Here is a 144179-nt window from a genome sequence, read left to right on the forward strand (position 1 = left end):
ATGCCCAGATGTCCAATCACAAGCCTTCTTCGAGAGTGGGCTCCTGAGTGGTGCAGCGGTGTAAGGCACCACGGCAGACACCCTGGTTCAATTCCAGGCTGTATCACAACCAACCGTGATTGGGAGTCCCATAGGGCAGTGCACAATTGGCCCAGTGTAGGGTGTCTACTGTAAGATTTTTTTCTTTACTGACTTGCTTTGTTAAATATAAAATGTAAATCAGCAATTTGCTCATCTGTGATTGAAAAATATGTCCCACAGGTATGTAGTGTCTATCCTCGTAGGAGTGGAGGGTGTGCGAGCATTTTTCAAGAAAATCTTCGACATGTTATGGAGATAGTTTAGCATTATATGTTTGTAATCAAAAAAGAGTATGCTTGCAATGCTACCACCACAACACAGTGTTCTGAAGTGCTTAATTCTGGGTGTACTGATATTAACGGCTCAATCTGTGATGGGACTAATTATAAAGGATGTTTTTGTTTGCTCTCTGTAGACCTGACTTAAACTACAAACATTTGTGCTGTTGTTGGGGTCATTTTGCCACAAAGTTTGCTACAACCTATGAACCACAAAGTAGACATCTACCTTGTGGATTTCAGCCTAGCGACGATATGCTTGCATGTAATGTATGTTTATTTTTTTTGTTGACAGTTTGATTTAATTTTAGCTATGGAACTGAATGGTACACAGCACTTTGTATACGCCGAAAAATAAATGTTGCGGCAGATGTTTGTGGTTCTTTTTGTGTAAATAAATATTGGTTATTTCAAAACATGAGGCTTGCAGGGAAAATCATATTTGGGTAGGATACAACAGCAACAGGTAGCTGGCAGCCAGAAGAGATGGAAATTAAACTAGGAGGCTAGTACTTTTGTCCTAGCTAGTAGACAGACTAGTCAGTTGTAATATCTTGTCTAGTCAAAGACAAATATCACACGGCATAGATTTTAAAACTGGCTAGTCAATCTGGTCTACTAGCCCAGTCACCCAGTGCATAAAATCATTAAATTACATTCCTAAATCTGTAAGTTAAACATGAAACGGGTGGGGTTGGGAAGTTTGGTTAGGTCAATTTCCTTCCCTGCACTGAACACACTTGTATAGCACCTTTGAGGGCACTTACTCTTAAAGGATGTCTGCTGAAGCATACAACTACTACCATAAGCTTTTGAAAAGGAACAAAATGCCAGTTCAACCTGGACAAGAATGACTAGATTTTTATTTAATATACATTTCAGTGTCACATCTTTAATTTTAGGATCATCAGATGCTGTAGTGCAAGACCATTTTATTTAGGCTATAACGGAAGCGTCATGTCTTGGGGTCAACATACAGAGTTCAAGTGTACAAGACATTTTTTCACAAAAAAAGTTTGATACAATTTCTGTACCCTGGTCAAATTCCCTGGACATCAACATTCTGGTTGATTTAACAAAAACCCAGTTTAATCTACAATGATATGAATTCAGTCTTCTGCTTTCCAAAAACAAGTGATTGCATTGTCAGATAGGCGATACAACAGTATCACTTTGTTTTCATACAAAACACCAAGCTGAACTGCATACAGCAGTTCATATCAGTTTTGATCTGCAATATTTATTAATCATTCACCAAACTCACATGGTAACACTTAAGTCTTAAAACCTGTTGAAACTCTAGGGGCGCAATTTCATTTTTGGATGAAAAACGTTCCCGTTTTAAACAAGATATTTTGTCACAAAAAGATGCTCGACTATGCATATAATTGGTAGCTTTGGAAAGAAAACACTGACGTTTCCAGAACTGCAAAGATATTCTCTGTGCGTGCCCTAGAACGTGAGCTTCAGGCAAAACCAAGATGAGACGGCATCCAGGAAATGACAAGGATTTTTGAGGCTCTGTCTTCCATTGTCTCCTTATATGGCTGTGAATGCGAGAGGAATGAGCCTGCCCTTTCTGTCGTTTCCCCAAGGTGTCTGCAGCATTGTGACGTATTTGTAGGCAGATCATTGGAAGATTGACCATAAGAGACCACATTTACCAGGTGTCCGCCCGGTGTCCTGCGCCGAAATTGGTGCGCAAAAGTCACCTGCCAGTATTTTTCCATGGGATACAGAGAGGAAAGCAAGCTTCCACGAACTGCATATCAATGAAGAGATATGTGAAAAAACACCTTGAGGATTGATTCCAAACAACGTTTGCCATGTTTCGGTCGATATTATGTAGTTAATCCTGAAAAAGTTTTACGTTGTAGGTGACTGAATTTTCGGTTCGTTAGCCAGACGCAATGTAGAAAACGGAACGATTTCTCCTACACACAGACGCTTTCAGGAAAAACTGCGCATTTGGTATGTAACTGAGAGTCTCCTCATTGAAAACATCAGAAGCTCTTCAAAGGTAAATGATTTTATTTATTTGGTTATCTGGTTTTTGTGAAAATGTTGCATGCTAAATGCTACTCAAAATGCTATGCTAGCTTTGCATACTCTTACACAAATTAGTCAATTTCTATGGTTCAAAAGCATATTTTGAAAATCTGAGATGACAGTGTTGTTAAGAAAAGGCTAAGCTTGAGAGCAGACGCATTATTTTCATTTTATTTGCGATTTTCAGAAATCGTTAACGTTGCGTTATGCTAATGAGCCTGAGGCTTTAGTCACAAACCCGGATCCGGGATGGGGAGTTTCAAGAAGTTAAAAAAAAACGTAGCCAGCCCCCCCCCCAAAAAAGACAAAATAGGCAAAGACAAGTTTCTTTTTGGGAGTTTTGTTCATTTGTGGTGTGCATTTCCTTCTATAATTCAGCATGATCTGTGGGGATTTGATAGGTATTAGCTCCACCTTTGTTTGGTAGGACCACTATATTGCTTATACCCATCAAATCCTTTCAGATCTCCACAAGTGGCTAGGGGTTGTTTGTGGCTTCTCCCCTCTACTTGGCAGGGGCAAACCCCACGCGGTCTGCATCTCTATCAAACACGCTGTAGTAGCGTCCAATGAACACATCTCCCAGGATCCACAAAGGTCCAGCCGGAGGAGGGATGTTCATGGCCATGAAGCCTGACAGACAGATTTTCTGACCCATCTGGGACTCCTGCAGCACATAGGGGAGAGAAGCGTTGAATGATTCTCAACAGCAGGTATGTCCACAGAATTAAATATAATACATTTCAAGATGACTGAAGTTGTCAAATTTCACAGACTTTCTACTGGCAGGCAGGCCACATTGAACACTGGTCATGAGGTGCAATTTACCATTATGATATAGTCGTCTCCAGTCAAGTTAAACATCTTTCCTCCCAGGTTGAATATGATGACAGGTAGAGAGGAAACCTTCTTGCAGTCAATCCAATACTGAGAGGAAGAAAGCAATAGAGTGCAAGTAAGTTAAAAATAACTGCATGTACTTCACAAATCAATACTTAACTTCTGTCACTACAATACATGCATGATTGAAATCTTTTGTTGGCCATTCAGGAGAACTAAAACAGAGGTTGGAACTGATAGAATGTACTTATATGCTACAACAGGTAGACATTTAGTCTACAGACTCCTGTACCTACCTCTCCCATCAGTAGAGGCAAGGCTCCGATGGCTTTTTGCAGCGCCCGGACCTCCTCCGCAGGCCCGGTGATGAGGGACGTTCCCGTATCAACAATCGCCTGGCAACCGGCCTTGCACAACGTCAGCTGGTTTCCCACTTCCACACTGCAGAGCACCAATTAGCTGTGATCACTCAAGACTAAATTATCCTTATAACATCTGTGTGCGATTTCTTAATAAATTGGTTCAAGGACATGCATCTGGTGTAATAGAAGCAATTATTGGTACAATGATTGTCTTTATTTATTTACACAGAGAAAGTTATTTTTCCATTGACTATAAATGGGGGATCCTACTTTCTTTGAACTTCATGGCTTCAATGAGGGGGCAGTTGTTCTCCTCTGGTATAGATATTATAAAAGAGCCTCTGTGTAGATGAGAACCAAGTTGCTTACCTGCTCATCTCAATCTGCCAATAGGCCTTGCGTGTGACATTGACATAGTGCAGGTCTCCAGTGTAGTACAGTGGGTCCGTGCCTCCCAGCATCAGCTCTCCTCCTACAGCAGCAAATGGCTCCCTGAGGAACAGGATATCAAAAGGGGTTACAAGTTTAGTTCAATCTACTATCAGATATGTAATTGTATTGCCTTAACCCCATTGAAGCTAGTGACAAGAATATAAGGTTGTACAAGTTATGAAAATGAATTAACCTGTGGTTTAAGTTCATAGACTTTACCCACAAAAATAAATACATTAAAGCTGCAATATGTAACTTTTTGGGTGACCTAACCAAATTCACATAGAAGTGTGTTATAGATCTGTCACTCATTGAATGCAAGTCTAAGCAGAAGATGTTCTATTTCTATGCTTCCCATTCTTAAGTTTTGTTTTTGCTGTTTTACTTTCAGTTTTGTACACCAGCTTCAAACAGCTCTAAATACAATATTTTTTGTTAAAATGGAAAATATATTTCAGTGGTGTAGATGGTACAATGAGTCGCTACACTATAAACATGCTTGTTGTCACAAACTGAAATTAGGTGAACTATTTCACTTATTTCTGAGGAAATATGACAGCAAGTGTGGTTAAAGAATTTCAGGATAACAGGAGCTAAAAATATCCCAGTTCAAATAAAAATAAACTCCTTTCAGTTGACCTCCAACGGTAAACACAGCTTTTAAAAAAATGGTTTAAAAACAAAATCACAAGTCAAACCACACATTGACCTACGGCCCTCAGTAGGAATGTATTAAAAGGAGAGAAAAATAAATCCCTAAAACCAACCTGCTAATATAGAAGGAAAATATGTTCTGAGGCAACAGCTTGGCAGCCATGGCGGTGTCAAACACAGGGGTTATCTTGTCGACAGATATGGTAGGGTAGCCCATGCCCAGCACCCCGTCAAAGCGTGCCACTGCAAACGTGATGCCAGGTTGCTTCACGGCCTCACCAAACTGTTGACCAGTGACCTGCATGCCAGCCAACTGAGAGAGGGTTGGAGTGAAGAACAGGAACTGATGTACAAAGCAGATTGTTCGTGAACACAAACCGTGAGGTTTACAGACAATACACAGTAGGAAATGGTATGCAGACTATGCTCCATATTCCATCACTTAAAATGGACAATGGTAAAATTCTGTGGATTTGTCCACTTAAATGAGAGGAATGCAAATGAACAACGTGTGTACACACACACACACACACCAGTCCACTTACAGAGACAGTGTCCCCACTGATGAACCCAGACAAGCTGCCTCTGCCATACTGGATGGAGAATTTGGTGCCATTCTGAACGTACGTGCTCGACTTCTTGGAGTTATAACGATGGTGGAGCCCTAAGCAGAGGTGTACATAAAGTTGACAACTGTCTCAGGTTGGATAAATGGCACTCATTTTCATACAAAACAATGTCCCTCATGCTGCCTTAAAACAATGAATATGACTTTCAGTACAGCATGCTAAAGCATCGATGAGCAAAAAAATAAATAAAACGTTTATGCAACTTTAGCACCCATCTCATGACTATATGATAAAGGGAGATACCTCGTCAGTTGTACAACTGAAATGTGTCTTCCGCATTTAACCCAACCCCTCTGAATCAGAGCGGTGTTTGGGTGGGGGGGCTTAAATCGACATCCATAGGAGACTCAGCAGATAGTATAACCATATGTTATGAGTGAAGTGCATCGCCACGGGAAGTAATTTGGGGCAGGGGGTGCTACGCCGACAGTCAGAACAATGCCTGCGCTGAATACCTATATTGTCCGCTAAGACAGGAAGTGAAGACCGAGTGCACTACTGTAAAACAAAATAATTGTATTTCAGTGTTTACTAGCATGTCAAATCTGATAATTCTCTACATTTGATATAGGTTTTCCAGTTTCTTGAAATACTTTGCAAATGCAACTTGTTTCTGTGGAAACTGAAACGATCTATTCATTTATTTTACATGTTAGTAGATGCTCTTATGCAGAGGAACTTAGTGAGTGCATACATTTTCATATTGGTCCCCCGTGGGTATCAAACCCACAACCCTAACGTTGCAAGAGCCATGCTCAATCAACTCAGCAATTTCAAAAACCACTTGATGTCTCAATGTACTCAAATACCGTATTGTGCATTTGTGATGGAAAGTCCACAGGTACAAACCTAGATGACCAGCCAATGTACAATACAGTAATGTTCATTTACATTAAGTTTGTAAGGATGGTAATTAATATTGCACAGAAAGTGGTTGTTTTCCCATGTTATTTGATCAATAACTTATTTTTTTTAAATTGATGGATGTTTTGAGTCTTTGCCAATAACTTTGCACCTTTTGATGTAAAATGTTTAAGGAGAGGGTTTTGTTTTTTCTGGATTCCATTAGAATGATCACAGAGAAAGGGACAGGGCAACAACTCACACAATTCCAACTATTGAACACCACACGATACTGTTCTTAATTATACAACTACCTTTTTACCAAAGCTGAGATGCTGAAGAAAATGTTTTGCCCGCACTACAGATTTGTAGATTAGTGGACCAATACAGGACTACTAATGGACCAAGTGCACTACTTGTGAAAAATCTCTAAATTTCCACAAAATACACAGTACCAGTCAAAAGCTTGGACACACCTAATCATTCAAGGGTTCTTTATTTTTACTATTTTTAGTGAAGACATTTAAAACTAATGAAATAACACATATGGAATCATGTAACCCCAAAATATTTTAGATTCCTTAAAGTAGCTACCCTATGGCTTAATGACAGCTTTGCACACTCTTGGAATTCTCTCAACCAGCTTCACCTGGAATTCTTTTCCAACATTCTTGAAGGAGTTCCCACATATGCTGAGCACTTGTTGGTTGCTTTTCCTTCACTCTGCGTTCCAACTCATCCCAAACCATCTCAATTGGGTTGAGGTCGGGTGATTGTGGAGGCCAGGTCATCTGATGAACTCCACTCTCCTTGGTCAAACAGCCCTGACACAGCCTGGAAGTGTCAGGTCATTGTCCTGTTGAAAAACAAACAAGTCCCACTAAGGGCAAACCAGATGGAATAGCATATCGCTGCAGAATTCTGTGGTAGCCATGCTGGTTAAGTGTGCCTTGAATTATAAATCAATCAATCACCGACAGTGTCACCAGCAAAGCAACCCCCACCTCCATGCTTCACGGTGGGAACCACACATGCAGAGATCTGTTCACCAACTCTGCATCTCAAAGACACGGCGGTTAGAACCAAAAAATCTCAAATTGACTCAGACCAAAAGGCCAAATTTCCCCCGTACTAATGTCCATTGCTCGTGTTTCTTGGCCCAAGCAAGTCTCTCCTTATTATTGGGGTCCTTAAGTGGTTTCTTTGCAGCAATTCTACCATGAAGGCCTGATTCACACAGTATCCTGAGGAACAGTTGATGTTGAGATGTGTCTGTTACTTGAACTTTTAAGCATTTATTTGGGCTGCAATCTGAGGTGCAGTTAACTAATGAACGTATCCTCTGCAGCAGAGGTCACTCTGGGTCTTCCTTTCCTGTGCCAGTCCTCATGAGAGCCAGTTTCATCATAGCACTCAAAGGTTTTTGCGACTACATTTTTTAAAACAGATTGACTGACCTTCAAGTAATGATGGACTGTCATTTCTCTTTGCTTATTTTAGCTGTTCTTGCCATAATATGGACTTGATCTTTTACCAAATAGGGCTATATTCTGTATACCACCCCTACCTTGTCAAAACTGATTGACTCAAATGCATGAAGGAAAGAAATTCCACAAATGTACTTTTAACAATGCCTGTTAATTGAAATGCATTTTAGGTGACTACCTCATTAAGCTGGTTGAGAGAATGCCAAAGGTGTGCAAAGCGGTCATCAAATATAAAAATATCTTATATGTTTAACACTTTTGGCTACTACATGATTCCATGTGTTATTTCATAGTTGATGTCTTCTACAATGTAGAAAATACAAAATAAAACATTCTGGAATGAGTTGGTGTCCAAACTGATGACTTGTACTGTATATACCCTGAACAAATATATAAATGCAACATGTAAAGTGTTGGTCCCATGTTTTATGACCTGAAATAAAAAGATCCCATACGCTCAAAAAGTTAGATTTTGGGCACAAATTTGTTTACATCCCTGTTAGTGAGCATTTCTCCTTTGCCAAGATAATCCATCCACCTGACAAGTGTGGCATATAAAAAAAGCTTTGTGTGCTGGGGACACTAAAATCTGCAGTTGTGTCAAGTTGAGAGAGCGTGCAAATTGGCACACTGACTGCAGGAATTAATTTTAATTTCTCTACCATAAGCCGCCTCCAACGACCGTTTAGAGAATTTGGCAGTATGTCCAGTCGGCTTAACGCATACCACGTGTAAACATTCCAGCCCAGGACCTCCACATCCAGTTTCTTCACCTGCGGGACCGTCTGAGACCAGCCACCAGGACAACTGATGAAACGGAATTTTCACAAAGAATTTGTGCACAAATTGTCAGAAACAGTCTCTGGGAAGATCTGTGTGCTCGCTGTCCTCACAAGGGTCTTGACCTGACTGCAGTTCAGTGTCGTAACCGACTTCAGTGGGCAAATGTTCACCTTCGATGGCCACTGGCATGCTGGAGAAGTGTGCTCTTCACAGACGAATGCCAGTTTCAACTGTACCGAGCAGATGGCAGACCGTGTGTTCGGCATTGTGTGGGTGAGTGGTTTGCGGGTGTCAACGTTGTGAACAGAGTGCCCCATGGTGTCAGTGGGGTTATGGTCTGGGCAGGCATAAGCTACAGACAACGAACACAATTGCATTTTATCGAAGGCAGTTTGAATGCACAGTATACTGTGATGAGATCCTGAAGCCCATTGCCGTGCCATTCATCCACCGCCATCACTTCATGTTTCAGCATGATCATGCACGGCCCCATGTCACAAGGATCTGTTCACAATTCCTGGAAGTTGAAAATATCCCAGTTCTTCCATGGCCTGCATACTCAGACATGTCACCCATTGAGCATCGTTTGGGATGTTCTGGATCGACATGCATGACACACCCATTGAAGAGTGGGACAAACGTGCGAAAATCAATAGCTTGATCAACTCGATGCGAAGGAGATGTTTGCATGAGGCAAACACGGTATCTGTGTCCAACATATGCATATCTATCCAAGTGATGTGAAATCCATAGATTTGGGCCAAATGATTTCATTTCAATTGACTTCTTTCCTTATATGAACTGTAACTAAAATCGTAGAAATCGTTGCATCTTTTTTTTTTGCACCCCTACTTCCCGTAGCTATGGTGAAGTGCAGCAAAGGCAATAATAGACTGACTCACAGCATGCAACATCCAGGAAGGAGCAGTGAATCGAGGGCACCCACAGGTTGGAGGAGCCGGTGTCAAACAGCACAGTAAAGTCCTGGGGTGGTGTGCCTATGCTGATCACCCCATAGTACTGAGCCTGTAGATAGATTTGACATAAACACCACATTCATACAAGAAATAGGCATAAGTCTATACTACAGTTCTCTTTTCCTAACTCTTGGGGAGATACTGAATGTGCAAGCTTTATTAAAGCTAATAAATAAATTACACACATCTCATAACCTTCAATCTGGGCCATGATTAGCAGATTGGGCATGTTATGAAGGGTAAGGGTTGGAACAAAAGCCTGCACACCCAACTCCTGGAGAACCCTGGCTTTACTTGTTGTTTCAGTCAACCTAGAACAAGCTAGAGTTAAACGAGGCCTAGTGACAATATCCACTTACATCCATGAAGTTGGTGAGTCTCTCAACTGGCACTTTCTGGCTCTGAGTGGTTGCTGGTAAGGGTGTTAGTGTGTCAGCTCCTGCACCACCAACGGTCTTGGCCATGTCCTGGAGTTGTTCAAAACTCATCCCATTGTCGTTCATTAGTCGGCGCATACTGCGCGTCTTGTGGAGGGGAATTCTAAGGGATCATTGATATGATAACGAAGAGAGATACATTAGTTTCGGTCGTAATTTGTTTAATAAATAATTCAGAACTCGTGCGCTCTAACGTACTTCCTATTTTATACTGATGTTCCAATACATTTACGAGCAGCTTGGTTCTATTTTACAACTTAATTGCTTCGTTATGTACAATGTGTTAACTTAAATTCAAACTTTAGGAGATAGATGTCATGAACATGCCAGCGTTATGGAAACGTTCTGTGGGTGTACCAAAATTCGAACAACATGTGCCTAAACAAACATGCATGTAAAATTGGCAATAATAATTGCCTACCGTCAGGAAATTAAACTACCCCAGAGATAGCATATTCGATACTAATCACCGGATGGCGAAAGAATTATTACTTGCGTTATTCAAAAGTTAACCAAGCAACTGACGAAAATATGTTACCTTATAATAGCAGCGCTATGCGCTATCAACAGCGCGACGGTAACAGACAATATTTTAAGACACTTCATATTCTGTCTTTGATAACTCATCATCCAGTTGTTTTTTCTTTCACTTTAGACAATCTTGGCTGGCCAAACCGTCCGTCCACAGAAGACCGAGCACTATCAAATCTACGCACTAACCCCAGTTATATCAGTATGCCTTTCGGTCGTTTCCGTACACACTCGGTTTTCTTCACTCGGTCCAATCCTGATTGGAGAGAGCACATACATTAGACGGTCTTATTGGCTTGAATAATGTCAATCGTTTTAAATTGGTCACTGCAAGCAGGTATCATTTGGACGTCTAGAATGCACCTTTTTTTTTCTTTAACACTACACAGGTGATTGAAATTATAAAAGATTGGTGATTATTTAAATCAGGTGTGTAGTTCTAGGGCAAAAAACAAAACGTGCACCACTTTGGGTACCGATTGTGGGAAATCGCGGATAGCACCGGTCATTTTAAATCAGACACCCTACTGCGCACTTGACAAGTCGCTGTCGCAGGATCCCGAGAGATTGAGAATGATCTGATTGCGGCCCGCTATTCGGGGCGTTACTGCATCTGCAGGAACCCCTTTTAACGAGCTTAAAGAGCGACTGCCTTTAAAAAGCAACGAATCTCTTTGAAAAAACCTTATGGGCATCGATATGAGTCGTAACAAGGTATTCTAGTGTCAACATTTACTAGAGTGTAAATAGGATAATTTTGGTCATAAAATCAGTCTCACTAAAACTGAGGTTGGATCATCCGTGTGTCACAACTGGTAAATGAAGGTTGGGTTTTGAAGATGTCAATTTTCACACTAACATAATAACAATATATTTTTTAATTTGTAAAGAATAAATTAAATATATATTTTTTAATCCAAAACACAGAACACAAACAACAATCAAAGCTATAGGTGTCACCAGGGGCCTGTTGCACAAAACTAGGATAAGGGATTAAGCCAGGATATCTTGGTGATCCTGGCTCAATTGATCCGTAATCCGGTTGCACTAAAGATGGATAGGGGGCAGGAGGATATGTTATGGTATAAATTACCATGGAGATTTATTCTGTGGAGCTAGCCTGCTCCAGACCAGGCTAAATTCCAGGATCTATTTAATCTCATCCCTAATGTCAGTCAGCAGTCACCACAAATGGAAACCAATAGTTATTTCACTGCTCACTATACATTGTTATCACATAACTAGACCCACTGTTATTATTTAAACGTTTGTGATCATTAATTTCAATGATTTTGGATAAAAAATGATTTTTAGATGATGTTGCTATCATTAGATAATTTACAGTTTCCCATAGACTATAAGGCTATATATAAAATGATAGAATATTAGGGCCACAGAGGGGAAAAAAAAACACAAGTCATAATATTGTAACCAGTTGTTTTAAAGGAGGACAGTTGTTAAAATGACAGATGTGGGGCATTTCGTGAAATTGTACTTCAGTATGGTTTCATAAACAAAGACATGCTGATGTGCCAGAATATTAAGTATCACATTGTCATAAGTATCAAAACTGTAAAAACAATATGTAGCTTTTCTGCAGAAAGAACCAGCCTCATAAATGTATGACTTTATCCTTTTTCTTCAGTGTGGCCCTAGTACTCTGTCATATAAACAAATACACATTCCATATGAATATAAAAACACAATGTGTAACATTATGTTCCTTTATTGAATAAGGACAAAACAAAGCAGGTAAACCATCAGCTCCTTTCGAAACTGAAGTCACAGTGACTCTACAAGATGGAAAGCACAGAATCCAAGCATATTATACATACACATTCAAAGGTCTGTATATAACACACCCTGCATGTCTGCACACTAAAATAAATGCAGGACAAATCCATACACATCAACTGAACAGACAAATGAATGGATGCAGTAGCCTCCCTGCAGCCTTGTATTACACACAGTATACCGCACAAACATCATAAGAGGCCAAATTCGTCAAAAACGAACCCAAAAAACCCAAATTCCTCTGCCACCGCAGGACATATTTAACCAAAATTGAAAGCACACATACTAACTAAAATAATTCAACACATATTGGTCCCTCAGCAGCCGACCACTGTCGTCATCAGGGAAGATTGCCGGATTGTCCCAGTCCATGGCTGGTGGCACTCTGGGGGCCCTCTCCTTCCTCAGGCAGGCCACATTGTGGAGGACAGCACAAGCCACAGTAATATCACATGCCCTAACAGGGCTGACCCTTAATTTGTGAAGGCAGTGAAAGCGTGCCTTCAGGAGGCCAAAGGTCATTTCAACTCTGGCCCTGGTCCTGGCATGGGCATGGTTGTAGGCCTGCTGTGCTTCCTGGGGGTCTGTGAAAGGTGTCAGGAGAAAAGGCTGGCAGCCATACCCCCTGTCTCCCAGCAACACACCAGAGAATTCACCTGTCAACACAAAATCTCATCATTACTACCTCATAAACACAGTGATATTCTTGACACAGCCATGATGGTTATAAATAGGGGTTGTGTGGCTTACCTTGTGATAGATTCTGGAGTCATGGACTGAGCCAGGCCATTTTGCCACAACATTGCTGATCACACAGTCAGCATTGCAGACCATCTGAAATCATAAGATGAGGAATATTACACCAATCAATGCACATCACTGGCAATGCAGAGTGTTCGTCAATGGACAATATCAAAAAGTTATGTTCACCTGAACATTAATGCTGTGAAAGGATTTCCTATTCACAAAATCGGCCTCATGGGCACCTGAGGGGCTTTTATCCTTATGTGTGTGCAGTCCACTGCACCAATGACATTGGGGAAACCTGTCACACAAAGTAATGAGTATCCTACTATGTGTTAACAGTTGTCCTGTAATTTGTAGATCCTCTTACCTGCAATCCTATAGAACTCCTCTTTGATGTCACAGAGTCTTCTGTGGCCAGGGAAGGAGATGAAGACATCTGCTAATGCTTTGATAGCCAGACACACACTCCTTATTGTGCGGCAAATTGTGGCCTTGTTCAGCATCCCCCACTGAGTACAGGAAGGCTCCACTAGCAAAAAGCGCAAGGCCACACAAACCATTTGCTCCACACTCAGTGCATGGCTCCGTGCAGTGCGGTGCTTAATCCTGGGACCCAGTAGTCTGCATAGATACCTGATGCCATCTGCAGAAAACCTGTATCTTTCATATAGATGGTCATCAGGGAAGGCCAGTGGGTCCAACCGGTCCCTGAAGACCCTTTCTCGCCTGAAGGCTCTCCTCAGCACAAGTGCTTCTTCATCCACCACATCTCGCACGAATGGGCATGCCATTGTCAGAGCAGAAAGGAACACACAATTTTGGGCCTTCATATAGGCTAGTGGCCACACCTGGTGCTGGGGGGTGGGCAAAAGAGGGCGATGCCTTATAACGATGACTTGGTTGTACTGATTGCTGGGAAAATAAAAAAAACCTTAGAAAGATGCCACCGTCCTGTGTGCTCACAATAAGAGCTCATATGTCATGGCTCACTTGACTTTACGAGAATATACCTAATTTTTATTTTGAGCTGTGTCATCTTCTTGGAGCTGGGGGAGGAAAGAAAAATAATGATTAATACATTTGTGTTACAGTTAGCATACAGTGTACATTGAAGGCATATCTCACCTCCCTCTCAAGTTTTTTTATTTCAAGGTCCAGTTTCCTAATTGTCCTCTTTTTTATTTCGGACTCCAGTGCAAGATTTTCCATCTTTTTCTTCTTGTACTGAATGTCTATGTCTGCCAGTTCTATTTGGCGCCGGAGGTGGTTGCCATACAACTTTCTGATAGCTTGTGAGCTCTGTGAACACAATACAATTAGCGCAGCTGGAATTTGGCAGGATGTGGTGTCCTTTTATTAATACGCACTATGTTGCCAGGCTGGTTTTCCCACTGTATAGCATCTGGGTCCTGTAAAATAAATTAGATTTTTTGATTTTGATGAGGACTCCTCACCATTGTAGAGTAAATAGTACTTTCACAGTCTTAACATGATACCTCATGCCTTCTGGAATCCAGAGAGATGGTCTCCTCCTCATCATCGTCTCCATCATGTGCTGTTGCTGCTGCACTGGGGCCTTCACCCTATCACATTTAATCGGATTCATATTGAAGCTAGTAGACAAGACATGCCAGGCCTACAGTATGCCTTTGATGGAGTACTCACTGGATCAGCATCGTCTGGTGCTTGTGCTGGTGGCTCTAACAGGAACACAGTGCTGCCAGACACTGCAAGGCAATAGGTAAACCAAAGTCAGACAGTCCAAATTGATTCAATATGAATGTGGTTGTATCCCATGTAGAGATGGAAGGACATACCTTGAATGAAGCGGGTGGCATCTTGGGAGGAACCTATGCTAGTCTCTTTCCCCCAGGGATCCCCTCTAAGACGGGCCTGCCTTTATTTAGCTCCAAGGCCATGTCCTCTGCTGGGGTAAGGTCAGCCTTTGGTGACCCACCACCCGTGCCTTGTCTGTGGGTATTCTTTTCACTGCTAAAACAGTACAGACAATGTGTGAGCAGGCACCTTCTGGGTACAATATATGCTTGTGCTTTGTTAAATATTAGTCAGGGACCATACCATTCTGCAGAATGTTCTTGTATTTGATTTTGACCTGCTGCCATGTCCGTTTTGGCCCGTTCATGTTTAATCTACACACACACACACACACACACACACACACACACACACACACACACACACACACACACACACACACACACACACACACACACACATTTAATGGAGTCACACTGCAAAAAATTACTTGGTATTTTTGTCTTGTTTTCAGTAAAAATATCAAAAAATTTATCATAGCTTTATACAGTGTGATGGAGTTACTTTTTACACAATTTCACTCATATCTGCAGTGCATTTCAATTAAAAATTTAACCGTTTCATAATTACAGTACAACTGCATTTTTGGAGATGTGAATTAAATATTTGAATTGTAATTGTGATGTTTCAGCGGAGCGGTGAGTGTGTAATTGTGCACTACTTACGCATTCAGGCGGTCTGCAATACTTTGCCACGCTTTTTCTCTTTGCTTTATCACTGTGGCGGTGTTGCCTTTCTTCTTAATTATATCTTTTACCTCCTCGTATGCCTCCATGAGGATTTGTGCTTCCGACGGGGAAAAGTACGCGGCTCTAGTTGCCATGGTAAATCAGTTAATCTGTGATCTGTGGCGGGGTCTATTTGAGTGAGCCGTGAGCGCGCACCTATCCAGGATTGGTTTCACCTGGCTTAATGAATCCGTGTCTGCTCATCCTGGCTTGGTCTTTGTGCAACCAATTAAGCCTGGACGCACATGTTTTGGCTTCATTGAGCTCAGCTGAGTCATTTATCCCGGATGTCTTAATTCTACTTTTGTGCAACAGGCCCCAGATCCAGAGAACATGAGAACAGAATTAGCAGAGGTCCTTGAAAGCTTTTCTGAACAGCACGGTCTTGAGCTGTGCCTTAAAGGAGGTCAGAGATTCTGCAGCCCTAATAGTGTCTGGAAGTGCGTTCCACAACTGTGGAGTAGCACAGCTGAAAACCGTCACCCATAGTTTTTAGTCTGCTGCGGGAGACGAACCTGGAGGAGCGAAGGGTGTGTGTGGGGCAGGAGGGTAGAATGAGGTCAGACAGGTACTTTGGTCCAGAGTTGTGGATAGCTTGGTAGGTGTGAACCAGGATTTTGTAGTCGATTTGTGAGCATATGGGGAGCCAGTGGAGGTTGAACAGCACTGGAGTAATGTGCTTATGGTGTGGGTGAGGACATGTGCATCACAGTTCTGGACATATTGTAACCTGTTTAGGCACTTGGCAGATGCGCCAACAAAAAGGGCATTACAATAGTCCAGACGGGATGAAATAAAGGCGTGGATGAGTTGCTCAAGCTTCCACGTCTACAGTGTCTCATGAGGGACAAATATCATTAACCAAACATGAAATGATCAGGAGACCCGGTCCGTGTGCTTATGGATAATTCCTATTTCCTTTCATCTCAGCAATGCCAAAACGAGGAAATTAATAGTTTTGTAATTTTTATAGCTGAAAACCAAAACGAAAATCAGGTATCAACTTATTTTATCTTTTATGGTATCCAAATTGGGCATTGGGCATTGAGAAACATTAAACATTTATCAAGGGGAGACAGGGAAGACATCCTCCTCCCTCATGTGGTACCCTTCCTGCAGGCTCATCCTGACATGACCCTCCAACATGACACTGCCACCAGCCATACTGCTCGTTCTGTGTGTGATTTCCTGCAAGACAGGAATGTCAGTGTTCTGCTATGGCCAGCGAAGAGCCCGGATCTCAATCCAATTGAGCACATCTGGGACCTGTTGGATTGGAAGGTGAGGGCTAGAGCCAATCCCCCAGAAATGTCCGGGAACTTGCAGGTGCCTTGGTGGAAGAGTGGGGTAACATCTCACAGCAAGAACTGGCAAATCTGGTGTAGTCCATGAGGAGGAGATGCACTGCAGTACTTAATGCAGCTGGTGGCCACACCAGATACTGACTGTTACTTGGATTTTGACCCCCTTTTGTTCAGGGACACATTATTCCATTTCTGTTAGTCACATGTCTGTGGAACTTGTTCTGTTTATGAGGCCAAGTAATTTGGCCAAGTGCATCTGTGCTCTCTGTTCAGTGTGCTCTCTGCCTAGCAGTGGTCTCTGCTCAGTTTGGCAACTGCGTGAGAGGGAGATGCTCGTGTGCTTCGCGGTTCACCTGATCTTTTTTCTGCAGTTTTCTTGAAGATCACTCCACGACACACGATGCCATGCTGTTGTTCAGCAGCAGATGATGCCCTGTCAGCCACTGACTTGTCATTCCCACTCTCCATCACTCACCGCTACCATCAAATGTACTCATGCTAGCCACAAGTTCTGTCTGAGCTGAATTCTCATGAAACACAAATACAGGGATGAGTTTCTCTTTCATACAAACTTTGAGAAATAACGAGGAGCGTCCACAATGTGTTTTATGGGGAAGTGCTTAACGTTAGTAATGAGTCTCTCAAAACCAACACATTAGTCAAACGACACGTCCTGACCCAAACAGACAGCATGATGGTAAACCCAGGGAGTTTTTTCAGAACAGGGCAGAATTGCTTCAGGAAACCGTGCTTCGACAGTAGAAAAGTAAGTCAGCTAGCAAGGCATTGTTGTAATTTTATAACAGGCGATGGATGATAAGCAGAAATAAGGAGTACTAACTCTCATAGTAGTAGATGTGAGTTTTGCTTTCAAACAATCCTGTGGCCTTGTAAGTTACACAGCCTCGTGAATGGAAGGTTTTATTTATTAGCGGCATACTGATGGTGCAACCCTTAGTAACACTACAGATGAAGATGAAAGATTATCAGGCCTACTGTACATCTTACTGTAGAAATTATTGTTGAAAACCAGTCTACGTTGGAACTGTTGCTGTTAAAATACAAGTAATAAGTTGTTTTCTTAACTGGAATAAACTGATTGATGCAAGATGCTTTTTGAGGCAAACACTCACACAGTTCTGGGTTGCTCATCTACAGCAGGAAGTGGCCTCCTGCCTGACTGGGAAACAGTAGATGTTCTGATCCAGTTTGGTACCACATACAGTGCCTTGCATAAAGTATTCAGCCCCCTTGAACTTTGCGACCTTTTGCCACATTTCAGGCTTCAAACATAAAGATATAAAATTGTATTTTTTGTGAAGAATCAACAACAAGTGGGACACAATCATGAAGTGGAACGACATTTATTGGATATTTCAAACTTTTTAACAAATCAAAAATGGAAAAATTGGGCGTGCAAAATTATTCAGCCCCCTTAAGTTAATACTTTGTAGCTCCACCTTTTGCTGCGATTAAAGCTGTAAGTCGCTTGGGGTATGTCTCTATCAGTTTTGCACATCGAGAGACTGACATTTTTTCCCATTCCTCCTTGCAAAACAGCTCGAGCTCAGTGAGGTTGGATGGAGAGCATTTGTGAACAGCAGTTTTCAGTTCTTTCCACAGATTCTCGATTGGATTCAGGTCTGGACTTTGACATTCTAACACCTGGATATGTCTATTTTTGAACCATTCCATTGTAGATTTTGCTTTATGTTTTGGATCATTGTCTTGTTGGAAGACAAATCTCCGTCCCAGTCTCAGGTCTTTTGCAGACTCCATCAGGTTTTCTTCCAGAATGGTCCTGTATTTGGCTCCATCCATCTTCCCATCAATTTTAACCATCTTCCCTGTCCCTGCTGAAGAAAAGCAGGCCCAAACCATGATGCTGCCACCACCATGTTTGACAGTGGGTATGGTGTGTTCAGGGTGATGAGCTGTGTTGCTTTTACGCCAAACATAACGTTTTGCATTGTTGCCAAAAAGTTCAATTTTGGTTTCATCTGACCAGAGCACCTTCTTCCACATGTTTGGTGTGTCTCCCAGGTGGCTTGTGGCAAACTTTAAACAACACTTTTTATGGATATCTTTAAGAAATGGCTTTCTTCTTGCCATTCTTCCATAAAGGCCAGATTTGTGCAATATACGATTGATTGTTGTCCTATGGACAGAGTCTCCCACCTCAGCTGTAGATCTCTGCAGTTCATCCAGAGTGATCATGGGCCTCTTGGCTGCATCTCTGATCAGTCTTCTCCTTGTATGAGCTGAAAGTCTAGAGGGACGGCCAGGTCTTGGTAGATTTGCAGTGGTCTGGTACTCCTTCCATTTCAATATTATCGCTTGCACAGTGCTCCTTGGGATGTTTAAAGCTTGGGAAATCTTTTTGTATCCAAATCCGGCTTTAAACTTCTTCACAACAGTATCTTGGACCTGCCTGGTGTGTTCCTTGTTCTTCATGATGCTCTCTGCGCTTTTAACGGACCTCTGAGACTATCACAGTGCAGGTGCATTTATACGGAGACTTGATTACACACAGGTGGATTGTATTTATCATCATTAGTCATTTAGGTCAACATTGGATCATTCAGAGATCCTCACTGAACTTCTGGAGAGAGTTTGCTGCACTGAAAGTAAAGGGGCTGAATAATTTTGCACGCCCAATTTTTCAGTTTTTGATTTGTTAAAAAAGTTTGAAATATCCAATAAATGTCGTTCCACTTCATGATTGTGTCCCACTTGTTTGTGATTCTTCACAAAAAAATACAGTTTTATATCTTTATGTTTGAAGCCTGAAATGTGGCAAAAGGTCGCAAAGTTCAAGGGGCAAAGTTCAAAGTTCAATACTTTCGCAAGGCACTGTACCTATGCGAGTCAGGGTTCTCAACTCTGACATACTTAAAGAAGAAGTGCAGAAACGACCTCATTGCTGAGTATGACCTCAATGTTGCACTGTCAAAAACTGAGCCCAGAATAGACAAGCTTGTTGAAAACTTCAACCAGCCACACACCTCTCATTAGCACTGTGTGTGTATTACCTGGTCTACATCTGTCTGATGTGTTCAATCAGTTTATTCTAGTTCAGAATAAAAAATATTGTATTGTATTTTAAACAACATCAGTTCCAACCTAGATTTTCTTTTAACAATAATTTCTACAATAAGAAGTACAGTAGGCCTGATAATGTTTCATCTGTACTGTTACTTAGGGTCGCACTATCAAAAAGCCTGTGTGTGTGTTCTGTTACTAATCTGTGGGATGTGATCAATCAGTTTGTTCCAGTTCAGAATTACAATTATTTATTGTACTTAACAGCAACAGTTCCAACCTAGACAGTTATGTAACAGTGTTTTATATGGTGGAAAATAAATAAGAATATATATTTAATTGAATATTTTATTTCATTGTTATTTGTTTTTGTCTATATTGCATTTGCTTTCGGCATAAGGGCAATGAAATGTACCGATATTTACATATAGTTGCATATTTTCCTCAGCTTGAGTCCCAGGAAAACACAACATTTCTAATTTGGGTCCCAGGCTGAAAAAGTTTAAGAACCCCTGCATTAGAAGCTAAGATAACAAACAGAGACAAGCCATTCTCCTTTGTTTACAGCGGAAATCCCGCGCTTTGGGTGACGGAAGCACCGCCTTTGCTGTAATCCCATGTGATTTCAGTTTTCAGGGTTAAATCACCTCTTGTGATAGAATCTACACTTTTTTCTCACATCTGTAACAACTGGTTACACTTTATAATATTCAACCAATCTTAACTGATTGGGTGTCCTTGTCTCATTTGATTTAACCAGGAAGTTAAATTGCCAAACAAACATTTTTACCAGGTTGATCTTTCAGATAAGGACCTCAGCAGCAATACAAACCCAAACTATGCCATAAGCGAAAAAACGGCAGAAATTGAGATAAACATCCTCCAAAATAAACCATCAGGTGCAGGCCTTGTAAAGGTTCTCTCCAGTTTAGCCCTGAAGTATGGGCGCCAGCAAGGATCGACATTGTTCCAGTACCACAGTAGAGACCCCAAAAAGGATACTGCTAGCCGAGGAACTGCGCTTGAGAACGGAACAATTAAAAGAAATGGCAAAAACGTATGACGATGAACGAGTACAAACTCTTGAACAAAATTGTCTTCTACAGGAACTACTCAATTTAGCCAAAAAATAAATAGGACGAAATCCACACCAAGCTAGATACATCTGCAGACCAAAGGCGATCAGTTAATGAACACAATAACCAACTTGGATGACAAAACTCCAATGCAGCAGAATACCACCCTTAGATACCACCTGGAAGAACTCCAGAACAGTCATGCGCTACAGCGTGACTAACCAACAAAGCAACCAAGCTCGCAACCGGAGCTCAGTACACAAACGAGTGAAGACGACAGAAGATTTCAGACCTTACCTCTCTCAGGTGTCCCTCAGTCTTTTCCTCTTGGCCATCCGGCACAGAGTAATATGGCGCCTACACGCCAACAAAGCCAAAGCTTGGCTTCTCATCTTGGCCTTTCGGCCCAAAATTTCCCACAGGATGAAGCCAACCCTCTCCACGCACTTGACACGGAACGCCTTGACAAAATCGGCAAAAACTTCCGCACCTTTGACCCCATTCCAGGGAAGCCAAATGACATAGATGTTCTTTGCAGACATAGAGAACGCCTTGGATGGCTACCCTAACGCTACAGGTGCTGACAGGCTTTACCTGTTGAAGCGAACGTCGAATAGACATGTGACAAGGTTAATCTGTCTACAACAGCAACACGTGCAAAACGACTCTGTGAAACTTGCCACGGCTTTGAAAATAGAATTCAGTGGTTCTGCGATTCGCAAACATGACAGCACGCTGACTAACACTGTCAAACAAGCTCGGATTGAACACCCACAAGCATACTATCATGGGCTTCGTTCAGCTTACTTTGACCTACTCACTGAAATAGGAATGGAAGAGCTATTACCATTCAAACAACATTTTTCTGTCGATCTTGTATCCCAACTTCATTAACTACTTGTGCCTTACAGCCCACATTGGTTTGCCAATCTCAGAACTCAGAGAGTTTGCAAGCAAAGCTTTTGAGACATAAATAGTGAGCCGCCCTAAGAGCCCTGACATCTCGGTTTTCAATATTGAACAGGAGCACTAACTCCAGTTAGAAGGTGCTTTATCAGGGATATGCGTGTTGAGAGATGACTGCACAACAACAGCATCTACCACAAAACCAATAACCACGCGGTCCAAATAACTATAAAGAACGTCGCCAGCGAAACGACTACCGCTACAATCAACCTGAACGCTACGTTCCTGCACCCACCCCCCCACACAAGGTGTCAGGGCACAAGGGTAACCTATACTCTCTAGAATATCTGGTAAGAGAAGTACAAAAGCTTCAAGAATTTGAGAAAGAGGAACAAATTAAGTCACCATGACTAGTCATGGAATTGCCTAAGAACAGGTCCAACGAAATTAACACCATTAGCGAGGACGTAAACTATCAAATTACCCCTGCTCTCACTCAAAACCCTATCCAGGACCCACTCGATCAAAAAACAAGCCCATGGGCTTTGACTATAGACTTAGATACAAATATTGTGATGCACAAGGTAAACAACATCGCAATAGCCAATTCCACTCAAACTCCGATGAGTCAATCTGTTTTCACCATGAACACAAATGACACATCACGCCGTTGCCAACAATCAATCCACTTTGTGGGGAATGTGACCACAGAGGGCAACTCCCAGGGTCGCTGCCTGGAAACAGTCCTGGAGGACTGCTTAAGCTGTGATGTGCTAATTGATTCGGGCTCGGCAATATCGCTCAGCTCTCAAACATTGTTCAATGATCTCAAAAGGGCTTTGAACCCAGCCAAATGTTGGTTAAAAAATGGAACGATGCGACACTAAACTTAGAGGTTTCACTCAGACTACCTCACCTCTCACAATGGGACTCATGCTGAAACTACACTTCCAAGACGTATAGCTTGTTCACCCTGTGTATGTTACCAGCCTCGACACTGAACACCTGCTACTCGGAGCAGACTTGATGGATCGTTTGATCCCACTAATGGATTTGTAAACCAACCCAGTATTGTCACAAGTAACTGTGCCGTCTCCATTTATCACACTGTCTTCTCCTAACGCTGGCTGTAACACAGTCACCCACAAGGAGTATCTGTCGACAGGACCCCTTGGGAAAAATACTTTTCGATACCTCTTGCTGCAGAATTTGACTCAAGCAGATATTAAAAAATCTCATCACATTCAAATCAGCAAACCTAATAGGCTCTTATTTTCATGATTTCGAACCAGCAGTCTCTGTGAGTGAGCCACTTCCCTCCTCCTTGGAGTCATGTGATGCTGTGGCTAAGATGAACTTCTCTTGTCCTTCAGGTCATGACAGCCACTGAGCGTTTTGAAGCACAAGCACCAGGTTGAAAGGTTACAGCCAATCTACTAACTACGCGGCTACTGACAACTCGTACAAAGGACGCAAACTTCTCGTTAGGGGGGGGGGGCTACATGCAACACTGTATGAGGCCATCTGATCAGGAAACAAGGTGTAAACTTCCCCACGAAAACAGAGAGGAGCGGACAAGCCCTTCAACGAGGATAACCTTAGAATACATCTGAGTTACCACAGTGGTCGTAAAAGAAGTCCAGTGGACTTTCCACCTCCCCCCAAAAAAATGGCAACAATAATCACTTCTTGCCATGTGCAGTCTCAACTACAATGCAACTAGTAAAATGCTCTAATCATGTGTTCTGGTAGGATAACATTTTGGGATAAATTGGTAGGGTAGCTGGCCCCCTTTGGTACCAGTACCAATGCCAGCAACAGTCAGTCCAGCCACAGTCCGTAAGAAGGTTAGAGACCAAATAATTTTAATTGCCCTTGATAACAGCGACAGATGAGGTAGTAGTCGCTCAGATTGCAACACGGTGAAGAGAATTTCCAAAACAGTCTTCTGTTGGTTAACACACATGCCGCTAATAAATAAAACCTTCCATTCAGGAGGAGAGTTATTAGAAGTCATGAACCATGATCAAACCGCGTACGACTGGCTCAGTGCTTATAGAATACTTCCGTTGTGAGGTTAGCTCCTCCGTGGATAACATAGCTATGAAATAGACTCCTTCATACCAATCTCCACTACAATGGTGTAAGACACATTGACTTGTAGTAAAATCACTACAGGTCCCCTTGGCATATGGCTTGAGGTCGGTACCGATTCTTACTGACACATGGTCATTGACATGGAAATGAAATAATGACATCAGACTCACTCTACCCAGGTTGCAGCCTACCAGGATACTTGGTTTTCTTGCCCTTGGCATGTGTACTTGTGCAAGCAGAAACACACATGCACAACAAAACATTTAATCAGGATTTATACTAGGATCACTTAAGGGTCTGAGCAAAATACCAGTCTTGGTAAAGTTGAAAATAGACCCTGAAGCCCTTTTGACTCTACAGCTACATTAATCACCAGTTTCTCTCCAGAAGTTCATAGAACATCCCTGGAGACTGTCCGAAGCTAGTGCCTTATAGCTGTAGACTTGTATCATGTAGTAATCAACTTAGGATAGTGCCCAGAGCAACACACCACTAAGTAGGATCACCCTAGATATGACATTAGACTAAATGCCATGAAAGAGTCATTTAGTCAAGACCGTGGACCTATATAGAATAGAGTCCAATTAGATTATTAAGGTGTGGTAACTATATTTTGTATATCATTTTGTTCGTGTTTTTATTATTTTTGTTTCTTCTTTTTTGACACATTGGAAGTGATACTGTCACAAACAAGTTCCCCATATGACCACCAGTTAGTGCCACAACACCGCTCATTTGGGGAAGAAATGTAATGAGTGTTATTTTGGGTAATTCGCTTAACATGTCAAATACATACAATAATACGGTAAGATGCTTTTCAAATTATAGCATACAAACATAAAGAAATAAAACATTGTCCTAAATATAACCCATCCAATTAGTGAATATCATAGATAAGTTAAAGCTGTTTAATATGAACAGCATGAAATAATGCAGAAAATGCTAAATAATCTATTCCACTCAGTAGTGGCTACTATATTATTACGTTATACAGTTTATTCCCTAATTGGTTTTGGGACATTGTGGGGAACAAAGCTCCATGCTCTAAAAACAATTAATAATAATCAATAAACACCAAATAAACAATAATCACCAAACCGTTTTTTAATGAGATTGTGAAACCCCTAAAACACATTTCCTAAAACATTTTTAATATTCAAACAAAACCCTTTGTAACATACCCTTTGTATAACATTTGCGTATCATACTAAATACTAAAGGTAGAGTGGAATTCCACTCTGCATAAAATGTAAGAGAAGTTTATTCATTCAGGAGTTAAATTCACACTGCTATAAAATATGTAGCAAAACATTCTAGCACTCAAAACCACACCTTCATCATTATCATATTTCTAGGCATGCTTTATTGCAGGTAGATTTTTAGAATTGTTTGTTTCAATATGTGTTTTTTTTTCATGCACATTGATTGATTAACCTAATTCTGATAAATACACTTTATACAAAAGAATGTGGACAGCCCTTCAAATTAGTGGATTTGTCTATTTAGGGCGTATTAAATCGAGCACACAGCCACGCAGTCTCCGTAGACAAATATCGGCAGTGGAATGACCTTACTGAAGAGCTTAGTGACTTTCAACATGGCACAGTCATAGGATGCCACCTTTCCAATAAGTCAGTTCATCAAATTTATGCCCTGCTAGAGGAGTTGGAGTGTAAAGCTGGCTGCCATTGGACACTGGAGCAGTGGAAACATGGTTTCTGGAGTGATGAATCACGCTTCACTGTCTGGCATTCCAACAGACAAATCTGGGTTTAGCGGATGCCAGGAGAATGCTACCTGCCCAAATGCAAAGTGTAAAGTTTGGTGGATGAGGAATAATGGTCTGGGACTGTTTCTCATGGATCGGGCTCCTTAGTTCCAGTAAAGGGAAATCCTAAATTTACAGCATACAATGACATTCTAGACGTTTCTGTGCTTCCAACTTTGTGGCAACAGTTTGGGGAAGACCCTTTACTGTTTCATCACGACAATGACCCCGAGCACAAAGCGAGGTCAATACAGAAATGGTGTGTCGAGGTCGGTGTGGAAGAACTTGACTGGTCTGTACAGAGTCCTGACCTCATCTCCATTGAACACCTTTGGGATGAATTGGAACGCCGACTGCAAGACAGTTTTAATCACTCAACATCAGCGCCCGATCTCACTAATACTCTTGTGGCTGAATGGAAGCAAGTCCCTGCAGCAATGTTCCAACATCTAGTGGAAAGACTTCCCAGAAGAGTGGAGGCTGTTATAGCAGCAAATGGGGGACCAACTCCTTATTAATGACCATGATTTTACAATGAGATGTTCGACGAGCAGGTTTCCACATACTCTTGGTTATGTAGTGTAGATAAATAACATACAGAATACGTAATCTCAGCAGAACTTTTAGCAGCTTTGCTTTTAACTTCAACCTCTGACACCCTCTGGTGGCATTTTCTAAATGAGGCATTATATTGTATACTACCCTCTAAGTAATATTTGGTTTCAAAACTGTAAGTCCTAAAACACATGTTTAGTACTGTTAGAAAGGTAAGAACTGTGGGATTCTGAAAAAGGTATGTGTGTACTACAGAGCCTGAGATATAGCAGGCCAAGATACAACAGGGGAGGGTACCCCCAATTGTCCCCATGATAGGGAGAGATTTGAAAGGTTTCAAATAACAAACTATGAAATAACACACATGGAATCATGTAGTAACCAAAAAAAATGTTAAATCCCGGATCCGGGAGCGTAATCATAGCCTCAAGAGAATTAGCATAACGCAGTGGACATAAATACCCCTAGAAAATTTTCCTATTCATGAAAATCACAAATGAAATATAGCCTTTTGTTAATCACACTGTCATCTCAGATTTTCAAAATATGCGTTACAGCCAACGCAAGACAAGCATTTGTGTAAGTTTATCATGGCATAATGCTATGCAAGGCTCTGCTGGCAGCAGGCAACATTTTCACAAAAATAAGAAAAGCTATCAAATTAAATCATTTACCTTTGAAGAACTTTGGATGTTTTCACTCAGGAGACTCCCAGTTCGATAGCAAATGTTCCTTTTTTCCAAAAATATTATTTTTGTAGGCGAAATAGCTCCCGTTTGTTCATCATGCTTGGCTGAGAAATCGACCGGAAAATGCTATCACTACAACGCCAAACTTTTTTCCAACTTAGCTCCATAATATCGACAGAAACATGGCAAACGCTGTTTAGAATCAATACTCAAGGTGTTTTTAACATATGTATTCGATAATATATCCATGGAGGCAATTGGTTTCTCATAAGAAGCGATTGGAAAAATGGCTACCCCAGTACTTTACGCAAGATTTTCCGCGGGAGACATCATGTGACCACTTGCTAAATGTGGTCCCTTACAGCTATTATTCAACAGAAATGTGTAAAAAGATGTCACAATGCTGTAGACACCTTGGGGAATATGTAGAAAACGTAAGCTCATTCGTAGCTCATTCACAGCCATATAAGGAGTCATTGGCATGAGGCGGTTTTAAAAAATGCAGCACTTCCTGATTGGATTTTTATCTGGGTTTCGCCTGTAACATCAGTTCTGTTGCACTCACAGACAATAGCTTTGCAGTTTTGGAAACGTCAGAGTGTTTTCTACCCAAAGCTGTCAATTATATGCATAGTCGAGCATCTTTTCATGACAAAATAACTTGTTTAAAATGGGAACGTTTTTCATCTAAAAATTAAAATATCGCCCCCTAGTCATAAAAGGTTTGAGATTCTGCAAAGTAGCCACACTTTGCCTTGATGACAGCTTTGCAGACTCTTGGCATTCTCTCAACCAGCTTCATGAGGTACTCACCTGGAAGGCATTTCAATTAACAGTTGTGCCTTGTTAAGTTGTGGAATTTCTTTCCTTTATGCGTTTGAGTCAATCAGTTGTGTTGTGACAAGGTAGGGGTGGAATACAGAAGATAGCCCTATTTGGCAAAAGGCTTTTAGAACATTTCCCACATTTATTTAAAATAAAAACCTGAAATACGACATTTACATAAGTATTCAGACCCTTTACTCAGTACTTTGTTGAAGCACCTTTGGCAGCGATTACAGCCTCGAGTCTACAAGCTTGGCACACCAGTATTTGGGGATTTTCTCCCATTCTTCTCTGCAGATCCTCTCAAACTCTGTCAGGTTGGAGGGGGAGAGTCGCTGCACAGCTATTTTCAGGTCTCTCTAGAGATGTTAGATCAGTTTCAAATCCAGGCTCTGGCTGGGCCTCTCAAGGACATTCAGAGACTAGTCCCGAAGCCACTCCTGTGGGCTTTGGTTCGTTGTCCTGTTGGAAGGTGAACCTTCACCCCAGTCTGAGGTCCTGAGCACTCTGGAGTAGATTTTCATCACGGATCTCTCTGTACTTTGCTCCGTTCATTTTCCCTCGATCCTGACTAGTCTCCCAGTCCCTGCCGCTGGAAAACATCCCCACAGCTGCCACCACCATGCTTCACCATAGGAATGGTGCCAGGTTTCCTCCAGACATGACGCTTGGCATTCAGGCCAAAAAGTTCAATCTTGGTTTCGTCAGACCAGAAAATCTTGTGTCTCATGGTCAGAGAGTCTTATGTGCATTTTGGCAAACTCCAAGCAGGCTGTCATGTGCCTTTTACTGAGGAGTGGCTTCCGTCTGGCCACTCTGCCATGAAGGCCTAATTGGTGGAGTGCTGTAGAGATGGTTGTCCTTCTGAAAGGTTCTCCCATCTCCACAGAGGAACTCTAGAGCTGTGTCAGAGTGGCCATCGGGTTCCTGGTCCCCTCCCTGACCAAGGCCTTTCTCCCCCGATTGCTCAGTTTGCCCGGATGGCCAGCTCTAGGTAGAGTCTTGGTGGTTCCAAACTTCTTCCATTTAAGAATGATGGAGGCCAATGTTTTCTTGGGGACCTTTAATGCTGCAGACTTTTGTTGGTACACTTCCCCAGATCTGTGCCTTGACACAATCCTGTCTAAGATATCTACGGACAATTCCTTAGACCTCATGGCTTGGTTTTTGCCCTGACATGCACTGCCAACTGTGGGACCTTGCATTGACAGTTGTGTGCCTTTCCAAATCATGTATAATCAATTGAATTTACAACAGGTGGACTTCAATCAAGTTGTAGAAACATCAAGGTTGATCAATGGCAACAGGATGCACCTGAGCTCAATAATTTCAAGTCTCATAGCAAAGAGTCTGAATACTTATGTAAAAAAAATATTTTGGTTTTAATTTTTAATAAATTTGCAAAAATGTATAAAAACCTGTTTTCACTTTGTCATTATGGGCTATTGTGTGTAGACTGATGAGAAAAAAATAAAATAAAAATATATATATTTTAGAATCAGGCTGTAACGTAACAAACTGTGCAAAAAGTAAATGCGTCTGAATACTTTCCGAATGCACTGTATCCATTGATGCAAATACATCCGCTGTCTGATTTTCAGTTTGTTCACTATATAGCAGTAGGATATCACATGATGTCTCTTGGGAAGTTCTTACTTGCAGGTGTCTGAGAGCATAGAACGAAGTCAGGTCAGTCAGTGTTGAGAAACTGGGAAAAGGCTGCAGAATGTGTGGAACGGAAGAGGAAAAGTGTGGAATGGAAAAGGTGTGGAAGAGGTTGAGTTTGAATTGGATGAAGTTGGGGATAAAAAGAGAGATGGGGTGTTGAAGAAGACTGGTGGAAAGTATAGAGTAAGAAGTACCCCAAACCTAGTACTGGAAACGAATGAGGGTGATTTAATGCAGATGGAAAGTGTGGCAAAGAGCTCCGAGTCCGAGACTTGCATTGATGGACATGATAAAGATGAATCTGGTCCAATAGGAGTCACATTTTCTTTTTTAATGGATTCTTGCCTTTTGGCAGATCCATTTATGGTTTCAGAATGGGTGGGTAAGGAGTTGGGTGCAGCTGAATCAGTGAGGGTAACTCGTAGTGGACTTGTGATATTTGTTTGTGTTTCTTCTGCCCAGAAGGAGCTGGCGCTCCGTGTCACCTAACTTGGGTCAAGATCTGTTTCTTGCTTTGCTTTTAGGACACAGCGCAAGTGAAAAGAGTGATCCATGGGGTAGCGTTAAGCAGAGGCGGAGCAATTGAAGTTGAAGATTCCCTGTGTGTGTGTGTGACGCCCACCATCTGGTGTGACGCAGACTTGGTGGTGAGCGTAGTGAAACAGAGGAGTCACTGTCAGGCCTTTTGAGTTTTGAGTCAGTCTTTACCCGACAAAGTCATGATAGCATATATCAGTTATCCTGTTAGAGCTTTTGTGTCAAACCCACTGCAGTGTTTCAGGTGCCATGTTTATGGTCATGTTGCAGTAGTGTGTAGGAGGGAGATTGCAATATGTGGGAAGTGTGCAGGAGGGCATGGGACAGAGGAGTGTGTAGTGTAGTGGTGGCAGTAGCAGAGAAGTGCTTGGGTGTACAAGAGAAGAGTTACAGGGTGTGTTGAGTGGTGGTGTTCTGTTCTCCCAGGCCGTAGGGTTAGATAGTGGAATGGGGTAGTGGGTTTTAAATTAGTGTATGGTTAGTCCCTTTTTCACATTTTGTATCACAAAGTATATGATGGATATATACCCCAGTCTAGTTGGTGGCGGTAATGCAAAATATATTGGATGCCAACACCCATTAAATCTCACCGAAGAAGACGTCTCTTGGTCACTTGAAACCAGTTGTGTCTGGTTTGGATAGTGAGTCACAATAGATTTTCAAGCCTGGCATCTTAAAATGACCTTAGCAATCAAGTTATGGAGTTTAAAAAAAAGACACAAACAGGTAAGAGCACTTTAAACAAACACATTATTGGCACGCAACAAACTGAACCTGAACTCTCCATCTTTATCAATCTAACTTCATATTCATACTGTTTATTTAACCTGGCGGAATCTGTTTTTTGTGTTTATCTGTTATGTGTTTCAGACACAAAGAGAGGGCAGCCACAGGCTATTGGGTGCATTCAAAGAGAAGGATTGTCTGCAGCCACATTGTTTGTGAGGCCCTGCTGATACGGTTGAATTTCAAGGTCAAGCACACTTTCTGCGGATCATTGTGATGCGTTTCTAGGAGGTTTGGCTAAAAACAGAGGAACCCTCATAAATCACATTTCTCAAACATACAAGTATTAGGCACAATTTTAAAGATAAAAGTATTATTAATCCAGCCACAGTGTCTGATTTCAAAAATGCTTTACAGCGAAAGCTCCACAAATGATTATGTTAGGTCACCACCAACTCACAGAAAAACCCAGCCATTTTTCCAGCCAAAGAGAGGAGTCACTAAAAGCACAAATAAAGATAAAATGAATCACTAACCTTTGATGATCTTCATCAGATGACACTCATAGGACTTCATGTTACACAATACATGTATGTTCGGTAAAGTTCATATTTATATCCAAAAATCTTATTTTACATTGGCATGTTATGTTCAGTAGTTTCAAAACATGCAGTGATATTGCAGAGAACCACATGAATTCACAGAAATACTCATTATAAATGTTGATGAAAATTCAAGTGTTATGCATGGAACTTTAGATACACTTCTCCTTAATGCAACCGCTGTGTCAGATTTCAAAAAAACTTTACGGAAAAAGCATAATCTGAGAACGGCGCTCAGAGCCCAAACCAGCCAAAAGAAATATCCGCCATGTTGAGCAGTCAACATTAGTCATAAATAGCATTATAAATATTCACTTACTTTTGATGATCTTCATCAGAATGCACTCCCAGGAATTGCAGTTCCACAATAAATGTTTGTTTTGTTCGATAATGTCCATTTATGTCCAAATAGCTTATTTTGTTAGGGCGTTTGGTAAACAAATCCAAAAGCGTGTTCAGGTCCAGTCAGATGAAAAGTTAAAAAAGTTATATTACAAGTGGAAGAAACTTATCAAACTAAGTATAGAATCAATCTTTAGGATGTTTTTATCATAAATGTTCAATAATGTTCCATTGTCTGTAGAAAAGCAATGGAAAGAGAGATACCTCTCATGTGAAATGCGCGTGACTGAGAACGAGGCTGCTGGCAGACCCCTTAGTCAAACAGCTCTCATCCAGCCCCCTTTCACAGGAGAAGCCTGAAACAACGTTCTAAAGACGGTTTACATCCAGTGGAAGCCTTAGGAAGTGCAACATAACCCACATCCCACTGTGAATTTGACAAACCTCAGATTTCCCACTTCCTGTTTGGATTTTCTTCTCAGGTTTTTGCCTGCCAAATGAGTTATGTTATACTCACAGACATAATTCAAACAGTTTTAGAAACTTCAGCGTGTTTTCTATCCAATAATAATATGCATATATTAACATATGGGACTGAGTAGGAGGCAGTTTACTCTGGGCACGCTATTCATCCGAATGGGAAAATGCTGCCCCCTATCCCAAAGAAGTTTTAACAAAGGTGCACATGGGTAACAGTGAGTAAGGTCATATAAGGGCAAATGGCATGCCATTCCCTACATAGTGCAGTACTTTTGACCAGAGCCCAAGACACAGAGTCATAAGAGGGGGAATACACAGGGGAAGGACTAAAGAGGAATGAGGAAATTGTTATCTGAGGAGAAACAGGTTGCATCCCAAATGGCACACTATTCCCTCAAAGGTTGCACTACTTTTGACCAAAGTAGTGCACCAAATAGAGAATAGGGTGCCATTTGTGTCAAAGGAAAGTCTGAGAGCAGTGGTGCAAAGAGATCCATGTATTTTCTGTTCCCAAGCAGCAGTGAGAGCACACCTATTTGACATCACAAAGGCATAGGTGACAAAGACAGAGGCACAGACATCATTATCATCCATTCCACAACAGGTGTGAGAGCATGAACATGCATCAGAGAGAAGTGTAAGGGGAGAGACTCAAAGAGAGGGACAGACTGAAGGTGAGACGAGGCTGAAAGCATGACAACGGTAAGGTCCTACATTGACTTTGGGGAAAACATTCTGTTTTGATGGGGCAACATACAAATTATCATTAAGGATACATCTAATCCATAACTTAAACCGAACCAGAGTGACCGTTTACTCTGGCCTTACAAATAGCAGTGGCTTTTAGAGGATAATATGAAATTCAAGTCTAATGAAACAATAAAAGGATTGTAAAATAGTGTAAAATGGTTTAGATTATGAAGACGTAAGACACTACAATATGCCAACCTCATGTACAGCCAAAACCTGCAGTGCCAAAATACCTATGAAGTACAGAGTTGCATAATCGAAATTCCATAGACACAAAAGAGGATAGTCCCGTAAAGGCGAAAGAAAGAAACCGGTCAAACCAGTGATATATTCATTATCTGAACTTAGCACATGTCAAAGCATTTAGATGGCTTTGACATATTGTAAGGGTTTTCCTCTGGTGAAGGAGAAGCGGACCAAAATGCAGCGTGGTGGTTATTCATGTTCTTTAATAAAGGAACTAGACATGAAATAACGAACAAAAACCTAAACAGTCCTATCTGGTGTAGAGAAAGGACCAATCACCCACAAACACACAGTGAAACCCAGGCTACCTAAATATGGTTCCCAATCAGAGACAATGACTAACACCTGCCTCTGATTGAGAACCATATCAGGCCAGACATAGAAATAGACAAACAAGACATCCAACATAGAATGCCCACTCAGATCACAACCTGACCAACCAAAACATAGAAACATACAAAGCAAACTATGGTCAGGGTGTGACACATATTTGAAAATTTGCACTTTAAAAGCAGGCTTTTCAACATAATATGCAGTCAGAGAGACAGTAGTAGTTCATTATAGATAACAAACAATCTTTCTATCTAAAAGACCAGTCAGTAACATAAATGTTTAGCAAGATTTGTTTTGAGTGTCATGTTACTGATAGTCTGACAGTGGTGATGGCCAGTCAAGTGCTTTTGAGCGACAGGAACTCTCAGGGACGTTTTGTTGTGAAAATGATATGGTCCTATACATTGGTTGGCTGTTGTGTCATCATTAAAACAGGGCCAACTTTCAGCGTGAAACTTAAGCCTTAATCCAACACTATGGCTAAAAGTATTTATCATAGTTAGATGTATCTTGTATTTATGAGTCTTGGATGTTCCTCACACAGTAGACTTGATATCAGGGGGAAAGTGCAACATTTCAAAACAAAGCTCTCACTGAAGATTTGTCATGTAAAAAGACAAGCGAGAGTTTGCAGTGATTTGATGTTGTGATTTCCCATCATTCTGCCCCCAGCCTCCTATACCCCCCAGGAAGTCATTCTTGGTGAAGTCGTCTACAGTCATCGGGTCCTATGACCTACCATCCTTACAGGAGGATTCAGACAACCAAGAGGAAAACGCATCAACGGTAAGGATGATGCCAGAAGGAAAGTTTTTCAAATCCTTCTTTGACAGTGTTACATTTTTTAATTGCGTTTGATAGAATGATAGGGACAATGGACGCCTATGGAATAGCCAGACACCAGGGGCTGCAATGTCAAGAAGCCAGTCTCCCTTTCGGCCAAACTTTGTGACTGCTAGTGACCGGAGGCCTCAGATGTCAGAGCCCCAGGTGAGCAGTAGCCAAGTGAGATCAAATACAGGACAGCACTAAACTTTTCCCCAGGCTCAATTGCTATGACAGCATTAACAAGGTATGATTCAAAGACATGAAGAAATGCACCTTATACTGTCGTATGCAGGAGACCTGGGTTTCAAAACTCTGGTTGGTCACAAATAGCTACATTATCATTTCATTATTCCTAATTGGCTGTAACAGTAAAGTACTTATTATTCATATAATAATACTATGATTACGTTGGGGGTGCTTATAAAAACTCAAGTTCATAACACACACAATAGCTACATTATCATTTCATTATTCCTAATTGGCTGTAACAGTAAAGTACTTATTATTCATATAATAATACTATGATTGGGGGGTGCTTATATTTGTCCTGTTACACAAAAGTATGTAATGGAAATGTTTAACATTTTTTGGTGCATATCCCAACTTCCTCTGAGACACCCGCAGGGAGTAGGGTCACCATTGTACAAAGCCCCTGCAGCAATTAGAGTTAAGAGCATTGCTCAAGGGCAGTATGACTGATTAAAAAAAAAAAAAAATGTTTTACCTTTAGGTATTCAAACCAGCAACCTTTCAGTTAATGGCCCAATGCTCTATGACACAACAGTCTATATACTGTTTAACTGCACATAATTGTGACTTTGTGATTTGTATCTCAGCCAAGTCTAACAGAAAGAAGCCAATCTGTGTACAAAATCAAGACTCAGCCGGCATTACCCCCGTGTATGTCCCACTCAGAGCCCCTGGACAAGAGGCAGAACCCAGGGCTCTCCCCAGGCTATGGCAATGTGATGGATACCCAGCTGAGTCAACAACACTCTCTCTTCTCTTGTGTTTCATTATACCTTGGTTCTTCTAATCCGTTTTCCTATCAGAACCAGCATAGGAGATGCACGCACTGCTGTGCAGAGGCCGGGGCCTCTTCCTATTCCCCCCCCCCTCTCATTCTACCCTTTCTAGTCTGGCTCACTGTGTTTTGCAGTTAATGTTCCAATTATTGTTGCTAAGTGATCTATGAACTGTTTTGACAGACCTCCAATCAGACTGGCTCCCTAACGGACTATCAGAGCCCCCGTTTGAGCCCCTGTCCTGTTCGCCGCCCTCCAGTTCCTCCCAAGACCCATGGCACTCTTCTAAGCCCCTCTCCAACTGCAAGCGGGGACTATAACAATGTTGATCGATCTAAACTTGGAATGACTGAGAAGGTAAACCAAGAGGACCACTGAATAAGCCAGTATATAGTGTATACAGTAAGATAGGTTGAATAAAAAAATCAACCCACTACTCTTCTCTTGGTTTAACACAGGCCTTAGATGTGTATGGCAAAAATAAGCCCTCCCCTCCTCCTCTCCCAAGGCCTGTGAGACCCCCTCGGTCCCCCATGATGTCCCGCTCCTCTTCAGAGTATGAGAGGACTCTACCTGAAATGCACCTATTACAACCTCAGGTGAGAGAGAGTACTTCATATTCATTGCAAAGAAGAAAACTGTCAATAAGATATCTTTGCTTTCTATGTATTGGTATAGGATTCCATAGAACGAAAGCACAGTCAATCCCCTCGCCCTGCTCGACCCCCAGCTCGACCCAAATCTGAAACCCAGTCCTTGTATGGGGGCTATGACGTCAATAGATCCCAGAGTCCGAGGGTAAGCACCACTCATTAGTAGCATCACTCAAGTAACTTTTTAGGCCCTTATATCAATTCACAACTAACATCGCCTTTGGGGTTTTTCATGTGCAATAGCCCTCAAACACAGACAATAAGAGGTCGCCTCACCCTTCACGGCCCCCACCACGGCCAGGAGGGCCCCCCTCCCACACCCTGTCCCGTTCCCCCTCAGGGATCGAAACAACGACCACACAACTCCAACCTCTGCTGCAGGTGAGAGCAGTACATGCCCCTTGTCTCCAACTGGTGCTGACAGAAGCACAAACACATACGCACGTGGTGCAGTTCAAAGGATATAGTACAACATGTATTTACTGTGATATGCTGTCATTGCTTTCATCTGAGGTGAAACCAATACAGTACCTGTGTGACAGAGAAGTGTTCACAATGAAATGTGTGAAATCTCTATTTTATGTTCCTTCCTTCCTGAAACTCAAAAAGTCCCCTCATGGTTATGAAATGTACTTGTGTCTTGTTGATTTGTTGTTATTGTTCACATGTGAAAATATGTGTTTTTGGAACACTTCACCTGTGACATTTCATAAGTGAAATTCCCGAGACCACATTTACACATGTTGTCACGTGTTTAGTTTCATGTTATTACATGTTGCTTTACTTTCTGTCACGGAAAAACGACCTGAATTTCACATGATCAACTTAACTTAAACACTTGATCATGTGAAATTCAGGTTGTTTTTCCATAAGGGTAAGGACCATGATAGGATGTTTTTAAGATGTTCTCAAGACATTTGTTTTATCAGTCGTCCGTATGTCACGATGGTTCCAGATGGCCCCAAACCATTATAATAAAGTAATGATATGGTGGTTTTATTAGTAAGTGGTACGTTGTTGAGCTGAAATATGACCCCACCTGGGATTTGAACTCACAACCTCTGGATTTGAGGTGAGCTGATCTTTCTGCGGCACCATAATGTCTGTAGCATTGCCCTTCACATTAATGACTTATAATAAGTCTCTGCACTTAGCAAAAGAGTGCCATTTGACCTGCTATTTTACTGAATCTGACTATTGTCTCATCATTGATTTAATTTATTTCTCTCAACAATTTGAGATTTTACTGTTGTCTAATCTTCATGGGGCATATTATTGTGTTTAAAAGTTACTCCGGAATCACTATGCTAAATATAATAGTTTATATTGAGTGTATTATACAAAGCTGAGATTTACTATGAATTCCAAAATGTAGTAATGCAGGTGAAATCAGTTATTGACACAGATGTGGTGGAGTAGCATAAAGATCATAATGCCGTGAACCAAGAGGTTGTGAGTTCAAATCCCAGATGAGGACACTGAATAATAATTACAGGAAAAAAAAATGGATGCATAAAAGTGACTGCTGAATGACTAAAATATAAATCAACATACACAATGTGTGTAAAAGAAGTAAGTTGAAAATCACTGGGTGTGTATCATAATGACTAATTTGGGTTTTCACAAAAAGGAGATCTTCCACATGTGAAACCATGTGTTTTTTTCCGTAAGGGAAGGCTATGATACTATGATGAAGTTGCAGCAATAGAGTTGCTTGTGTCTGTGAAACAAAACTAAATTCATTCCATAGCCCACCAACGCAAAAGGAGGATCTCCGCCTGCTCGTCCTCAACTCCCGCCCCCACCCTCGTTCACCCCCCACCACCACCTGTAAATAAACCACCACTGTCATATCGACCTACCACCATCTTCCAATCAGAGTCAGTCTACAGCGAGGTTCAGGACCAATTAACTTATCTAGAAGTACTGCCTGATGAGAACACATTCCAGGTGAGAGACACACACACACACATACACACGTGCCATATCGTACCTGACAATAAGTGGATATAATCCTACCTACATTGTATTCAATAAAAATAATTACCAATGGTTTTTGTATCTCTATTATTTCAGTTAAACCCATCTAGTAGCGTCGACAAAACACAGGCAGTACCACAGTTCCAACCTGGTCAACGTTATCAGAACTATCAATTCAATAAGGAAGCAGAGGTACAGAGTGAAGTCTGAAATTATTGATTTGTATTGTAATGATTGGGGGGATTTTCTATCCTTCTTTTGTACCAATGTATGAAGTACGTCCTATTCTCAGTGTCGAAGCCAGAGCCAGGCTTCACATGAGGTTTTCCCTATTTCTGTTGCTGTTCACCTGCATTATTAGATTATCCATCAATTCAATTTGACCTAAAAACCTATTTGTACCTATTTTTGTTTTGCAGCAGGAATTTGAAAATCTAATGAGGTGGATGAAGACAGTTGGATGTGAGTTAAACATTATTACGACAGATGTACAGTACCAGTCAAAAGTTAGGAGACACCTACTCATTCCAGGGCTTTTCTTTATTTGTACTATTTTCTGCATTGTAGAAAAATAGTGAAGACAGCAAAACTATGAAATAACACATACGGAATTATGTAGTAACCAAAAAAGTGTTAAACAAAGTCAAAATATAATATATTTTAGATGTTTCATAGTAGCCACCCTTTGACTTTAATTTTATATTTAACTAGGCAAATCAGTTAAGAACATATTTTTGATGACAGCTTTGCACACTCTTGGCATTCTCTCAACCAGCTTCAAGAGGTAGTCACCTGGAATGCATTTCAATTAACAGGTGTGCATTGTAAAAAGTAAATTTTTGGAATTTCTTTCTGTCTTAATGCATTTGAGCCAATCATCTATGTTGTGACAAGGTAGGGGTGGTATACAGAAGATGGCCCTATTTGGTAAAAGACCAAGTCCATATTATGGCAAGAACAGCTCAAATAAGCAAAGAAAATGAAAGTCCATCATTACTTTAAGACATGAAGGTCAGTCAATTCAGAAAATGTCAAGAACTTTAAAAGTTTCTTCAAGTGCAGTCACAAAAACCATCAGGCGCTATGATGAAACTGGCTCTCATGAGGACCGCCACAGGAAAGGAAGACCCAGAGTTACCGCTGATGCAGAGGATAAGTTCATTAGAGTTACCAGCCTTAGAAATTGCAGCCCAAATAAATGCTTCACAGAGTTCAAGTAACAGACACATCTCAACATCAACTGTTCAGAGGAGACTCTGGGAATCAGGCCTTCATGGTCAAATTTCTGCTTTGAAACCACTACTAAAGGACGCCAATATGAAGAAGAGAATTGCTTGGGCCAAGAAACACGAGCCATGGCCATTAGACCGGTGGAAATCTGTCCTTTTGTCTGATGAGTCCCAATTTGAGATTTTTGGTTCCAACCGCCTTGTCTTTTGTGAGACAGAGTAGGTGAACGGATGATCTCTGCATGTGCGGTTTCCACCATGGAGGAGGAGGTGTGACGGTGTAGGGGTGCATGCTAGTGACACTGTAAGTGATTTATTTAGAATTCAAGGCACACTTAGCCAGCATGGCTACCACAGCATTCTGCAGCGATACACCATATCATCTGGTTTGCACTTAGTGGGATTATCATTTGTTTTTCAACAGGACAATGACCCAACATACCTCCAGCTGTAAGGGCAATTTGAGGAGAGTGATGGAGTGCTGTATCAGATAAACTGGCCTCCACAATCACCCTGACCTCAACCCAATTGAGATGGTTTGGGATGAGTTGGACCGCAGAGTGAAGGAAAAGCAGCCAACAAGTGCTCAGCATATATGGGAACTCCTTCAATGAATCTATTTAATTTATAAAGCCCTTTTTACATCAGCAGATGTCAAAGTGCTATACAGAAACCCAGCCTAAAACCCAAAACAGAAAGCAATGCAAATGTAGAAGCACAGTGGCTAGGAAAAGACTGTTGGAAAAGCATTCCAGGTGAAGCTGGTTGAGAGAATGCCAAGAGTGTGCAAAGCTGTCATCAAAGCAAAGGGTGGCTACTTTGAAGAATCTAAAATCTAAAATATATTTTGAGTTGTTACTTATGTTACTACAGTATTCCATATGTGTTATTTCATAGTTTTGATGTCTTCACTACTTTTTTAAAATGAAGAAAATAGTACAAATAAAGAAAATCCCTGGAATGAGTAGGTGTGTTCTAACTTTTGACTGGTACTGTATTTCGTATTATTTTACAATACATTACATTGTATTTAATTAATTTTTAAGGATGAAAGAACATGCAACTGTTCTTCTGTAATTGTTCTACTGTTCTCAGCTGTCTATGATTCAATAGATGACCATATATTACTGAGGGATAATACATTTGGTTTATAATTGTGTATGTGTTTCTCTTTCAGGCTGGGAAAACATGCCTCCTTCATTTCATGGCCTCAGTCTAGAGGATGAGAACAGGTGAGACCAGACTAAACTCTTACTGTACACATGTGGTTAACACACCATTTCAAGGATAGAGCTTTGATCTTACATCTAATACACGCAGGCATACCATTTAATCAGCACGTCTTTTATTAAATCAGTTTTTTTAAATAAATCCATCCCACCAGGGAGTTCAGCCAGCGGTGCCTCTATGTGAAAAATGGCCTCCGTCTGTTCAACTGCCTGCTAATGAAGCGTAGCGATACCCTGCGAGGCCACATCACAGAGCTCAACGACCTTGCCGAGAAGCTGGACAAAGTGCAGAAGAAAACCAAAACCATGAGCATCGCAGGGGGCACCACGGGCGTAATGGGAGGGGTGGTGGCCGTTGTGGGCATTGTCCTCGCCCCCATAACCATGGGTGCCTCCCTCATAGGGACGGCAGTTGGGGCGGGCATGGTGGCTTCGGGTACTGGGATGGGCATCAAAGCGACCATGGACAACAACAAAATCAAGTCTGTGGACAGAAAGAGGCTGGAGGAGGTGGTACAGAAGTACACAGCTGAGATAGCAGACGTGGAGTTGTGTCTTTGCTTCATCCACAGTGGGATGGCTGAGCTGAGGCGGTATAACTTCCACAGGCTCCAACATGCTGATCCTGAGGCCCTTCGGATAGCCAGGGTGGCAGAGGCAGTGCATCCTGGGTGTAATAAGTCCCAACAGTTGGGCATAAAGTCTAAGATGATCCTGCAAGGATTTGCCAGAGACATGGACCTGTATTATAATGACAATGATGGCCAGAGGCTGAAAAAGGGCTCTGAGACTAAGTTTGCCACCAGGATCCGTGGTGTGACCCAAGAGCTACAGGAGGAGCTCAATGAACTGCACCAAGTGTGGCAGACTTTCTTTCTCGCAGCCAGTAGATTTTGAGGTGTGTGTCTGCCGTCGTTATTGCAGTAAAGGTCTGGCAATATTTTGGACACATGCAAGATATTGTTTTTTTGGGGGGAGGCCGTAGGGATGTGCTCATTTTTGAAGTGGGTTGCCCCAATGAAGCCTACATGAAGCCAGCCTTTGCTGACAAGTTGCTGAAATTTCAGCCCCTGTGAACAGCCTTGGTTATCAGTGCAAACTTGCAGTGCTAATATTTGGGAGTCTCAGCCATGTACATAGGCTGACAGTAAGTGGCTTTCAGATTGCAGGCCTGCATAGGACAAAGGCAAAGCAGCGGTACTGCTCGGTGTCGGCTGTTTTGGGCAGCTTTGCTGCATGGAGAAGGTGCTTTCTGTATCCATAAGTCTCCATATATCCATGAACTTTGAAATGTTTTAATCCTCTCGACTGTCATGCGATTTGTGGTTTCAAATAAAGTATTTAAAATGTAAGAGTATGAATGTGAGATGTTTTATTATGCAGTGTGTACTGCTGAGAATATCAATGGGACATTTTATCTATATACTATTTGTGAATTATCTGAATACTAAAAAGGACATGCAATAAACTGATATGGTTCCCACTCGCTTCTATAGCGACAAAGTCTGATTACACAGCCACCAAGTCAAAATTGGCAAACAAAAATTGATTTTGGTCTTAATTCAAATTGAGGGGTTAGGCATAAGGTTAGCAGTGTGGATATGGTAGGTTTAATATCACATTTTAAACGACAAAGTCTGATTACACAGCCACCAAGTCAAAATTGGCAAACAAAAATTGATTTTGGTCTTAATTCAAATTGAGGGGTTGGGCATAAGGTTAGCAGTGTGGATATGGTAGGTTTAATATCACATTTTAAGAAGATAATTTGTAGAAATAACTGGGGTTTATGACTGTGGTTATAGAAGCTAGCGAGTGCCTGTGGATGGATATCCTAGGTCTACATCAACGATGTATATAAACCCTGGAAAGCTTATACTATGTAGTGGCCATTTAGAGGCTTTGAAGCCACCGGTCGGCCATATTGGTACTCACCAGTAGGCTCAGTCCGCCATAAGACTAGAATGGAATTCTATTGGAATTCTATTTCAATTAAATGTTTCAAGGACAAAATTACATATATTGAAGTATTCTTTGCTGTAGTTGAGGACAGTAACATTAGTAACCTCTAAAAATGTGACTAGGGAAAATGTGTATTTTTTCACTTTTTATTTGTATATTTATCTCACATAATATACTTTAAAAGTATGCATTATGGTCTCTGTAATAGAATAAACGTGACAAAAATGAATGTAGACATTAATAAATGCTTTTCTATAAGTTCCAAAATATGTTTTACAATGACGGGGGTACCACCGATGGGAGGCACGGAGGCTTCAACACAGCGACTCCTATCAGTATTCTAGTGTGTATATAAATCATTGGTCTTTTGGGAGTTGTATATTACGCGGCGCTCTCAAAATGCGCCATTTTCCACCAGCGCCCAACAATATCAACATTCAAGTGACACCGCTCTCTTGAGCGAAATGGCAGTTTAACGGCTTGCGGCGGTCCTAGCAGCAGCAAATCCAACAGTGCATCAACCCAGTGCACTGCTTCAACTTCATATTTGTCAAAATGACGTAAGTATATATTTAAGGATTTTATTTGTAAGCAATTTGCTAGCTAACGTGAATCTGACAGCCCAATGACGTCAATGTGCTCGAACCTCAATTTGTGAAGCTATTAGCCTGCTTATGTTTGGCGAAGTATTTTCTAAATACATATAGTATAACTTGCCGTAAGGTCGCCATTCGCCAGACAAATCCTTGGAATGACATTGGATACCAACGTCACGAGTCAGATCAGAGAATGTTAAATTGTATTTCTTTCGGGCAAAATGGTCAGTGAGTAGTTTCATAATTACAGCGCTAGCCATTGTCACCAATTGTTCAAAAATAGGTGGTACGATTTTATGGAATTTCCAGGAATGTCAACGTGGCAAACAAAATGGTTCGTGATTTTGTTGTTGTTGTTGAACAAAATGGCGATATAATCAGTGTTTAACGCGGGAGGGTGAACACAAGTGTGGCTGTTGGTTAGGGAGGCGGAAGCCGCCATCTCATTCGCTAGACACACTTCCATTCTGACGATGGTTGCTGTGGAAACTGACCTCATTTGGCGCGTTTGCGAGTCACAAGACAAAGGCAGGGAGGGTATTCAGTGCCAGCGTTGTAAAATGGTAGGGACAGTGTTGTGCACAAAACACATTACATATATAAACATAAGCTCAGACTTAATGTTTTTCCTACCCAATCAAAAATGTGTCCAAATATTACACAACATAACACTGCCGACCATGACATAATATAAAAATCAACAAAGGAGAAAAAGCTAATTTGCCTACATTATGAGCTAATGTTCACATTATTACATGAACTCACCATGTCTAATCCTGTCTCTTTCCCAGGTCCCTTGTGGAAACCCTCAGCACTGCTGTAGTTGACAGCATAAAAGAATCGCTCAACCTCTTACTGCCGTACCTACCGTCTCAGATCCTAGTGACTGAACAACAGAGCTATGACCATGATGAGCTCACAGTTTGGCCTGGACGATATGGAGGCCCTACTCTGGGGGCCTTCCTCTCTCATGGCTGACCCCATGGGGTCGCTGCGCCACCAAGATGAAGTTACCTCGATAGAGGGGGGGGCTTCACTCCTCTCGTCATCTTCCTCTTCTTCACTTCTCCTTCTATCCCCCCCTCCCACTCCGCCGTCACTGCTCCTCCAGGAAGAGAAGGCTGAGGCAGACTTGCTGTCCTTCCCTTGGCTATCTGCTGACCAGCTAGGCCACACCCATCACATTGGTGCAGATGATGGGAAAGGTGAGGACCATAACATCCTTAGTCCTTCCCACGTATGTTCATACTGGTCGACAGTGTGTATAAATCCATAGCGATTTATATTTGATTCCCATCTGTTTTTTGCCGTATAGAAAAGGTAAGGACTTATCACAAATTGTAATTCCAGTGTATTACTTTAGCTATTGAGCAGCGGATTAACCCTCTCTTTGTCCTCCACAGAAGATGCCTTTTCTGGCATGGACTGGATGGCCGAGAGGGTAGACCTGAGTGAGTTTGATCTGGACTCCCTTATTGGTTCCTGCAGCCCAGACGGTTCCCCCAGCTCCCCTGAAGACCTCATCACTTCCTTTGAGTGTCCCATGGAGCTGGATTTACTCCCCCTCCCCACTCTCCCTACTCCCACGGACCTCCCCACCACCACTGATCCACTTCTCCCCCCGACCATGTCACAGCTCCAGGAAGACCCTCAGGAGGGGTTTCATTCACCTCCCCCCTGCGTCCCTGATGCCCAGGAGGAGCTGGAGATCAAGTCGGAGCCACAGTCCCCAGCTCCCTCTCCTCCTCCATCTCCCACCTTCACCTTAGAGCTGGGCAGTGAGGTGTATGTCTCCGCGAGCATCAGCGAGAAGCCGCTTCACCTTGAGGTACCCCAGCCGGTCCCCAGCATTGTGCTGTCTCTCTCCCCGACCCGCATCGTCGTCCTCCTGGCCCCTAAACGGGAGGTCGGTGTGACAACCACCACTATCACCATCCCAGAGATTCTCTCTGACAGTGACAGCAGCTTCAGCTCCTCTGGTCAGCTCAACCAGCCCTCCATCGACACAACTCAGTCAAGGTTCCAAAACGAGAGCAAACCGTACCCAACAACCCCCAAGTCTAGGCCACAACATCCAGACCAGCCATCCACCACCACATCGAGTGGGAAAATGAAGTCCTCCACTGGAGGACCCCCGAAGGAGAAGAAGCTCAAGAAGATGGCGCAGAACAAGACGGCGGCCACGCGCTACCGCCAGAAAAAGAAGACTGAGCAGGAGGCCTTGAGCGCGGAGTGTGACGACCTCGAGCAAAGGAACCACAAGCTTGCGGAGAAAGCAGACTCCATCGCCAATGAGATCCAGTATCTCAAGGACCTCATGGAGGAGGTGCGCCAAGCGAAGAGCAAGAAGGGCCTCGTAACCTCTAACTGTACTGTGTAACCCACCAAGTATCCCACTATCTAAAATCTATGCTTTTTAAATGCATGTATTTTATTGAGACTCCCAACGCCCAAGTTCTATTGACCTTCCTGCCTGTCTCTACCTTTAAGAGTTTGAGACTATTGTTCTTGTAGCTTGAGTTTGATGTAGTCCCTTATCTCTTGTATGAAAACCTTTAAGTATTTTCCAGACAAACGATATTGACTTGTGTATTTAGTCTGATCTTTTGTAGTCTGTCATCGTTTATCAATAGACGTGTCTATATTGTTGTAGATGCATGTCTTAAATAGGCTTTGAAGCCTCTTATTCAAATGTACTTTTACTGTAGTCGGAATCATATCTAATTGTATTCCTTTTTTTTATCTATTAAAAAATCAAATCCGTTTGGTTTTGTGCTATTCATTTAGCAAACAAACTGGGAATGGGAGTATACAGTGTTAGTGATAAAGTATATTATTGGGACTAATTTTGTCATTTCAAAATGGGGCCCTTTTTGCTTTGTCATTTGGCTATTACAGGTGTGACTGTTTGTAAGTGTGGAGGCAAGTTGTTTAAATATTGCCCAGATCTGACCCGCTCCAGTGCACTCCTGTCATGTGAAAACCTGTTCCGTGGAGGAACATTATCACTGTGGTCTGGCCCAACATTAAACCCTTTACCCAGATACGGGTCAGGTTAAACTACCATTGTGTGCACTCCAACTGTGTAAAAGGTCTACAGTCCCATGAGACATTATAAGCATGTGGTGCTTCTTTCTAGAGAAAACAAGGACTGAGTTCTAAATTGCACCATGTCACCTATAAAGTTAATATAGTTCATTATGGGATACTACAGGAGCCAGGGTACATCCAAGTTCCAACTCTTTAATTTGTATTTTCTGATCATCCTGTGTTGGACACAGTTTACAGCACTGACCTGCTCTGAACGGTGCTGTTTGTGTGCGGACTTAAGCATTGCTTAAATAATGGAGGTTATCCACAGTGACACTGCCCCGTATTCAACCTAAAACTGGCACTAGGGTTCTGAAACTGTTTTTGTTCTAGGCCTTTTGTCCAGATAGCTTGGGGGAAATTCCATTTGGGCCTGTACTGAACATTTAGTGCTGAGGCACAATGTATGTCTCTGAAAACACAAGCTTCCCCAAAGAAGCTGTGGGCAGTGAGAAACCAGATCCATAGGACAATTAAACCCAATTTACCACAACTTCTAACTCTTGATGTTACAACTGGTCTAAAAGCAACCTTTTCATTCCAACCATTTTGTTGCACAATTTAATAATGGATAATAACCCCCTCTGCAAAGCAGGAAGTATCCTGGCTCCAGAAGTGTCATGCGATTCAGTCTTTCTTGGGAATCTCATGTGAGATCCATAATGGACATGTGACTGACCAAACCTGGTCTATCCGTTCATGGCCTGTGACTGAGACAGTAGGCTTTCACAAGTTGTGGGTTCTGTTGATTCCTCAGTTGCAGTTGGCGTCAGCAACTCAGTTGAAGTTTTGTATGTTCAGTTCACAGACATCTTTTAAATATGGGAAGACATGCAATAGACCTACATTGGACATATAGACCTACAAATTATCTCAGGATGGTATTACAATTTTTTTTTTATCACAGTTCAGTGGGATAAGCTTCAAAAAGTAAATTATTTCCTTGATTAATTCCTAATAACTTGGTAATTATTCGCTTGACTGGACCTCCAGGACCAAGTCCTCCTCAAAAACAAAGCAGGATCCACAGAGACAGTCCCCATCAGAGGTCTAGCAGCTACAGGCCCCATGAATATCATCATCAACACCTCCACACTCTGGTGCCTCCCCAGAGACAGATTCATCTCCAAAATGTAAATCTTGTTTCTCATGATCTGATGATCTCTAGATGCCTTTTAGCAAATTCCAAGTGGGCTGTCATGTGCCTTTTACTGAGGAGTGGCTTCCATCTGGCTACTCTACCATAAATGCCTAATTGGTGGAGTTCTGCAGAGATGGTTGTCCTGGAAGGTTTTTCCATCTCCACAGAGGAACTTTAGAGCTCTGTCAGAGTGACCATTGGGTTCTTGGTCACCTCCCTGACCAAGGCCCTTCTCCCCCGATTGCTCAGTTTTGCCAGGTTGCCTCCTCTAGGAAGAGTCTCAGTGGTTCTAAACTTGTTCCATTTAAGAATGATGGAGGCCAATGTGTTCTTGGGGACCTTCAATGCTGCAGAAATGTTTTGGTACCCTACCCCAGATCTCCGCCTTGACTCAATCCTGTCGCAAAGATCTACGGACAGTTCCTTCGAACTCATGGCTTGGTTTTTGCTCTGCATGCACTGTCAACTTATATAGACAGCTGTGTGACTTTCAAAATCATGTCCAATCAATTGAATTTACCACAGATGGACTCCAATCAAGTTGTAGAAACATCTCAAGGATGATCAATGGAAGCAGGCTGCACAAGATTCTTCAAAGTAGCCACCCTTTGCTTTAATGACAACTTTTCACACTCTTGGCATTCTCTCAACCAGCTGGAATGCTTTTCCAACAGTCTTGAAGGAGTTCCCACATATGCTGAGCACTTGTTGGCTGCTTTTCCTTCACTCTTCAGTCAAACTCATCCCAAGCCATCTCAGTTGGGTTGAGGTCAGGGTATTGTGGAGGCCAGTTCATCTGATGCAGCACTCCATCACTGCTTCTTGCTCAAATAGCCCTTACAGAACCTGGAGGTGTGTTGAGTCATTGTTCTGTTGAAAAACAAATGATAGTCCCACTAAGCGCAAACCAGACGGGATGGCGTATCGCTGCAGAATGCTGTGGTAGCCATGCTGGTTAAGTGTGCCTTGAAATCTAAATAAATCACTCACAGTGTCACTAGCAAGAACCCCTACACCGTCACACCTCCTCTATGGTGGAAACCGCACATGCAGAGATCATCCGTTCACCTATTCTGTCTCACTAAAGACAAGGCGGTTGGAACCAAAAATCTCAAATTGGGACTCATCAGACAAAAGGACAGATTTCCACCGGTCTAATGTCCATTGCTCGTGTTTCTTGGCCCAAGCAATTCTCTTCTTCATATTGGCGTCCTTTAGTAGTGGTTTCAAAGCAGAACTTTGACCATGAAGGCCTGATTCACGGAGTCTCCTCTGAACAGTTGATGTTGAGATGTGTCTGTTACTCTGTGAAGCATTTATTTGGGCTGCAATTTCTGAGGCTGGTAACTAATGAACTTATCCTCTGCAGCAGCGGTAACTCTGGGTCTTCCTTTCCTGTGGCGGTCCTCATGAGAGCCAGTTTCATCATAGCGCCTGATGGTTTTTGTGACTGCACTTAAAGAAAGTTCTTGACATTTTCTGAATTGACTGACCTTCATGTCTTAAAGTAATGATGGACTTTCATTTTCTTTGCTTATTTGAGCTGTTCTTGCCATAATATGGACTTGGTCTTTTACCAAATAGGGCCATCTTCTGTATACTACTCCACACTGAGTCGCTCAAATTCATTAAGGAAAGAAATTCCACAAATTAACAATGCACACCTGTTAATTGAAATGCATTCAAGTTGACTACCTCATGAAGCTGGCTGAGAGAATACCAAGAGTGTGCAAAGCTGTCATCAAGGCAAATGGTGGCTACTATGAAGAATCTCAAATATATTTTGATTTGTTTAACACTTTTTTGGTTACTACATATGTGTTATTTCATAGTTCTGATGTCATCACTGTTATTCTACAATGTAGAATTTTTTTTTTTTTTAAGAAACCCTTGAATGAGTAGGTGTGTCCAAAGTTGACTGGGACTCATATTTATAGGACAAACACTTGAAAACATTGCTTCTTATGATACTTTTTTTACAGTCTTTTTTTGCCATTTATGAATGTGTTATTCAATGCGTTTCTCTGGGCTATAGTAGTAAAGGCCAAATTCTATATTTTATCAACCAAAAAAAGTACTTTTTTTTTTTTTTATCTGAAAGGGTCTTAAAATTCTAAATTAAATAGTGAAATAATCCATAGTGTGACCATCTTAAAACAATTCCATATGCCAGAACTGTCTCTCTCTCCAGCTGCAGTAGGATTCAACAACACACGGATGTTTTGTCGATGTGCCTTTGATCAAAGCACTTAACCCTCATATGCTCCAGGAGTGCTGTTCTACGATGGCTGACCCTGTAAAACAACACATTTCACTTCACCCATCTGGTGTATGTGACAATAAAACATACTTTATCATCAATGTATTTATTAAAAATATAAAGTCTAGTAAAATGATTGCAAAACCAATCTACAAATGAAACAACTACTGCCAGTTGCACTGCAGCAGTGTTTGTCCACAAAGCTAGTGCAGTCGTCCTCCGTTAAACACAAAAGAATCCTATCAGGCAGAGCATACTGATGACCTCATGTAAATGTTAGGGTGGTGGTGGGGGAGGTTGAGGTATAGAGACCACATCAACACAAAGGCAGAAAGGGTAAGGTATAGGTGGGTGTTTGGAAATTAAATTTCAACCACAAAATGCTGGCAAAAACATTGGATCAGAACAATCATGTTATCAGTTCAATAGTGCTGAGCCATAGACATAGGAGAGCAGTTCAGTATCCTCTACTCACCATAATCTCTGTGTACGGGCAAGAAGGCCTCATCACCATTCAGTCTGAATTTCCTCTGTTTTGTCCAGCAGATCCAAACTGCGGAGCTCAAGCGCGTTTTCCATACCGGTACCCAGTTCAGGTCTCTGACCCTGCCCTATCCTAGAACCTGTGGTGGTTATATGGCGGCTGGGCTGGAGGAGGGCGGCCCCTTGCTTCATTGTGCGCCTCACAGAAACCCAGTCCCAGTTGAGGGTGTCTACTATGGTGACCTTGCGTCCGACCACATCAGCCTGCCTCCTCAGGCTCTGTTCCATCTCTGTCCCTGACTAAAAAGGCCCTCTGACCTAAGATGGTGTTCCCGACAACTTTTTTCTGACACACAGTTCCTCCTCGCTTGCGTGCTCTGGTGGGCCCCGGTAGCATTATCTGCTGAGTCACGGGGTGTAATCCAGGGTGGGGTGTCAACTACGGTGATCCGCCTTCCACAGACCTCCCCGTGGCCAACGGTGCTGTGGACAGTCTCTGTCCCAGTCTGGAAGACCTCCTCACCTAGGATGGCATTCCCTGTAGTTCTATTCTCAGCTTCCGGCCCCGCCAGCAACCGGAGCCTATGCTCCAGGAGATGACAGATGGGTTCTCTTTTTGGAAACGACAACAACAACCACTGATGGCTGTTTTGTGCTCTCCACAGCAGGTAGGTAGTCAGGCAAAAGGGACAGTTAGTTTCCGGCCTCATCACCATTCAGTCTGAGTTTCCTCTATAAAGTTGACAGCAGATGTTGGGATTGTGCAAGAAGGAGTGCGGATGGATACCTGACATTCAGAAACTAAACTCAATTATGGGTACCAGATTCAGAGCCAGAGAAGACTGTAGCCATTCTAGCCTCTTGTTTTCTTTCTTTCTCACTCCCCACCTCCCTTCTCCCCTCAGTTCTTCAGGGGATAGTCTGTCAGTTAGACTGTGTAAACAGAGAGAGAGCTCCACAAGATGCTGGCAGTCTTCTTCTTGGCTCTCACATTCTATCCCATCTCTCTCAGACTCCTCCCCTCTCACTCTCCCTTCCTCTTTCTCCCTCCCTCTCTAATGGTCTTTCCTTCACATTCCCAGAACTCTCTTGTATCTCTTGTCATATTCAGCCTTAAAGAGAACAGATTGCATACAATGCAGACGGGAAGTCAACACAGTGCAGCTCTTCTCTGGAAAGTGACTTGTTATTCAGATGACCCATATTAGGGAGCTGCTCCCACACAGAAAACAACATTTTGCTGAGGACGATGGGGGCTGGCTGGAGCAGGACTGGACAGAAGTTACAATGGTTTTCTGTTAGTCCTGGTATAATTGTCGTCCCAAGTACTAGGCTTAATCTGTGTCTGGGAAACCAGCCCCTAATGTTTTAAGACTACACACTCATTACACATATCACTACACAAGGGATGTTATGATACCAGCTAGCTACCCTACTGATATTGTTGCACACGCTATGTCTAGGTGTCCTAGGCCTAGCTACATGGGCTGTAACCTGATTTTAACTGTGCATTTATGTGAGAAGTATGTGGACCGTGTTGTATACCTGTGCCCAGGACACAGCAAACTTACCGGGGTCCAGGGCCAGCTTCGTTTTGACCCCTTAGTTGGCCAGCCCAAGCAGATTATCGACTTGTTCAGTTCATGGTGACAAAATAAATAAAAACAAAAGTACAAAGAGGGCATGCCCCAAAACTAAAGCTAACACAAAACAAACACTGCCAGGCCGAGAGGCTTGTGGCCACCTATCTCTGATTAACGATAATCTCAATTGCCCACACCTGTGTGCTTATCAAGGCTTCCTAGCAGAGCACAGGACCTGACTCGGTTGGGGATGGCGCATGGTAGTGGTAGTATGCTATCCACCTACTATGTCAGGGTTAAGCAACCGTGGTCCTGTTTTTTATTTAACCGACCTAGAGGACCAGGTGTGTTTAATTTAGGCAATCACTAAACTGATCAATTAACTAAGTAGCTCTGTGTGGTGCCCAGTTGGGATGAAATCCTGCAGTACCTGAGGCACTCCAGGAACAGGGTGGCCCACCCCATGTACTATGTGCTAACACTGAACAACCACCCCATATCATAACAATATACAGTACATACAGTGCAAAATGCTTTAATGTACATGTTTTCACGAATTTCAGTGCAATTGAACATTCACATAACATCATGTGCATGTATTTTTTAATATGTGTACGGCAATGCACTACTAGATAAAACAGTCAGTAAAGCATTTATATGTGTCAGAGTTGCGATATTTAACCTATAATAAAAAGTTAATGTTAGATTTCAATAATACACGGCAGTGCTGTTACAGAACATCCATTACTACATTCCAATTTAGTTTGGTTTGTTCTGACGACACAAACCAAAGCCTGATAAAATGATAAGATTGATGTGATTATTTTAAGAGTGCCGTTTATCTTTAGGATGCTCACCACACATGCATTTATAAGACATCGATTCATAATGCGTAGTTGCATTTTCAATTACCATAACACCTTGAGGGAAACAATGACAACTGGGTCGTTCTTGAATTGCAGTGGCATTTGGGGATTTTGGAAACGTCCATTGTCTAGATTTTAAATATTTAAATGTATTTGGGTACATCTTCCCATTTCAAATCGACTAAAAGGGCAGCTTAATGACTTTAAATCATTTCTACCGTTATGATAGAATTGTGCCACAGTAGGAGTAATAACACCAATGATGGTAACACCAATGATGGTAACTAACACTAATGACACATTTTAGATAAACTAGGATTTTCTTAAATGGAGGCCATAGAAGGTCAAATATTACTTTAACCCTTTTAAAAACAATTGACTAAAGTGACATGATGAATAATTTTGCTCACAATATAATTGCCCTTCATTTACATTTCAATAGAGGCAACCACATCAGGTGAGGCAACCCCATATCACAGTCATAGTAAGTATGCCACATTATATGCCAAATAGCCAACATGGATGGAAGTATATATGGACGTTTAGTTGCTAATTGGTTACATAAAAATGTATCTTGAATGTTGGCTGTATGGTATATATGAGGGAGGTGTGCCCCTTTCTGTCCAATGAGGTCATTAATGGGGGGGGGGGGGGTCACACTTCAGAACAGGGAACAAGTATTGAGGTGCTATGCCCCTTATTAGTCCCAGCTTGAGATAATTTCTTGTGTTACTTGATATTTATTAACAATAACTATGACTTTATTATAGCTAATAGTGAGGTTATTAATTACATGCATTACATTATAATGTTTGAATAACAAATAAACTTAATTAAGGCCTAATAAATGGCTAATAACACATAATAAAGGTCTTATAAGCTACTTATATACATACTTATAAACTAGAAATGAGTGGCTCATATGTGTACCTTCAAATACAGTGTCACCCTTGTTTGAATTGTTGTTATTAACTGGCTCAAGGCTGCATCATTCGTGGGGGACGACATGTTTACTGTTGCCTTGTATATCTTTGTAATGAGTAATGAGATCAGCTTTAATATTGCAGAGAGATTGTGACTTCTATCAATGTAATTCTAAGCATAATTTCCCATCCCCCATATATTTTTTGGTAAATAGATTTTTTTATTATATACATTTGCCTTCTTTTTAATAGCCTTTATTTGTTTTCATTGAACTATACAATATTTTGTTACTTTCTAGCATTCAAACTGGTAGATAGATATCTCTTAATGCCCAAAATATGTCACTACAATGTGCTTGCATTAAGTACTGCATACAGTTTTACAGTATAATGGACTTGCATTATGTTGTATCATTGATAAACAGTTCAATATAAACAAAACATGAATGATGTGCAATTATTTGTCCTTTTAAAGTGTTTTTCATGGTTGCAAAAGGGAGGGACGCAAATGCCACAGCAATTCAAGAATGACCTAACTACTTTGAATACATGTTCAGTCCCTTCAGAATGTATTCACACCCCTTGACTCTTTCCATTGAAAAAGTCAAGGGGTGTGAATACTTTCTGAAGGCATTGTATGTGTTATTTAATTTAATTTCCAGTGTAATTATACACCAGGCCACTTTGAAATGTGAATGTTTTGGCTTGGAGTGTGAGAGCATGTCCACCTTACAGTGTGTAAGCATGTGCTCTTGGCTACTCTCTCCCTTGTCACTACTGGAGCTGGCATCCTCTGCTACAGTCCTCTTCTGGGCTGTTGTTCTCAGATGACTCAGGGCTTTCTTCATCCACTGTCAAACACAAAAGAACTCAATTATCTCAAAACTTATTCTCTAAAGGGGGGGTTAAAATAATTTGGTAAAATATTGAATTTGTGAATTTGGCCTTTACTACTATAGCCCAAAGAAACACATTAATAGCAAAAAAAGACTGGCAAAAAAAAAAAAAAATCATAAGGAATAACGTTTTGAAGTGTCTGTCATATATCTAGGATATGTAAGAAACCTCAGGAAATATGTTATTTTTTTGGGACATAAATTTACCCCTTCATCTTTGTTGGCACAAAGCTACCTTCATACTTCCCTTTGTTTGTTTGGGTTACCTTCAGACGAGTCCCGTGACACTTGTGGGGGTCGTAGAGCAAAACGGAAAACACCATCTCGGGTTCATGAGTTTCTCCCTTCCATACAGTGGTCATAATAGTTAGGCCAAACCGTTTTTGATGCCACAGACGTTTTCGTGAGAAGAACGATTTTTGGGATGTCTCATGGTCTGACAAACACAGCTGTAGCTCGGCCACCTTCCACCGCAGATGTGGAAGGCCGACATAGGCGGAAGTGGTGGATTGAGACACATCCCATGCAAAAACTGATATTCCGAGCTTAAACTGAAGGATTTTGATGTTCCGAGACAGGATTCTGTCGAGGAACAGATCTGGGTATTGAAACATTTCTGCAGCATTGAAGGTCTCCAAGAACACAGTGGGCCTCCGTCATTCTAAAATGGAAAAGGTTTGAAACCACCAAGACTCTTCCTAGAACTGGCCACCCAGCCAAACTGAGCAATCGGGGGAGAAGGGCCTTGGTCAGGGAGGGGACCAAGAATCTGATAGTCACTCTGACAGAGCTCCAGAGTGCCTCTTTGGGGATGGTTGTCCTTCTGGAAGGTTCTCCCATCTCTGCAGCACTCCATCAATCAGGCCTTTATGGTAGAGTGGCCAGACAGAAGCCACTCCTCAGTAAAAGGTACATGACAGCCTGCTTGGAGTTTGCCAAAAGGCACCTAAAAGTCTCTCAGTCCATGAGAAACAATATTCACTGGTCTGATGAAACCAAGATTGAACACTTTGACCTGAATGCCAAGCGTCACGTCTGGAGGAAACCTGGCAACATCCCTACGGTGAAGCATTATGGTGGAAGCATCATGCTGTGGGGATGTTTTTCAGCAGCAGGGACCAAGAGGCGAGTCAGGATCAAGGGAAAGATGAACGGAGAATAGTACAGAGAGATACTTGATGACAACCTGCTCCAGAGTTCTCAGGACTTAAGACTGGGCCGATGGTTCACCTTCCAAAAGGACATTGACCCTAAGCACACAGCCAAGACAACGCAGGAATGGCTTCGGGACAAGTCTCTGAGTTTCCTTGAGTGGCTCAGCCAGAGCCCGGATTTGAACCCAATCGAACATCTCTGGAGAGACCTGAAAATAGCTGTGCAACAACGCTCCCCATCTAACCTGACAGAGCTTGAGAGGATCTGCAGAGAAGAATGGTAGAAACTCCCCAAATACAGGTATGCCAAGCTTGTAGCGTCAAACCCAAGACGACTTGAGGCTGTAATCACTGCCAAAGTGTCACGCCCTGGTCGAAATATATTATGTTTATTCTTCATTTATTCGGTCAGGCCAGGGTGTGACATAGGTTATTGTGGTGTGTTTTTGTCTTGGGGTTTTGTGGGATGTCTAGCGTTAGTCTATGGCTGCCTGAGGCGGTTCTCAATCAGAGTCAGGTGATTATCGTTGTCTCTGATTGGGAACCATATTTAGGCAGCCATATTCTTTGTGTGTTTCGTGGGTGATTGTCCTTAGTGTCCTTGTTCTCTATGTTAGTTTTACACTAGTATAGGCTCTTTCGGTTTTCGTTACGTTCTTTTTGTTTTGTAGTATTTGTATTGATTCGTGTTTTACGTTTTTTCATTAAACATGGATCGCAATCTACACGCTGCATTTTGGTCCGACTCTCCTTCACTGCATGAAAACCGTTATACAAAGGTGCTTCAACAAAGCACTGAGTAAAGGGTCTGAATACCTTTGTAAATTTGATATTTCATTTTTTTATACATTTGCAAAAAAAAAATTTTAAAAATGTTTTTGATTTGTCATGGGGTATTGTGTGTAGATCGATGAGGGAAAACAACTATTTAATCCATTTTAGAATAAAGAAGGAACAAAAACAATTTAATACATTTCAGAATAAGGCTGTAACATAACAAAATGTGAAAAAAAAGTCAAGGGGCCTTAAAACTTTACTGTATAACAAAAAAATGCTTGACAAAAACAATCATAATAACATATATGAATTTCATCCAGAAGTGAATTAATGACAGCAAGGAAAGAAGAGAGGGATTCAGTATCATCTACTGTCTACTCACTCTGTATTGGCAAGAAGGCCTCATCACCATTCTCTCTGATCATTTCCTCTATTTTGTCCAGCAGATCTGAGATGTTCCTTGTATCCTTCCCCGGCATCTTGCTGTCCACCACGTGATAATAGTTCCCACAGTATTCCAACAACCTGTGGAGCTCCCGCCCTCCCTTCTGAATGTGCTCCTCGACGGGCGTTCGGCCTAGCCAATCCCCGCAGCTGAACAGCACCATGGTGTGGAGACACGCCCTATCACCAAACAGGCCCTCCAGGTGGGCCTCCAGGGTCCGCCTCTTGCGTGAAGTGAGGGTGGAGATGATTGGCAGCACCAGGAGAAGGGTGTGGGGGCCAGGCCGGAGGAGGGTGGCACCTCGCTTCGACTCCTGTCTCACGTGTTTCGGGGTACGTCTGACGGAGAACCAGTCCCAGCCTGGGGTGTCAACGATAGTGACCCTGCGTCCGGCCACCTCAGCCTGCCTCCTAAGGCTCTGCTCCGTCTCTGTTCCAGACTCAAAGTCCCGCCGGCCCAGGATGGTGTTCCCTACAGAACTTTTTCCCACTCCTTTCCAGCCCAACAAGAGGACCCTCAGCTCTGGAAGAGACAGAGAGAGATAGAAAGCGTTTAGGAACTATTATGCCAAGTATGCAAAGCTCTTAGAAAAGAAGGTTATATTTAAAAAGGTTTTTCAGGTGTCCCCATGTGAGAACCCTGTAGCATAGTTAACCGGTGTTATTACATGAACCGTTGTTAAAAACCCTTTGAAGAACCCTTTTAGGTTCCAGGTAGAACCTTTTTGGTGTTCCATGTAGAACCCTTTCCACCAAGGGTTCTACATGGAATCTAAAGGGGTTCTTCAAATGGTTCTCCCGTGGAGACAGCCGAAGAACCCTTTAAAACTCTTTCTTCTAAAAATGAAGCAATAAGAGCTGGTCACCTCTGGGAGGCCCTCCGACCATCCGCAGTCTCTGCCTCTCCCTTTCCTCCCGCTCCTCTCTCACCCGCCTCTCTTCCACCGCCTTCCTTGCCTGCTCCTCCTCTAGCAGAATCAGTTCGTTTACTGCAAAATACCAGCCATGGTTTTCCTTAACCTGCTCCTCTACCTTCTCCAGCAGCTCCTGAACTTGTGTGTTCACCGTGATGTCATCCCCACTCTGCTGTGTGTTATTATCCAGGCCATGGTATCTGTTACCACACCTCTCCACCAGCCACTGAAGGGGCTCCCCAGCTGCAATGAACTCCTCTACGAACGTCCCCTCCGGTAGCTTGTCGACCCCAGTGAAGAGCACCATGGTGGACCTCCAGGCCCCTCCTCCTAGATGACCCAGCTGCTTCTCTGCTGCCTTCCTGTGGCCCTCTGTGAAGGGCTGTGACACGGGGACCACCAGCAGGAGCGCATGGGGCCCTGGGGGACAGAGGGTGGCACCGACACAGGGTCCCTCCTTGCTAGCCCGCTCTGGCGGGGCCCCTGTGTTATCATCCGCTGAGTCATGGGGTATAATCCAGCCTGGGGTGTCAACCACAGTGATACGCCTCCTGCAGACCCCCCCGTGGCCAACGGTGCTGTGGAGAGTCTCTATCCCAGTCTGGAAGATCTCCTCACCTAGGATGGCATTCCCTGTGGTGCTCTTCCCAGCTCCTGGTCCCCCCAGCAACAGAAGCCTACGCTCCGGGAGATGACAGATGGGTTCAACTGTCGGAGACGACAACGACTGGCAGATGTTTGGACTCTCCATTTGAGCTCTCCAAGGCAGGAAGGTAGTGAGTGATAGATATTGTCCTGTTTTAATGTCTATGCTGTCAGATGGCCAGAGAAGAGAGAGCTATAACTGACAGTAGCTGCCGTTGGGATTGTCCATGGAAGAGTGCAGATAAATATCTGTAGCGAAACATAGAGGAGCAGAGCTCCAGAAGTAAACTCACCTACCAGTACCAAATTCAGAACCAGTGGAGACTGTAGCCATTTTGTCTCTAGCCTCTTGTTTTCTTACTCACCCCTCCACCTCCATGCTTTTTGCCTCCTGCTCCTTCAGGGGACACCGGTAATCTGTTCAATGGTGTATCCTGACCGGTCCACAAAATACTGGCAGTCAAAAAGGTTTAGTCTTCTAGTCTCTCTCCCTCTCATGCTCACTCTCCTTCAATCGCAGAACATTTCACTCTATCCTACCCCCCCCCCTCTCTCTCGCTATCTCTCGCTCGCTCTCTGTTTCCCCTTTCTCTCTTTGTCACTCCTTCTCTCTCTTCCTCTCATTCTACCATTTTCTTTCTCCCTTTCTCTCTGTAGGTCTTTCTCTCTTGCCCCCTCTTCCCTGGAACTCATTTTCCCCCCTTTTTTTATTTATCTTCTCAAGAGTGAATATTGTGCAGACAGGAAGTTAACACCATGCAGCTTCAGGGAAATGACTGGTCATATTGAGGGGAAGCAGACAAGGGAGCTGCTCCCACACCGAGCACGACATACTGCTGCAGACAGAGACAAAGTGGGGAGCAGAGTTGGAGAGAATTTGCAGTGGTTACAGCTGTGGGAAGTATTCCCCCAATGCTGAACACTATTTATAATACAGACATTGGAGGAACATGTGTGAGAGAGGGAGAATATGAGGGAGGAGGGAAAGAGATGATGACATATTGAAATACGGTATTAACAAGAAAATACAATATTTGAAATGCAGACCAGAAATGTGTGGTTTTGTACATTTTGGCTACTTATAATTCAAACCAAAGAGTCGTGACTCGTATGAATCATTTCAGTTTAGCGTGTGAGCATCTTCTTACAAACGGAACCACACAAAGCACAGCCAATAAGCTTTGCAACAGCATTACCAGGAGGAAAAATGCATCTAGGCAGCCTAGCGCGAGAGCCACTGTCCAGCGAGAGCACATGAAGCAATCACTAGATTGAGCGGCTCCATCTGCAGGCCGAAATAAACACAACACCCCTTGACTTTAAACAACAATAAATACTAAAAGAAATCATCATTACAAAATGCCAAAGATAAGGGTACCATAGCTATAGCTCACATTCTCCCACGTTTCTGGTTGGCAACACAGGGAACCCAAACATAAGCAAAAAACGGTACAGAAAGTATTACCCCTTTTTCACATCAACTATTCCCCTTTTTCTTTGACGTTAGACAAACCAGGAACAGCAATAGCAGCCTAATGCCTCTGACTTTATCAGAAACGTGTCCATAATGGTATATAAATGCATCATAATACCAACCAACCAACCTCTTTTGATCTTGGTGGGTTTATTTATTTAATGCATTATACTGCTATTGTACCAGGGTAATGCACAATTAATAAAGATTGTACCATTTATCATAATTAGGCGTTATCGTGGTAGAATGTGACCCATGGTAGAGTGCAGGTTAAAACCATGGTATTTCCATGATCCACATCTATACCATGGTATAAATGATGCAATATCTTGATATTATTTAGGTGCATGACAGTACCATCATACTTCAAAGCTAAAACCATGGTACATTTCCATGATTCAGATCTATAGCATGGTATAAATGATGCAATAACATGGTAATATTTGAATTGTGCAAATAGTATAGGGCCTACCTATCTGAGATTTGTAAATAGATGTAGAGTCGATGTCCGGAAATGGAATTAGCCTAACAGACAAATCCCCATAGCAATCTGTCTAAGCTACAGTTATGTTTTTTTCCCCCATGGGCTACGTCTTCCACATCTGCAGTTGGAGGTGGCAGAGCTAAAGACCTGGAGTCAGAAGACATCCGAAAAGTGTTCTTCTCACGAAAATGTCTGTAGTGTCCCAATGGTTTGGGCTACATCACGGGAAGTCTTGTCTGTAGCTACACACTATGACCCCTCTATGCATAGCTGTGGAAGTAGGGGTGCTGAGGGTGCTGTATTATGCTTGTATTTTGGTGCTATTCATGAACAATATCTCCATGTATATGTTTGCTACTTCCTATTGAAGAATGTGCTCTGACATGTTGACTCTGATGTAGACTGCTTGAATAGTCACACAAAGGCCGTTTTTGAAGTAATCTAAAGGGAAAAAATCTACACCATCAGCTACCTACCATTAGCCACACTATATGAGTAAAATATGAGTCATACAGTGAAGTGTAAAGTAAAGTATGGAGTTGCTCTTCAATCCATTCAATTGGAGTTGAGACATGTTGGATCTACCATTTTTTTGTGACATGGGCAATGGAAATATTTAAAAGACATTGATTTTAAAAGTAGGTGCTTTGGGGTGGCAAGTAGCCTAGTGGTTAGAGTGTTGGGCCAGTAACCAAAAGGTTGCTAGATCAAATCCCCAAGTTGACAAGGTAAAATTCTGTCGTTCTGCACCTGAACAAGGCAGTTAACCAACTGGTCCTAGGCCAACATTGTAAATAAGAATTGATTCTTAACTGACTTGCCTAGTTAAATAAAATACAAAATAGTAAGCAGAAAAAGGAAAACAAGCTTGAACCAACAAGTATGACAATGAACAAAAAAGACATGAATGATATAAGCAGCTTGAAGAAATACCAAAAAATATAGAACACTGTCAAAGCTCACGATAGGAATACTATAGAGATTTTGATGAATGATAATAATGTACAAGTATTATTGAGAAAACATCCTGCAGGAAATCCTATAGGAAACCCTATAGATTTATACCTGTTCAAACAACATGAAACCGGTGGCAGTATGTACCCTTTCAGTTTGTTTGCATACTCAAATAAGTAGTAGAAGAAGAAAATTGACTACTTCAAAATGGAGATTGCCTCAAAGGCGTTGCCCATGCGCTCACAGATACCATAATTAGAATGATATAGGGATGCTTTCTTTGTCATTCTCTATGTGCTGCCCATGCTAAAACAGGCTTTTGGCCACTAGAGGCCTTTATCATTCTTTATGTGTGAGTCCACTGAGGTATCTCTGGTGAGTCTCATCTTATACCATACATCGCCCTGAAGTGTCGCAAAAAAAACCAGTTCTTCTCCATGTGACATTAGTGGACAGCAGCTGCACCATGACATATTTGGTAAATCTTCAAGGGCAATCTCAATGCTGTGTGTTACAGGGAAGACATCCTCCTCCCTCATGTGGTACCCTTCCTGCAGGCTCATCCTGACAGGAACCTCCAGCATGACATTGCCACCAGCAATATTGCTTGTTCTGTGCGTGATTTCCTGCAAGACAGGAAAGTCAGTGTTCTGCCATGGCCAGCGAAGATTGGAGCACGTCTGGGACCTGTTGGATCAGAGGGTGAGGGCTAGGGCCATTCCCCCCATAAATGTCCGGGAACTTGCAGGTGCCTTGGTCGAAGTGTGGGGTAACATCTCACAGCAAGAACTGGCAAATCTGGTGCAGTCCATGAGGAGGAGTTGCACTGCAGTACTTAATGCAGCTGGTGGCCACACCAGATACTGACTGTTACTTTTGACCTCCCCTTTGTTCAGGGACACATTATTGCCTTTCTGTTGATAAACTTGTTCAGTTTATGTCTCAGTTGTTGAATCTTGTTATGTTCATACAAATATTTATACATGTTAAGTTTGCTGAAAATGAACGCAGTTGACAGTGAGAGGACATTTCTTTTTTTTGCTGAGTTTATGTTACCTAACTAATTCTGATTCTTATGCCACAAACAGGGAGGCCAGGTGCAGCTTTCAGGTTTCCTGAGTTTAAGGTAGCAGTGACAAAAAGAGAAATGGATCATTTATCCATATACACAATGGAGTTGCTGGCCATACTGGGTAGAGGAGGTGAGGGCAGAGAGGGTAGTCATTTTAATTGAATAGAAGTTTCATAATGCTTAGGTTGTTACGAGTGTACTGATATAAGTAGGACATGTGACATCATGGCAACTTTGAAAGATAACACTATATATCGGCTATGCACATTCATGACATGTGGCTAGTAGCCTAGCGACAGGGTAGCCTAGTGGTTAGAGCGTTGGACTAGTAACCGAAAGGTTGCAAGTTCAAACCCCCGAGCTGACAAGGTACAGATCTGTCGTTCTGCCCCTGAACAGGCAGTTAACCCACCCCAGGCCGTCATTGAAAATAAGAATTTGTTCTTAACTGACTTGCCTGGTTAAATAAAGGTAAAATAAAATCTCGCTCCAGTGAATACAGGCGGTTGATGTCAACATGCAATATTCAAAAAAGTATTACAATAATGAGATGTATCCACCAATACAAATAGAGGAATGGACGGGAGCTTGGCAGCCCGCCTTTCCGCTCTGTGGACAACAAGTCCTATTGTTAGGGTGGAAACTTAGGTATCTCGTCATTATATTCAAATATTTACCACCCTTGGGAGGTGTAGCAGTGTTGCTTCAGTCACTCTCCTCACCACAACATGGGCTTTAACCAGGGACCCTCTGCATACATTGACAACAGTCAGCCTTGAAGCATTGTTACCTATTGCTCCACAAAAAAAGCCCCGATCCTTGCAGGGAAACTACTTCAAGGTCTCAGAGCGAGTGACATCACCGATTTTAAACACTACTAGCGCACACCGCTAACTAGCTAGCCATTTCATATCGGTTCAAAGGCACTTAAATTGTTTGTCTTGCACATTCACCCTCTGAATGGCACACATACACAATCCATGTCTCAATTGTCTCAAGGATTAAAAATCCTTCTTTAACCGGTCTCCTCCCCTTCATATACACTGATTGAAGTGGATTTCACAAGTGACTTGGTCAGTCTATGTCATGGAAAGAGCAGGTGTCCTTAATGTTTTGTACACTCAGTGTATATTGTCATACCAAAATACTTTACAATGTAAAATCCAAAATATCTTATAATCTTCTTTCTGGTGGACATACGTTTATTTAAAAAGCAAGAGTGATGCAAGTAAATTTGGTTAAAAAAAGCATACTTTATAACAAAACAAATATCACAATGAAGTTAATTCATAAAATTGATCATCCCCTTACGTAAAAAAACACATAATTTCACATGTGAATGTCCACATGCATATTAAGTGCCCGGCATCTGACCTCCTGGGTGAATACAGAAAAAGAAGAAAGTCTGTCCTGTTGTTTTTTTTATGAAGAGCACCTATCTATGCATGTGAAGCTTAGTTATTATATAAGATAAGCTGTGAGAGCTTTCATCCCCAAACCACTGTAGTGTACGAACTGTAAAGGATTTGGCCATGCAGATGGATGGAGTATACTGAAGAGCGGTGTGCAGAAGGACAACGGTTTCAGTTGGGGTGGGATCGTGATCCCGAGTTCCTGGAGTTCAGCTCAGGCAGCACTGGGCAGACAGGCGGCTCAGGCGGCGCTGGGCAGATGGGCGGCTCAGGCGGCGCAGGGCAGACGGGCATCTCAGGCGGCGCAGGGCAGACGGGCAGCTCAGGCGGCGCTGGGCAGACTGGAGACTCCGGCAGCGCTGGAGAGGAGGAAGGCTCTGGCAGCGCTGGAGTGAGGGGCTCTGGTGCCTCTGGACTGAGGGGCGGAAACTCTGGTAGCGCCGGACAGGCGGGAGAACCTGTATTGATGGGACGGAGAGACAGCCTGGTGCGGGGTGCCGGCACTGGTGGTATCGGGCTGGGGACACGCACCTCAGGGCGAATGCCTTGCATACTACGCCAAATCAACAGCTCTCTCTCTCTTCACTCTCCTCCAATTCTATTAACAACTCCTCAAGTGTCTCCTCATCTCCCATCCGTTCACTCTTCTCCAATCTGTCCAATAACTTCTCGACCCTCTCAGACTCAGCCCTCAGCTTCGCCGACAGCTCCAAGTGCCCACCCCCAAGAAATTTTTGGTGCTGTCACTCGGGCTTCCTTGCCAGTTACGTTCCCTCGTATCGATGGCTCCTCTCTCTGGCTGCCTCTGTTCTCCACAATGCCTCCACCTGTTCCCATGGTAGGCGATCCCTACCAGTCTGGATCTCCTCCCATGTGTAGCAACCGTTGCCATCCAAAACATCATCCCATGTCCAGGAATCCTGACATTTCTGCTGCTGCTGCTTCTTCTGCTGCTGTTGCCTCTCCTGCTGCTGCTGCTTCTTCTGCTGCTTCTGTTGCTTCTCCTGCTGCTGCTTTTGCTGCTGCTGCCGCTTACTCGGCTGCTTCTGTTGCTTCTCCTGCTGCTGCTTTTGCTGCTGCTGCTGTTGCTCCTGCTGCTGCTGCTTCTCCTGCTGCACCTTGGGACGGCGACATTCCCCTCTCCCTTCGAGGATTTCCTCCCACGTCCAGGAGTCTTGTGTTGTCGGCCGCTGTTGCTGCTCATTACCACGCCACTTGGTCCTTGTTTGGTGGGTGATTCTGTAATGGTTTTCCTCCTCTTCATCTGAAGATTGAGAGGCAAGAAGGATCGGCGGACCAATATGCGGCGTGGTAAGTGTCCATGGTTGTTTATTTGAACACATAAAAAACACCAAAATTCTGAGATTTCCATACCCAACTATAACATTTTCCGTCAAGATAGAACTGCCAAAGGAGGAGGAGTTGCAGTCTACTGCAGAGATAGCCTGCAAAGTAATGTCATACTTTCCAGGTCCATACCCAAACAGTTCGAACTACTAATTTTAAAAATGACTCTCTCCAGAAATAAGTCTCTCACCTCTCACGCCTGCTACCGACCCCCCTCAGCTCCCAGCTGTGCCCTGGACACCATTTGTGAATTAATTGCCCCCCATATAGCTTCAGAGTTTGTTCTGTTAGGTGACCTAAACTGGGATATGCTTAACACCCCGGCAGTCCTACAATCTAAGCTAGATGCCCTCAATCTCACACAAATCATCATTGAACCCACCAGGTACAACCCTAAATCTTTAAACAAGGGCACCCTCATAGACGTCATCCTGAACAACTGGCCCTCCAAATACACCTCCGCTGTCTTCAACCAGGATCTCAGCGATCACTGCCTCATTGCCTGTATCCGCTACGGACCCACAGTCAAACGACCACCCCTCATCACTGTCAACACTTCTGTGAGCAGGCATTTCTAATCGACCTGGCCCGGGTATCCTGGAAGGACATTGACCTCATTCCGTCAGTTGAGGATGCTTGGTCATTCTTTAAAAGTAACTTCCTCACCATTTTAGATAAGCATGCTCCGTTCAAAAAATGCAGAACTAAGAACAGATATGGCCCTTGGTTCACTCCAGCCCTGACTGCCCTCGACCAGCACAAAAACATCCTGTGGCAGACTGCAATAGCATCGAATAGTCCCCGCGATATGCAACTGTTCAGGGAAGTCATGAACCAATACACTCAGTCAGTCAGGAAAGCAAAGGCCAGCTTCTTCAGGCAGAAATTTGCATCCTGTAACTCTAACTCCAAAAAGTTCTGGGACACTGTGAAGTCCATGGAGAACAAGAGCACCTCCTCCCAGCTGCCCACTGCACTGAGGCTCGGTAACACGGTCAACGCCGATAAATCCATGATTATCGAAAACTTCAACAAGCATTTCTCAACGGCTGGCCATGCCTTCCTCCTAGCTACTCCAACCTCGGCCAACAGCTCCGCCCCCCCGCAGCTACTTGCCCAAGCCTCTCCAGGTTCTCCTTTACCCAAATCCAGATAGCAGATGTTCTGAAAGAGCTTCAAAACCTGGACCCGTACAAATCAGCTGGGCTTGACAATCTGGACCCTCTATTTATGAAACTATCTGCCGCCATTGTCGCAACCCCTATTACCAGCCTGTTCAACCTCTCTTTCATATCGTCTGAGATCCCCAAGGATTGGAAAGCTGCCGCAGTCATCCCCCTCTTCAAAGGGGGAGACACCCTGGACCCAAACTGTTACAGACCTATATCCATCCTGCCCTGTCTATCTAAGGTCTTCGAAAGCCAAGTCAACAAACAGGTCACTGACCATCTCAAATCCCACCGTACCTTCTCCGCTGTGCAATCTGTTTTCCGAGCGGGTGCACCTCAGCCACGCTCAAGGTCCTAAACAATATCATAACCGCCAACGATAAAAGACAGTACTGTGCAGCCGTCTTCTTCGACCTTGCCAAGGCTTTCGACTCTGTCAATCACCATATTCTTATCGGCAGACTCAGTAGCCTCGGTTTTTCTGATGACTGCCTTGCCTGGTTCACCAACTACTTTGCAGACAGAGTTCAGTGTGTCAAATCGGAGGGCATGCTGTCCGGTCCTCTGGCAGTCTCTATGGGGGTGCCACAGGGTTCAATTCTCGGGCCGACTCTTTTCTCTGTATATATCAATGATGTTGCTCTTGCTGTGGGCGATTCCCTGATCCCTGATCCAAACTTACCCTAGTAAAACTGACTATCCTACCGATCCTCGACTTTGGCGATGTCATCTACAAAATAGCCTCCAACACTCTACTCGGCAAACTGGATGCAGTTTATCACAGTGCCATCTGTTTTGTTACTAAAGCACCTTATACCACCCACCACTGCGACCTGTATGCTCTAGTCGGCTGGCCCTCGCTACATATTCGTCGCCAGACCCACTGGCTCCAGGTCATCTACAAGTCCATGCTAGGTAAAGCTCTGCCTTATCTCAGTTCACGGGTCACGATGGCAACACCCACCCATAGCACGCGCTCCAGCAGGTGTATCTCACTGATCATCCCTAAAGCCAACACCTCATTTGGCCGCCTTTCGTTCCAGTTCTCTGCTGCCTGTGACTGGAACAAATTGCAAAAATCGCTGAAGTTGGAGACTTTTATCTCCCTCACCAACTTCAAACATCTGCTATCTGAGCAGCTAACCGATCGCTGCAGCTGTACATAGTCTATCGGTAAATAGCCCACCCAATTTTACCTACCTCATCCCCATACTGTTTATATTTATTTACTTTTCTGCTTTTTGCACACCAGTATCTCTACCTGTACATGACCATCTGATCATTTATCACTCCAGTGTTAATCTGCAAAATTGTAATTATTCGCCTACCTCCTCATGCCTTTTGCACACAATGTATATAGACTCTTTTTTTCTACTGTGTTATTGACTTGTTAATTGTTTACTCCATGTGTAACTCTGTGTTGTCTGTTCACACTGCTATGCTTTATCTTGGCCAGGTCGCAGTTGCAAATGAGAACTTGTTCTCAACTAGCCTACATGGTTAAATAAAGGTTAAATAAATAAAAATAAAATAAAAATTTGAAGAACTGTGCAAAGCTGCACTCGCTGCCCTCTCCTTGCCACACTCAAACGCGGAGGTTGAACGGCTATTCAGCCAAATGAGTGTGGTCAAGTCAAAGTTATAAGAAATAGAATGTCATTGCACACTGTCAACTCCATACTCCTGGTGCGGTATGGACTGAAGTTGGCTGGTGATACCTGTTACCAGCATAACCTACCAAGTGAAGTTCTGCAGCAGTTTGGCACCACAACAGCATACAGCTTTAAGGCCACTCCATCCTCTCTGCTGGTTCCAGCTCCGTGACAATGAAGATGAAGAGGATTTCTTTGCCAACCTATGATTCATCATATTTACAGTACGTATGCAAGGAGTGGACTTTCTGGAACTGGCGGAGACACACAGCTGATGGTGGCAGTGTGTACTGCAGTGTGTGTGAAAACAGTGGCAATAGCTGGAGGAAACCATTGAGCAGCTAGCCAGCCAAGCAGCACAACAACCTGGAGAGAACTGGAGAGAGACGCCTAGCACATACATCCTTATTTGAGTTAATTTGCTTGTTCAATAAGATAAGCATATATACCTTGTTATTAGACTGTACCTATAATTGTTGAGCAGTTAGGTAGCATGTTAACTAACTACCAATACACTGCTTAAAACTATAATTGTTCAGAATGTGTAGGCTTAGTAGTTATATATAAATTATATAGTTATATATAAATAAATAAAATGTAATTGTTTAATAATTCAATGTGTTCTGTTTCAAAATAAAAATGTGATCATATAACATGTGTTGTGTTTATATTACTTTTACAAATAAAAATATATGATAATAAACAAAGAAATATTTACTAACAAATGTCAATCATGTTTTTTGCCGACATGGCCAGTCAATTTCAGTAACTTTGTTGCTTATTCTACGTAACACAGTTTTACGTTATTACGTAATGACATCATCACGCAATGACATCACAACGTAATTGAGCAACTTTTAGCAACAAATTGACCTGCCTCTAGCAATTTCCCCTGATAATTAGTTGGCAGCACTGCACGCATGCTGGTGATAAGCGAGTTTTAGTTATGGACGAATTTAGTAAGTATCGTTCGCCGCTGGTGTCTCGATATGCCAGCAAGGAAATGGCCTACAACTTCAGTGACAGGAAGAAATTCACAACGTGGAGAAAATTGTGGATCTACCTGGCCAAAGCGGAAAAGGTGTTAGGTATTTTATAGTAACTTAGCTAGCCATAATGGATGAACATGTAACTGTTATGCATGCCCTCGCATGTATTTCAGTAGCTAACGTTAGCTAGCTTTTGTTTTCCAAATATATTTCGCAAGTCTATTGTAAAAGTTGCGATCTTGAGAGACTTCAAGTTCCCTACTCTAAATATGGGGACATTACAGTAAATTAACAGGTTCAGAATGTTTGCCTTCCCAAGAGAGAATATGCGAACCATAGTAGGCAGCAGCTAAACAAGCTAGTTTTGTTAGTAGGATGCAGTGTCTTGTGATAGTCATTGCATAGTTGTGGATTAGGGTTGTAACAATGTATGTCGTTATTCCTCAACAGTACCCAGTTGGCCTATGTCAGGAAAATGACTGGTCAGGTTGGTAAAGTAAGTTACACTAGTCCCGTGTTAACCAATCCTGGTCTTCGAGTACCCGCAACAGTACACCGTTTTGTTGTAGCCCTTGACAAACACACCTCATTCAACTCATTGAGGGCTTGATGATTAGTTGAATCAGGTGTGCTTGTCCAGGGGTACCAAAAAAAAAGAGAAGTATACTATTGGGGGTACTCGAGGACCAGGATTGGTTAACACTGGACTAGTGTAACTTACTTTACCAACTTTCAATCAACCCTGTAGTAGTCCTTCAGATTTAACGTTATCCCCTTCAATGAATCTAGCCTCTAACTTAACGTCTGGGTTCCATATATTTTTCAGCCTCGTGACCACACTGCAAATTCCAATATTCCACTGCTGTTGGGCTAAACTATTTGGAAACTGGATATATGTCTAGCTAGTCCACATGATGAGTAAAAGTGCAGACTTTGAAACCTAAATAAGTATTGCAAAGCAAAAACCTTTAAGAGAAAAACACTAGGCAAGTTTTTTTAATCTAACCTTTTTTTACTTGGCAAGTCAATTAAATACAAGTTCTTATTTACAATGACGGCCAAACCCGGAGGCCAATTGTGCTCCACCCTATAGGACTCACAATCACGGCCAGGATGTGAGCAATTTTGTTGTTGATTAGCTTAAAGACAAAAATGACTTCCACAACCCTTCTAATTTACAGGGGCGCTGTGTGTGTAATTAACGTTACTATTAGACCCTCTGTCAAATGCATCAGCTCATCTGTTCTGTTAGTGGAGGGGAAATGGACTACACAAAGGTAAGGATATAGGCAGGGCTAGGCAGAAATGGCAAAATACAGATACATTGATCGTTATATTTTGTATCAAAATAAACAATAAAATATGTGCGCAAATAAACACTACATGGCCAAAAGTATGTGGATACTCCTTCCAATTAGTGGATTTGCTATTTCAGTCACACGTTTCTGACAGGTGTATAAAATCGAGCACACAGGGCAGCAATCTCCATAGACAAACATTGGCAGTAGAATGGCCCATACTGTAGAGGTCATGGACTTTCAACTTTATAGGATGCCACCTTTCCAACAAGTCGGTTTGTAAAATTTCTGCCCTGGTCAAATGTTTTTGGTTACTACATGATTCTGTATGTGTTATTGCATCGTTTTGATGTCTTCACTCTTATTCTACATTGTAGAAAATCGTAAAAGTAAAGAAAAACCCTTGAATGAGTAGGTGTCAACTTTTTGACTGGTATTGTACATTTTATATTTAATTCATTTAGCAGATTCTTTTATCACACCATAGTGCTATCAGACTTCTGATTCCAATGTAGGTTGAAAGGAGAGCCACAAAATGTGAACCACTATGCAACATTATATAGTAAAATACTTTGCTTTTTGAAAATACAAAGTACATTGGAGTTTAGTTCAGCCCAGTGTAATTCAAAATACTCTGAAGTAATTAAAATATGTTTTTAATACATATAACATAAATTAGGCAGGTAGCCTGGTGTTTAGAGCAGTGGGCCAGTATTGAATCCCCAAGCTGACAAGGTAAAAATATGTTGTTCTGCCCCTGAGCAAGGCAGTTAACCCACTGTTCCCCGAGCGCCGTGGATGTTGATTTCAGGCAGCCCCCTGCACCTCTAAGATTCAGAGGGGTTGGGTTAAATATGGAAGACACATTTCAGTTGGACGACTGACTAGGTATTCCCGTTTCCCTAAATACTGGTCATCTCTGCTTATGGAGCCTTTTCGCAGCTCAGCTGACACACACACACATGCACAGGGCCATGGGGGTGTTGGAAATCTCTCTTCTCACACTCGTTAGTAGCTACTTTTAAACTTGTGTCCTTATGAAAAGGAATGTACATAGTGTTCCCATACAAAACGTTGTTTTGTCAGATGTCAAGTAGCAAGTTGGGCTACAGTGTCTTTCTGTTGGGGTGGGGTTGTCTAAAATAGCCAGGCCAAAATGTCAGGGTAATAAGACACCCCCTGAGCGTTAACCTCTTTACTCTCTTCACTCCCTTCTCCTTGACCCTAAGTAGCCCTTCTATGTTTGCAGATATGTAAATTGTATACTATATGGTGGAAACTCCACCACTGCACTGCCTACCTATCCATAGCCAAGTAAAAAACATTGTTACTTACGGTTAAGGGGAGGGGTAGGGAGGGAGTTGAGACGCTGCCCAGTAATGTCACTCGCTATTCTCATAAACACAGGGCCAACCTCCTGATCTCCTACTCAAACACCACATTCTATTTTTTCAATGGTTTTAAATAGACCTACCGTGATGATTGTGTTTGAATAGTTTTCCTAAGTACTCTGTGAGATATGGAGCAAAACAAGTCATCTAGCTATCTGTTTGAAAGTGATTGGAAAATGTTGACCCACTTTCTGAACCGTTCCACCTCACGTCCCATTGACCCAATTGGCTTACTTTTTATTACATAGGAGCCTACAATGTGCAACTACTACAAGCTGCAATGTTGCAACGATGTTTCGGCTTAATAAAATCCAGGGAACACTTGATAAAGTAGCTAGCGCTTACACTGGATGCATATCCCAGAGTATCAGCTACAATGACAGGCTGCAGTGCTTTCCCTACAACCCCTAGAGTACCATCTCTAACGGTCTCTGCTTCTCTTGCCCCCTCCCCCGCTGACCTCCAGGATCTTTGTCTGTTCCTTCTAACTCTCTCTCCTCTTATCCTCCCTTCTCCAGGCTCTTGGCCTGCTCGTCACCGACGCCCAGGTGACCGAGATGGAAAGCCACGCTGAGGACATCGACTTTGCCATGGCGGCGGAGGAGGAGAGCAAGCTGAGGCACGATGTCATGGCCCACGTGCACACCTTTGCCCACTGCTGCCCCACCGCTGCTCCCATCATTCACTTGGGCGCCACTTCCTGTTACGTGGGAGACAACACGGTAAGAGAAGCCTGACAACCATGTTATTTTAGGATGAGTGTGCTTAATGGTCATGTTTGTTTCTCATGGATATATATATATATATGACTGAGATTTTTATTCATATTGACTGATATACCTGCTTTTTTTTCCTCCCAGGATTTGATCCTGCTTCGTGATGGTTTTGACATTCTCCTGCCGAAGGTAAATTAGTTGTTTTAGACCAGGAAGGATTAATACTACTACCCCCCAGGGCAGCACTAGATACTGATAGTGTAAAGTTATGTGCAACTTTGTTGAAAATGTCTGCGAAAGTCGAACAAGTATGATCCTAAATATCCTCATCTCTTCCGTAAACTAAAAACAGTATTCTGTCTCTATAGTTGGCCAGAGTGATCGACAGACTGTCAAACTTTGCTGAAAAATACGCTGGTCTCCCTACCCTGGGTTTCACACATTACCAGTAAGTATGAACACCCCAGGAGGTTCGAACGTCCATGAGCATGACCCTCAAATTTGGGCTGTCGGGCTCACTTGGGCCGACGATGTATCAGTGATTTTCTTCAAGGTTTGTGTCTCTAGAGTTGGAAAATGTGTGAAGGCAGTGCAGCAATGGTAGCGTTCTCTGTGTTATCACTCTTTATTTCATCCCTCCATCCCATTTATTTTCCCCATACGGCTTTTACCCTATGACAAACAATGTCCGTTTTGAACAATGTATTGTTCACGTATAGCCTTTAATCCTATATCATTGGAAAGCTTAGCTTCACAGCTATCCATCAGTCATATTTTTGGAATGTTCAGGTCAACAGAACTTTGACCCCTAGGGTATATCTGTGTAAATCACTTAAAGGAAACCCTGATGCATTTTAATCTTTGTTTGACAAGTGGTTCTGAAAGGAAGTTGACGTTACCTTTTAAAATTACATATAATATAACCAACTTTTGAAAGCACCAGCTACAACAATTGTTTTTTTTTTAAATAGCCCATATTGTGCCATTGACATTAGAATGTTGGAAGCTTAGCCACAGAATTCCATGTAGTGGGGCAGGTATGTTTTTGGATTGCAACTTTGATGGAGGCACCACATTTCACACGCACTGCTAGAACAGGCCTTTAAAAACATATTTGTAGATACAGGGCCATCACAGGATTCGCGTATTAACTCCACAGAAACCTTTTTCCTATATGGCCGCCAAGCAACTCAATAGGGTCTTGTTGTATCAACTTCACACGATCATACCTGTATGAATGTAACTGTAGCGTGCCCAATAATATCATAACATGCTCATAGTCATGTAGAATACACAACCAAATGAGCCAGCTGTGCAGATATAAAGATTATTCACAGAACGGTAAGAATGTGCCTAAAAATCTGTCTGAATTGCTTATTTCTGAAGATGTCATGATCAATTACTGCAATGTTTTCTCTTCAAACATGTAAAATGGATATGTACAAGTGAAGTCATGGATGTGAGCTGATTAACATTCTATACAATGTTATCCTATTAACTGTTGGGAGGACCACTTGTCAAACAAAGATAAAAATGTATCAGGGTTTCCTTTTTAAAGCAATTTATACAGGTAATTATGATATGTACCCTAGAAGTCAAAGGTCAAGGTTATGTTGACCTGAAAATAAAAAATGTTTTGACTGATTGGTATCTGTGAATCTAAGCTTTCCAGTGATATATAATTAAAGGGTATGCGTGAGCATATAACTTGTTGCATACTGACACATTTCTAACTCTACTGACTATAGACTTTCAAGGTAATCACTATGAGACATCGTGAGCCCGACCAATCTCCCCCCCCCCTGGCTCATGGACTATATGTTCCATTGTGGATACAGGTGAAGTCGGAAGTTTACATACACTTAGGTTGGAGTCATTATCTCATTTTTCAACCAATCCACAAATTTCTTGTTAACAAACTATAGTTTTGGCAAGTCGGTTAGGACATCTCCTTTGTGCATGACACAAGTAATTTTTCCAGCAGTTGTTTACAGACAGATTATTTCACTTATAATTCACTATTCCAGTGGGTCAGAAGTTTACATGTTGACTGTGCCTTTTTAAACAGCTTGGAAAATTGGCTTTAGAAGCTTCTGATAGGCCAATTGATATCATTTGAGTCAATTGGAGGTGTACCTGTGGATGTATTTCAAGGCCTACTTTCAAACTCAGTGCCTCCTTGCTTGACATCATGGGAAAATCAAAATAAATCCGCCAAGGCCTCAGAAAAAAAATGGTAGACCTCCACAAGTCTGGTTCATCCTTGGGAGCAACTTCCAAACACCTGATGGTACCACGTTCATCTGCACTAACAATAGTACGCAAGTGTAAACACCATGGGACCATGCAGCCGTCATACCTCTCAGGAAGGATATGCGTTCTTCTAGAGATGAAAGTGCAAATCAATCCCAGAACAACAGCAAAGGACCTTGTGAAGATGCTGGAGGAAACAGGTACAAAAGTATCTATTGCCACAGTAAAAGCACAGGGGTGGCAGCATCATGTTTTGGAGGTGCTTTGCTGAAAGAGGGACTGGTGCACTTCACAAAATAGATGGCATCTTCAAGGAAAATTATGTGGATATATTGAAGCAACATCTCAAGACCTCAGTCAGGAAGTTAAAGCTTGGTTGCAAATGGGTCTTCCAAATGGACAATGTCCCCATGCATACTTGTGGCAAAATGGCTTAAGGACAACAAAGTCAAGGTATTGGAGTGGCCATCACAAAGCTCTGAACTCAATCCTATAGAAAAGTTGTTGGTAGAACTGAAAAAGTGTGTGCGAGCAAGGAGGCCTACAAACCTGACTCCGGTACACCAGCTCTGTCATGGGGAATGGGCCAAAATTCACCCAACTTATTGTGGAAGGCTACCCAAAACATTTGACCCAAGTTAAACAATTTAAAGACAATGCTATCAAATATGAATTGAGTATATGTAAACTTCTGACCCACTGGGAATGTGATGAAAGAAATAAAAGATTAAATAAATCATTCTCTACTATTTCTGACATTTCACATTAAATTAAAGTGGGGATCCTAACTGACCTAAGACAGGGAATTTTTTACTAGGATTACATTTAGGAATTATGAAACTGAAATTAAACTTCCGACTTCAACTGTATATCCCATTTGTCTATGAACACTCATGTTCCTGTTGGCAGTTGATGTTATTCTTCAATAACACAAACCCCAAAGCAAACCAGGGGGAGAAAAATGTTTTAATTTGAAAAGGACAAATCATAGCTGTTATGCTGGGAGGTAGATGTTCATTCCCCCTGTCCTCAACTTTTCTCCACCGAACAAAAGAACACAATTCCATTTATAACCCCCCCCCCAACCTAGCCTGGGGTTGACCAATCAGAAGTCCTTGCAGTACAACTGGGCCAATGGCCAAATAACAATTATCCTGCTCCAGTCTCAATGTACAGATCAATGAAAACGTGGTACACGTAGCTCTGAGTCTGACATTCCAAAGATTCTGAACAGCTGTTGAACTGAAGACCAATTATTTCCATTGACAATTCCCTATTGACCATTGGTACTCTTTACTTTTTAGTTCTCCTGTCATCTCATCCTCTACATTGTGTATCTTCAAAATATTCTTATATTCCTCTAGGATTAAAGTGATATATTCAGTGCACTTTAATCTCTGGCTTATTTCTGTCTTCATCTTTCTGTTTTTATTTGAATATTTTTTTATTTTTTTTTCACATTTTATTTGAACTTTTCTTCTCACCTTTCTATATATTTTTTTTCTCCTCCACCTCTCTCTCGCTCTCTACCAGGCCGGCCCAGTTGACCACAGTGGGTAAGAGAGCATGTCTGTGGCTCCAGGACCTGGCCATGGACATGCGGAACCTTCAGCGTGCCCGCGAAGACCTGCGTTTCCGGGGGGTGAAGGGTACTACGGGCACCCAGGCCAGCTTCCTGCAGCTCTTCCAGGGGGACCATGATAAGGTGGAGGATCTGGACAGAATGGTCACAGAGATGGCAGGCTTCAAAAAGTGAGTAATTTATACTTTAGTCAAGTCTCTTGAGCTTCCTATCTACCACAAGTTTTGTAATTTGAGCCTAGTACAAACATATCCCTCAATTTTTTTTTTTTTAGGTTTATGTTCTCTAATCCTGTTCATTTTTCCTCCCAGGGCCTACATGGTGACCGGACAGACGTACAGTCGTAAGGTGGACATTGACTCCCTCTCTCACCTGGCCAGCATGGGAGCCACCATCCACAAGGTCGAGATGAGATTTTACTTTAGTGGAAATCAGTTTGTCATCCTTACAGCCCTAAATCACAAGTCTATATACGGAGAAACAATGCCTCCTGGTGGTCTTTAACAGTAGTGGAATAACCCACAGGTAATAAATTATACTCTCCTCCTCAGATCTGCACTGACATCCGCCTGCTGGCTAACCTTAAAGAGATTGAGGAGCCTTTTGAGAAGGAGCAGATCGGTGAGTTATAAGAAGGAAATTGGTCAACTTCCTACCCAGGTATAGGGGAGTCTAATCCCAAAACTAGGGTGACTCTCGATTCCTCTCTCCTTGCATCTTTCTCAAAGCGGATTGGATAAAAAGATCAGAAGATCCTTTACCTCTGATCTTCTGCTCCAATGTGCTTTGACAAGGAGCTGTGGAGGAAGGATGTGAGGAATCAATAATATGCAATTGAGTTTCGGCCCTAGATTTCACTCTGATTAAGGCACCAACCAGTAAATCATCCTGATGACTCAGCGTAAACAGCTAGTTTTAGTTATTTCCTAAATGCCAACCCATTGTTACTTATCTGGGTCCCACTGACAAGTCTCTCCCCCTCTCCTCCACCAGGCTCCAGTGCCATGGCCTACAAGAGGAACCCAATGCGTTGTGAGCGTTGCTGTAGTCTGGCCCGCCACCTGATAGCGCTGCTTGCTGATCCCCTCCAGACCGCCTCTGTCCAGTGGCTGGAAAGAACACTAGATGACAGTGCCAACAGGAGAATCTCTCTCCCTGAGTCTTTCCTTACTGCTGACATCATCCTCAGCACCCTGCAGAACATCACTGAAGGTCTGGTGGTCTACCCCAAGGTAGAGTCATTGAGGTTTTTTAGATAATTAGATGTAGTAAGCTTCTCCAGACAGAAATTGAGGATAAAAACACAATAAACCTGTGATGTTTCTTTTTTTTTTTTTTTACCGTTGTCCTCAAGGTATTATCACCAGCGTTTTAAACGTTGTCATTTCATGAGTAATGCACACAGCTGCATATCTGCACACAGAGGAACAACATTCAACTCACACTGTCTTACAGGTCATCAGACTGTTAAACAGCCATCACTAACACAGAGGCTTCTGCCTACATACAGACATGGGCTACTTTAATAAATTGTTCACTAGTCACTTAAATAATGCCACTTTAATAATGTATACATATATTGCATTACTCATCTCATAGTATAAAATACAGTATATACATATCTATTGCATCTTGTTTATGCCGCTCTGTCATTGCTCATCCATATATTTGTATATTCTTATTCCATGCCTGTACTTAGATTGTGTATTAGGTACTTATTGGGGAATTGTTAGATATTGCTGCACTGTCGGAACTAGAAGCACAAGCTTTTCGCTACACTCACATTAACATTTGCCAACCGTGTTTATGTGACCAATAAAATGTGATTTGATGTTATGTAGGGGTGTAACGGTACACATTCGTATCCGAACCATTCGGTACGGGGACCTCTGTTTGGTCAGCACTTTGAGTGAATATAGCACACACACACACAGTTGAAGTCAGAAGTTTACATGCACTAAGTTGACTGTGCCTTTAAACAGCTTGGAAAGTTCCAGAAAATAATGTCATGGCTTTAGAAGCTTCTGACATATGAGTCAATTGGAGGTGTATCTGTGGCTGTATTTCAAGGCCTACCATCAAACTCTGTGCCTCTTTTGCTTGACATCATGGGAAAATCAAAAGGAAATCAGCCAAGAAAAATGTGTAAACCTCCACAAGTCTGGTTCATCCTTGGGAACCATTTCCAAATGCCTGAAGGTACCACGTTCTTCTGTACAAACAATATGACGTAAGTATAAACACCATGGGACCAGGCAGCTGCCATACCACTCAGGAAGGATACGCGTTCTGTCTCCTAGAGATGAACGTACTTTGGTGCAAAAAGTGCAACTCAGTCCCAGAACAACAGCAAAGGACCTTGTGAAGATGCTGGAGGAACAGGTATCAGAAGTATCTATATCCACAGTAAAACGTGTCCTATATCGACATAACCTGAAAGTCCGCTCAGCAAGGAAGAAGCCACTGCTCCATAACCGCCATAAAAAAAGCCAGACTATGGTTTGCAACTGCACATGGGGACAAAGATTGTACTTTTTGGAGGAATGTCCTCTGGTCTGATGGGAAAAAAAAAAATAGAACTCTTTGGCGATAATGACCATCGTTATGTTTGGAGGAAAAAGGGGGAGGCTTGCAAAGCCAATGAACACCATCCCAACCGTGAAACATGGGGGTGGCAGCATCATGTTGTGGGTGTGCTTTGCTGCAGGGGGGACTGGTGCACTTCACAAAATAGATGGCATCATGAGAAAGGAAAATTGTGGATATATTGAAGCAACATCTCCAGACATCAGTCAGGAAGTTAAAGCTTGGTCGCAAATGGGTCTTCCAAATGGACAATGACCACAAGCATACTTCCAAAGTTGTGTCAAAATGGCTTAAGGACAAGAAAGTCAAGGTATTGGAGTGACCATCACAAAGCCCTGACCTCAATCCTATAGAAAATTTGTGGGCAGAAGTGAAAAAGCGTGTGTGCGAGCCAGGAGGCCTACAAACCTGGGTACACCAGCTCTGTCAGGAGGAATGGGCCAACATTCACCCAACCTATTGTGGAAGGCTACCTGGAATCTTTGACCCAAGTTAAACAATTTAAAGGCAATACACTTAATTGTTATTTGGTAACATGTAAACTTCTGACCCACTGGGAATGTGATGAAAGAAATAAAAGCTGACAAATCATTCTCTCTACTATTTTTCTGACTTCACATTCTTACAATAAAGTGGTGATCCTAACTCACCTAAGACAGGGTATTTTTACTAGGATTAAATGTCAGGAATTGTGAAACTGATTTTATATGTATTTGGCTAAGGTGTATGTAAACTTCCGACTTCAACTGTGTGTGTGTGTGCTATGAGACTCGTAATTGAACTCTGGTGCCTCATATTTCCATTCATCATCCTTGAGATGTTGCTACAACTTGATTGGGGTCCATCTGTGGTAAATTCAATTGATTGGACATGATTTGGAAAGGACAACCATCTCTGCAGCACTCCACCAATCAGGCCTTTATGGTAGTGGCCAGACGGAAGCCACTCCTTATTAAAAGGCACATGACAGCCCACTTGGAGTTTGCCAAAAGGCACCTAAAGACTTTCAGACCGTGAGAAATAAGATTCTCTGGTCTGATGAAACCAAGATTGAACTCTGTGGCCAGAATGACAAATGTCACTTTTGGAGGAAACCTGGACCCATCCCTACGGTGAACCATGGTGGTGGCAGCATCATGCTGTTGGGATGTTTTTCAGCAGCAGGGACTGGGAGACTAGTCAGGATCGAGCAAAAGTAACGGAGCAAAGTACAGTGTGATCCTTGATGAAAGCCTGCTCTGGAGCTCAGACTGGGGCGAAGATTCACCTTCCAACAGGGCAACAACCCTAAGCACACAGCCAAGACAACACAGGAGGGGCTTTGTGAGTCTCTGAATGTCCTTGAGGGGCCCAATCAGAGCCTGAACTTAAACCTGATCGATCATCTCTGGAAAGACTCTTCCCCAACCAACCTGACAGAGCTTGAGATGATCTGCAGAAAAGAATGGGAGAAACTCCCCAAATACAGGTATGCCAAGCTTGTAGCGTCATACCCAAGAAGGCTTGAGGCTTTAATCGCTGCCAAAGGTGCTTCAACAAAGTACTGAGTAAAGTGTTTGAATACTTATATTCATTTAATATTTCATTTTAAAAAATATACAGTGGGGCAAAAAAGTATTTAGTCAGCCACCAATTGTGCAAGTTCTCCCACTTAAAAATATGAGAGGCCTGTAATTTTCATCATAGGTACAGTTCAACTATGACAGATAAAATGAGAAATCCAGAAAATCACTGTAGGATTTTTAATGAATTTATTTGCAAAATATGGTGGAAAATAAGTATTTGGTCAATAACAAAACTTTATCTCAATACTTTGTGCACCTAAATGAAAGGTTATCTTTACCCAAAAATGAAATGTATTTGTTTTTTTGCCAGACCTAAAATGTCTGGTGCATTTTTTTTTTCTTTTAAAGTGTTTTTGACAGTGGAAAACAGGGGCAAATCAGAAACCTGGAAAAACAAAAACATTTTTATTGGGCCCGACATCATATGGCTCATGATCTGTTCCTGGGTTAGTTTGACATATTTTTCCAAAACTAAAATTATCTACAGTAACTGTTGCCTTTTTAAAAAATGTCCTGCTCTAACGAAACTGAACCGTGACCCCAAAACCGCAATACGTACCGAACCCTGGGTTTGGTGAACCGTTACACTCCTAATGCAATGTATCATAATTTTCATCTTTCTCTCATCCTCTCTCGCGCTCTCAGGTGATAGAGAGACACATCCGTCATGAGCTTCCCTTCATGGCTACAGAGAACATCATCATGGCTATGGTGAAGGCTGGAGGCAACAGACAGGTACTAGCGAAGTAGATGTCTGCTGTATGAGTCAACCCTTTTTTTTAAAGGTATCTGTAACCAACAGATGCTTATCTATATTCCCAGTCAAAACCTTTGAAATGGTTGCATGTTGTGTATTTATATTTGTGTAATCACACAGTAACAGTTTCTCTCTTGCCTGTGTTCTTGCTCCAGGACTGCCATGAGAAGATCCGTGTGTTGTCCCAGCAGGCTGCAAACGTGGTGAAACAGGAGGGGGGGGACAATGACCTCTTGGCCAGGGTCCAGGCTGACCCCTACTTCGCCCCTATCCTGGGCCATCTTGACAACATCCTGGACCCCAAGACCTTCATCGGCCGTGCCCCCCAACAGGTACTATACAGAACACCCCACTACCCGTTACCTTTGGTTTTCACAACTTGGCCTCAGAGTATTGTAAAATCTTTAGTTGAATCTTTAGTTAAACAGAAAATAATCTCCAGCACACTTGTTACAGATTTCATGGTGGCAAAATATCCATTAAATCTGAGCATCAATATCACCAGTGTGCTCTTTGGTATTTAGTAGAGTATACAGATTTTCTCCATGCGCTTATAGTTGACGCACCCTAACTCATCATTCTGTCTCATTCTCAGGTGGCGAGATTTCTCTCTGAGGAGATACGCCCTCTGCTGGAACCTTACAAGGCCGAGATTGACGTCAAATTCGAGCTGGAGCTCTAAAACAGGGGACACTGACCTAAAAACTACTAATTTAACACTTAAACCTACTTTTAACCAATTCTGAAATGATGATATTATTTTGCAGGTCAGGAGTGGCCTTTTCACTAAAACACATGCGGTTACACACCAAAATAAACCTCATGACTAATTGCATGCTGTATTGTAAGACAATAAAAGACTGAAATCAAAAGTCGGTGAATTTGTAATGATGTAATGCTTAACTAGCAAGGTTACAACGTATACATACAGTTGAAGTCGGAAGTTTACATACACCTTAGCCAAATACATTAAACTCAGTTTTTCACAATTCCTGACATTTAATCCTAGTAAAAATTCCCTGTCTTAGGTCAGTTAGGATCACCACTTTATTTTAAGAATGTGAAATGTCAGAATAACAGCAGAGAGAATGGTTTATTTCAACTTGTATTTCTTTCATCACATTCCCAGGAGCTCAGAAGTGTACATACACTCAATTTGTATTTAGTAGCATTGCCTTTAAATTGTTTAACTTGGGTCAAATTCTTCAGGTACTTCCACAAGCTTCCTACAATAAGTTGGGTGTATTGTGGCCCATTCCTCCTGACAGAGCTGGTGTAACTGAGTCAGTTTTGTAGGCCTCCTTGCTCGCACAAGCTTTTTCAGTTATGCCCACAAAATTTCCATTGGCTTGAGGTCGGGGCTTTGTGATGGCCACTCCAATACCTTGACTTTGTTGTCTTTAAGCCATTTTGCCACAATTTTGGAAGTATGCTTGGGGTCATTGTCCATTTGTAAGACCATTTGCGACCAAGCTTTAATTTCCTGACTGATGTTTGGAGATGTTGCTCCAATATATCCACAATATTTTCCACCCTCATGATGCCATCTACTTTGTGAAGTGCACCAGTCCCTCCTTCAGCAAAGTACCCCCACAACATGATGCTTCACGGTTGGGATGGTGTTCTTCGGCTTGCAAGCCCCCCCTTTTTCCTCCAAACATAACGATGGATATTACGGCCAAACAGTTCTATTTTTGTTTCATCAGACCAGAGGACATTTCTCCAGAAAGTACGATCTTTGTCCCCATGTGCAGTTGCAAACCGTAGTTAGGCTTTTTTATGGGGTTTTTGGAGCAGTGGCTTCTTCCTTGCTGAGCGCCCTTTCAGGTTATGTCAATATAAGGCTCGTTTTACTGTGGAAATAGATACTTTTGTACCTGTTTCCTCCAGCATCTTCTCAAGATCCGTTGCTGCTGTTCTGTGATTACTTTTCGCACCAAAGTACATTCATCTCTAGGAGACCGAACGCGTCTCCTTCCTGAGCGTATGATGGCTGCATAGTCCCATGGTGTTCATACTTGCGTACTATTGTTTGTACAGATGAATGTGGTACCTTCAGGCGTTTTGGAAATTGCTCCCAAGGATGAACCAGACTTGTGGATGTCTACAAAAAAAATTTCTTGGCTGATTTATTTTGATCTTCCCATGATGTCAAGCAAAAAGGCACTGCTTTTGAAGGTAGGCCTTGAAATACATCCACAGGTACACCTCCAGTTGACTCAAATGATGTCAATTAGCCTCATTTTCTGGAATTTTCCAAGCTGTTTAAAGGCACAGCCAACTTTGTATGTAAACTTCTGACCCACTGGAATTGTTATACAGTGAATTAAGTGAAATAAACTGTCTAACAGTTGTTGGGAAAATGACTTTTGTCATGCAAAAAGTAGATGTCCTAACTGACTTGCCAAAACTATAATTTGTTAATGAGAAATGTGTGTAATGGTTGTAAAAAGAGTTCATGGCTCCAACCTAAGTGTATGTAAACTTCTCACTTCAACTGTGTGAAATCTGAAATTTCAGGGCCTATGTCTGAATTCCATACTGTTCCAACACATTTTCCTAAATTAATGTATTATTCACCAAGTAAAACAACATGGTGTTTAATTAAATAACTTGTTAGCTATTTGAGGCACCATAAACCTATTGAGACGAAAGGACCCAGCTTCCACTTCAAATGGATCGGGTCAAAGGTCCTTTGTCCCACCAATCTTTATTACCAAGAGCGTCGTCATAGGAAGCTGATGATATTGGTGCAGTGAAACCATTATTACACTTATTTATTACTTTGTATTTAACTTATCTAATGCTCAACAGTAGACGCCCTGTTCCAGCTTTCAGTCTCGAGAAAAAGAAGAGTATATCAAGTCCTGATAGATTTTTGGTTTCACTATGTGGATGTACAATCATTTATGGTTGTGTGTGTGTGTGTGTGTGTGTGTGTGTGTGTGAGTGAGAGAGCGAGGTGTGCAGAGGAAGCCCACAGCTTGTACAGTATGTTACTGGGAGGAGCTAGTGCAAATAGTTGTGAATCAGGACATTGTTGGCCAGACTGTTACCGTAATGTCTTGCAGAGCAAAACCCTTTCAAAAATGTACTTTCAAAAAAATGAATGCTTCTAAGTAGAATAGTTACACAATCTAATAATATTTTTTTGGTATATGGTGCTTTTCATTACAAAGAGAATTTCAAATATCCTTTGAAAACAATAATCCATTCTGGGTTCTGGCAGTGGCAAATGCTGGTGTTCCACAGCTGACCAGGTGTTGAGGCAGTTCAGAAAGGCAGTGGAAGGAGTGTTGCTGGTCCAGGAAGGGAGAAGTGTCAATCAGATACTGTAGATGGGGCCCGGAGCTCTTCCTTGGGCACTTTTGCTGTATCCTCCACAATGTGTTTAAAAAAAATAATCTAGAATATACACTTAACACACATGAATAGAAATAATCCCATTAAGTAGAGTATTAACAAGGAAAGTCACGTATGTGTCTAAGTTCCCCAGTTCCACTCACAATGGGCAATGATCCGATGCTCAGACATAAGCTATGTCCTTACCTGTTTCTTCATGGTGATACGTGGCAACTTTAGTTTTGAATGAATCAAATTATAACACTGTCATGGTCAAAATCGCTATCGGATCACATCTTCACACTTCAATCAATACTGTCATCCTCATACCAATCTTCGTTATCATTATAATAATCTAAAATATCTAAGCCCCGTGGGGTATTGTTTCTTAATCCAGCCCCTGACCCGATGTAATAATTGTGCCATACAACCTTCTCTCTGGTAAAGCGAGTGAGAAACAACTTTCTTCTGGTGTTATTACGGTATATTTGACAGTGATGGCCAAGGGGGAGAGGCATTTCCTCTATTGAGGAGAAAGTCAAGAGGTTGTGTCAGCTTTACCTCCCATCTGTACTTAAAAGAAAACTGTGAGTTTAAACCACATTTTACTTAACTTCTCTTTCTCTGACAGTTAAATATGATATTATTCTAGGTTACTATGTCTTAGAGCTTGCAGGAAAGGCATTTCACTGTACTTGTGCATGTGACATTAACTTGAAATATGAAACTTGTCAATATATCTTATTTGTGTAAATAGTGTCTATGACATTATTGCTCTTTCTGTATCTTGCTTTCCTCTCTTTCCTTTTAAGTAACAATTTTTCTGGGTGTCTTTTAAAGAGGTTTTAACAGTCTGGAAGAGCAAGGAGCTTATTTAAACTAGACAGTTATTTTTCTGTGCTTCCATTCTCTTCCTATCACTCAAAATGATTTCTCAATTGAGTAAGCCTGTAGGTTCAAACGTTCCTTTTCACCTCATCAGCTTTGATCCTGTAAGATGTGTACGAACAGATAATCAACAGATACTACTCTTTACCGGACCTGGGCTCAAATACTATTTCAGTTATCTCAATTACGTTCACATCCATTTCAAATGAAGTTTTCAGATGTTTTTATTATTATTTGAAAGTAGTTGAATATTGGAATGTATTTGGAAGTATACTTGGAAAGTATTGGCATATATTTGAAAATACTCAAATACAACTAAATACTCCGATGCATTTGAAATAATGAATTTGAAAAATATTTTCAAAGTATCTTTTTTTACATGAAATGATTTGACAATAAATTCAAATACTTCCAATGGAAGTAGTTGATTTTGGCCACGTTATTTAAAAGTACTCAAATACACAGAAAATGTGTATTTCATAATTTGTTATTTAAATACTTGTGTATCTAAACTCTGGTAAGGATTCTACATGGCATTGAAAGCAACTACTGTACACAACTACTGTACACAGGAGTAATTGTGTCTGTCCCAGGTGACCTAAGTGGACCATTATGTGGCTCTGGGCACTGCTTACGATCTGCTTGGCGGTGTTTGGCACTGTGGGCATATGGGTTGTGTAAGTATTTAACTGACGTCCGTGTGTGCTCTCCTCTTCAGCCACTTCTTGCAATCTCAACCACACTGCACACTGCACACTGCCCTAACCCATCTGGACAAGAGGAATACCTATGTGAGAATGCTGTTCATCGACTACAGCTCGGCATTCAACACCATAGTACCCTCCAAGCTCGTCATCAAGCTCGAGAACCTGGGTCTCGACCCCGCCCTGTGCAACTGGGTACTGGACTTCCTGACGGGCCGCCCCCAGGTGGTGAGGGTAGGCAACAACATCTCCACCCCGCTGATCCTCAACACTGGGGCCCCACAAGGGTGCTTTCTGAGCCCTCTCCTGTACTCCCTGTTCACCCACGACTGCGTGGCCACGCACGCCTCCAACTCAATCATCAAGTTTGCGGACGACACAACAGTGGTAGGCTTGATTACCAACAACGACGAGACGGCCTACAGGGAGGAGGTGAGGGCCCTCGGAGTGTGGTGTCAGGAAAATAACCTCACACTCAACGTCAACAAAACTAAGGAGATGATTGTGGACTTCAGGAAACAGCAGAGGGAACACCCCCTATCCACATCGATGGAACAGTAGTGGAGAGAGTAGCAAGTTTTAAGTTCCTCGGCATACACATCACAGACAAACTGAATTGGTCCACTCACACAGACAGCATTGTGAAGAAGGCGCAGCAGCGCCTCTTCAACCTCAGGAGGCTGAAGAAATTTGGCTTGTCACCAAAAGCACTCACAAACTTCTACAGAGGCACAATCGAGAGCATCCTGGCGGGCTGTATCACCGCCTGGTACGGCAACTGCTCCGCCCTCAACCGTAAGGCTCTCCAGAGGGTAGTGAGGTCTGCACAACGCATCATCGGGGGCAAACTACCTGCCCTCCAGGACACCTACACCACCCGATGTTACAGGAAGGCCATAAAGATCATCAAGGACATCTACCACCCGATCCACTGCCTGTTCACCCCGCTATCATCCAGAAGGCGAGGTCAGTACAGGTGCATCAAAGCTGGGACCGAGAGACTGAAAAACAGCTTCTATCTCAAGGCCATCAGACTGTTAAACAGCCACCACTAACATTGAGTGGCTGCTGCCACACTGACACTGACTCAACTCCAGCCACTTTAATAATGGGAATTGATGGGAAATGTTGTAAATATATCACTAGCCACTTTAAACAATGCTACCTTATATAATGTTTACTTACTCTACATTATTCATCTCATATGCATACCTATATACTGTACTCTATATCATCGACTGCATCCTTATGTAATACATGTATCACTAGCCACTTTAACTATGCCACTTTGTTTACATACTCATCTCATATGTATATACTGTACTCGATACCATCTACTGTATCTTGCCTATGCTGCTCTGTACCATCACTCACTCATATATCTTTATGTACATATTCTTTATCCACTTACACTTGTGTATAAGACTAGGCAGAAGTAGTTTATGGAATTGTTGACGGAGAAAATGTTAGATTACTTTTGTTGAACACTTGTTATTAGGGTTTTGTCTGGAAGATATGTGCCTTTGAAAAGTATTCAGGAACTAGTTAAGCACAAGCATTTGACAAAGTTGAAAACAGGTTTTTAGAAATGTTTGCAAACTCTCATTAACATCTGCAATAACCATGTGTATGTGACAAATCAAAATTTGATTTGATTTGACCTTTTCCCACAGTTGACAGTGCATTAGTCGAAGGAATTGTCCGTAGAGCTCCGAGACAGGATTGTGTCAAATAGGGAAGGCAGCACTGAAGGTCCCCAGGAACACAGTGGTTTGGAAACACCAAGAATACGGGGTAGAAGAGCCTTGGTCAGGAGGTGACCAAGAACCCGATGGTCACTCTGACAGATTTGAGGACAACCATCTCTGAGTGACCAGATGGAACACTCCTCAGTAAAGGCACATGACAGCCCACTTGGGTTTGCCAAAAGGCACCTAGACTTTAAAATATGAACCATGTGGTGGCAGCATCATGCTGTTTGGATGTTTTTCAGCGGCAGGGACTGGGAGACTAGTTTCGACTGAAAGATAACAGAGCAAAGTACAGAGAGATCCTTGATGAAAACCTGCTCGCTCAGGTCACCCTCACAGGGTTTTGTCACAAAGTCATATATGGGGTATCCTGTAATTTTGTTATGTTACATATTCTAAAATGAGACTGTTAACATACAGATTCCCAATCAAGTTACAAAGATCAAAATGAAAAAACATTGAGGAATCAACACTATATCACTTTAATATTAAAGTTATAACATTATTCAAATGTATTTTGCACGGTAAATGTACAATTATAAAAACAAAGAAATACCAAATGGCAGAAAATATTTTACATAAGTTTTCAGGGCAGATTACTGTTGAGCATGAAAAACCCAGCAGCAATGTAGTTCTTTACACATTCAAAATACAATTTGTTTGTTTCCATTGGCACACATGCACAATCCATGTCTCAAGGCTTGAGACCTGTCTCCTCCCTTTCATCTACACTGATTGAAGGGGATTTAACTTGAAATTAAGGGTTCATAGTTCACCTGGTCAGTTTATGTTGTGGAAAGAGCAGGTGTTCTTAAGGTTTTGTACACTCGGTGTAAGTATAATACAGGAAAGCACAATTTATTGTCCAATATTTACACGTGTATTGGAGAGGGGTGCACGTGTATAAATTGAGCAGTATAATACGAGTCTGGTAGCAGCAGGTGTGTGTGTGTGTGTGTGTGTGTGTGTGTGTGTGTGTGTGTGTGTGTGTGTGTGTGTGTGTGTGTGTGTGTGTGTGTGTGTGTGTGTGTGTGTGTGTGTGTGTGTGTGTGTGTGTGTGTGTGTGTATAATGAATGTATGAGTGGGTGTGTGCGTGAGTGCACATGTGCTAAGGTTGGAGAATCAGAGCAGGTGGTCATTGTTCAGGAATGGCTTGTGGATAGAAACGGTCTCTGAGCCCGTTGGTATCAGAAAGGAAGATGGTATCGGTGCATTTGAACATACTGGACTGACCACCTGCTCTGATTTACACATTAGCACACATGCAACTCACAGACATACACAGTGATACCGGTGTGACTATTTGGAAATAATATAGCATTGTATTTTGCCAAATTTGACATTGGTTTCCTTACCCTGTAAGCAGTGGCGCAGCTCAGTGCAAGAGGCGTCACTGCAGTCCCTGGTTCGAAAGGCTGCATCACATCCGGCCGTGATTGGGAGTCCCATTGGGCGGCGCACAATTGGCCATGTCTGGGGTAGGTCATTGTAAATAAGAATTTGTTCTTAACTGACTCGCCTAGTTAAAAAAAAGGTTACATTTAAAAAATGACAACAATCCATGCTTTGGTTGTGTTTACTGGTCTGCAAGTCAATATTAGCTTCTTTGCGCTTCATGTCCAAATCATCTATAAGCAACTTCATTGAGTTACACACTCATTTTTTTTAGATACTTTAGGATAATTTGAAGCAAAAACTAAGATATGTTTTTTACATAAAGTATGAGAGGGAAACAATAAGGTGTGTATTGTGAAATCAACGAAGACACATTCTGAGGTTCCTACGTCTGATATTATTTGTTTATAATCGTAGAGAATTCAAATGTGAATATTTTTGTTCCGTAGTGAATGTGGCACCTATAATCCTTAGAGCTGCATCTTTGCTCAGATCGGCAATGTCTGTGCTGTCCTGGGTAAGTGAATATATATATATATATACAGTGCCTTGCGAAAGTATTCGGCCCCCTTGAACTTTGCGACCTTTTGCCACATTTCAGGCTTCAAACATAAAGATATAAAACTGTATTTTTTGTGATGAATCAACAACAAGTGGGACACAATCATGAAGTGGAACGACATTTATTGGATATTTCAAACTTTTAACAAATCAAAAATGGAAATATTGGGCGTGCAAAATTATTCAGCCCCCTTAAGTTAATACTTTGTAGCACCACCTTTTGCTGCGATTACAGCTGTATGTCGCTTGGGGCATGTCTCTATCAGTTTTGCACATCGAGAGACTGAATTTTTTTCCCATTCCTCCTTGCAAAACAGCTCGAGCTCAGTGAGGTTGGATGGAGAGCATTTGTGAACAGCAGTTTTCAGTTCTTTCCACAGATTCTCGATTGGATTCAGGTCTGGACTTTGACTTGGCCATTCTAACACCTGGATATGTTTATTTTTGAACCATTCCATTGTAGATTTTGCATTATGTTTTGGATCATTGTCTTGTTGGAAGACAAATCTCAGTCCCAGTCTCAGGTCTTTTGCAGACTCCATCAGGTTCTCTTCCAGAATGGTCCTGTATTTGGCTCCATCCATCTTCCCATCAATTTTAACCATCTTCCCTGTCCCTGCTGAAGAAAAGCAGGCCCAAACCATGATGCTGCCACCACCATGTTTGACAGTGGGGATGGTGTGTTCAGGGTGATTAGCTGTGTTGCATTTACGCCAAACATAACGTTTTGCATTGTTGCCAAAAAGTTCAATTTTGGTTTCATCTGACCAGAGCACCTTCTTCCACATGTTTGGTGTGTCTCCCAGGTGGCTTGTGGCAAACTTTAAACGACACTTTTTATGGATATCTTTAAGCAATGGCTTTCCTCTTGTCACTCTTCCATAAAGGCCAGATTTGTGCAATATACGACTGATTGTTGTCCTATGGACAGAGTCTCCCACCTCAGCTGTAGATCTCTGCAATTCATCCAGAGTGATCATGGGCCTCTTGGCTGCATCTCTGATCAGTCTTCTCCTTGTATGAGCTGAAAGTTTAGAGGGACGGCCAGGTCTTGGTAGATTTGCAGTGGTCTGATACTCCTTCCATTTCAATATTATCGCTTGCACAGTGCTCCTTGGGATGTTTAAAGCTTGGGAAATCTTTTTGTATCCAAATCTGGCTTTAAACTTCTTCACAACAGTATCTCGGACCTGCCTGGTGTGTTCCTTGTTCTTCATGATGCTCTCTGCGCTTTTAACGGACCTCTGAGACTATCACAGTGCAGGTGCATTTATACGGAGACTTGATTACACACAGGTGGATTGTATTTATCATCATTAGTCATTTAGGTCAACATTGGATCATTCAGAGATCCTCACTGAACTTCTGGAGAGAGTTTGCTGCACTGAAAGTAAAGGGGCTGAATAATTTTGCACGCCCAATTTTTCAGTTTTTGATTTGTTAAAAAAGTTTGAAATATCCAAGAAATGTCATTCCACTTCATGATTGTGTCCCACTTGTTGATTCTTCACAAAAAATACAGTTTTCTATCTTTATGTTTGAAGCCTGAAATGTGGCAAAAGGTCGCAAAGTTCAAGGGGGCCGAATACTTTCGCAAGGCACTGTATATACATACACACACAACACACAAACAAACAAAAATACCCCCTTCTCTCTCTGTGTGTCAGCCCTGTGGGTTGTGGTGATCCGGTTTTAGGGACTATGGTCAGAACAGCAAGGTAAACATTGCCAGTATCGTACTGGGCTTCATCTCCTGTGTGGGCATCTTCATCATCGGAAACTTCCAGGTATCGTTTAGAATCTCGCTTCAGTGTAAACTATTGTGATAAAGGGCAGTTATCGCAATACTATTATAATATCTTTGTATTATTGTGATACAAGGCCTATTATAAACCGGGTGGTTCGAGCCCTGAATGCGAATTGGCTGACAGCCATGGTATATCAGACCGTGTACCACAGGTACAGCAAAACATACATTTTTACTGCTCTAACTACGTTGGTAACCCGTTTATAATAGCAATAAGGCACCTCGGTGGTTTGTGGTATATGGCCAATATACCACGGCTAAAGGCTATCTCGTGCCTTAGCCATGGTATATTGGCTATATACCACACCTCCTCGGGCCTTATTGCTTAAATACCCTTAAATACCCTCCGCTCCTCGCATGTACACATAGCAAGTTGACATTGTTATACCTTGACAATTGCTGGCTATATCTCCTTTGTTCCATCTTCTCTCCCATCCCTCCCTCTCTTTATCCCTCCCTCCCTCTCTTGATCCACTTGTTGGGAGCGTTTTTGGCCTTCTTCGGGGGCCTGGCCTACTTCTGGCTGCAGGTGTGGCTCTGTTACAAAGCCCACCCCTTTAAAAACCGCCACTGGGTTGGACCTCTTCGAGCTACCTTCTGCAGTGTTCTGGTCATCACCAGTAACCTTTCAGACCATACCGCTGGAGGCGCTCGCCGTTCTCAGAGAATGTCTCTTCATGTAGGAAGATAAAACACATCTATTACTCACTGTTGATGCATGCTTAACAGTGTTTATGCAAAATATAGCAACTTGAATACCAGTGAAAATATGCCACATAAACAATGGACTGTAGTATATATTCCCTGACCAGACTGGCAGTACAGTAGTACACTACACTTTTTTTTACCTTTATTTAACCAGGCAAGTCAGTTAAGAACAAATTCTTATTTTCAATGACGGCCTGGGAACAGTAGGTTAACTGCCTGTTCAGGGGCAGAACGACAGATTTGTACCTTGTCAGCTCAGGGGTTTGAACTCGCAACCTTCCGGTTACTAGTCCAATGCTCTAACCACTAGGCTACACTGCCGCCCCTTAGCTGGGAATGAGACGGTATACAAACTGTATAGTTTCGACATTGACAGGTCATCTGCTTGTGTTGTTGCTCCTTGCCTGGCCTTTCCCTCCCCAGTAGCTATACTTCATAATACCAGCTACAAATCTGGAGCGGTCGTTTGTGAGTGGGCCTTGGTCATGTCCTTCTTTGTCCTTTTTGGCCTCTTTGGGTCCGAGTTCCGTCACATCGACTTCCACCAGCTCACCGTGCAGAAACAAGGTCTGAAGACACAGAGCACCAACGGAGTAGTCAGAATGAATTATGTTTCATAGCAAAGCCAATAAGAATTACCATGCATTGATAACTGTTCATTGCTTAGCATCTAAAAACACACACACACACATACACGCTGGGTTATTTTGACCCAGCTAGTTGGGTTGTGTGAATACCCAAACATGGGTTAATTGAACCATCATTAGTTGTTTTTTTTACCATCAGTTGGGTTGACCCAGCAGCTGTTTAAAAAAAACAACTAATCCATAGGTTATTTTTATGAGGCATGGCCTATTGGGGGCGTGGCTTTCAAATAATGATGTTTGGCCACTTGTAAGAGTAAAGATCATTCCTGTTAATCATGTTAAGTTTGTACACCGCAATTTTCTTTTAATTTGTATGTACATTACATATTTGAATATAACATTTATAACATTATTATATACATATCCCAACATTGAGATATCCCATATTTTAGCATAAGCTCTTGGGGAACTCACACACTTGTGTAAGCATAATTAATGCTACAAAAGTGTCTGTGTTTAACCTTAACATGTGATAACAATACAACAGAACACATGAACCAGAATGACATTTACTCTCACGGGTGGCCAAAAATAACTATCTGAAAGCCACGCCCCTACAAAGCCATGACTCCAGTCTTCTGAGCTGACCCGCTGGGTCATATCTCAATAACCCAGCATCAATAACCCAGCAGTTAAAAAAACAAACAAAAAAACAAAGTGGCCTAATGCCTGCAACCTAGCAGTTGGGTCGAACAACCCAGGATTTTGTTGTACACGCACAAACAACTTTTGTATTACTGTCATTTATTTACTTATTGAATATTATGTTATGAAAGTATTGAAAAAATTCATAAAGTTATATAAAAAAATGTTTCACAATTCTAATGGTCTTGTACTGTTATTCAGTCAAGCGGATCTAAGATTTTCTCCCCTTTGGTTTTATTTTTGTTCCAACAGATATTATTTCAATGGCACATCAAGACATGAACGCTGGAAACATATCTAGAGTATTTATCTAGAGGAAGATGAATTAACTGATTATTGCCATGGAAATTGAAATCAACATTAATATGATGTGATACAGGAACTGATATTCAACAAAGTTTTTTTAAGTCATGAGGGTTTACATAAGTGTCTGATGAGGGTTTACATAACTGTAAGTGTTTTTATTTGACTAATGTTTAATAAAATGTAACTTTAAACTTACCGTACAGAGAATATCGAGCATTCCATCAGTGTCTGTCATGCAAAAAAATAAAAAATAATATCATGACATTTGTTCTCCCAGTGCAAACACACGTCATTTAAAAACCTTTTTTTTTATATTTTTGTTGCATTGTAAAACAGCAGATGAATTTCTTTACAAACTGAAACAATCAATGTTTTTTTGCATCAAAGGTCCATATTGTTGATAGATATTGTACCAAATCTGTTTTCAGTGGTATTAGTGTTTCTGATGAAATAGGCGTATAGCACTGTGTGTACAAGCCTTTAGGGCATGCAGCCTTGGGTGTGGGTTTCCCAAAAACATAAAGAATGCCTTTGGGAAACTCACTCGTTCCTGATTTGCTCTCGGTGAGTGCTGTGTGCAGGTGGTGGCTGTCATCAGCTGTGCTGCCCTTCATTTTCCTCAGAATTACCCTCTCACACAAACAACCAGAGGAGTATTCAGAGAGGTAAAAGCATTAAGAACGTTGCAGATAGAAATATAATTTATAGACATGGCATGACACCTAATTCTATGTGACATATAAGGATAGCTGTTCTACGTAACGCATTTATAGCTGAATGTTTTTTAACGTTGCACCCTCCTGAACACACCCGGTCCTCCGCCGTTGCATCGGCACAGACAGATTGGCTGCCCGCCAAGGAGAATGCTGCAGTTTCTTCAGGCTCTTGTTTTGTCAGTCCGTTTAGCCAGGCTATCGAGCTGAAGGTGAAGACTGGCTGTTTCACATTGCATTAGAAAGACAGCATGCTACGTGATGTCTCAGTCAACCCTGAGAGTTATGGCAGAAAATACAGGTCAAGATTTGATTCTGGGTAAGTCGTCTACAGCATCTATTCACCTAGAGCCTATCTCCTTGTTTCTGTTGAAAGGGGAGAATATGTCCTCAATGTTTTGACTGCAGCAGTGGTGGATGCTATGTTTCGCCCCTCTGCTGGTTGTTACATGGTATTGGTTTCCCTGCTACAGGAATCTCTGTGTGAGGGGGATGTGGAAGTCAATTCTACCACATGGTGGCACCATCAAGCCTATGCTCACTTCAACATACAATGATTAACCTTAGTTTAGTTTGACTATTCTTGGGTCTCTCCGTTACCAGGTTATAGGTGCCTCTGACAGTTTCCTGTCTAAGGCTCTGAGGAAGGTGATCCTCAAAGATCATCGCAGTGACTATCTGGGATAGTCACCATGTGAAATGTCCTGGGGTAAGATATTTTTATGGATTCCTGAGCTCCTCAGTTGAGGGCCTTTGTCCCTTTTTTATTGAAATTAGGCTAAAGTGTATCTGGCTGTCTCAGTTGTCTCGTTTCATATTTCCCAGGGGAAGTAAGTAAACAATAATGTGGCTCTGGGCACTCCTTCCAATCTGCTTGGCGGTGTTTGGCACTGTGGGAATATGGGTGGTGTGAGTATCTAACAGACTGGTCTGCTCTCTCCAGCTACTTGTCTAGATATAATAATAGTGTGGTCTTATGCTACGGTACAATGAGATTGTTTTGAGGATAATAAACGTACTCTCAGTGCAAATAACAAACAGAAAACCACTGAAGTATTGATATGCTAACGACAGGTCTTGTTCTTCCCAGGTTCGGTATCGCTGTATCAAATGAGACTGTTAATATCACAGCGAGATTCCCCTACATCAGGTAAGAGTGATGCTGGTCTTTACAACACTGTAAAGGGTTTACCCTGAATTTCACTGTGTATCTAGACTATGTCAATAGAGGCTCCACCACAGACCAGTTAAACGGGTATAACCACTAACAAAACATGCTGGGAAATGTGACTGAGTCCACAATGCCACAATACCACTGACACACTGGTGGCTATTTGTTGAAAAGTCAATATTTCATTACCAAGTCATTTCCAAATGTGTAAATAATTCAAATGTGAATTTGTCTTCCAGTGAATGTGGCACCTATGATCCACAGAGCTGTATCTTTTCCCAGGTCTGCAACATCTGTGCTGTCTTGAGTAAGTGAATTTATTCAGCACTTACACGTTGGTTCATACCACTTTATTAATCTGTCTTGTCTTTCGTATGTAACCTCAACCTTATTCTCCCTTCTATCCTCCCCACTCTACCCTCCTTTACACCCCCATCTCTTTTCTCTCTCTCTCTCTCTTCCTCTCCCTATCTCTGTCAGTCCTGTGGGTTGTGGTGATCCGGTTTCAGCAGGTCAGGGACTATGGTCAGAACAGCAAGGTGAACATCGCCAGTATCGTACTGGGCTTCATCTCATCTCTGGGCATCTCCATCCTCGGCAGCTTTCGGGTATCGCCTTACGATTACAATAAGATACTATAACTACAGTATTGTCGTCATACGAATCCCAATATCGTCACAATCCTAGCATGTTCCCTTAAAAAGATGCCATATTGATATACCCTGAAATATGGTTGACAATATCCTGCCTGGCTCTTTCCCTCTCACCACCATTCCTCTCTCCATCTGTCTCTTTCAGCAATCTGTGTTGTTTGGCATCCATGTGTTCGGGGCTTTTCTGGCCTTCTTTGTGGGCCTGGCCTACTTCTGGTTGCAGTTGTGGCTCACCTATAAAGTCCAGCCCTCTAAAGACCGTTGCTGGATGGGGCCTCTCAGAGCTACCCTCTGTAGCATCTGCACCATCTTGGTCATCACCAGTATCCTTAAACATCAGATCTATCAGCTGAGATAAATCAGAGAGAGGGAGTGCTCGACGATCCAAGATCAACTCAGCTGAATGGTGATCCAGGGTCAACACTGCTAATTGGAAATGATAAAAAATCATCCTAAATCATGCTTCTTTACCTGAATTTACAGTGAAAACATTGCACGTAAAAATAATATCAAAACTGTATGTCCTCCCTAGAAACCCCTATATTTTAGACATTGTCACCTGTTTGGGTTGTGCTCCTTGACTCCCCTTTCCTCCTCAGTGGCCATAGGTCTACTCTTTGATACTGGCTACCGCTCAATGGCGTCCATTTCTGAGTGGGCTCTGGTCATGTGCTTCTTTGTCCTATTTGGCCTCTTTGCATCCGAGTTCCGTCACATCGACCATCACCAGCTCACCGTGCAGAACGAGAGCCTCAGCAAGACCCAGAGCATCAACAGTGGTGGGATCATAATGTACAATAGTACAGCCAACAGAACAGTAATGTAATGATTACATAACATTTGAACATTCAGCTCTGACTGATGAAGCTCCACTTAAGTGTACATATTTGAAACCTATTGTTGAATAAAATGCTACTCTTTTTCTTTAATAAAATACTACGGTCTTTGATGCGGCATCTCCTTAGCTAAACCTCTCTTTGTTTGGTTTCTGTTGAGTTTATGGGAAATAGAGAGTGATTTTTCGGATCTTTGTTCATCTTTTGACTACAGCAGTGGTGGCTGCTATGTTTTCTCTCTCTGTAGGTTGTCTCATTGTATTGCTTTCACTGTTACAGGAATCTGTAGGGCGAGGAGAGGGGACTAGAGAGGCACTACACTGTAGTTAGTCCATTCTACCACATGGTAGCACCATCAGGCCATGTAAGTCAGCCTGGCCTCAGAGCCATATGAAACAAACTTTATGTGTTTCTTAGCACCTCCAAGACATATGATACCTACTAAGACAGAAACAAAAGGAGGGAGTTTGGTTAGTTGGTCAGTCGGGTGGGGTGTGTAAGCCATGACCATCTAGCAATCCAAAAGTTGCATGTTTGAGTTGAGTAGGGGACAACTGATGCATTTTAGTTATTAACCCGTCCCCTAACCCTTATTCAAAACTTTAAGGAAAACTCCACCCAAAAATGATATTTTGGTATTTGTTTCATGTCAAATGCATCATACGAGGATGATTTCTGTATTTTGAAAGTTACAGATCTTGAAAACTAACCTGCTACATAAATTCACCCAACCTTTGTCATGTTAGTTTTCTTAACCTTTCATGTAAATTATCCTAACCTTTGTAGTTAGTTTCCCTAACCATCAACGTTAATTCCCATAATTCTAATTCGTTGCTACAGCGCAGCAAGCAACCTGGTCTCATCCAATTCGTATGCTATTGTACGACCGGGTAAGATGTATGATATTATGCCTCCTATAAGTCGGATGATATTGTACGAGCGTTTTTCCATTAATAATGTAACCTAACGTAACCTAATTGAAAATGGAACCTAAATATATCATACTAAATGGAGTTTCACATTTACGCACGGAATCATACCAACTGAGTGGCAAATATCTTTCAGCTTACAATTTTGAACTTTTAAAGTACATATTATACTGCATCTCTGTGTTCCAAAACAGAGTAGAGAACATACAACATATTTAGTACATAGCTTGTGTCTATATGTGATTAGATAATCATTAGAAGAGCAAAGAGGATCATTTCATGGCACCGTGGTGTCTAGTTTCATCTATCCCAGGTGACCTAAGTGGATCATAAGGTGGTCCTGTGCGCTACTTCTGATCGGTTTGGCGGTGTTTGGTACTGTGGGCGTATGGACGGTACTAGTATCTGACCGGCTGGTTTGCTGTGGTCACTGAGATCTCAAGCTAATGTACAATGAAATGGTGTCTATAATAAAATATAGTACTATTGGCGCAAGTAATAGACACAGAAAGCATATTTTCTGAGAGCGAGAAACAAAACACATAAACTGAATAACTCAATTTTGTTTGTGTCAAACTCCACAGTGTGTTCTGAAAAAGGTTTGAGTGTCACTGAAGTGTTGAAATACTAAACACAGTTCTTGTTCTTGCCAGGTATCGCTGAGACTTTTAATATCACATAGAGATTCCACTATATCAGGTAGGAGTCACACTAGTCTTTACAACACTGTGAAGGGTTTAACGATTCCAGAGTAATGCAGACCTACAGTACGCAAATCATGTAGCCACAAATATATCCAACTTAAGTGGTGATTAAGTTTAGGAATTCTATGACTGAGCATAGAGAGGAAAAGTCCAATGGCAATATTTATATTTTTTTCTCTTGTTACCAAGTAGTGATTCCTCAGACAGAACGAGCTTTTGCGGTCATTTGTCGCTGTTGTGCACTTGAGCAAGGCACATAGCCCCCCACAACAACTGTTCCATAGGCGCCCAGTGTGGCAGCCCCCTGCTCCAACCTGTATATGTATGTGTGTGTTTTGGAGGGGTTGGGATAAAGCAGAAGTTACATTTTGGTTGGACGTTGTGGACAATTGGTGAATTAAGTCTTATTCAATCAGCATCTTGGATCGGCACCACCACAGACCAGTTAAACTGGTGCAATATTTTCCCTAACAGATGCAACTACTATTTCCTCAGTTTTCCCACTGCAGTGTAATGTACAGTGTGCTCCTACTGCTTTCTTAGTATCTGTAGAGAATTGAATTTTGAATTTGTCTTCCAGTGAATGTGGCACCTATCATCCCAGAAACCCTAGACCCTCTTCAATTTGCATACTGCCCCAACAGATCCACAGATTACGAAATCTCGATTGCACTCCACACTGACCTTTCCCATCTGGACAAAAAAACACCTATGTGAGAATGCTGTTCATTGACTACTTCTCAGCATTCAACACCATAGTGCCCTCAAAGCTCATCACTAAGCTAAGGACCCTGGGACTAAACACCTCCCTCTGCAACTGGATCCTGGACTTCCTGATCGGCCGCCCCCAGGTGCTAAGGGTAGGCAACAACACATCTGTCACGCTGATCCTCAACACTGAGGCCCCTCAGGGGTGAGTGCTTAGTCCCCTCCAGTACTCCTTATTCACCCATGATTGCGTGGCCAAGCAGTACTCACACACCATCATTAAGTTTGCCGACGACAAAACGGTGGTAGGCCTGATCACTGACAACGATGAGACAGCCTATAGGGAGGAGCTCAGAGACCTGGCAGTGTGGTGCCAGGACTACAACCTCTCCCTCAACGTGATCAAGACAAAGGTGATGATCATGGACTACAGAAAAAGGAGGGCCGAGCATAACCCCATTCTCATCGGGCTATGGTGGAGCAGGTTGAGAGCTTCAAGTTCCTTGGTGTCCACATCACCAAGAAACTATCATGGTCAAAACACACCAAGACAGTCGTGAAGAGGGCACAACAACACCTATTCTCCTTCAGGAGACTGAAAAGATTTGTCATGGGTCCTCAGATCCTCAAAAGGTTCTACAGCTGCACCATTGAGAGCATCCTGACTGGTTGCATCACCACCTGGTATGGCAGCTGCTCAGCCTCTGACCGCAAGGCGCTACAGAGGGTAGTGCGAACGGCCCATCACTGGGGCCACGCTTCCTGCCATCCAGGACCTCTATACCAGGCGGGGTCAGAGGAAGGCCCTAAAAATGGCCAAAGACTCCAGCCACCCTAGTCATAGACTGTTCTCTCTGCTAACGCACTGCAAGCGGTACCGGAGTGCCAAGTCTAGGTCCAAAAGGCTTCTTAACAGCTTTCCCCCCCAAGCCATAAGACTACTGAACAGCTAATCAAATGGCTAACCTGACTATTTGCATTGACCTCTCACTTTACCCCTACCTACATGTACATATTACCTCAATTACCTCGACTAACCTGTGTCCCCGCACATTGACACAGTACCGGTACCCCCTGTATATAGACTTGTTATTGTTATTTTATTGTTGCTCTTTTATCAAGCATTTCGCTGCACTCGCATTAACATCTGCTAACCATGTGTATGTGACAAATAAAATTTGATTTGATTTTAAATTTTTATTTTGTTTATTTAGTAAATATTTTCTTAACTCTTATTTTTCTTAAAACTGATTTGTTGGTTAATTAAGGGCTTGTAAGTAAGCATTTCAGGGTAAGGGTTACACCTGTTGCATTCAGCTCATGTGACAATTAACATTTGATTTGATTCGATTTTTGACCTCCTTGTTTTTGCAGTCTGGCTGAGTGCCAAATGTTTTCTCAAATGTTTACTTTGTTGAGTTAAATATGCTGTTGCCTAGCTATGTTGTATGGTGAAGTGTGTTTGATTCCATGGTAGCACCATCAAATCAGAGTATGTCTCTACAGAATGAGGAAGATCATGTCGCTGTACTGTCTGCGGGGAAACCAATGTATTTTCCTTGACTGTCCTTTCTCTCCTTAGTGTCTATAGGCACACTCTCTCATTTGCGCTTCCGCTCTGGAAGTGGCCATTTCTGAGTGGGCTCTGGTCATGTCCTTCTTTGGCCTGTTTGACCTGTTTTGGTCTGAGTTCCGTCACATCGACTGTCACCAGCTCACTGTGTAGAAGCAAGGTCTCAGTGAGACCCAGAGCACCAACGGTCTCATCGGAATCGTAGGCGGCCGGTGGCACCTTAATTGGGGAGGACGGGCCCATAGTAATGGCTGGAATGGAATAAATGGAATGTTATAAAACACACGGTTTCACAACGTCCTCTCACTGTGTTTATTTTCAGAAAACTTAACATGTGTAAATATTTGTATAACAAGATTCAACAATTGAGACATAAACTGAACAAGTTCCACAGACGTGTGACTAACATAAATGGAATAATGTGTCCATTGTGTGGAATAATAGGGGGACAAAATCAAAAGTAACAGTCAGTATCTGGTGTGGCCACCAGCTGCATTATGTACTGCAGTGCATCTCCTCCTCATGGTCTGCACCAGATTTGCCCATTCTTGCTGTGAGATGTTACCCCACACTTCCACCAAGGCACCTGCAAGTTCCCGGACATTTCTGGGGGGAATGGCCCTATCCCTCATCCTCTGATCCAACCGGTCCCAGACGTGCTCAAATGGATTGAGATCTGGGCTCTTCGCTGGCCATGGCAGAACACTGGCATTCCTGTCTTGCAGGAAATCACGCACAGAACAAGCAGTATGGCTGGTGGCATTGTCATGCTGGAGGGTCATGTCAGGATGAGCCTGCAGGAAGGGTACCGCATGAGGGAGGAGGATGTCTTCCCTGTAACGCACAGCGTTGAGATTGCTTGCAATGACAACAAGCTCAGCCCGATGATGCAGTGACACACCACCCCAAACCATGACGAACCCTCCACCTCCAAATCGATCCCCCTCCAGAGTACAGGCCTCGGTGTAACGCTCATTCCTTCGACAATAAATGCAAATCCGACCATCACCCCTGGTGAGACAAAACTGCGACTCGTCAGTGAAGAGCACTTTTTTCCAGTCCTGTCTGATCCAGCGACGGTGGGTTTGTGCCCATAGGCAACATTGCCAGTGATGTCTGGTGAGGACCTGCCTTTACAACAGGCCGACAAGCCCTCAGTCCAGCCTCTCTCAGCCTATTGCGGACAGTCTGAGCACTGAGGGATTGAGGGATTGTGCTTTCCTGGTGTAACTCAGGAAGTTGTTGTTGCCATCCTGTACTTGTCCCGCAGGTGTGATGGTTGGATGTACCGATCCTGTGCAGGTGTTGTTACACGTGGTCTGCCACTGCGAGGATGATCAGCTGTCCGTCCTGTTTCCCTCTAGCACTGTCATCTGCAGTCCTCATGCCTCCTTGCAGCATGCCTAAGGCAAGGTCACACAGATGAGCAGGAACCCTGGGAATCAGTAGAAAGGCCTCTTTAGTGTCCTAAGTTTTCATAACTGTGATAACCTTAATTGCCTGTAAGCTGTTAGTCTTATTAACGACCGTTCCACAGGTGCATGTTCATTAATTGTTTATGGTTCATTGAACAAGCATGGGAAACAGTGTTCAAACCCTTTACAAGGAAAGTCTGTGAAGTTATTTGGATTTTTGTGAATTATCTTTGAAAGATGGGGTCTATTTAATTGTGTTGTCAGAATGTTGCAGGGTGAGGATGACCTAGAGGTGCTGGGCTGTAATTTAGTTAATTCTACCACATTGTTGCCCATTCAAGACATTTCCGTCTACTGACCTATACTCATTTCAGCATACTGAATACTTTTTAGCCTTTACAATATACAACATATCTTTTAACCAACAAACAAAAGTACATTCATTAAATATATTCAATATACAGTGGGGCAAAAACGTATTTAGTCAGCCACCAATTGTGCAAGTTCTCCCACTTAAAAAGATGAGAGAGGCCTGTCATTATCATCATAGGTGCACTTCAACTATGACAGACAAAATGAGAAAAAGTATCCAGAAAATCACATTGTAGGCTTTTTAATGAATTTATTTTCAAATTATGGTGTAAAATAAGTATTTGGTCAATAACAAAAGTTTATCTCAATACTTTGTTATATACCCTTTGTTGGCAATGACAGAGGTCAAACGTTTTCTATAAGTCTTCACAAGATTTTCACACACTGTTGCTGGCATTTTGGCCCATTCCTCCATGCAGATCTCCTCTAGAGCAGTGCTGTTTTGGGGCTGTTGCTGTGCAACACAGGCTTTCAACTCCCTCCAAAGATTTTCTATGGGGTTGAGATCTGGAGACTGGCTAGGCCACTCCAGGACCTTGAAATGCTTCTTACGAAGCCACTCCTTCGTTGCCCGGGCGGTGTGTTTGTGATCATTGTCATGCTGAAAGACCCAGCCACGTTTCATCTTCAATGCCCTTGCTGATGGAAGGAGGTTTTCACTCAATCTCACGATACATGGCCCCATTCATTCTTTCCTTTACACGGATCAGTCGTCTTGGTCCCTTTGAAGAAAAACAGCCCAAAGCATGATGTTTCCACCCCCATGCTTCACAGTAGGTATGGTGTTCTTTGGATGCAACTCAGCATTCTTTGTTCTCCAAACACGACGAGTTGAGTTTTTACCAAAAAGTTCTATTTTGGTTTCATCTGACCATATTACATTCTCACAATCTTCTTCTGGATCATCCAAATGCTCTCTAGCAAACTTCAGACGGGCCTGGTAATGTAAGCAGGGGGACACGTCTGGCACTGCAGGATTTGAGTTCCTGGCGGCGTAGTGTGTTATGTGTTACTGATGGTAGGCTTTGTTACTTTGGTCCCAGGTCTCTGCAGGTCATTCATTAGGTCCCCACGTGTGGTTCTGGGATTTTTGCTCACTGTTCTTGTTATCATTTTGACCCCACGGGGTGAGATCTTGCGTGGAGCCCCAGATCGAGGGAGATTATCAGTGGTCTTGTATGTCTTCCATTTCCTAATAATTGCTCCCACAGTTGATTTCTTCAAACCAAGCTGCTTACCTATTGCAGATTCAGTCTTCCCAGCCTGGTGCAGGTCTACAATTTTGTTTCTGGTGTCCTTTGACAGCTCTTTGGTCTTGGCCATAGTGGAGTTTGGAGTGTGACTGTTTGAGGTTGTGGACAGGTGTCTTTTATACTGATAACAAGTTCAAACAGGTGCCATTAATACAGGTAACGAGTGGAGGACAGAGGAGCCTCTTAAAGAAGAAGTTACAGGTCTGTGAGAGCCAGAAATCTTGCTTGTTTGTAGGTGACCAAATACTTATTTTCCACCATAATTTGCAAATAAATTCATTAAAAATCCTACAATGTGATTTTCTGGATTTTGTCTGTCATAGTTGAAGTGTACCGATGATGAAAATTACAGGCCTCTCTCATCTTTTTGTGGGAGAACTCTCACAATTGGTGGCTGACTAAATACTTTTTTTGCCCCACTGTATGTCTTACAGACTGGGTAGTTTTGCAACCTTATTTATGGAGTAGTAGTGCGTTTATTGAATGGTGTGTTATGTGTGAATTGAACACTTGGCAGTAGCACTTTGTCACCATATCAGGAAAAGTCTGGCCTTTGTCTCTCCACCTGTCAGCTGGCTAACACACACAGAGACAGACAGACAGACAGACGGACGGACGGACAGACGGACAGAGAGAGGACGGACGGACGGCGGGCGGGCGGGCGGGCAGGCAGGGAAAAGTTCACAATGATATCATGTGAATGTCACTATTATATAAATGTAAAGTATCTTTTTCTTTAGCAGCAATTTTGTCATAATGTAGAAATGCTGAATGTTGCGTTTAAATCAGGTATTAAAATTGTTCAAAGGTTAATACAACACTTTGTGGTCTTATCTCCCATGTCCTTCATAGCCCGACTATGCCACACAGCTTACTTCTGTGGGTACAATATATCCTGTGAGCTATTTCAAACAGCTAAGAAGACACAACGTTTTTAATTGTGAGAAAGATTTGCACCTATCCCCTTCAAATGCTCTCATGATTTTAGGCTGTTCTCTGTGTAGGAACAGACATGGCCATGTAGGAACAGACATGGCCATGTAGGAACAGACATGGCCATGTAGGAACAGACATGGCCATGTAGGAACAGACATGGCCATGTAGGAACAGACATAGCCATGTAGGAACAGACATGGCCACCGGAGACACTATGGAGCAACATGGAGCTCCATCGCATTATCATACTGATGGGAAAATGTCGTTCTGGTGACATGCCAAAACATTTTGGAAGATACCCCTGATCGGGCCAGACATTTTGCATTCACAACAATTTGTTAGGGGTATTTTAAGATGAACTGAGCAACTTGGCTGCTTATAGGGCCAGCCGTAGTGATGGGAGGGGTTCTTGGCTCATCTCCACGTTTAATCCAATTCAGTCTGTAAAAGTGGAGATGTCGGAGATGTTGATGTTAAATTACTTTTGATTCTACTTCTTTGTATTTCATAACTTTTACTGCCGCCATAAAATATCTGTGGCGCCCGTTTTAGGACGGAGTAATGGGTTTTAGATGGGAATCTCAAGCCCCCTAGCTCCTTTCCCCCGTCCCTTTAGCATTCTTTCACATACTCCGCGCTGTGTGATCTCTAGAGGGGGCCTTTGACGAGAGGCGAGGGGATCAGACATGCTGGAATTCTATGGGAATTTTCCCCCCAAGTACCCGTTTTTTTTGGTTTCGTTTCAAACTTAGTTCTTTGTTTATAGGGTTCTAAGTAAGACTTTGGAGCAATGCAGGCCTAATACTGTGAAACAATTTAAGTAGAGTGGGAACATAACTTGGATTAAGTATCATAGATTACTAGATATCTTCACTGGATGGGATTGAAACTGCGTATGGTGCATCTAACGAGGAGGAATTCCTAAACTAGTCCAGGTGTTTTCATTAAATGGCAAAGGAGGCCCCTGATAAAGCAAATAAACCTCATTTTTAAAAATGAGAGTCAAACACAGAGAGGTCATCGATGAAAATCTTTTAACGGTTGAGAGTGGGACATTCTCTTCCAGTAAAAGGGAACGGTTGACAAAATGCCTGCTTTGTTAGTCTTGACTTTGATTCAAAAGGACGCCGTGCTGCAGCCTACTGTAATCTCAATAAACACCTGCCTCGGCTCAAATTGCTCTTATCCCACTAACAGCTCTTGACCAGCAACAATAGCTCTGCTCCTCTATCGCCGAACAGAGCACTCGCCCCAGGCCCCCGGACCATGGTCTCAAAGTGTGCCCTAACCCTTATCTTCTGATGCCCAAAATCCTGTTCAAGACCCAGTGAAAGGCCACGTCTGTCCAAGAGCAGCGGCACGAACCTGGAATTCTCCAGGACAGATAGAGGGATATATTGTATAGATAAAGAGAGAATGAGAGAGAAAACGGAATGGGGGGGGGGTTGGAGAGGAAAAGAGTAAGAGAGCGAGAGAGAGAGAGAGAGAGAGAGATACAGAGTGGGCACCACCAGCTGTGATCTCACCCTCCTCTCCTTGGCACAAGGTTCCAGAAAGCTGCCCTTTTGCAGAAAAATGCCAAGCGCACCACATTCCATCCATCGGCACACAAAAGCCCTCGTCTCTTTCTTCCCCCCCCGCGCGACAATCACATAATTATATAATTGCACTAGTGTGCAGACCCAGCCACTCAGAAACTGTATATTTGTGTATGTGACAATGGAGGAAGTCTGGCTCAAAAGACAGTGGGCTGTGCAGTTAGGGAGGGAGATTGTCGTGTCGGAGCATGAGGGCGAAGGAGTGACCTTCTGTCTGGTCTGTCCCCCACTGTAATGGGGTGTAATGTGATTCTATGTAACGCGGGTGGGGACTTTTTTGGGTCAGCGGCCCAATCGGCACTAGCAGCTGGACACGGGGGCCCATGAAATGTACAAAAACAGAGAAAGGAGAGAGAGACCAAGTCACTTTACAGTGAGACAATAACCCAGAGTAGACAAAAATGCCCCATGTAATAAGATGTACTGGGCTGATATGAACAGACTGAAACATAACAATGACACACACACAATGACACACACGCATAAACACACACACACACACACACACACACTCACACTCACACACACACACACACACACACACACACACACACACACACACTGTGTCTGTCTGACTCACTCACTCACTCACTCACTCACTCACTCACTCACTCACTCACTCACTCACTCACTCACTCACTCACTCACTCACTCACTCACTCACTCACTCACTCACTCACCATGACAATTAGCATGGGACAGTTAAGACAGACCACCTCCCCCTGTCCACGCTCCCAGATGAGAATCGAGCCACTGTCCCTGATGACTGGCCACCTCCCAAATTTCTCTCCCTGCAGCCCAGCCTTGGGTTGGGTGTGTCCCTTCTTGCACGGGATGCCACAGAATAGACTATTGTTAATATGCACTAGACAGGGAGTGAGGGGAAAGGGGGTAGGCTGATGATGGTGGTGTAGAGCTGACTGAATGGAGAACTTAGACAATGCAGAACTTCCCCCTTCTTGTAGTGTGTTTTAACACATACATACACACACAAACACACACACACACGGGGCATACTGACGCATTAGGAGGAGTGTGGAAGGCGAGAGTAATGGAGAGACAATGAACATGCTTGTTCCTTTATATTGGCCTAACTCTCTTCTCTGACACTGCTATTCACATGTTCATCCCGGAGTCCTGTATTGAAGTTCACGTTCTGTCATTCACTCCCTCACTGCCTTGTCTTCTTGCCAACCTTGCTATTTGGACAATGTACCTCTCCCATCCGTCTCTCTGCCCTCTGTCCCCTCTCCTTGTCATCCCACTGCCAATGTGCGGGTTTGAAAGGCACAGATACTTTGCAGGCGTAAATAGATCGACAAATCTTTCCAATACCTGGGGATGTTTTTAACCAAGTTTGTTAGTCCTGGTCGTGGGGACTCAAATGGGTGCACATTTTTAGTTTTTGCCTTAGTACTACACACCTGATTCCACTAAACAACTCATCATCCAACCTTTGATTAGTGGAATCAGGTGTGTTGTACTGGGGAAAAATAAAGGACCAGGATTAAGAAACACCGACAATTGAACCTATCAATTAGCAATAATAATCCTATATTCTGTGCAAACTCTTCATGCACACTTTGTGCATCTCAAACACTGGTTGAATCAACGTTGTTTCCAGGTCATTTCAATGAGATTACATTGAACCACAGTGCAATAGACATTGAATCGACGTGCCCAGTGGGTATCGTCTTTGCTCTGGTCAGCTAACACGCTGCATCAGTTTCTTTCGAGCATATGTTCTCCTTGTCTTCTCATTTCGTCAAATCAACCCTCTCCGTCTCGGTCTTGCATTTAGCTCTGTTGTGACAAGCTGACAGTCAAACATAGGCTGAATTCCACACCTCACAGTAGTTCACACAAAGAGAGTCATTTGATCTAATGAGAAGCTTGATGAGACAGACCTTTGAGAGTGTGTGAGTGTGTGCGTGTGAGTGTATGAGAGAGAGAGAGAGAGAGAGAGAGAGAGAGAGAGAGAGAGAGAGAGAGAGAGAGAGAGAGAGAGAAAGACAGCAAGAGAGAGAAAGAAAGAGTAGAGATGAGAAAGAGTGGAGCTAACACTTTATCTCCTCCGCGGTTCTTCCTTCATTTCTCTGGCAATGTGTCATTGTTGTCGTCTCATCACCATGTAAATACAACTAACGAGGCTCCAAGAAAGAGCATCTCTGCCTTTCGGTCGGATTTCTCAGAGTGCCAGCCTCCCCAGTAGCAGCAGGAGTAAGAGTCTAGGATCAGTCGTTTTCTGTAGCTCATCCAAAGGTTACTGTAAAAGGAAAAAACAAAACGATGATGAATTCGTAACCAACAGTTATAGTTGGGGTTATATTTGTTCCTCTGAAGTTTTACTTGTGATGCACCGCACGCTTACTTACTTACTTACTTACCGACTTTATTGTCCCCCTGGCGAAATTTTGTTGCAGTGTCATGTACACATTTAAAGTGGCGTTTAAATACAAAACAAGTTTGACAACGCAACTATCATAACAGTTACACACCAATACAAATAATCATAGTAAGAAATAAGGAATAAAACATTTATAAAAAATGTATATTAGAAAAAGAAGAAGAAAAGACTAGCCTGCTGGCCTTACAGGGTCAATGGGAACATTCGCCCGAGCTATTTAGGAGGGATATCACACCTGGCACAAATGATTGTCTCGTTCTGTTTTTCCTGCTGAGAGGTGCCCTATACCTGCGCCCAGAGGGGAGTATTCAAAGTCCAGGTACAGGGGGTGCTAAATCCTTGTGCTTCTACACCTGCATTGCTTGCTGTTTGGGGTTTTAAGCTGGGTTTCTGTACAGCACTTTGAGATATCAGCTGATGTACGAAGGGCTATATAAATACATTTGATTTGATTTGAGGGGGTGGCTTGGGTCTAAAATGATTTTGTGAGCCTTATGAAGGGCCCTGACGTTAAAGATCTCATCCAGGCCTGTCTGTTTGACTCCAAGTACCTTGCTTGCTGTGGTAATAATCCTTCTCAGCATGTTTCTCTGGCTGACAGTGGCATTGCCAAACCAACAAACAATACAAAAAGGTAAAATACTCTCAATAGAGGATTTGTAAAACAGAGTCAGTATAGTACAGTCTATATTAAACTTTTTTAGAAAGTACAGTCTCTGTTGGCTCTATTTGTAGATCAGGTCTGTACATTTACTCCACTGAAGCTTATTGTCCAAAAGGACACCCAGATATTTATATTCCTCTACAATTTCTATTTTCTGGCCTCTGATAGATGTTTCAGAGGTAGGTGTTGTACTCTTCCTGAAGTCTATGCACATCTCTTTGGTCTTGTTGGTATTGAGGACCAAGTGTGATTCCTCACACCGCTCTACAAAGTCATCTAGGACCGGGCCATGATGTTCCTCGTCATCATGCAACAGGCTGATCAAGGCAGTGTCATCGGCGAACTTAACGAGGTGTCTGTCAGTATGGGAACTAGTACAACTATTAGTGTACAAGATGTACAGAAGTGGGGACAAAACACATCCGTGAGGAGAGCCTGTGTTGGTATTGCGTGTATCCGACACATGGGGACCTATTTTGACTCGCTGTGAGCGTTGGCTCAGGGAGTCCAACAGCCACAAAACCAGCCTCCTGTCTAAGAAGAAGTCTTGAATGAGTCTCTGTGCCAGAATGTAAGGCTGGATTGTGTTGAAGGCAGAAGAAAAGTCAACAAACAGAACCCTGACATGGGATTTGGCTCTAGATGTCTATAGACCATGTTAAGGAGACTACACCCTCTAGATGTCTATAGATCATGTTAAGGAGACTACACCCTCTAGATGTCTATAGACCATGTTAAGGAGACTACACCCTCTAGATGTCTATAGACCATGTTAAGGAGACTACACCCTCTAGATGTCTATAGATCATGTTAAGGAGACTACACCCTCTAGATGTCTATAGACCATGTTAAGGAGACTACACCCTCTAGATGTCTATAGACCATGTTAAGGAGACTACACCCTCTAGATGTCTATAGACCATGTTAAGGAGACTACACCCTCTAGATGTCTATAGACCATGTTAAGGAGACTACACCCTCTAGATGTCTATAGACCATGTTAAGGAGACTACACCCTCTAGATGTCTATAGACCATGTTAAGGAGACTACACCCTCTAGATGTCTATAGACCATGTTAAGGAGACTACACCCTCTAGATGTCTATAGACCATGTTAAGGAGACTACACCCTCTAGATGTCTATAGACCATGTTAAGGAGACTACACCCTCTAGATGTCTATAGACCATGTTAAGGAGACTACGCCCTCTAGATGTCTATAGACCATGTTAAGGAGACTACACCCTCTAGATGTCTATAGATCATGTTAAGGAGACTACGCCCTCTAGATGTCTATAGATCATGTTAAGGAGACTACACCCTCTAGATGTCTATAGACCATGTTGAGGAGACTACACCCTCTAGATGTCTATAGACCATGTTGAGGAGACTACACCCTCTAGATGTCTATAGACCATGTTAAGGAGACTACACCCTCTAGATGTCTATAGATCATGTTAAGGAGACTACGCCCTCTAGATGTCTATAGACCATGTTAAGGAGACTACGCCCTCTAGATGTCTATAGATCATGTTAAGGAGACTACACCCTCTAGATGTCTATAGACCATGTTAAGGAGACTACACCCTCTAGATGTCTATAGACCATGTTAAGGAGACTACACCCTCTAGATGTCTATAGACCATGTTAAGGAGACTACACCCTCTAGATGTCTATAGACCATGTTGAGGAGACTACACCCTCTAGATGTCTATAGATCATGTTAAGGAGACTACACCCTCTAGATGTCTATAGACCATGTTAAGGAGACTACACCCTCTAGATGTCTATAGACCATGTTAAGGAGACTGCACCCTCTAGATGTCTATAGACCATGTTAAGGAGACTACACCCTCTAGATGTCTATAGACCATGTTAAGGAGACTACACCCTCTAGATGTCTATAGACCATGTTAAGGAGACTACACCCTCTAGATGTCTATAGATCATGTTAAGGAGGGTAAGAATTGCATCATCAACTCCTCTGCTAGGCTGATAGGCAAACTGAAATGGGTCGAGGAGCTTCTGGGTGACACTGAGAATATGACTTTTCACAATTTTCTCAAGACATTTCATAACTAAGGATGTCAAAGCGACAGTCATTCAGCACAGAGGGATTAGATGCTTTAGGAATTGGTATAATTATAGATTTTTCCACAATACTGGAACGTGTTGCTGGTTGAGTGAGGATTGGAAAATGTCTGTAAAAACACCAGCCAGTTGTTCAGCACAGTGCTTTAACACATGTCCACTTATTTTGTCTGGGCCTGGGCTTTTATATGTGTTACATCCCCTGAACAACTTCGGAACATCAGACCGTTGAACAACAACTCTCTCAAACATTTGTAATGATGCTTCCATTTGTTTTACCTCCTACACGAAGATGTCTGATTCAAATCTTGAGAAGAAAACATTCAGTTCATTAGCCATGTCCTGGCCCTCATATCCCCCAAGGTCAGCACTGGTTTTCCCCCTGCCTATGTGGGGAGCACTAGCCATGGATTTAATCCCTTGCCAGGCCACCCTGGAGTTTCCTGAGGAGAGGGTCCTCTCTACCCTTTGCTTGTATGCCTCCTTGTCCACCAGTATCTGTCTTTTGATCTCACGTTGTACATCTCTTAAAGCCTGTCTATCACCCCCAGCATAAACTGCCTTCTTCCTATCAAGTAGTGATTTTTAGATGTTTTGATACCCAAGGCTTGTTGTTAGGGAAGATTTTACAGGTCTTAGTAGGCACAACTGACTCAACACAGACGTTTACATAGTCTGAAATAACCTCGGTGAGTTCATCCAGATCAGAGCTGCTGTCCTCAAATACCTCCCACATTGTACAGTCAAAACACCCCTGCAGACAAGTGATACTGTTGTCAGTCCAGATCTGGACAGTTTTAACTGTGGGTTTCTCCCTCTCCAGGAGGTGACAGTAGGTTGGCCACATTGTGGTCTGATGTCCCAAGGGGAGGTCTGGAGGTGGCAGAGAACGTCTTTGGTATTGTCTCCATAGCACAAATCAAGAGTCCTATTTTTCCTAGTGTGACATTTCACATACTGATGGTATGTGCGCAAGACTTTAACAACTTTACAGTTGTTAAAATCCCCTAAAATAAATTTGGGTCCGTCGGGGGAGATGGATTCCAGTTTCTGTGACAGATGATAAATAATCTCTGATGCCTTTGTTATATTAGCTTTAGGTTGAATGTACACAATGGTAACAAACACTGTCCTTGTGTGCAATAGGAGATTGCAGCCATTCTAAAGAACGCTGTCTTCATGGAGCTGGAACGTTTCAAACTAACACAGAGGGTAGTTTTATAAATGCTATTGCATTTGTCCTTTAATTACAGAATACTGATGAATGAGATGTAAGGGTCAACAATGGCCTTATGTCCACACGGTTCAGGTTAAAGTTGAACCTGTATAATGGTATTGATAAATGAGTGCAATCCATTCACTGCAGACAGAACATCATTCATGAATCACAGACATAACATCAGAGGGGTAAACAGCCTCCAAAAATGCACCCAAAGTCATCATCTCTCCATGCTAACCTTTGCATGATGCCATCGGTCAGCGACAATACCTTCTTTTTTGTCTTCATTTTCTTCCCGTGACCTTTCCGCCATGTTGGGAGTGTTCCGGATGGAGAATGTTAGTGGCATAGGTGTCATAATGGAGAATAGAATACAGTGCTGGCTTATGTAACAGCCGGGGATGACATTTGGGTGGGCTGACCTGCTCCTGCTCCCCTCTCCTTTGAGGATAGATCAGACAGATGCTGCTACATAGCCACTGTTGTTGGGAAGAATTGCTGTCTTTCTTGATCCGGTCTTACTGAGGTTAAGACGGGTCCTGTCTCTGTGTTGGGTCTATAGGGTGATTCATGACTAAGCTAAAGGGAAAGTTTCCGTAGTCAATGTTTGTCTCTATTTCGGCGACCCTTTTCGGCTCAAGATCCCCACCAGAGGCAAACACTCCATATACACTGCTCAAAAGAATAAAGGGAACACTAAAATAACACATCCTAGATCTGAATGAATGAAATATTCTTATTAAATACTTTTTTTCTTTACATAGTTGAATGTGCTGACAACAAAATCACACAAAAATTATCAATGGAAATCAAATTTATCAACCCATGGAGGTCTGGATTTGGAGTCACTCAAAATTAAAGTGGAAAACCACACTACAGGCTGATCCAACTTTGATGTAATGTCCTTAAAACAAGTCAAAATGAGGCTCAGTAGTGTGTGTGGCCTCCACGTGCCTGTATGACCTCCCGACAACGCCTGGGCATGCTCCTGATGAGGTGGCGGATGGTCTCCTGGGGGATCTCCTCCCAGACCTGGACTAAAGCATCCGCCAACTCCTGGACAGTCTGTGGTGCAACGTGGCGTTGGTGGATAGAGCGAGACATGATGTCCCAGATGTGCTCAATTGGATTCAGGTCTGGGGAACGGGCAGGCCAGTCCATAGCATCAATGCCTTCCTCTTGCAGGAACTGCTGACACACTCCAGCCACATGAGGTCTAGCATTGTCTTGTATCAGGAGGAACCCAGGGCCAACCGCACCAGCATATGGTCTCACAAGGGGTCTGAGGATTTCATCTAGGTACCTAATGGCAGTCAGGCTACCTCTGGTGATCACATGGAGGGCCTTGTGGCCCCCCAAAGAAATGCCACCCCACAACATGACTGACCCACCGCCAAACCGGTCATGCTGGAGGATGTTGCAGGCAGCAGAACGTTCTCCACGGCGTCTCCAGACTGTCACGTCTGTCACGTGCTCAGTGTGAACCTGCTTTCATCTGTGAAGAGCACAGGGTGCCAGTGGCGAATTTGCCAATCTTGGTGTTCTCTGGCAAATGCCAAATGTCCTGCACGGTGTTGGGCTGTAAGCACAACCCCCACCTGTGGAAGTTGGGCCCTCATACCACCCTCATGGAGTCTGTTTCTAACCGTTTGAGCAGACACATGCACATTTGTGGCCTGCAGGAGGTCATTTTGCAGGGCTCTGGCAATGCTCCCCCTTGCACAAAGACAGAGGTAGTGGTCCTGCTGCTGGGTTGTTGCCCTCCTATGGCCTCCTCCACGTCTCCTGATGTACTGGCCTGTCTCCTGGTAGCGCCACCATGCTCCGGACACTACGCTGACAGACACAGCAAACCTTCTTGCCACAGCTCGCATTGATGTGCCATCCTGGATGAGCTGCACTACCTGAGCCACTTGTGTGGGTTGTAGACTCCGTCTCACGCGACCACTAGAGTGAAAGCACCGCCAGCATTCAAAAGTGACCAAAACATCAGCCAGGAAGCATAGGAACTGAGAAGTAGCCTGTGGTCACCACCTGCAGAACCACTCCTTTATTGGGGGTGTCTTGCTAATTGCCTATAATTTCCACCTGTTGTCTATTCCATTTGCAAAACAGCATGTGAAATTTATTGTCAATCAGATGATCGTGGACTTCAGGAAACAGCAGAGGGAACACCCCCCTACCCGCATCGATGGAACAGTAGTGGAGAGGGTAGTAAGTTTTATGTTCCTCGGCGTACACATCACAGACAAACTGAATTGGTCCACCCACACAGACAGTATCGTGAAGAAGGCGCAGCAGCACCTCTTCAACCTCAGGAGGCTGAAAAAAATTGGCTTGTCACCAACAGCACTCACAAACTTCTACAGATGCACAATCGAGAGCATCCTGTCGGGCTGTATCACCGCCTGGTACGGCAACTGCTCCGCCCACAACCGTAAGGCTCTCCAGAGGGTAGTGAGGTCTGCACAACGCATCACCGTGGGCAAACTATTTGCCCTCCAGGACACCTACACCACCCGATGTCACAGGAAGGCCATAAAGATCATCAAGGACAACAACCACCCGAGCCACTGCCTGTTCACCCCGCTATCGTCCAGAAGGCGAGGTCAGTACAGGTGCATCAAAGCTGTCACCGAGAGTCTGAAAAACAGCTTCTATCTCAAGGCCATCAGACTGTTAAACAGCCACCACTAACATTGAGTGGCTGCTGCCAACACACTGACTCAACTCCAGCCACTTTAATAATGGGAATTGATGGGAATTGATGTAAAATATATCACTAGCCACTTTAAACAATGCTACTTAATATAAGGTTTACATACCCTACATTATTCATCTCATATGTATACGTATATACTGTACTCTATATCATCTACTGCATCTTTATGTAATACATGTATCACTAGCCACTTTAAACTATGCCACGTTGTTTACATACTCATCTCATATGTATATACTGTACTCGATACCATCTACTGCATCTTGCCTATGCCGCTCTGTACCATCACTCATTCATATATCTTTATGTACATATTCTTTATCCCTTTACACTTGTGTGTATAAGGTAGTAGTTTTGGAATTGTTAGCTAGATTACTCGTTGGTTGTTACTGCATTGTCGGAACTAGAAGCACAAGCATTTCGCTACACTCACATTAATATCTGCTAACCATGTATATGTGCATGTGTATGTGACAAATACAATTTGATTTGATTTGATTTGCTTCCTAAGTGGACAGTTTGATTTGTGATTGACTTGGAGTTACATTGTGTTGTTTAAGTGTTCACTTATTTTTTTTGAGCAGTGTAGAATCTTTAAATAAGCCTCGGAGGGGAAAAAAAGTTGGATTTTGTAATAAACTGTAGCTACTCTAAAACATCTGAGGGGGAAATATGGACACAATTCATTACCTTCTCCTGACATTCAGCATCACCACACGAGACATTCTACTGTGCTGTATTCAGTCTTGAATACTGGAAAACTCATAAAACACAACCCAAACCTCCAAAACTGCCCCATGCATTGTCCAGTGATGGGCATTGTTCCATTAGCTGCCCAGGCAAAGACAAAAGGACTAAGGGCTGTTAACCTGGCAGCTCACCAACGATCCCAGCAACAGCAGCCACAGAGCTGAGAAACTCCCAGGCCATGGGAAGCTTGACGTCAAACACATTCGCCTTCTCTCTCTCTCTCTCTTTTTTTTTCCTGGCCTGCATTTTCATATTTCATCGGTATTTCCGGATGGTTCCACATTTGCAAAATAAAGATCATCAGAGTAATCATTAGAACGTTAACCATAAGAACGGCGGGAACCGAATGAAAGCCTGGAGAGGCTTGTTGACCTTTCAGAGCTAAACTGGTCCTGGCTCTGTGTGAGCTCTGCTGGACCCATTGTGTTCTGAGACCTTATCATTGTGTTGCAGTTTCCTCTCCCTGCCGCGCCGTGAGTGTGTGCATGTGTGTGTATGTGTATGAGCGTGCGTGCTGGCATGCGTTCGTGTGTGTGTGCACATGCGTGTGGATGTGTGTGTGTTTAAGGGAACACAGGACAGGGCTAGTGTGAAGGCAGAGAGGGCACTCACACTCACTTAACACATGTTCCAGAGGTCTACCTTTTGACAAGACGATCCGTCGCTCTCACAAATCAGTAAACACTGCTTCCTGTATGAGGACCCAGACCGTGATGCTGAGGGATGACGTCATTGCCCAACAGACGTGTTACGCATGGCAAAAATAACAAAACAACAAGTAGGCGCATAGGAAAAAAATAGCAACACATAGTAACACATGAAAAGGATAATAGTCATTCAATTATGATTATGACGTTGTCAAGACATGCAGCCACATCACAGAACAGCAGGTTGTTTAACGAGTCTCATTTCAAAGGCGATTGTTACAGTAGTGGCCTCGCACTCCTCAATGTGTAGCGTCTGTCAGAGTATTATACAGTATTTATCCATCAATGCTGTGCACTGTTAATCCTGCTAAATACTCATGAAATGAAACAATGGAGGGCATTGATCGAGTAACAGTAGCTTATCGCCATGGGCACAGTAGAAAGAAAGAAAGAAAGAACACTAGTATCCACCTGTGCACCGCCCCCCCCCCCCCGCCACCCCCCACCTTCCTCCACATAAACCAAAGAGGTGAGTGGGAGAGATCCTGTTATGTGATGTCATGTCTGCACTCCACTCTCTAGAGACAATACACCCACGCCACGGGGTTTCCCCTGCCCATCAACAGGGGGTGCTGTTGTGCCCCGCAGGGTGGTATGTGGCATGAGTCATCGCCTTCCTCAATAACCTTCCCACACACCCCTCGAAACCACCACTCCCTCCGTCCGTCCGCTGTATGTGTGGACAAAAGGGACAGGGACTTGGTGTGGAGGCGTGATGATCAAATTGTTGCCATGAGCAACACGGAATCTTAACACAAGGATGACCCCGGGAGGACTCGGGCCTAATCGAATAAATGGAGGCATTGATAGATGGAGAGAATGAGACAGAGGAAGAGGAGGAGAGAGAGAGAGAGAGAGAGAGAGAGAGAGAGAGAGAGAGAGAGAGAGAGAGAGAAAGAGAGAGAGAGAGAAAGATGTTTATGACTAACACATCAGAGAGTCTCTGTGAGTGAACTCAGTCCGCTGGCTGTCCAGGAGCTGCGGCCAAAATGGCACCCTGTTCCCTATTTAGTGCACTACTTTTTTTTTATCACGGCCCATAGGGCTCTGTACAAAAGTGGTGCACCATATAGGGAATAGGGTGCCATTTCAGACATACATAGCTGTTTTATTAGGTCAAGTCCAGGAGAGGTCATGTCCAGGCTCTTTGTGCTAGTGGTACTGAAGGCTGGAGGCACCATATGGCAGAGGGAGAGAGCTGATGATGTATTCAGTGTTTACACAGTAGTCTGCTGATGCATTTATTAATGACTACCTGTGCCCTCTGCAGCACCTGTCCAGCTGCTGTCTGTGTCATAACACATACACCTCTTTCCACTTCGCTGGGGTTTGTACCATAACACATACACAACTAATCTGTACAGTTGTTAGGGCACAGTTGGTTGGAGCAGTCGTGGGTTTCATCCCTTATATATGGAATATACGCGTTGACTGAATATACTGCAAGTGTCTGCTACAGTAAACGGACCGACCACACCATATGAAAAAAAAACACAATTTATTTCAAGGATATTAAGAACTTTTAAGAACAACCACGATTCAGTTTGACTCCAGATCTATGACTCAGGTTGTGATTTCAATGTTGAAAAGCCAGCACCTACAGTACAACAACCTACCACACGCCATCAAAGCTATCCTACTATTGTTCCCGTTCAGACAGGAAGTGGAGTTTGTTGTGTTATGGTTGGATGCCGGAGAAAGAGGGAGGGAGCCGGGAGCAGGATCCCGGGTCGGGAGGTGTAGGACCACAGCGGTAAAGGAGGAGAAGAGGAGCGAGGGAAAGGGAGGGAAACCACTGGTACCTGAGTCAGAGCGGATGACCAACTCTTTCCGCTACAGAACGCAGATCCTGAGCCAGGGGAGGAAAACACCTGGGACCTGAACGGAGGACAAACAAACACAGGAGAGGAAGCTGAAGGAGGAGAGGCGAGAGGAGAGGAAGAGGCGACAGGAGAGCTGATGTGAAAGCCATGTGGTGCTCTGAGTAGCAAGGAAGGGCGGGGCAGGATATGGCTGCTCTGTACTGTATGAAAGCAGACCAACGATGGAAAGAGTTCTTGTCTCATCACCTTTAGTTCAAACGTGTTGATTTGACTGTCATCCAGGGATCAAAGGTCAATTTGGAATCAAGCTCATCATGCCTGTGTTGATTCATGAACCCATAACACCAACCTGAAAATGTAGACTTCACAAATGCTTCTGTTTGTACGGACTAGCAAAGTGCACAAGGTGAATTTGCCATGGTGTTGCATTGACAGCTAACTTCACGGTGAGGTGCTACCAGTTTGAATGAAGAAACGTTCAGATCCGAGGTTAAATAGTAAGGCCACACATGATAATATTTTGTCAGTCCCCTGCTCTGTTGTATATGCAGTCAGGCATCACATCCTTGACACAGTTCTCTGCTACCCTGTCAAAGTAGGCCACTCCAAACCTTTCTTTCCACTGCGCCGAGAGCTCGCATTGTTTTCCGACACAAATGTCATTGTATTTGGAGTACCAGGAGGGGGACAACCAAATGAAAAGCCCCGCAAGATAAGGAGAGCAGCAGACTAGGAATGTAGTCAAGCCTTTTGGCTTTACACCTAACAGGCGGCACACACCCTCTCCCTCTCATCCTCGGAGAGGTGAAATGTGGATTTTCCCCTCTTTCTCTCTCCCTCTTTAACCGCTAACGCTCACTCCTACCCTCTCATTTCCTACCCTCGCTGGTAAACCATTAAGCGTTTTATTTGATTGTTCTTCCTCCTCTTGCTTCTTTACCACCACACCTCTGCTCGAGGCAGGGAGGTCACCGTTTCACAGTGTAGACACCTGTGTTGTGTGTAAGTGTTGGCTTTCAACTACTTCAGATGCCCTTGATTGATCTTAGTGCAATTGGACCAATGGAATAGCTCCACAAGTCCAAACACAGGGACCCTGTGGCATCTGCACTCCAGGCCGGCTCAACCAAAATACAAAGTATTTGAACGATTTTGAATACTATTTCAACTCAGGTCTGGCTTGCCCATGGACCTCACTCAATGATCATCAGCATTCTTTACCGGCAGCTGTCTCCTCAAAACGACTTAATAAATGATAATTTTACTTATATACAGTTGAAGTCGGAAGTATACATATACTTTGGTTGGAGTCATTAAAACTCGTTTTTTCAACCACTCCCCGAATTTCTTGTTAACAAACTATAGTTTTGGCAAGTCAGTTAGGACATCTACTTTGTGCATGACACAAGTAATGTTTCCAACAATTGTTTACAGACAGATTATTTCACTTATAACTCACTGTATCACAATTCCAGTGGGTCAAAAGTTTGCATATACTAAGATGACTGTGCCTTTAAACAGCTTGGAAAATTCCAGAAAATGATGTCATGGCTTTAGAATCTTCTGATAGGCCAATTGACATAATTTGGGTCAATTGGAGGTGTACCTGTGGATGTATTTCAAGGCCTACCTTCAAACTCATTGCCTCTTTGCTTGACATCATGGGAAAATCAAAAGAAATCAGCCAAGACCTCAGAAAAACATTTGTAAATCTCCACAAGTCTGGTTCATCCTTGGGAACAATTTCCAAATGCTTGAAGGTACCACGTTCATCTGTACAAACAATAGGACGCAAGTATAAACAATTTGGGACCACGCAGCCGTCATACCACTCAGGAAGGAGACGTGTTCTGTCTCCTACAGATGTACAATTTGTGCGAAAAGTGCAAATAAATCCCAGATCAACAGCAAAGGACCTTGTGAAGATGCTGGAGGAAACAGGCACAAAACGATCTATATCCACAGTAAAACTAGTAATATATCAACATAACCTGAAAGACCACTTGTTACCTTCCCCAGTTTCTGGGTTGTGGTTTGTTATGTGGGTTTCATGATAGCTTCCTGAAATCCCACAAGCAGCTGATTGGTCGACTCCACGGCTAATTGGAGCTGACCTCGCCCCCTCGTCAAGTTACAGCTGTATCCCATTAGACTCCTTCTCCAGTTATAAAAACCAATATTCTGTTGTTCAGGAGAGAGATCATTGCTAGGAGGTCATTGAAGAAAGATGATTGCTTGAGAGAGGAGCCTGATGGCTGAGAGAGGAGCCTGATGGCTGAGAGAGGAGCCTGATGGCTGAGAGAGGAGCCTGATGGCTGAGAGAGGAGGCTGGTGGCTGATAGAGGAGGCTGGTGCCTGAGAGAGGAGGCTGGTGGCTGAGAGAGGAGGCTGGTGGCTGAGAGAGGAGGCTGGTGGCTGAGAGAGGAGGCTGGTGGCTGAGAGAGGAGGCTGATGGCTATAGCATATGTTAGTTGTAGATGGGAGCAGCTTTGGTATGTTCTGTGTGAGTTTGTTGCTCAGTCAGATAGAGCATATTTGATGTCCTGTGTTTCTCAGTTTGTTTGTGAAATGGTTTAATATTCTGTTTTATTTGTTCCCAGGGGAGAAGGGGAAGGCACCTAGGGAGTGCTTAGGCAAGAGGCCTGCGGGCATACATATAGTATATTCACTGTCTAGGGACACTAGGTAAGACCTGGGCGGACCACCCCCTGTAGTTTGGTTAGGGCACCAGGTGGTGCTAAATTAGGTAAGTCATGGGTAGGTAGGTAAGGTAGGAGAGGGGGCTGTGAGATTTACTTTCTTTGCTTTGGTTCCGTCCAGACCCTTTTCCCCATACTACCGTGTGACGTAATAAATTCCTTGTAAACGGTATCACTCCCTCTGCCTTTGTCATCCTTACTCGCACCTACAGTCCCATACCTCTTTCACTTCACGGGGAGTTGAGTTGTAGCAGGGTGTTGCGTTCCCTCTTCATAGAGGCGTGCGTAACACCGCTCAGCAAGGAAGATGCCACTGCTCCAAAACCACCATTAAAAAAGCCAGACTACGGTTTGCAACAGCACATGGGGACAAAGATTGTACTTTCTGGAGAAATGTCCTCTGGTCTGATGAAACAAAAATAGAACTGTTTGGCCCTAATGACCATCGTTATGTTTGGAGGAAAAAGGGGGAGGATTGCAAGCCCAAGAACATCATCCCAACCGTGTAGCACAGGAGTAGCAACATCATCATGTGGGGGTGCTTTGCTGCCGGAGGGACTGGTGCACTTCACAAAATAGATGGCGTCATGAGGGGGGAAAATTATGTGGATATATTGAAGCAACATCTTAAGACATCAGTCAGGAAGTTAAAGCTTGGTCGCAAATGGGTCTTCCAAATGGACATTGACCCCAAGCATACTTCCAAAGTTGTGGCAATATGGCTTAAGGACAACAAAGTCAAGGTATTGGAGTGGCCATCACAAAGCCCTGACCTCAATCCTATAGAACATTTGTGGGCAGAACTGAAAAAGCGCATATGAGCAAGGAGGCCTACAAACCTGATTCAGTTACACCAGCTCTGTCAGGAGGAATGGGACAAATTTTACAAAACTTATTGTGGGAAGCTGGTGGAAGGCTACCTGAAACATTTGAGCCAAGTTAAACAATTTAAAGGCAATGCTACCAAATATTAATTGAGTGTATGTATACTTCTGAGCCACTGGGAATGTGATGAAAGAATTAAAAGCTGAAGTAAATATTTCTCTCTACTATTTTTCTGACTTCACATTCTTACAATAAAGTGGTGATCCTAACTGACCTAAGATAGTGAATTTTTACTAGGATTAAATGTCAGGAATTGTGAAAAACGGAGTTTAAATGTTTAAATGTATTTGGCTAAGGTGTATGTAAACTTCCGACTTCAACTGTATACTGAGGAGGTGTATATAGACGTATAAATGTGGTATATATTTGGATGCGGTTACTGCTTTTTGTCTTTTGGGATTATTCCGCAGTGGCTCAGTGCTGTCTGGGCCTGTCTGATTATTTGCTTTGATTGTTGGATCCTGAGGTGAACCAGTCAGCACCTCCTCCTCCACTGTGTGTTTGCATGGTGTGTGTATACACAGTACGTGTGCGTGTGTTGACGTAAGTGCAGATGTGATTTGCTGTGTATAAATGTCTTCCAAGAATCCCAGTTGATCTGACGTCTTTAATTTATGAGATCCTATAAGGATTTTCACTTTGGTTGTGCAGCTGCATGGCAACACTATAAAGGTTTTGGGATAGGCATTGGGACAAATTAATTATCTCTGTTTTTCAACCTTCTACATCTTGTGTTCCTTACTCTCTTAATTTGTCCATGTTACTTGTTTCTCACCTGAACTTGACCATGCACTATAATAAATGGAACCTCTATTTAACTATGCAAGTCAGTTAAGGACAAATTGTTATTTACAATGATGGCCTACCCCGGACGACGCTGGGCCAGTTGTGCGCCCAGTTGTGATACAGAGTGGATTCGAACCAGGGACTGTATTGACGCCTCTTGCACTGAGATGCCGTGCCTTAGGCCACTGCACCAACTGTGAGGCTTAGTTGTAAATGCATACAACCATGTAACAACCAATAAAGTGCTTTGGACTTGAACAATAAAAACCCACTTTTCAGCGAGAAATAAAAACACAACATTCATCTTGTCCTGTGAGGATGTGAGAATTATAATGCTAAATGAAAATGAACAATTTGTTGAAACTTGGTAAGCTCTCAGTTTGATATTGGTTTTAATGTAATGACAGACCCAGCCTCCAGGAATCTAGACCAATAGAAATAGTATTACCGCTACAGCACAGAACATTGACTCAAGTGAGAATATCCGTTCTAATAACCATATTTCTGTGCCTAGACCTCCTGTCTTACAGTCATCTCTCATCTGAGAGCAATACCAGATGAGGGAATATGACACTCTGACAGCGTCATCAGGAAGTTGCACTCTAAACAGGAAGGACAGCGGTGGGGTGGGGGGAAGGGAAGAGCCTTCAGTCTGACCAATAGAGTACACACCTGTGACCCTCCCCGTTTCTATTTCTGTGGTGGATGTGGCGGTCCCTCCAAGTCTGGCTGTCTCCTGGTCTCCTCTCCGGCTGTCTCTTGCTCTCCTCTCCACACTCTCTCCCTTGTTCTGTTTGGATAGTTGTGATGTACATTTACATTTACTGAGGTTTGTGCTTATCTCTGACAGCGCCTGTATGTTGCTCAGACCTGGGAGGTTGTGTGAAGGTTGATCGTAATTTGGGAGGAGGTTGATGGGAAGTTGAGTGGAGATTTAGGGAATATTGAAAGGAGGTTGATGGTGGGTTGAAATAATGTTGGAGGGATTTTGTTTGAGAAAAGGGAGGGGGGTTGTATAGTGAGGTAATGGGTTTCCTGTCAAAGGAAAAGTCTCAGGCAGAGACCTGCATAGGATATTAATATATCCTATATTAAGCACCTCTCTCAACCAGGATAGGGAGAATAGGCAGTCAGAGAATATACTCTATACAAGTGCAAGTACTGAGGACAGACAGTCAAAGGAGGGCTGATATGTGTACAACATAACATATTTCGATTGTTGTGGTTCTCTATTTCTGTATAATTCTGTATTTAGAGACCCAATACCTGTCCCTATGGCACAGATTCAATGACAGTCCTTAGTAAGGCATGATCTCATCTCAAACCAGTGTTGATATCAGTATAGCGAGAATAGTAGACACCATTAGCAAACAGAGCATGTTGACATCCCGAGACAGGCATGCCTGGCATTTACCCTGCAGATAATTGAGGCTTAATATGTTGAGCAGGCAAATGTGTGCCAAAACACAGTCAAGGCATGTTTTTGGCAACGTGGATAACAAGTATTGGCATCATTTCCTCATAAATGACCTAAGGGTCCAATAATCAGTTTAATGGATGGTGGGTAGAGTTTTGGCACGTGCAAAACTACAGGACCATAGTGCAGGCATACAGGTAGCTTGGAAAAATGTAATTTACATTAGCCAGCGTACAGGGAGGCATGAAGATAGAAAAACAGTCAGGAGATGATAAAGTTGTAAATTACTTTGGGCAACTAAGCCTGCAAATTTTAGAGGAGCTTGATTCTTGGCTCGTAGCCAGAATAACGCCTTTGGAAAGGGAGACTTCGACTATGTGTTGAAACAGCATGCATACCTTCAGGTCTGTGAACATCTGTGTGAGTTTGTGTCTCATCTCTCCAAATATATCCTTTGCTGTCTCTCTCTTAGTCTTTTTTTCGTTCTTATTATCCCTCTCTTTTAGCATGTTCTGTTTGTCCTTCACTCCTTCTCTATGTATTACTACAGACAGTACATTCTAGTAATGCCTCTCTGTCACTCATTCACTCGCTCCCTCTCTTGCTCTCTCTCTCTCGCTCTCTCTTGCTCTCTTTCTTTCTCACTCTCTCTTTCTCCCTCTCCTAGACTCGGTCGTTCTCTTGGCACTACTTTACAGTGTTCTGCTGAAACATGACTACCTGGACCGTCAAGAATGTAATGTGTGCCACATTAACTCTGTAGTCTACCTGCTCCGTCACACTCTTCACATCAGCACACACAGCAACTTCACCTCTCTATCGCTGACCAGGAGAAACTACACAGTCAAAAGAATGACTGGCAGACACCGTTAAATCATTTACTGGTGCTCTTTGAAAAGACGAATAGTATCTGAGTGTTTTGCTATTTACTGTAGTAGTGCAAAACATTTCTGAACTCCAGTACTTTTAGGTGCATCCATGTTGAATGTAAATGGACAAATCATGGACAATTAAAGTCACCATAATGTCAAGTTCAGTTTGCCAAGGCCTCTGTGGAGATGGAAAACATTTACAGCACTTTCAGAAAGTATTCACACCTCTTGACTTTTCCACATTATGTTGTGTTACAGCCTGATTTTAAAATGGATAACATTCAGATGTTGTGTCACTGGCATACATACAAAACCCCATAATGTCAAAGTGGAATAATGCCTTGAGACGTTTTGACAAATGAATAGAGCCCCTTTGTTATGGCAAGCCTAAGTAAGTTCAGAAGTAAAAATGTACTTAACAAGTCACATAATAGTAACACACTGTATGTCAAAATAGTGTTTAGCATGATTTTTGAGTGACTAATTCATCTCTGTACCCCAATTATCTGTAAGGTTCCTCAGTCAAACAGTGAATTTCAAACACAGATTCAACCACAAAGATCAGGAAGGTTTTCCAATGCCTCGCAAAGAAGGGCACCTATAAGTAGATGGTTAAACATTTAAAAAGCAGACACTGAATATACCTTTGAGCATGGTGAAGTTAGTAATTACACTTTGGGTGGTGTATCAACAAACATAGTCACTACAAAGATACAGCCGTCCTTCCTTACTCAGTTGCCGGATAGGAAGGAAACCGCTCAGGGATTTCATCATGAGACCAAAGGTGACTTTAAAACAGTTACAGAGTTTAATGTGATAGGAGAAAACTGAGGATGGATCAACAACATTGTAGTTACTCCACAATACTAACCTAAATGACCACAATACTAACCTAAATGACCACAATACGAACCTAAATGACCACAATACTAAACCTAAATAACAAAGTGAAAGAAAAGAAGGAAGCCTATACAAAATGAATCCTGTTTGCAATAAGGCACTAAATTAAAGCTGCAACAAATGTGGCAAACAAATTACCTTCATGTCCTGAAGACAAATCATTATGTTTGGGGCAAATTCAACACAACACATAACTGAGTACCACTCTTCACATTTTCAAACATATTGGTGGTTTAATCATGTTATGGGAATGCTTGTCATCGGCAAGGACTCGGGAGTTGTTTAAGATAAAATGGAACGGAAGAGAGCAAGTGAAATCCTAGATCCTAGAGGCTTAGAGGCTTTCCAACAGACACTGGGAGACAAATTCACCTTTCAGCAGGACAATAACCTAAAATACAAGGCCATACACTGGAGTTGCTTATCAAGATGACATTGAATGTTCTTGAGTGGCTTTATTACAGTTTTGACCTAAAATCGTCTTAAAATATTGAAGTTGGAAGTTTACATACACCTTAGCCAAATACATTTAAACTCAGTTTTTCACAATTCCTGACATTTAGGTCTTAGGTCAGTTAGGATCACCACTTTATTTTAAGAATATGAAATGTCAGAATAATAGTAGAGAGAATTATTTATTTCAGCTTTAATTTCTTTCTTCACATTCCCAGTGGGTCAGAAGTTTACATACACTCAATTTGTAGCATTGCCTTTAAATTGTTTAATTTGGGTTAAATGTTTTGGGTAGCCATCCACAATCTTTACACAATAAGTTGGGTGAATTTTGGACCCATTCCTCCTGACAGAGTTGGTGTAACTGCTTGCTCACACAAGCATGTTAATTAGCATGTTAATTTCTGCCCACAAATGTTCTATGGGATTGAGGTCAGGGCTTTGTGATGGCCACTCCAATACATTGACTTTGTTGTCTTTAAGCCATTTTGACACAACTTTGGAAGTATGCTTGGGGTCATTGTCCATTTGGAAGACCCATTTGCGACCAAGCTTTAACTTCCTGACTGATGTCTGGAGATGTTGCTTCAATATATCCACACAATTTTCCCCCTCATGATGCCATCTACTTTGTGAAGTGCAGCTGTCCATCCTGCAGCAAAGCACCCCCACAACATGATGCTGCTACCCCCGTGCTTCACGATTGAGATGGTGTTCTTTGGCTTGCAAGCCTCCCCCTTTTTCCTCCAAACATAACGATGATCATTATGGTCAAACAGTTCTATTTTTGTTTCAGCAGACCAGAGAACATTTCTCCAAAAAGTACAATCTTTGCTTTTTTTATGGCAGTTTTGGAGAAGTGGCATCTTCCTTGCTGAGCGGCCTTTCAGTTTATGTCCTTGTAGGACTCGTTTTACTGTGCACATAGATACTTTTGTACCTTTTTCCTCCAGCATCTTCACAAGGTCCTTTGCTGTTGTTCTGGGATTGATTTAGCACTTTTCACACCAAACTATGTTCATCTGGGGGTGGCAGCGTAGCCTAGTGGTTAGAGCGTTGGACTAGTAACTAGCAACCGGAAGGTTGTGATTTCAAACCCCTGAGCTGACAAGGTACAAATCTGTCGTTCTGCCCCTGAACAGGCAGTTAACCCACTGTTCCCAGGCTGTCATTGAAAATAAGAATGTGTTCTTAACTGACTTGCCTGGTTAAAAAAAGGTAAAAACCTCTAGGAGACAGAACGCATCTCCCTCCTGAGCAGCATGACAGCTTCATGGACCCATGGTGTTAATACTTGCGTACTATTGTTTGTACAGATGAACGTGGTACCTTCAAGTGTTTGGAAATTGCTACCAAGGATGAACCAGACTTGTGGAGATTTACAAATGTTTTTCTGAGGTCTTGGCTGATTTATTTTGATCTTCCCATGATGTCAAGCAAAGAGGCACTGAGTTTGAATGTAGGCCTTGAAATACATCCACAGGTGCACCTCCAATTGACTCAAATGATGTCAATTGGCCTATCAGAAGATTCTAAAGCCATGACATCATTTTCTGGAATTTTCCAAGCTGTTTAAAGGCACAGTCAACTTAGAATATGTGAACTTCTGACCCACTGGAATTGTGATGCAGTGAATTATAAGTGAAATAATCTGTCTGTAAACAATTGTTGGAAAAATTACTTGTGTCATGCACAAAGTAGATGTCCTAACCAACTTGCCAAAGCTATAGTTTGTAAACAAGAAATTTCTGGAGTGGTTGAAAAAGGACTCAAACCTAAGTGTATGTAAAATTCAGATTTCAACTGTATGTCAAGACTTGAAAATGGTTGTCTAGCAATGATCAACAACCAACTTGACAGAGCTTGAATAATTATTTTAAGAATAATGTGCTAATATTGTACAATCCAGGTGTGCAAAGCTCTTAGAGACTCACCCAGAATGACTTACAGCTGTAATCGGTGCCAAAGGTGATACTAACATGTATTGACAACATCTTTCCACATTTTGTTATGTTCCAGCCTTATTAAAAAAAAAATAGTTTAAAAAAGATTCTCTCATCATTTAAATTCCCTCATCAATCTATACACAATACCACACAAAAACAGGTTTACAATTTTCTGCTAATTTATAAAAAGGATTCAGACCCTTTACTCAGTACTTTGTTGAAGCACCTTTGACAGCAATTACAGCCTCAAGACTTATTGGGTATGACGCTACAAACGTGGCACACTTGTATTTGGGGAGTTTCTCCCATTCTTCTCTGCTGATCATCTCAAGTTCGGTCAGGTTGGATGGGGAACGTTGTGGCACAGCTATTTTCAGGTCTCCCAGAGATGTTCGATCGGGTTCAAATCCGGGCTCTGTCTGGGCCACTCAAGGACATTCAGAGACTTGTCTCGAAGTTACTCCTGCGTTGTCTTGGCTGTGTGCTGAGGGTCTTTGTCCTGTTGGAAGCTGAACCGTCGCCCCAGTCTGAGGTCCTGAGTGCTCTGGAGCAGGTTTTCATCAAGGAACTCTCTGTACTTTGCTCCGTTCATCTTTGGCTCGATCCTGACTAGTCTTCCAGTCCCTGCCGCTGAAAAACATCCCCACAGCATGATGCTGCCACCACCATGCTTCACAGTAGGGATGGTGCCAGGTTTCCTCCAGACGTGATGCTTGGCATTCAGGCCAAAGAGGTCAATCTTGGTTTCATCTCACCAGAGAATCTTGTTTCTCATAGTCTGAGAGTTTTTAGGTGCCTTTTGCCAAACTCCAAGCTGGCTGTCATGTGCCTTTTACTGAGGAGTGGGTTCTGTCTGGCCACTCTACCATAAAGGCCTGATTGATGGAGTTCTGCAGAGATGGTTGTCCTTCTGGAAGGTTCTCCCATCTCCACAGAGGAATTCTAGATATCTGTCAGAGTGACCATCAGGTTCTTCGTCACCTCCCTGACCAAAGCCCTTCTCCCCCGATTGCTCAGTTTGACCGGGCAGCTAGCTCTAGGAAAAGTCTTGGTGGTTCCAAACTTCTTCCATTTAAGAATGATGGATGCCACTGTGTTCATGGGGACCTTCAATGCTGCTTTTTTGGTACCCTTCCCCAGATCTGTGCCTTGACACAATCCTGTCTCGGAGCTCCACGGACAATTCCTTCGACCTCATGGCTTGCTTTTTTCTCTGACATGCACTGCCAACTGTGGGACCTTATAACGTCAGGTGTGTGCCTTTCCAAATCATGTCCAATCAATTGAATTTACCACAGGTGGACTACAATCAAGTTGTAGAAACATCTCAAGGATGATCAATGGAAACAGGATGCACCTGAGCTCAAATTTGAGTCTGATAGCAAAGGGTGTGAATACTTAATTAAATAAGTTATTTCTGTTTTTTATTTTTATATATAAATGTTTCAATATGTCTACAAACCTTTGTCAATATGGGGCATTGTGTGTAGATTGCTGAGGAAATGTTTTTATTCAATCCATTTTAGAATAAGGCTGTAACGTAACAAAACGTGGAAAAAGTCAAGGGGTCTGAATAGTTTCCAAAGGCACTGTATTCCTGTATTTCATTTTCAATAAATTTGCAAAAAATTATAAAAACCTGTTTTCACTTTGTCATTATGGGGTGTTGTGTGTAGATTGGTACGGAAAAAAATCTAGTTAATCCATCTTGAATTCAGGCTGTAACACAGCAAAATGTAGAATAAGTCAAGGGGTCTAAATACCTTCTGAAGAAACTGTAGTTCTGCTGTCGTCTGCTTACTGCTGCCGTGCAGTAATACGTAATCAGATGAGCATTTTGTCATGCATGTAGACCACATTCATCTGTAGCATTGGTTAACTTATGGTCACCTGGGGCGAGATGCGGACTGTTGCCTGCCAAAGTAATCTGTGCACTATCCTAAAGAGCTTTAGACTGTCCTTGAATATTTCTGCTTGGATGCAAATAAGGCTTTGGCTTGGGTTCAATTGACAGCCTGCCCATCTTCTCTCACCTTATACAGAAAACATGCTTGCTAGGTAAACATTTCTTCAAATAGCATCTTGCTATTGGTTTATCTTGATAAATAATCATGCATTGTGGTCTTTTATTCTGTGGAAACTTACACTATCAAAATTCAGTGTGAGTCAATGAACCAAGATGGGTCCTTGGTTCGCTTTGCATAGTCTCCACATAAGAATCTGTTTTGTCTCTCGCCGAATCATTTTTATTTTTTTATTTTTTTAAATCAAGATAGCTATATTCCTCCATCCAGCAAGGGAACCTGAGCCATGTGAGTGGTAATGGTGGTGCAAGCATAAAGGTGGAGCTAATGATTCCCTGCCGTCCATTTGGTGTATTTGATACTCTGTTATCAACAGGCTCGGCACTAAAGGAAGATCAATCTGTGGCGTTCCACAAGGCTCCCTACTGAGACATTCTGTCAGTTGGAGCTGGACTGGTCATGGATCAAGGGCAAGATGGGACAGCGTAAGCATGGAATAGGCCAGATATCACCTAGAAAGAAATGATATGGCCTGCAATAGGCATGGAATAGACAAGATATAAAGTTTTCCATGTGGATATAGGTAACACATTTATGAATATATTTAAGGGGTCAGGTGCTGCTGATAACTCCAGTGTTGGAGGTAATAACAAATGTTAAACCAATATAAATCATTATCACATATCCCAGCATGGTCTATTACAGGTTGCTTTTTAGAGTTGTTTGTTTCAATAGCTATCATTTTGCATGTACATTGATTGATTAATTAATTGTATGCTACTCAAATATAAATAACATACATTTTTCTAAACCAATCCAATCTGTTACTTGGACTTTTTAAATGCTTTAGGTAGTCTCATAAATTCAGTCATTCTGAATGCAGGTTGCGGGTGAATACAAATTGCAAATGTTGGATATCCCCACTCTGGCTGGATTCCAACAGGAATTACACGTCACTTTGCAAGCCAGCATAATATGACTTGCAGGTCTGATATTGCCTATAAACCATGAGTTTCAGGCAACTATATTAGTATAAACTAGGCCCTCAAATTAAGGCCTAATTAAATATGTGTTTTATTGTGTTAAATAATGCAATTTCAATGATAACATATTCACTTAGGATATCACTTGGTGAAGGACACAGGACTAAAAACGGATGAATGCAACCATCATGTCTTTCTTTGTGTAACTAACAAATACAGTCATGGGTGTTAAATTTACAACTCACTCGAAAATCCAGGCACTATTGGGAAATATGTAAATGAGCTTTACACTAAGCAATGTGTTAATTTAACAATAAAAAGTGTGGACCCATATAGACACTGGACCAGTGTTAAATTTAACACTCAGTTTTGATTTAACACTGGACCAATTGCTGTGTGTGCAGGTATAGCTTTAATATCTCAAGAGGTGAACATTGTAGATGAGGGGGAGTAGATAAACTGTAGACCAGGGTTTAGTAGAATACTTAGGAGATGACTCCAATGCTGGCAATATAGAGAAGAATCATACTGTACAATCCTGATGAGCCAGCTCAAAACTGCACACACACAATAAATGTTAATAATGACCTATGTGTCAATCTTCCTTCACTTGCTAAATAAAGTAACCATTTAAAAAAAATCTTTAAACTATAGCCTCTCGTCTTGCAGCTTGAGTGGAGTGTGTACCTGTATTTGGTTTCCAGGGAGAGATGGAAATGGAAAGGGAGGAGCAGGTACAGTATGCATCTGATGAGAGAGGGATTTCCCCACAGACAAGACCAGCACTCAGATCAAACAGAGGATCCTACATCTGCCTGCGTCCCAGAGACACCTGCGACCATAACGACTCACATCAAAACCATGAAGTGGAGAGAGAGAGGCATCAATCACCCTCTACAGAAGTGACAACTTAATAACCACATCACATTCATACTGTGTGGAGCATGGACACACATATTGCTACAAAACACACACACACACACACACGTTCATACCAACATACATGTACAGAACAATCTTATACCTCTTGCCACATATAAGATACAAAACAGAAAGGTGAACATGTCATGCACGCATACACACAACGATGGATCGTTTTATAAGATGGATAGTTTTATACGCAGGCAGATCATTGAACAGCATTCAGCTACATTAAATGCGCAATGATGTACACCCTCGCACATTCGCACACTCACACACACTGGCCTTGTCTAACCCCCATTTCCTCCAAACAGAGAGAGCTTTATTGGCCATTGAGAAATGACAGCACTCACTAAAATATTTGAGGGCTTTTTCACAGATCCAAAGGGGGTCAAGGGTTCCAGATCTAATTTTCCATTGCTCTTGGTATTTACTTTTATTCCGTTTTTCCCACCATGGCCTCGAGCGGTTAAATAGCTAGCGCACTGTATTAAAATGCTTCAATATAAATGTCCTTAATATAAACACAAATATGAAGCTGTTTATATATATATATATATATATAATGTTTCTAAGCATTACAAGCTATCCTGTTTGGGTTTGTTTACTTTTTTCCGTCAGAGTGGGGAGGTTGGTGTAGATTGGTGTTGGCAGTGGAGCCTCGGGCCAGTTCAGAATTGAGTTAAGGTCTGTCCTGCTGCCTAATTCTGGTCCATTAACCTTTGGTGTTGCGCTTACCTCCAGCCCTAAAATAGGCCTCGACCCTTACTCCACTTCAGTCCCCCCAAGCCCCTCTTAAACCGCTCCTCTGACCCTCTCTCTCTCGCTCTCTCTCTCTCGCGTTCATTCCGTCATTATCATGACTAATACTTCCACCAGTGACTTGACTCATAATGGGCCCTGGATAAATGTGTGAACGTTACATACATAGGACTAAATATATATATATATATATAGCTCAACAGCTCAGTTTCCTCTGTTGACTGCAGTCCGAACAGAAACAATGGCATCCTATTATTCATCAGGCTCTAATTAGGCACGTTCTGGCTGCAGCCCTACTGGTGGTCATGTGTGGTCAACAGGGACTATGGAACTAGTCTTTATTCTTTTAACACAACCTCCGAAGGACATTGAGATTTTTTTGCCATAACTGCAGGCAACAGATATTATGGAGTGTGTTTCCATTGTAATGATGGAGTGTGGTTCTGTCTGGAGTTTGGCATGCTTTCGTTCTCAGGAAGTGTAAGGTGACTCCCTACTTACTGTATGAAACAGAATTTAAATATAGCATAATTATATAATAAAGCTCATATAAATTTGTCCTGAGCACATGTTTAAGGTCAATGATCATGATGAGATAAGAGGGCACATGTCCATAAAGGCAGAGAGCCTGAAAGAGGCTGGACGAGGGAATAGAGACACATTTTAGTGGCTCATCCAAACTTGACCTCTGGTCCTCTCTTTAAAACCACAATGTTTCACTGAACGGTTTCACTGACCGATTCTTCTGACACCCACACAGCTTCTATGAGCCTCAGCGTAAAATGCCAGACACAGTCACTTCTCTGTCTGTGAGCAATGAACATTTCCTCCCTGACCGGTATGCGGTTTTGTCCCTGGCAATTTACAGCAAAGCACTACATTATTTTCCTATTACATTGATGACATACTTATCTGCTAACAAGTGATGTGGTGTTTCTCAACACCGTTGCTGAAGCTCACTCGGGGAGCTAGTTCTTTTGGTTACTTCTTCTTCTTCTCTGTCTTTTCTCCTTTTTCTTTTTCTCTCCTCTTTTTTCTTTCCCTTTCTACAGACAAAACAAAAACTATTAAAAAAACAAGTGACGCGTTTTAATTTGTAGAAATCGAGACATATCAACAAATCTAATCAACCTGTACGCATTACATCCAGTCCATAATGTTGGCTCACTATTTTGGGGTTCAAGTCTAAGTGAGTTTAAGTTAGGATGAGTCACAGGCAGTATTGTCCAGAAATGTTCCATAAACATGAGCAGATAGGAAAGGTCATAATATCTGATGGTGTTTAGATACACCTCTTAGGCCTACTTTCTCGCTAGGGGCGATGTGGGTTAAGGACACAGGGACCACGATCACGGCCTCTCATCATGTGAAATGGAGGAAGGAAGGGCACTGCGTTATGCAGTAGCCTATTCATCTCTGTTCTGAAGTCAGTGTGGGTTATTCATGACATGGTCATTGTAAATGCAGCATCTATTTTGTGAATATGTAATGAATGAATGGATGAATGCATTCATGAATTCATTGAGATTTAAGGCATTTTGTCTTTACAAACCCCAGCGTTGTATTGAATTGTTTTCCATATACCCGGTGCTACTGGGAAATGTTGACAGATTTGTTAAATTCCTTCATTTTCTGTCCTGTGGCTTTCACCAAGTGAGTTCCTAGGCGAATGTTACCATTCAAATTAAACTCTTTATGACAACACATTACATGCAGTGGCTTCAGAAAGTTCTAAAACCCCTTTGACTTTTTTCCACATTTTGTGGTGTTACAGCCTGAATTTACAATGGATTACATGTCGATTTTGTGTCACTGGCCTACACACCCCATAATTGAGCCCGTAATGTCAAAGTGGAGATTTGTTTTTCATTTGACCAATTCATTCAAAATGAAAACCTGAAATGTCTTCAGTCAATAAGTATTCAACCCCTTTGTTATAGCAAGCTTAAATAAGTTCAGGAGTAAAACTGTGCTTAACAAGTCACATAACAATAATAGTGTTTTGTGGGTACTATTTAATGAAGGTGCCAGTTGAGGAATTGTGAGGTGTCTGTTTCTCACACTAGACACTCTAATGTGCTTGTCCTCTTGCTCAGTTGTGCACCGGGGCCTCCCATTCCTCTTTCTATTCTGGTTAGGGCCAGTTTGCACTGTTCTGTGAAGGGAGTAGTACACAGCGGTGTACGAGATTTTTAGCTTCTTGGCAATTTCTCACAAGGAATAGCCTTCATTTCTCAGAGCAAGAATAGACTGACGAGTTTCAGAAGAAAGGTATTTGTTTCTGGCCGTTTTGAGCCTGTAATCGAACCCACAAATGCTGATGCTCCATTTACTGAACTAGTCCAAAGCCGGACAGTTGTATTGCTTCTTTAATCAGAACAACAGTTTTAAGCTGTTCTAACATCATTGCAAAAGGGTTTTCTAATGATCAATTGGCCTTTTAAAATGATAAACCTGGATTAGCTAACAAAACGTGCCATTGGAACACAGGGGTGATGGTTGCTGATAATGGGCCTCTACACTTCTGTAGATATTCCATTAAAAAATAGTCATTTACAAGATTAACACAGTATTGCTTATCAATTTTATGTTATTTTAATAGACCAAAAATGTGCTTTTCTTTCAAAAACAAAGACATTTCGAAGTGACCCCAAACTTTTGAACGGTAGCGTATATCCCCATGAAACTGACTGAGATAAAATAATTGGTTTGCAGATTCTGCAGCAATGTTTCATGGTAAAACTTGAAGAATTATCTTTCACGATTGAATGAGGTGGTGTTTGTTGTCTTACAGTAATCTTATACTATGCTATTATATTTGGTTCTGTTATGTAGAATACTATCATTATGTGATCTTGCAGAACATTGATTCAGCTTTGATCGGACTTTATTAAACAAGCGTTATTCTCCTCGGTAGCCTGTTCTCTCCGCATAAAGTAGAAAATATGCACTTGCGCAGAACATGATCTGCACATGTGCAGAAGCTTCGGGATATTTAGTCTGCCGGACTTGTACTAATTAACTAAGAATAAACATTCCATTTATAATAACAATTAGTAAAAACGTTTTCTGTCTTGCTTCAGAGGATTTGCTTTGATTTTGTTGCCTGTATGCTTTGAGTGTGGCATTTTTATTGGAATATTCACAAATATAGTAAGTGAACTGCTACTGTGTTTTTTGCAGAATTTTTACAGTGATATTCCAAAATACAACAAATATTTCCCTGACATATACATTGTTCCCACAATGCAATGTAATTTACGGTAATCTACTGTATTCAGTTTATAGGTATGTTACTGCTGATTATACATTAATTCACTGTGACAATCACATGATTTGTTGTACAGTGTACTGTACTTTCAAACATCTGTGCTCTGCCATTTTCTGGTTACTACAATTCTCATAGTTCACCTAATTTCAGTTTATGTGACAAAAAAAACAAGTGTAAGGAAGTGTAGAGAATCTTTGTACCATCTAAACCGCTGTGAAATATATTTTCCATAACCAAAATAATTGTATTTTCAGCAGTTTGTAGCTGGTGTACAAAAACGAAAGTAAAAGATGCAAAAACTAAATTTAAGAAGAAAAGCTTAGAAATAGGGCACATAGAACCGATATATAGCTTCTTAGACTTGCTTTCAATGAGAAGGACAGATCATTGACACACATTTCAGTGTGAATTTGCAGCTTTTAATACATGGTTGCAGACATAAACCCTTGCAATAACTCACACGAGACTTCTCCTTTAAGACCTTTCCCTCAAGAGCCCAGTCAGTCCTTTTTTATGTAGATGATGGCCCTGCCTTCAGGGGGCGGGAGAGATACTGTACAAACTCTTGGAAATCTGCTCTCCCGTCAAGTGCGGTAGAGGCGTAATCAGGAGGGAACAGGGCTGACGCGCACTGTGCCACAGAGAGCTTTGGATATTGATAAGCCTGTGACGAAGCAGCGGACAGCAAACTCCCATTGTAGGCTACGTACCACACTTGTGTGGCGCTTCATATAGAGGCGCGCCGTGCGTTATAAGGAGAGAATAACCTCGTGTAGGCTACAACGCGTGGAAAAAGGAAAATAAAAAGGGATTTTAATCAACTTGGAGAGTTTTGATGTCTCGAGGGATAACCTAGCATTAGCCTGTATTAATGTGTAGTATAAATAACATTTTACTAATCTAGTCTAGAATATTGTTTGTTTGTAAACTTTGTATGATATATACAAGTAACTTAAAATGTTTGAAGATTTTTTTTCTCATTATATTGATTATTTTTTAGGATAATGTAAGATGTTTATTTTAAAGCCATAGGCTATAACATTGGGCGTTTTAATTTCGCACCTGGACTTTTAATGTATCGACTCGTGCCTTAAAAACATTTTTAAATTGTGTGATACCAAACAGTCTGAGACTATCATCCCGACTGCAGGAGATTATTGTGTTTGGAACACCACAAACAGTTCCTTGGGGATTTAAAGACATCAATTGAAAATGGACCAAATCATCTTCAAAAAAGTCGCCTTACTCCCCTAGTCCCCTGACAGTGGAATTTCGAACTGGGTGGACGTTCTGTGTGGGAAGCGTATCATTGAGCAGGCTACAATTGCTAATTCACTGGATACTTTCCTGAGACGACAAGTGTAGGTGTCCGTCCACTTGCAAGGCAAGGAGTTCCAATTCCACAGAGCGAGCCGCTGTCCCCACGCCTAGTGCTGAGGGAGAGACTCGTGCTGTTTCCATAAATGCTTGGTCTATCGCGGAGAATCCAGCCTGGGCAGCAAAATGAGCTCGTGGGTTTGGGTTCAGCTGCTCGCGTTGCTTGCGGCATGTCTGCGGTCGGGCAGCGCAGAGGTATGTGACAGAGTCAATTAATTAATTCAAATGTAAGCCTAATTGCTCAAAGTCCGTTGCCAAATATATGTTTTTATGTTTAGCTCATTTGAAAGGCTACGTTTATTTTCTTTGTTTAATTTCACTGTGAATGGTAAAATTAGGGACCATTGTTGAGTATATTTGACACCAGGCCCCAATTATAGACCATTGTTGAATTTTAGGGTCATTGTATTTTAACAATGTGTGCACTAGGCCTTGTGTGCTCTCCAAACAAAAGGCACCAACTTGTTACATTCAGTAATGTTTTGTACTAAATAAATGTGAACCAGGCCCCTCACCCCTCCACTTAGTGTATGTTTGTGGCATACAACCACATGTGCACTTGTTATTGTTGATTAATTAAGCTGCATCTTGTAAGTTAAACTGCTCATCATCTGAACCACACCTTATGACAGCTCACCTCAATTTATTTGAAACAGTCCTCTAAGTTTCACTTCAGGCTGTGAGGGCCTCATGGTGAGGACATCCGATTGGGCCCTGCTTGGCAAGGTAGCCATAGAACAGTTACAGCACATGGCAGACCCGTCTACAGAACCTAAACTTCTTATAGTCCAGAATCCCTAAGTGAAAATAACAATCTTTCCTCCAATGCTTGTCCACATGCTCATGCTCAACATGGGCCCCTCTCCAGATTGCCTAAACGCATAAACCTGTTGATAAACATCATATGAGTGGAAGGCGAAGGCCATCTAAAATCTCACCAGACCCATCATGAAACATGCCTGGGAGCTAAGCAAGGCCAAATGTGTGTGTGTGTGTGTGTGTGTGTGTGTGTGTGTGTGTCCACAGGATATTTGACAGGCTAGCAATAGGATGAGTGCTTGTCACAGCAACACAACTATAAATCATTCAGATTATGCTACGGCTGACCATTGTCTTGAATCATGGTGTCGAGGGCCTTAATACACACGGTGACAGTTAAAAAGAATAGGAAGAAATGTGTTTAACTCAAGGGGAGAGGGGTCTCATCTTGACTGCTGGAGTCAATTATATGTACTTGTATCGTAGCATACACAGCAAGTGTCCTAAAAGTTCCTTCCCCAGGATACGTCCTGCATATGACACACATGTTAAGTGCATGGTGAATTAAACCATGGTGAGCCCCGTCCCCCGTCCCACTGGTTTGTTTCAAGAACAGCAATGCTGCTGGGTTTTTCACAAGTTTGTGTATCAAGAATGGTCAACCACCCAAGGACATCCAGCCAACTTGACACAACTGTGGGAAGCATTGGTGTCAACATGGGCCAGCTTCCCTGTGGAACGCTTTCGGCACCTTGTAGAGTCCATGCCCCACTGAATTGAGGCTGTCCTGGGGTCAAAAGGGGGGGGGGGTGCAACTCAATGTTAGGAAGGTGTTCTTAATGTTTTGTACACTAAGTGTATATATACCATTTAGCAGATACCTTTATCCAAGACAACTTACAGTCATGCATTTTACATACTAGTGGTCCAAAGAATTTAACCGACTATCCTGGCATTGCAATCACTATACTCTCCCGACTGAGCTACATCGGGCCATCTTTGGGAAGTTCACAGGATTGGGAAGTAGCGGCTATGGGAAGAGACTATAGTGAAACAAAGCTCTGACTATGTGGGTCATAACAACATACACACACAGTCTTCAGTTATGGGAAATGGATGTTTAAACAGGGCGAAATGCGGCGCCACCCCTTCTTTGCTGGGTTTCCCAGAATGCCGTTCAGTTGCTTTCATGCTATCAGATCGATGACTTCCTTTTTATTTTTTATTTATTCAACCTTTATTTAACTAGGCAAGTCAGTCCTCTAGTGTGTCTTGTTCCCAGAACTGCCAGTGGTGTGTGTTGTCCACCACGGCTTTAGGAGGCCGCCTTGGAGGGACGCAAATAAATGTCCCAAATCATACGAATTGCCCTGAGGACAGGTTGTTGGAGGTGGCAGTAAGGGTTGATTAGAAAGTATTGTTAATGTATAGTTGAACTAGTCCTCTGTCATCTATCTAACATCCTCCCATCCAGTGATGTATTGGTGTACATGCCTGTAGCTAGTGATCACATGAGGTGTCTTTGAGGTATACCATCAGGGAATTCCCTCAGTCAACTAAATCCCACAGAATGGATTCCAGCTGCATAATGTAATGTCTGAATGTGTTTGTGTGTGTTCCTATAAACGTATGCATAAACCATGTGCTCATAGGCATGGTTTTAGGGATTGCATGTGAAAATGTGCACATGTTCAGCCGTATGTGCATTTGTGTGTGAGTACTCGCATGCCAGCAGGCAGCAAAACTAGACCTATAATCATGTATCCTTATTCCTCACCTCTCTACTCCTATAGCCTGTACCTGGCATTCCTCAGCTCAACCCACTTCCCATTAAACATCACTGGGGCAATGTATTCCCTGTTAAGTGCACTATGTATGAAATACGGGGACTGGGACTGTCTCTGTTTCCATCTCTATTCAGAGAGATGGAGATCTACTGCATGATGGCTCTAAAATAAGTGCCTGTCTCAGTCTGTGCGATCAGAAGAATGACAGTACATTTTAGAAGACAATGACTGTTCCAGAACTTCCAGATGTGACCCAGTCAGATGCTGACTTGTGTGTGTGTGTGATTTAGAGTTCTGATTTAGAGTTCACCAATTAGGACCAGAGTAACTCCTGGATTCCTACAGTATTATAGGGTGAAGGTTATGATTTTCTGTTTACATCAGTTGCAGTGGGTGAAGTGTTTATTTAATTTTTCCCGCCCAGACACAAATCACCATGGCAACGGCCACTCTATGAACAAAGGCCCAGACCATAATGCGCAGCCAGCACAATTAGTGTGCGTCCCAAATGACATTGCTAGTAGTGCACTAAATAGGGAATAGGGTGCCATTGGAGCCTCAGCCCTTAGACTGGGGCCAAGGAGAGGAAATAACTGGGATGGCTCCTCAGGGGCATCGCTACACAAATAGAGATGTTAATTTAACTCATGGCATTTTCCTTTTGTATGGCTGGACTTTCTTCAGTGCCCAACAACAATGGGGAAAAGTACATTATGTACATTAATAGTGTGTGAATGTCGTTCACGCATGGCTTCTTCCTCCTCAAAGCACTCCCCAAAGGGCTTAGTTTTATTCTCACAAGAAACTGAATGGATGAATGTAACGGACAGAGGTGGTTCAACTTGTGCTAGCTCCCTGAATGAATGCCTAGGCATTAGCTCAGAAAGCTAACTCAGTATTGTGGTGAGCATGAGACCCGGGATTCGGACCCAATAGGTCAAACAGTGGTAGACCCAGCTAGCAAGAGTTTATATCTCCATAGATGCAACTTCTTCTCCTTTATTCATCCATCCCTCCATTATTCCCCCGATGTCCATCTCTCTGTTCTGATCCATCTCTCCTCCTCCTCCTCTCAATCACTCCATCCCCCACTACTTCCTGAACCCTTCCTGACTCCTGTGACCCCTAAGTATTAGCAGATGAGGTGACACAAGGCCAATAGTCATTCACCCCCTCTTAGTGGCCATTGTGAATCCAAGCAGCCATTTCCTTCATCCTCTTGTTTCATTAATGATTAGGGGGGTAACCCCCTAACCCTAACCCACACCTACCTACATGCATTGGTGGAAAAATTGTCATACTTGAGTAAAAGTAAAGATACCTTAATAGAAAATGACTCAAGTAAAAGTGAAGGTCACCAGTAAAAGTATTTGGTTTTAAATGTACTTAAGTATCACAAGTAAAAGTATAAATAATTTCAAATTCCTTATATTAAGCAAAGCAGACGGCACAATCTTCTTGTTTTTAAAATGTATGGATAGCCAGGGGCACACTTCAACACTTAGACAGAATTTACAAACAAAGCTTTTGTGTTTAGTGAGTCTGCCAGATCAGAGGCAGTATGGATGACCAGGGATGTTCTGTTGATAAGTGTGTGAATTGGACCGTTTTCCTGTCCTGCTTAGCGTTTCAAATGTAACCAGTACTTTTGGATGTCAAGGAAAATGTATGGAGTAAAAAGCACAATATTTTCTTTAGGAATGTAGTGAAGTAAAAATAAAACATTTCAGAAATAGTCAAGTAAAGTACAGATACCCCCCAAAACTACTTAAGTAGTACTCTAAAATATTTTTACTTAAGTACTTTACACCACTGCCTACATATACCACTGCTGTTGTCTCTTTGCTTCCATATCTACACAGAATAAATGGGGAAGCTGAGAAAATATTTGATTTGGGAGAATCTAGTTTTATTCCTGTCTCATCTCTTTCTCTCAGGGGGATCCTCTCCCTCCAGGTTTGGTGGAGCTGGTTAGGAGAAACCCTATCTCTTCCATAGAGGACCTGCAGCTGCTGCTGCTCAGTGACTCCGTAGGTAAATATCTCTAACGTTTGTACTATGCTGATACTCATCAACATGCATATGCATTTTAGCAGAATCGGTTTACAAAGGTGCATATATGTTTACGTATGGGTGGCCCTGGGATTCAAACCCACATCCTGGCTCCCGAAGCCTAATGCTCTAACAACTGAGCGGTACAGGACCACAAGCCAGCCAGACACACTGGTCACGCCAAGAGATGGAGGCTCTCTCAGATGAACTAACCCGACCAACAGAGACTGAGGGAAAGAAAGTGAAAACTGTTGTCACATGATGCCCAGATTTCATTCCCAACAGGGACAGGCCAACATCACACACAGTAAATACTATAAACAGAATCTCACAGACTGACTAACAGACAAACCGTCAGTGACACAGGGGGCAGAAAGACTTCTTAAATAGATACACATATTCCCATCATTGAATAGCGAACATCACATACAGTAAACACTATATACAAACTCGACGAGATAAGAGAAACAAAGAGGGAACTATTCAGTGTCTCAAGATACAAAAACATACAAACATGAGATCATGACAGAAAGAAATTCCCACACAAACAGACATCTGTTAAAAGGGGAAGCTCAACTTATAAACAATGCCTCAAACTCTCTCATAAACACACACATGCACCGTACACAGATGCACGCACGTGCGCGCACACACACGCACACACACGCACACATACACACAGAGAGTAAAAGTCATAACCCCCTAAAAAAAATAAAAAAAATAATAAACAATTGAAGCAACGAGCTGATTAGATCTGTAAACTAATATTGGATTGGATTGTTTTTTGTCAGATGAGGATTTCTCTGACGATTTTTTGCCGAGTGGACAACACTCCAACAACACTAGCAACCGATTGCCAAGGAGTCTGGGTGAGTTGTCACCTTCCTCATAGTCTCTGACCCTAGGCTATAATTCCACATATTTCTGTCACTCATGTTGACTTGGGTGGTTTTGGACAGCTATATCTAATCCAAAATGAGTTGTGTAATGCATGTTGTGGTAAAGAAACATATAAAGTATGTCACCATATTGTGATTCATTAGTTATTTGCTGAACAAACGCCTTATGACTTGCAACTCCAAGTTACACTCCAGCACATATGAAGATTCATGCATACACTGTTTCAATAGCATGTGATTTCTTTAAACAGCATAAGTAATTAGTAGAATTCAGTAGAATTAGTGTAAACAAAATGTTTTATACATTTTGAGGCCTATGTGCTGGCTGTTTTGTATGCAATGAGCAGTGTAGATGGTATGCCTTTAACATTAAGCCTGAGGCTCCAGCACATTTACAATTATGTGTCTGATTTGCTGTCTGTAATATGGGAGGTTTTAAATGGTCCGTCTGTCTGTCTGTTTGTCTTTGTTGTCTCAGACGCCCAGCCGGCTCAGCAGGCACTATGTAAGGTGAGGACAGAGGTGATGGAGGTGACCCGTGCCATGTTGGACCGCAGCAACGCCAACTTCATGTT

The 144179-nt window shown here is 42.5% G+C and overlaps 8 protein-coding genes and 2 pseudogenes across 13 annotated transcripts in view; 7 read left to right on the forward strand and 3 right to left on the reverse strand.

Annotated features, from left to right (window-relative positions):
* Positions 1–2565: 2565 nt before the first annotated feature.
* napsa (napsin A aspartic peptidase) lies at positions 2566–10622 on the reverse strand. Its single transcript, XM_064988636.1, has 9 exons — positions 10391–10622; positions 9775–9955; positions 9341–9464; positions 5242–5360; positions 4810–5009; positions 3980–4102; positions 3545–3689; positions 3237–3335; positions 2566–3075 (listed from the first exon to the last, which is right to left on the reverse strand). Exons 1-9 carry the CDS (start codon positions 10480–10482, stop codon positions 2914–2916), a joined length of 1245 nt encoding a protein of 414 aa, XP_064844708.1. The 5' UTR covers positions 10483–10622; the 3' UTR covers positions 2566–2913.
* LOC135556818 (putative nuclease HARBI1) lies at positions 10578–14504 on the reverse strand (annotated as a pseudogene).
* An 18046-nt stretch (positions 14505–32550) lies between these two features.
* On the forward strand, positions 32551–37769 carry LOC135555861 (uncharacterized). 4 transcript variants are annotated; one of them, XM_064988637.1, is made up of 7 exons: positions 32551–32807; positions 34107–34220; positions 34296–34424; positions 35471–35644; positions 35746–35886; positions 35966–36085; positions 36184–37769. In XM_064988637.1, the coding sequence occupies exons 1-7, from the start codon at positions 32799–32801 to the stop codon at positions 36655–36657; spliced, it is 1161 nt and encodes a 386-aa protein (XP_064844709.1). In that variant the 5' UTR covers positions 32551–32798; the 3' UTR covers positions 36658–37769. The 4 variants fall into 4 exon arrangements, with proteins under 4 accessions (XP_064844709.1, XP_064844710.1, XP_064844711.1 ...); XM_064988638.1 differs by lacking the exon at positions 34296–34424 and having other exon boundaries at positions 32552–32807; positions 36184–37768; XM_064988640.1 differs by lacking the exons at positions 35966–36085; positions 36184–37769 and having other exon boundaries at positions 32555–32807; positions 35796–35881.
* On the forward strand, positions 37683–41730 carry LOC135555863 (uncharacterized). Its single transcript, XM_064988641.1, has 5 exons — positions 37683–37890; positions 38017–38112; positions 38340–38382; positions 40327–40381; positions 40534–41730. Exons 3-5 carry the CDS (start codon positions 38358–38360, stop codon positions 41273–41275), a joined length of 822 nt encoding a protein of 273 aa, XP_064844713.1. The 5' UTR covers positions 37683–37890; positions 38017–38112; positions 38340–38357; the 3' UTR covers positions 41276–41730.
* Positions 41731–42727: 997 nt separating this feature from the next.
* Positions 42728–45699, forward strand: atf4b (activating transcription factor 4b). 2 transcript variants are annotated; one of them, XM_064988643.1, is made up of 3 exons: positions 42728–42900; positions 43728–44141; positions 44340–45699. In XM_064988643.1, the coding sequence occupies exons 2-3, from the start codon at positions 43838–43840 to the stop codon at positions 45314–45316; spliced, it is 1281 nt and encodes a 426-aa protein (XP_064844715.1). In that variant the 5' UTR covers positions 42728–42900; positions 43728–43837; the 3' UTR covers positions 45317–45699. The 2 variants fall into 2 exon arrangements, with proteins under 2 accessions (XP_064844715.1, XP_064844716.1); XM_064988644.1 differs by having other exon boundaries at positions 44343–45699.
* Positions 45700–52012: 6313 nt separating this feature from the next.
* Positions 52013–58862, reverse strand: LOC135555865 (GTPase IMAP family member 8-like). Its single transcript, XM_064988645.1, has 3 exons — positions 57420–58862; positions 56492–57076; positions 52013–54133 (listed from the first exon to the last, which is right to left on the reverse strand). The coding sequence occupies exons 1-3, from the start codon at positions 58216–58218 to the stop codon at positions 54057–54059; spliced, it is 1461 nt and encodes a 486-aa protein (XP_064844717.1). The 5' UTR covers positions 58219–58862; the 3' UTR covers positions 52013–54056.
* Positions 58863–68531: 9669 nt separating this feature from the next.
* Positions 68532–81617, forward strand: LOC135555866 (adenylosuccinate lyase-like). The gene is made up of 11 exons (XM_064988646.1): positions 68532–68757; positions 71873–72076; positions 72215–72259; positions 72439–72518; positions 75857–76075; positions 76217–76307; positions 76457–76526; positions 76899–77137; positions 80702–80791; positions 80969–81145; positions 81409–81617. The coding sequence occupies exons 1-11, from the start codon at positions 68623–68625 to the stop codon at positions 81493–81495; spliced, it is 1437 nt and encodes a 478-aa protein (XP_064844718.1). The 5' UTR covers positions 68532–68622; the 3' UTR covers positions 81496–81617.
* Positions 81618–85655: 4038 nt separating this feature from the next.
* LOC135556820 (modulator of macroautophagy TMEM150B-like) lies at positions 85656–92590 on the forward strand (annotated as a pseudogene).
* A 1867-nt stretch (positions 92591–94457) lies between these two features.
* Positions 94458–97054, forward strand: LOC135555060 (modulator of macroautophagy TMEM150B-like). 2 transcript variants are annotated; one of them, XM_064987431.1, is made up of 8 exons: positions 94458–94600; positions 94885–94990; positions 95107–95190; positions 95372–95431; positions 95692–95759; positions 95933–96060; positions 96251–96428; positions 96705–97054. In XM_064987431.1, the coding sequence occupies exons 3-8, from the start codon at positions 95126–95128 to the stop codon at positions 96929–96931; spliced, it is 726 nt and encodes a 241-aa protein (XP_064843503.1). In that variant the 5' UTR covers positions 94458–94600; positions 94885–94990; positions 95107–95125; the 3' UTR covers positions 96932–97054. The 2 variants fall into 2 exon arrangements, with proteins under 2 accessions (XP_064843503.1, XP_064843501.1); XM_064987429.1 differs by lacking the exon at positions 94458–94600 and having other exon boundaries at positions 94849–94990.
* A 40280-nt stretch (positions 97055–137334) lies between these two features.
* Positions 137335–144179, forward strand: part of LOC135555867 (trichohyalin-like) — a 9976-nt gene continuing 3131 nt past the window's right edge. Inside the window, exons 1-4 of the mRNA XM_064988647.1 lie at positions 137335–138302; positions 142591–142687; positions 143497–143574; positions 144083–144179. The exon at positions 144083–144179 is cut by the window's right edge and continues 97 nt beyond it. Coding sequence (XP_064844719.1) covers positions 138234–138302; positions 142591–142687; positions 143497–143574; positions 144083–144179 — 341 coding nt within the window. The 5' untranslated portion in view covers positions 137335–138233. The remainder of the gene's footprint in view (positions 138303–142590; positions 142688–143496; positions 143575–144082) is intronic.

This window comes from Oncorhynchus masou, chromosome 15 (genome assembly GCF_036934945.1).
Source record: "Oncorhynchus masou masou isolate Uvic2021 chromosome 15, UVic_Omas_1.1, whole genome shotgun sequence".
Lineage (NCBI taxonomy): Eukaryota > Metazoa > Chordata > Actinopteri > Salmoniformes > Salmonidae > Oncorhynchus > Oncorhynchus masou.

What these genes read in the sequence shown, in the direction of transcription:
- napsa (XM_064988636.1), bottom strand. Translation starts at nt 10,482, where the DNA reads ATGATGAGTTATCAAAGACAGAATATGAAGTGTCTTAAAATATTGTCT. An exon ending in GACTCACCAACTTCATGGAT is followed by an intron (nt 9,465 to 9,774) that starts GTAAGTGGATAT and finishes ATCTATCTACAG; the next exon opens with GCTCAGTACTATGGGGTGAT. An exon ending in TCAGTGGGGACACTGTCTCT is followed by an intron (nt 5,010 to 5,241) that starts GTAAGTGGACTG and finishes ACCCTCTCTCAG; the next exon opens with TTGGCTGGCATGCAGGTCAC.
- LOC135555861 (XM_064988637.1), top strand. An exon ending in TGCACCTATTACAACCTCAG is followed by an intron (nt 35,887 to 35,965) that starts GTGAGAGAGAGT and finishes GTATTGGTATAG; the next exon opens with GATTCCATAGAACGAAAGCA. An exon ending in ATAGATCCCAGAGTCCGAGG is followed by an intron (nt 36,086 to 36,183) that starts GTAAGCACCACT and finishes CATGTGCAATAG; the next exon opens with CCCTCAAACACAGACAATAA.
- LOC135555863 (XM_064988641.1), top strand. Translation starts at nt 38,358, where the DNA reads ATGAGGTGGATGAAGACAGTTGGAT. An exon ending in GTGGATGAAGACAGTTGGAT is followed by an intron (nt 38,383 to 40,326) that starts GTGAGTTAAACA and finishes TTTCTCTTTCAG; the next exon opens with GCTGGGAAAACATGCCTCCT. An exon ending in AGTCTAGAGGATGAGAACAG is followed by an intron (nt 40,382 to 40,533) that starts GTGAGACCAGAC and finishes CCATCCCACCAG; the next exon opens with GGAGTTCAGCCAGCGGTGCC.
- atf4b (XM_064988643.1), top strand. Translation starts at nt 43,838, where the DNA reads ATGACCATGATGAGCTCACAGTTTGGCCTGGACGATATGGAGGCCCTA. An exon ending in TGGTGCAGATGATGGGAAAG is followed by an intron (nt 44,142 to 44,339) that starts GTGAGGACCATA and finishes TGTCCTCCACAG; the next exon opens with AAGATGCCTTTTCTGGCATG.
- LOC135555865 (XM_064988645.1), bottom strand. Translation starts at nt 58,218, where the DNA reads ATGGAGAGTCCAAACATCTGCCAGTCGTTGTCGTCTCCGACAGTTGAA. An exon ending in GGTCGGAGGGCCTCCCAGAG is followed by an intron (nt 57,077 to 57,419) that starts GTGACCAGCTCT and finishes TGTCTCTTCCAG; the next exon opens with AGCTGAGGGTCCTCTTGTTG. An exon ending in GGCCTTCTTGCCAATACAGA is followed by an intron (nt 54,134 to 56,491) that starts GTGAGTAGACAG and finishes TGTGTTTGACAG; the next exon opens with TGGATGAAGAAAGCCCTGAG.
- LOC135555866 (XM_064988646.1), top strand. Translation starts at nt 68,623, where the DNA reads ATGGACGAATTTAGTAAGTATCGTTCGCCGCTGGTGTCTCGATATGCC. An exon ending in CTGGGTTTCACACATTACCA is followed by an intron (nt 72,519 to 75,856) that starts GTAAGTATGAAC and finishes GCTCTCTACCAG; the next exon opens with GCCGGCCCAGTTGACCACAG. An exon ending in GTCTGGTGGTCTACCCCAAG is followed by an intron (nt 77,138 to 80,701) that starts GTAGAGTCATTG and finishes TCGCGCTCTCAG; the next exon opens with GTGATAGAGAGACACATCCG.
- LOC135555060 (XM_064987431.1), top strand. Translation starts at nt 95,126, where the DNA reads ATGTGGCTCTGGGCACTCCTTCCAATCTGCTTGGCGGTGTTTGGCACT. An exon ending in ACTGTGGGAATATGGGTGGT is followed by an intron (nt 95,191 to 95,371) that starts GTGAGTATCTAA and finishes TGTTCTTCCCAG; the next exon opens with GTTCGGTATCGCTGTATCAA. An exon ending in GCGAGATTCCCCTACATCAG is followed by an intron (nt 95,432 to 95,691) that starts GTAAGAGTGATG and finishes TTTGTCTTCCAG; the next exon opens with TGAATGTGGCACCTATGATC.